General features: G+C 47.2%; 3 protein-coding genes and 2 non-coding genes across 6 annotated transcripts; 3 read left to right on the top strand and 2 right to left on the bottom strand.

The window, feature by feature from the left end:
- Positions 1-15,489: 15,489 nt before the first annotated feature.
- Positions 15,490-42,695, bottom strand: LOC132567054 (acidic leucine-rich nuclear phosphoprotein 32 family member B-like). The gene is made up of 7 exons (XM_060232650.1): positions 42,485-42,695; positions 26,587-26,736; positions 24,836-24,958; positions 23,610-23,805; positions 22,632-22,747; positions 18,047-18,101; positions 15,490-17,076 (listed from the first exon to the last, which is right to left on the bottom strand). Exons 1-7 carry the CDS (start codon positions 42,536-42,538, stop codon positions 16,988-16,990), a joined length of 783 nt encoding a protein of 260 aa, XP_060088633.1. The 5' UTR covers positions 42,539-42,695; the 3' UTR covers positions 15,490-16,987.
- On the bottom strand, positions 30,455-30,526 carry TRNAV-GAC (transfer RNA valine (anticodon GAC)). The gene has a single exon. It is a non-coding gene; the product is annotated as a tRNA-Val (tRNA).
- Positions 42,696-73,119: 30,424 nt separating the features above from the next.
- Positions 73,120-120,532, top strand: ACER1 (alkaline ceramidase 1). Its single transcript, XM_060232651.1, has 7 exons — positions 73,120-73,216; positions 84,118-84,220; positions 107,466-107,580; positions 111,147-111,285; positions 112,509-112,646; positions 116,575-116,712; positions 119,666-120,532. The coding sequence occupies exons 1-7, from the start codon at positions 73,209-73,211 to the stop codon at positions 119,832-119,834; spliced, it is 810 nt and encodes a 269-aa protein (XP_060088634.1). The 5' UTR covers positions 73,120-73,208; the 3' UTR covers positions 119,835-120,532.
- On the top strand, positions 79,584-79,656 carry TRNAT-AGU (transfer RNA threonine (anticodon AGU)). The gene has a single exon. It is a non-coding gene; the product is annotated as a tRNA-Thr (tRNA).
- Positions 120,533-129,481: 8,949 nt separating the features above from the next.
- On the top strand, positions 129,482-142,359 carry PRR22 (proline rich 22). Of its 2 annotated transcripts, XM_060233387.1 has the most exons (3): positions 129,482-129,643; positions 132,534-132,596; positions 141,148-142,359. In XM_060233387.1, the coding sequence occupies exons 1-3, from the start codon at positions 129,517-129,519 to the stop codon at positions 142,263-142,265; spliced, it is 1,308 nt and encodes a 435-aa protein (XP_060089370.1). In that variant the 5' UTR covers positions 129,482-129,516; the 3' UTR covers positions 142,266-142,359. The 2 variants fall into 2 exon arrangements, with proteins under 2 accessions (XP_060089370.1, XP_060089371.1); XM_060233388.1 differs by lacking the exon at positions 132,534-132,596.
- Positions 142,360-143,092: the final 733 nt, after the last annotated feature.

The following is a 143,092-nucleotide window of genomic DNA, read 5'->3' as shown; positions in this document are numbered from 1 at the left end:
TTATTGAAGCTCTGCTCCTCTGAAGCAGCAGGTTTTCCATTATCACAAACTCATCTTGGGAGGGGGGGGGAACCCCACCCTTGGACTAAACCTGCCCCTGGCAGAGTGGCCCCTCCCATTGAAAAGACACATCGCCCCAAGTGGCAGGGAGTTCCAAGGGCAATCTTTACAAAGAGACAGTTTTACTGATTGATTGGAGGGCACATCAGTGCCTCTGTCTTCTACCCACCTCCTCGGGTCTTCCTGTCTAAAATTAGAAAGGTTCACACTTCTGTCCTTTATTGGCTGCTTTCCAAACCACCTCTCTTAAAGTCCTGGCCTGTAGCACCTGCGGCGGCACATTCATAGAATCATAAGAGTTGGAAGGAATCCTCAGGGTCATCTAGTCTAACCCCCTGCACAATGCAGGAAACTCACAAATACCTCCCCCCAAATTCACAGGATCAGCATTGCTGTTCAATGACCATCTAGCCTCTGTTTTGAAACCTCCAAGGAAGGAGAGCCCACCAACTCCTGAGGAAGCCTGTTCCACTGAGGAACTGCTCTGTCAGGAAATTCTTCCTAATGTTGAGCTGGAAACTCTTCTGATTTAATTTCAACCCATTGGTTCTGGTCCTACCTTCTGGGGCCACAGAAAACAATTCCACACCATCCTCTATAGGACAGCCCTTCAAGTACTTGAAGATGGTGATCATATTACCTCTCAGTGGCTAGTGGACGCCAGCTATTCACTGCAGCCATTTAGGAACAGAAGAAGAGCTCTGTTGGATCAGACCATCTAGCCCAGCATCTTGTCTCATACAACGAGTTACTCTGGAGGGGCAACATCAAGGCAGAGAGGCCAAGACCTTCCCTTGATGTTGCCCCCTGGCTCTGAGATTTGGAGGTTTAGTACCTCTGAACATGGAAGTTCCCTTTAGTCACCACTTCCAATAGCCACTGACAGACATACCCTCTTTGAATCTGTCTAATCCCCTTTTTAAAGCTGTCTACGCCTGTGTCCCATCACTACATGCTCCGGTAGCGGATTCTGCATTTTAATCACTCGTGTAAAAAAGATGCAAACAAGCATCTCTAAGCCACCAAATTCTCACCCCCCCCCAAAAAAATTTGGTATTCCTCAGTTACCCTTCTGCAGAGAAGCGACACCCATTAAAATATATATATTCACTATTAACTGTTTAAAACACTAATAGGGAAAAGTAAATTGAGTATTCTCAGCATTCCACAACTAAGCATACATCAATCTCCAATTTCGACATATTTATTTCCTTCACAGTTTTCCTCTAAAACTGAACCCAAGCAAATAGAAACCGTATAAGCTAAGCTTATTATTCCTGACCCTTATTATTCCTGTTTGACCCTTGAATCTGTTAAACATCTCCATTACGCTGTATGATAATATACTGCCTTCCCTCTACCTATATGTGTGGACTGGTAATTTCCATTTTGTTTCTGTCTTTTTCTAATTGGCCCTTTCTGGTAGCTAACCCCTCCATCCTCTCTTCCTAAATTCCTATATGTAATGGTTGAGGAAATTGTTTCACTGTACCTAAAGGAGTGTGCTTGCACATGAAAGTTTATACCCTGAATAAAACTTCATTGGTCTTGAAGGTGCCACTGGACTCTTTTTGTTCAGCTGCTTCAGACCAACAAGGCTACTCACCTGAATCTTTCCTTGCTGGACTGACATACTAATATTTGAGACTTAAATTGGAGAGCCAGTTTGGTGTAGTGGTTAAGTGTGCGGACTCTTATCTGGGAGAACCGGGTTTGATTCCCCACTCCTCCACTTGCACCCTCTGGAATGGCCTTGGGTCAGCCATAGCTCTGGCAGAGGTTGTCCTTGAAAAGGCAGCTACTGTGAGAGCCCTCTCCAGCCCCACCCACCTCACAGGGTGTCTGTTGTGGGGGAGGAAGGTAAAGGAGATTGTGAGCCGCTCTGAGACTCTTCGGAGTGGAGGGCGGGATATAAATCCAATATCTTCATCTACCTCACAGGGTGTCTGTTGTGGGGGAGGAAGGTAAAGGAGATTGTGAGCCGCTCTGAGACTCTTCGGAGTGGAGGGCGGGATATAAATCCAATATCTTCATCTACCTCACAGGGTGTCTGTTGTGGGAGAGGAAGGTAAAGGAGATTGTAAGCCGCTCTGAGACTCTTCGGAGTGGAGGGCGGGATATAAATCCAATATCTTCATCTACCTCACAGGGTGTCTGTTGTGGGGGAGGAAGGTAAAGGAGATTGTGAGCCGCTCTGAGACTCTTCGGAGTGGAGGGCGGGATATAAATCCAATATCTTCATCTACCTCACAGGGTGTCTGTTGTGGGAGAGGAAGGTAAAGGAGATTGTAAGCCGCTCTGAGACTCTTCGGAGTGGAGGGCGGGATATAAATCCAATAGCTTCATTTTCTTCTTAAGTCTTAGAGCAGGGGTGGCCAAACTTGCTTAGCATAAAACATAAGAGCGATATAGAATGAACATCAGATGTTTGAGAACCACAAGACATGAGATGGAGGGAGGAATGATGGAAGGGAGGGAGGAAGGAAGATGGGGAAGGCAGAGAGAGAGAGGTGGAAAGAAAGCAACTAACTTTAAATGCATTCTCCAAGCTGCCAGCTGGCTTGGCTTGGAGAAGTGATTCAAAGGGACAAATGCCTTCTCCAAGCTGGCCAATGGGGTGGTGGGGGCTTCGAGAGCCAAGCAATAGAAAGAGCAACATGTGGCTCCCAAGCTGCAGTTTGGCCACCCCTGTCTTAGAGCATGTTGTATGAACCTATGAAACTGCCTTATACAGAGTCAGATTCTTTGGTTCATCTAGCTTAATGCTGTCTACTTGCCTGGGAGTGGTTCTCTAAGATCTTAGGAATGGAAAGGTCGTCTTTTCTGAGCTCCTTCAACTGGAGATCAACCACGGGACGTTCTGCATAAAGCAGGGGCTCTAACCATTGACTCACAGTCCTTCCCCCCACATGTCTCAAATCAACCTTCTGTTTGTCCCATCCAAACCAGGGTGTTCCTAGAACTGTTCTCAAAATCACTCCCGTTCTTGCAATGTTTATCCTTGTTCAAGTATCCACCAAATTTTCATACCACAATTACAAACTTGGAGGAGTTTCCCCCTTCCAGAAAAGATATTGGATTTATATGCCGCCCTATACTTTGAATCTCAGAGCGGTCACAATCTCCTTTACTTCCCCCCCCTGCCCCACAGCAGACACCCTGTGAGGTAGGTGGGACTGAGAGAGCTCTCCCAGAAGCTGCCCTTTCAAGGACAGAGTCTCAGAATGGCTCACACTCTCCTTTATCTTCTTCCCCCACAATAAACACCCTGTGAGGTGGATGGGGCTGAGTGAGCACTCATAAAAGCTGCCCTTACAAGGAAGGAGTCTCAGAGCAGCCTACAATCGCCTTTACCTTCCTCCCCCACAACAGACACCCTGTGGGGCAGGTGGAGCTGAGAGAGCTCTCAAAGAAGCTGCCCTTTCAAGGACAGAGACTCAGAGTGGCCTACAATCTCCTTTCCCTTCTCCACCCCACAACAGACACCCTGTGAGGTAGGTGGGGCTGTGAGAGCTCTAACAGCAGCTGCCCTTTCAAGGACAACTCCTACGAGAGCTATGGCTGACCCAAGGCTATTCCAGTAGCTGCAAGTGGATGAGTGGGGAATGAAACCCGGTTCTCCCAGATAAGAGTCCATGCATTTAACCACTACACCAAACCACGCACTTAACCACCACATCAAGTTTTGCCAATGAAGTGTTGAGCAGGGCAAGAATGGGGAAGAAACCCACCAGCCTGCCACAGTCTGAAACTGGAATACAGATGATGTATTCATTCTAGACTAGGAGTCCCCAACCTGGAAACCTGATTCTCCAGATTATAGTCCTCCACTCTTAACCACTACACCAAACTGGCCTGCCGCACCAAATGAGACCTCTACACTGTTTCTAGGCTTCATCTCAGTGTCTTCACATGCTCACAAATCAAGTGTGCTTTTAAAGGCTGTCCATTATTCAACAAATTTGGATCAATCAGTTGCTTGCCTTTTGATTAAGTTTAGAATGATAAGGCCACAGGAAGGGGCAGAATGGATTGAGACCAAAAGGTTCATCATTGGTCAATAACTCTTTGCCAGACCTCTGCTCTGTGAATTTGTCTAATCCCCTTTTAAAGCCAATTAAATTAGCAGACCTCTGCAACCTGAGGCAGTAATATGTCCCCAAGCTATTACTCATTATGTGAGGAAGACCTTTCCTTTTGACTTGTACTCACCAAACCATACAGATATGAGAACCTGAAGTCAGAGGTCCCATGTTTTTGACTCTGCCAGCACTGCTGGAATTCTGGTATGATGTAGTGAGTGCACAGCCACAAAATGGCTGCCCTAACTAGGCACAGCCTGACACAAAATGGTTGCCCCAGAGAGGCACAGCCAGACACAAAATGGCTGCCCCAGTGATATGTTCATTCTAGTGCAGCACAGCCAGAAACAAAATGGCTGCCCCAGTGAAGCACATCCTGACACAAAATGGCTGCCCCAGTGAAGCACAGCCAGACACAAAATGGCTGGCCCAGTGATGTGTTCAATTCAAAACGGCTGCCCCAGCATACCTTCAGCCATGCATCCTTCCTTGTGCTGCAGTGGCAGTTGCTGCCATAGCAACTTTTTAAAAAACTGCACAGGCAATCAAATCTTAAATTGCCAGTCCGAAGGTTTGCTGGGCAGAAGACTCACCTAGCCCACCCACTTCCTAAAAATATTTGGCAGGTGCCAAATGGGCACCATGTTTGAGATTTCTGCCTTAAATGATGAATGTGCCCCAGTAAAACTCACATCTGGGGTGTGTGTTAAAGGGTGGTATGTCTCACAGAGGACCTCCCCTCATGCTTTTTGGCTCAGCCCTTCAGGGAAGCAAGCCCAGTAGCCAATTATCTCAGATTCCCCTACCACTGATCCAAAATCTCAATCCCCTTCTTCCTTCCTATGCACGGGAGTTGCGTCTGAAAGCTCCTTGGTGTGCCCATGTGCACGCAGCTCAAGCAATGTTTAAATTAATCATATGCACTTTCACCAATACTACAATCAGAGCCATTAAAAGGCACCTTCAGGATGAAAAATTAATCACGTTAAATGATAGATGGGCTGTCTTCCCATGGGGAGGGGCAGCAATGCATTTCCGATGCAGGGCTCTCTTCCTCCACACCCATTGTACATTGTTAGGAACCTGCCATTAAACATGCACACACAGAATTACATTTTCCATTGTACAGCCATTCCTGGCACATCATTCCACCAGACCACTAGAACCATCCCTGAATAGAGGGGTGCATTACACATATTAGGATGATAGCATAATGTAATAGCTGCGTAGAATGAATGCCAGATGTTTGAGAACTGCAAGGAAGGTAGATGGGGGAGGGAAGAAGAGGTAGAAAGAAAGCAACTTTAACTTTTCCAAGCCACTGGCTGGCTTGGCTTGGAGAAGTGATTTGAAGATACAAGTGCCTTCTCAAAGCCGGCCTATGGGGTGGTGGAGATTTCAAGAGCCACACAATATGTGAAAGAGCTCCTGAGCTAGTTTGGCCACCCCTGGCATAGAGTATCTTTTGTCAGGCTCCATGATTTCACACACAAAAAATCATTTTCTACTCTTCACTGTCAGAAAGTGGCTCATGGCAGACTTTTTGCTCAATTAATATAAAGAAGTATATTCTTGTTTCCTATGTTCTGAAACAGCACTAGACTCGGCAAACAGCCAATTCTGAACTTGGTGAGATTCCCTGACCTGGGTATAGGGTTGCCAAGTCCAATTCAAGAAATATCTGGGGACATTGGGGGTAGAGCCAGGAGACTTTGGGGGTGGAGCCATAAGCAAAGTTGTGACAAGCACAATTGAACTCCAAAGGAAGTTCTGGCCATCACATTTAAGGAGACCACATACCTTTTTAATGCCTTCCCTACATTAGAAATAATGAAGGATAGGGACACCTTTCGAGGCTCATAGAATTGGACCCCCCTGGTCCAATCTTTTTGAAACTTGGAGAGCATTTTGAGGAGACTCATCAGATGCTACGCTGAAAATGTGCTACCTCTGCCTCAAAAATCCACTCCTCCAGAGCCCCAGATACCCCAGGATTAATTCTCCATTATACCCTTTGGTTCAGCAGACATTTCCCTCCCTCCCCCCACCCCGTTTCTGATGACTCTGAAGCACTAAAGGGTCTCCAAACCAGGGCTCCCCTGCCCCACCTGGGGATTACACAACAAAAAATACAAGCTAGTGACCAATTTACTAAGAAATATATAGAAACCAGTCCAAATGTCCAAAACATGTACATTCAAGTTCCAAAGTAGTGTGGTGACAAGCCAATCGATTAACTACTTGTTTCTTTCCAGTCTTCATCACACCTGGGACCAATATTGATTCAATTATATAGATTCTTTACATAATTTTTTAAAAAGGGGACGCTGAGCGTCTCCAACAGCAATTTCACATCGGCTACAGCTCAGTATGAGGCTTCTTGCTGTTGGAGACGCTGTGCGTCCCCTTTTTTAAAAATTATGTAAAGAATCTATATAATTGAATCAATATTGGTCCCAGGTCTGATGAAGACTGGAAAGAAACAAGTACTTAATCGATTGGTTTGTCACCATGTACATGTTTTGGACATTTGGACTGGTTTCTATGTATTTCTTAGTAAATTGGTCACTAGCTTGTATTTTTTGTTGTGTAATCCCCAGGTGGGGCAGGGGAGCCCTGGTTTGGAGATCCTCTGGTGCTTCAGAGTCATCAGAAACGGGGTGGGGGGAGGGAGGGAAATGTCTCCTGAACCATAGGGTATAATGGAGAATTAATTCTGGGGTATCTGGGGCTCCGGAAGAGTGGGTTTTTGAGGTAGAGGTAGCACATTTTCAGCATAGCATCTGATGAGTCTCCTAAAAATGCTCTCCAAGTTTCAAAAAGATTGAGCCCCAAAAGAAGGTGTCCCTATCGTTCATTACTTCTAATGTAGGGAAGGCATTAAAAAGGTATGTGGTCGCCTTAAATGTGATGGCCAGAACTTCCTTTGGAGTTCAATCGTGCTTGTCACAACTTTGCTTATGGCTCCAACGATGGGGGGTCTGGGCTCCTTTCTCAGTCATGTTGTTCTGCCTCCTCCCCCCGCCCCCGCCTTCAGCCTTAAAGACGTAGACACACTAACCAAAGAGGAAGGCTTTCTGGAAGGGGAAAGGCACATGATGGCTGTGGGGGCGGGGCTCCCCCCTCACGGGCCATCTGACTGGGTGCGGGAAGGAGCCTGGGAAAGCTGGAGAACCCCCGCTGGGACCTGGGGATTGGCAAGCCTACCTGGGTAGCTCATCTCAGAAGCTAAGGTGAGTCAGCCTTGGCTAGTATTTGGATGGGAGACCTCCAAGGAATACTAGGGTCATGATGCAGATGCAGGCAATGGCAAGCTACCTGTGAATATCCCTTCGCCAAACCCAATATGGGTCACCGAAAGTCAGCTTGACTTGATGGCAAAAAACAAACAAATCAGAAGTTGGTGAGATACTCTTCATTCATAATGTAACCCTAAACCACGCGTGTCACACATGCAGCTTGGGGACTGAATCAGGCCCCCAAACAACTGGCTGTCATCTGCTTCCTTCTCCCTCTCTCTTGCTTCCTTCTGCATCACAGCTTGCTTTGCAAGGTAAGCTGCATCAATCGCACAGAAGCTACAGAACAAAACCTCTATTTTCTCCATTAGTTGAGGCTCCTCCCTTGGGGAGGAAGTGGGGGGGAGAGGCAAAGCTTCTTTTGCCAGGCACTCTCAATCGCACAGTAGAGCTACTGAGTGAAGCTTCTCTTCCTTCTATTGGCTGAGGCTCCTCCCCCCCTCCTAGTCACTAGGGAAGGAGACATACCTTCCTTTGCCCAGTTCCCTCGAACCCATGGGAGAGATACAAAGAAAGCACCTTTAAGACCAATGAGTGCTAATGTTTTAAGTCATATCACCCTACTCATTCATTTCAACCTTTGGGATCTCCAACCTTTCAGTCTTTGGAATTCTGACACAGGGAGATGGGCGCAACTATGAGATGAGAGCCAGTGTGGTGTAATGGTTGGTTTGGGAGACCCAGGTTCGAATCCCCACTTGCGCCATGGAAACGTGATGGGTGACCTTCAGCCCTCACACTCTTAGCCTAAGTGACCTCATAGGGCTGTTGAGAGGATAAAACAGAGGAGAAGAGAAGGATTTAAACTCCTTTGGGTCCCCACCTGGGAGAAAGGCGGGGGTATCTGGGCTTTTTCTGAGCACGAAGGCAGTTCTGGCTGGCTTGGTGTCAGGAGGTGTGGCCTAACATGCAAATAAGTTCCTGCTGGGATTTTTTTTAAACCAAAAAGGCCCTGCGAGGTATAAATCAATAAATAAAATGGCTGCCAGTGAGGTCAGGAAGTTGAGCTTAACTATAACTTGGATAGTGGGTCATTTAACATTTCAAGAAGCAGCTGTTTATAACAAGTGACCTTTTAAAAATTCATGTATTGCATTAGAATATTTTCTTGTACACACATGTATACATATTGAATTAGCTAAAAATGCTCCTCTGGGAGTTACGTGTCTTCATTTTTCAGGCATCTAACGCTATGAAAAAGGGGGGGGGGGAAGGGGAAAACAATGCTTCTTCTCTTGGCTCCCCCTTTTTGCAAGCCCTTCTCTCCTGAGCCCAGCCATTTTCAACCTGTGCTATTACTTGTAACAGCGACAGTTGGTGCTGAAGTGCTACAGAGAGCTCAATACACACATGATGTACACGGTGAGACAGCAATTCTAGCTGGATTTTGACAGGAACGGAAACTTTTGAAAAGTGAACAAAATTTGAAGCAGTGATGTTATCAACTTCCACCTCAGCTATAAAAAATAAGTCTGACTTCCACAGAAGGTCCAGTTCGATGTATTAAGCATTTCAGCCCTGCAGCCCAACCATGGTTTGTCAGAATGAATTCCCACTGTTTTTACAACAGGGGTCCCCAACGTAGCACCCACCAACACCTTTCCTGGTGCCCACCATTTTTAGAAAGTGGGTGGGGCTTTTGCCCAGCAAGGATTCTGATTGGCTGTGCAATTTTTAAAACGCTGCTTTGCCAGCAGCTGTCACCGCAGCACAAGGGGTTTCACCGTGTGACTGAAGGTAAGCCGCAGCAGCCATTTTGAGACTCGCTCTGCCTCCTGAGGCGGCCATTTTGTGGCTGCACCTATCTTGCTGTATCAGAATTCCAGATGCGACCACAGCCTCAAGAAAGCCGAGGATCCCAGTTTTGGAAAAACACTCTATTTGCATAGTACTTTACATAATGCCACCATCTGCCTTATGCCAGAAAGACCATAAAGTCTAGAACTTTCACCTGGCTCCATCCACATTCTAAAAATACTTGATGGGTACCAGGAAAGGTACCAACCGGCACCATGGCAGTCATAGACATAACACTGGGGCCCCTAAGAAGATATTGGATTTATATTCTGCCCTCCACTCCAAATCTCAGAGCGGCTCACAATCTCCTTTATCTTTCTCCTCCACAACAGACACCCTGTGAGGAGGGTGGGGCTGAGAGGACTCTCACAGCAGCTGCCCTTTCAAGGATAACCTCTGCCAGAGCTATGGCTGACCCAAGGCCATTCCAGCAGCTGCAAGTGGAGGAGTGGGGAATCAAACCCAGTTCTCCCAGATAAGAGTCTGCGCACTTAACCACTACACCAAACTGCCTCTCAACCAGAGCTTTGCTGGATCAGACCAAAGAAAAATCTGGGTCAGCATTCTACTCTGAGCCCCTATGGGGGAATGGGCAGAATATAAATAAACAAATAATAATACTTGCAAATGCAGCCAAGTAAAGCCCTCTTAAAGTCCATGGGTACGTGGCCACTAGCTGTGCTATAAGCCATCATCAGATCTTGTGCTGCTGAGTTCCAGAATATGATTGTGTATTCCAGAAGTTTTCACAAACCACTCTCCTACACCCCTTCCCCAGCCTTCACTCAGTTTCTTTTCCTAATTAAGGAGCCCCAAACACTTTAGCAGGTCTGACACAACTGACGTACCTAACCCTTGACCTTGCCAAGGAAGCTAGACTGCTTGCACAACCATGACCCATTTAAAAGTTGTCTGTTTTAGGTGGTCATTTTTAAAAAAATCTGCATAGGGCAGCTTTTAAACTTGGGAAGTAAAACAGGATGGTGGATTGGGGGACCTCTGGACCGATCTGATCACACTGAGACGGCCACTGGTTTAAGTGGGCATTCAAAACCTCCATAGAGGTTTCTCAGTAGCCTTCACCCACCGTGGCCAAATGGAACCTCCATGTTCAGAGGCTGTCTTTGAACACCAGTTGCAGCAAAAGAGGCAGGAAGACCTTGGCACCCTGACTCGACAATGCACAGCCACTGTATGAAACCGGATGCCGTACTAGTTAAGGTTACCAACCGCCAAGTGGTAGCTTTATAGAGATCTCCTGAGATGACAATCTCCAGGCAACTGAGATCAGTTCCCCTAGAGAAAATGGCCCCTTTGGAAGGTGAACTCTAGTCTATGGTATTACATACCACTGAAGTTCCTCCTCTCCCCAAACCCCACACTACTCAGGCTCTATCCTTCATATCTCCAGGTATTTCCCAACCTGGAGTTGGCAACCCTATGTAGAAGAAGAAATTAGATTTGTATCCCACCCTATACTTTGAATCTCAGAGTAGTCACAATCTTTTACCTCCCCCCCCGCCCCCCGCAACAGACACCCTGTGAGGTAGGTGGGGCTAAAAGCTCTTCCAGCAGCTGGCCTTTCAAGGACAACTCCTACAAGAGCTATGGCTGACCCAAGGCCATTCCAGCAGCTGCAAGTGGAGGAGTGAGGAATCAAACATGGTTCTCCCAGATAAGAGTCTGCACACTTAAACCAGTACACCAAACTGGCTCTAATAGGCAGACTATTAGCCTGACCCAGCATAACTCTTATGTAGGATGCAAGTTTCGCCCAAGCTGCTGACTCATTGGATTCATTTATTTTACAACCAGAAGATATGCCCTTTAGGGTTGTGAATGAAGCCGGAGAACTACACATGGACATCTCTCTCAGCCTTTCTTTAGAATTTAAAAGCACGGCACAGTCATTCGCAGGAGAGTAGAAATCGAAGTTTCTATACTTCACTGGCACCATCTTGTGGCCACCCAAAAGATCACATCACATTGCCTCAGTTTTGACAACCAAGGGGGTCAAACTCAGGCAGATAGACAAGTTGGTCTGAAGTAACAGAACAAAGGTTTGAGTCCAGTAGCAATTTTAATACCAACGAAGTCTGAATTTTGGATATTAGATTTCGTGTGCATGCACACTTCTTTATTGGAAGTCATCAGATTCAGTCCAACACCTTGAAAATATTTTTATTTCTGTTGAAACCTGCATGAAAAATAAGCCCTTCATGTTTGAATGATGCTACACAATGTAAAATGTATAAAGCAAAGGCCATTCTAAAAGATGGGAGAATCCAATATTGGTACTATTATTCAAAGTGAAAAACTTACTGAAAATGTTAAAACTGGAAGACCAAAGTACCCATTATATAGCACTCTACCCCAAACCCTCTAACCCAGGGTTGGCCAAACTGTGGCTCTTTCACACATATTGCGTGGCTCTCAAAGCTCCCACCGCCCCGTTGGCCGGCTTGGAGAAGGCATTTATGTCTTTAAACCACTTCTCCAAGTCAATCAGTGGCTTGAAGAAGGGAGTTAAATTTATTTATTTATTTTTATTTATTTATTTAAGATTTATACCCCGCCCTTCCCACAAGTGGCTCAGGGCGGCTTCCAATAGTAGATCCATCAAAATTACACATATAAAGGGATCCATATTTAAAACAGATAAAACAGATAAAACCCTAGTTATTAATACACATAAATATTTCAGCTATATATAAAAGGAATCCAGCAAGTTACAGTAAAATTCTCAAGCTAAGTAAAGGCTAGCCGGAAGAGGGTCGTCTTACAGGCCCTGCGGAACTGAACAAGGTCCCGCAGGGCCCTCACCTCTTCCGGCAGCTGATTCCACCATGTAGGGGCCATAACAGAGAAAGCCCTTTCTCTGGTGGACTTCAACCGGGCTTCCTTCGGCCCAGGGATAGTAAGGAGATTTTGTGTTCCCGACCTCAGTACTCTCTGGGGAACGTGCGGGGAAAGACGGTCCTTCAGGTAGACAGGTAAAGTTGCTTTCTTTCCACCTCCACCTATTTATTTTCTTTCCAGTTCTTAAACATCTGACATTCATGTCTTAGTTTATGGCTCTCAAGACGTTTATTCTATGTAGCCCTTATGTTAAGCAGGTTTGACCATCGCTGCTCCAACCTCACATTATTGATATATGTTGGTGTTTTCAAACTGCACACTGGGGTGACGAGGCCATTAAGGAGAATTTACCCTCCACCACCTTCTGCACGTTCTTCTGCACGCCACAAGCCTCCATGTGCAGTAGCAACCTATCATCAATACCTCACTTCAGCTTCCTCTTCGCAAGTCACAGATGGCTGTGGCCTTAAAATCATCTCAAAACCATCCCATTTTGTATTTTAGCGTCCATCCCACTGGAAGACTTTGGGCACCGTCAAAAGCTTGCCCACTTTTGGTTGGTTCTGGGATTCAGCTTTGGACTGAAACAGCCACCTGTCATCTGTGGTGGTATAGAAGGAGATTGGATTGATAACCCACCCTGCATTCAGAGCAGCTTACAATCTCCTTTCCCCACAACAGACACCCTGTGAGATAGGTGGAGCTGAGAGAGCTCTCACTGAAACTGCTAAAGAAGAACAGCTCTGTGAGAATTTGTGACTGACTCAAAGTCATGTCAGCAGGTGCAGGTGGAGGACTGGGGAATCAAACCCGGTTCTCTCAGATAAGTCAGCGCACTTAACCGCTACTCCATAACTATGGCCAGGACTTTTTTTGTAGCAGGAACTCCTTTGCATATTAGGCCATAAACCCCTGAGGTAGCCAATCCTCCAAGAGTTTTAAAAAAAGATACAGGTAGTCCCCTGTGCAAGCACCAGTCGTTTCCGACTCTGGGATGGTGTTGCATCATGACGTTTTCACATCAGACTTTTTTACGGGGTGGTTTGCCATTGCCTTCTCCAGTCATCTACACTCCCCCCCGAAGCAAGTTGGGTACTCATTTTACTGACCTCGGATGGATGGAAGGCTGAGTCAACCTTGAGCCAGTTAGCTGAACCCAGCTTCCGCCAGGATCGAACTCAGGTTGTGAGCAGAAAGTTGATTGCAGTACTGCAGCTTTACCACTCTGCGTCACGGAGCTCTTCTCCCAAGGGCTTACAGGGCTCTTATTACAGGGTCTACTGTAGCTCTTGGAGGATTGGCTACCTCAGGGGTGTGTGGCCTAATATTCAATGCAGTTCCTGCTACAAACAAGGCCCTGGCTATGGCAAGGCATCTTGGGGCCACATCCCCTCTCCTTACCCTTCTCAATTAAGGCAGTTCACCCCCTTCCAACAAATCCCTAAATCAACACCTTGGAAAAAATACCGAGCATCCCTGAATCATCACAAGCAGACTTCTCCAAGGAAGGAGAGTCTCCCCCTGTACAAACATTCCCATTGGTCTGAGACTGCCCACCAATCAGGATCATTCAAAGCTCTGCTTCCAAAGACTAACCAGTGAAGCATCCAGAACAAGGTGGGGGCAGGTTGGGACGGTATTTCTGTATGTCTGAACCTGGAAGTCACGGCAACCTCTGGTGACTGAACCCTACTGAGGGCCTGGAGGATATTCAGGGAGGTGGTTGGATAAAAGCTGCGCCGATCTCTGGCATGTCAAGGTCATCTCCCATCCGAGAACTTGCCAGGGTTGGGCCTGCTTAGCTTCTGAGTTCTGATGAGAGTGGGCTTGCCTGGGCTATCCAAGGCTTTTTCGGTGGTGATCCCAGGACTGTGAGACCATCCTCTCAAGAGAAGCTTACCTGGTACCAACTTTACAAACATCTCAAAAAGTCCTATTAGTTTCATTATCCACTTGTTCTGCATGGTTGCCCCCCTCCCCAGCTGTTGTGGTAATTTATTGTGGTTTTCTTCTGGTTTTATCCTTTTATTCTTCTACTCTTAAAAATATAGAATGTGTTATCACTGTAAGCTGCCTCATGTACATGAAATGTTGGGGTACAACTATACTCCCCCACAAGAACACAAAAGAGCTACAATGGCAGGCAGCGGCTCTCAATTTTTGCACGCACACAAAGATACTCACACATCTGGCCACTCCGGTACTCATGCTTAACCCCCAGAGCTGAAGGGGTCAGGAGTTCAGAAATAGGTTAGATCAGAATCCTGTTAGATCAAAATCTGCTGCACAGGCCAGAATCTTGTAAACCCATACTACAACAATCAGCCAAGTATGTTGGATATTGTAATGCTGCATGCAAAAGGATCTGGGAGGGAAAGGGCTAAGGTAATTCCCTCATTGGGGGACACCTGGCGATTGGTCCCACCCTCTTATTGCTTAGATGTTGAGCTTCTTTGGCCCTTGCTTGACTTCTGTTTCATCTTATACAGGGCCTCTCTTCTTCCCTCTCTTAACTGGGCTTGGAGCTGTAGCAAGTTAACCTATTTGAAGTCAATCTGTTGACAGTAAGTTGAATGTACCGATATGCAGGGCTTTTTTGTAGAAACAGCCCAACAGGAGCTCATTTGCATATTAGGCCACACCTCGCGACATCACCAGAGCCAGTTTGGTGTAGTGGTTAAGTGTGCGGACTCTTATCTGGGAGAACCGGGTTTGATTCCCCACTCCTCCACTTGCACCTGCTAGCATGGCCTTGGGTCAGCCATAGCCCTGGCAGAGGTTGTCCTTAAAAGGGCAGCTGCTGTGGGAGCCCTCTCCAGCCCCACCCACCTCACAGGGTGTCTGTTGTGGGGGAGGAAGGTAAAGGAGATTGTGAGCCGCTCTGAGACTCTTCGGAGTGGAGGGCGGGATATAAATCCAATATCTTCATCTACCTCACAGGGTGTCTGTTGTGGGGAAGGAAGGGAAAGGAGATTGTGAGCCGCTTTGAGACTCTTCGGAGTGGAGGGCGGGATATAAATCCAATATCTTCTTCTTCTTCTTCACACAGGGCTTTTGTGTAGAAAAGGCCTAGCAGGGACTAATTTGCATATCACACCCCTTACACCAATCCACCCGGAACTGTGTTTCTGCTAAAAAAAAACAAACAAAAAAAGCCCTGCCGGTATGAATACATCATGTTAAATGTACTTCTATTTTTGTAAGTAGAATTTCTTTCTCTTGTTATCATTGCAGTAAGATCATCTTTGTAATTTTCTTTAGACAGCATTTTCCCCCGAACTGAAAAACATGGATTATTGGGGATACCGGGAAAAAGTTTCTGTCCTTCCAAAGCAAATGTTTGTGTTCGTATAACATTTGATCCAATAAGTATTAACCTGTCATACAACTGGTTTTTAAAAACTCAGTCTTTTATTACAAGTTTTATCCAAACTTCTTAACAAAACAAAACAAAAAAAGATAGATAGAAAAGGACCAACCCGCCTGCCCCCACCCCCGCCAACAACAACAACAAAAAAATCCCAATCTGTGGGAATTAGTTTCAACGAAATTACAAGTCAAACTTAACTAGGGGCTAAAGTATAAAACTCAAATGACCAGATAAAATGGCGGGGGAGAGGGAAAGGACGAAAATTCTAGCCCGAACTGCTGCTCTGAATTCAGATGGGTCTTTCTTTTTTTAGGCTTGATATTCACTGCACACACAAAAAGGGGGGGGGGTGTCAATCTTTCTCCAATTTTTTTCATCCCACCTCCCTCACCAACACCGATATATTGGCCTCCGTCTCAAGGATGGGAAGAACTACAATTAGCAATATTTAAACTCTCCTTTGCCTCACTCAGTTCCCTTCCTTCCAAACCATCTTTGGGCCATCGAGCATCTTTGCAAACGAAGATGGCATTTGCCAACCACTGCTCTTTTGAGGATGCAGGGGATTTGGGGAGGTGAGTGACTTAAATACTCCCAAGACTGACAAGGAATGACCGGGGACCCTCCAAAAATAAATCCTGCCCCCAGGAACAGCCAGAAATCAGTCAGCTCCGATTTCCCTTCTTGCTAAAGGAGTTAATATGCACTGAAAGGGAATTATTGGAGAGGGGGGCTAATAACACCAACTGGACAGGGGTATTCCCTGACAGTCAAGGGCTGGCAAGCTACAGCAAAACAGCAACACTTTGAAAACAAAGTAATAATCCACTTTGAAGGTTTAACAGTCTTACTGGGTTATCTCCTCTTCAGCAGGGCATAAAACAATTCAGCAGAGGTAAAACCATCTCCAGGCAAACCCGTGGTTATCCGGCAATCGTTGAAACAGGCGCCATATCCACGGCAGTCCTCCGGCAATCCCTACAACAGGCCAAGAGGCTTCCAGATGCCACAGAGACCCGAGTTCAGGTTTAGCCCGGAAGGTGCACAACATTCTCAGAACGCTGGCTGAAAGATGGCGGCAGGTGGGGTCCTTCGTGCGGGAAGCGTGCTGCACTCTCGTTGGCAATGCCCAAGGGAGGGGAGAAAAATATATTGCTGGAGAGGGAGTGGGGTTGTTGCCCTACAATTCATCAAATCAAAGAATGCCTTTGGTCACAAAATACCCAAACGGGGAGTGGCGGGAGGGGGTGTCGCAGGAGAAGTGAGCATTCCGTGGAGGGGAGAAAACATTTTCCAAAACACCTACTCACTTTCCCCCCCCCTTCTATGTTTTAAAAAAATATACTGTGGGAGTTGCAGCCATACAAAGAGGGGTGTGGGGGAGGGGGCAGAGACACCATTGCGGGGCGGGCGGGAAGAAATTTGTTACAGTCTCACGTGGGACACAACAGTAGAGGCCAGGGTGAGAAAAGTCACAGTCTGGAGAACTGATTGGCTCGCAAGAGGAGGAGGAGGAGGAGTCAGTCGTCGTCTTCATCCTCCTCATCCGCCGGAACTTCCTCTCCTTCGTCCTCGAGTTCTCGTTTCCGCTTCTCGCCCTGCGGGACATCTGCCAAGACATCTGCTGGGAGGAATTAAAACAAGGGGAGGGAGACGGTCAACCAAGTCACACCTTAAAAGAGCAGGGAAAAGCTAAGGCTAGCGTAGCACGGGGCAGCAATCAGAGGGACAGGCTGGAATCCCAGACAAGCCAGCTGTCCACCACAAAGTTGACTGGCGGATCTCCGAATCAGTCCTGCTCTTTCTCACCTTCCCTACCCTGCATGGTAGTTGTGTGAATTAGACACATGCGAAGAACCAGGCATGTCATCCGGAGCCCCTTGTAAACGGAGGGGGGTCCTTAAGAAACCACAAAATGAAATGCACATTCCTAATAATTGGGGCTTTTTCTGTAGCAGGAATTCCTTTGCATATTAGGCCACCCCCCCCCCCCCTAAAATGTAGTCAATCCTCCAAGAACTTACAGGACTCTTAGTACAAGGCCTACTGTGAGCTCTAGGAGGACTGGCTACATCGGGGGGGGGGGGGGTGTAGCTTAACATGCAAAGGAAATAAATAAATAATGCTACGAAATAAATAAATAAACAATAAAAAAGGCCTAATCACATGAATCTTCTACCAGTTTATTCTACCCGGGGTCATTCAAACTACTTTCTCAATCCAACTTTTCAGCCAAAAACAAATGACAAATTCAGTTTTAAGAAAACAAACAACCTTCTGTGAAGGATTCTTAGCTGGCTACTTCCAACCCTCCCCCAGATGTTCTGCCCACCCCCCCTCACCCCCATCAAGAGCTGGGGAAAGGGGCCTACATCGACTGGAGCTGGATCTAGGCAGAAGTGACCGGGGTGTGTGTGTCTTTCTCCTCTGCAGAGACTACCATCTAACAACCCTTACCAATGCTAAACTACACAGGATGCAAATGTATCAAACCTGCCAAAAGGCAGAGATTCTCCAAAGTATTTCCCCCCTCTAGTGCTGGGTACAACCCCTCCAAATGGTGTTTCAGAGATACTCACCCTCTTCACCCTCCTCCTCATCTTCGTCTTCAGCGCCCTCCTCATCTTCTTCCTCCTAAAGAAGAAAGTTATGGTGAAGACCCCGCATTTCAGTTCCCTGCTTAAATTTCTTATCCCAAAAAATAGAGGAAATAACATAATTTTGTAATGTTGTACTCCTTTATAATGTGAAAAAAAGATGGTTAGGATTCTTTATAAAAATATTCTCGATAAAAGTTTTACTAAGTGTGTTAGTCAGCGTATCACAGTGTTTGTTTGCATTTCCTGAATTTATCCAACAACACCATAACCACTCAAAGCACCAGTACAAGTTCAGACCCCATACCCCTTAACCTATGCCCCAAAGCTAATCCCCCCCCCCTTCTAGTGGCACCAGACTCAGAATTTTACAGAAATGCCACAAGGGAGCCTTGTGTTTTACATGCAGAGGGTCTACTCCAGATATCTCCAAGAGTATATATTAGGAAAAAAACCTTTCTCAGCCTCAGACCCGCTGGAAGACAAAATACCGAACGTAACAGTTTTACATGTGGCTGCCCTGCAGCTCCACCAACAAGCAGCCTCTCCTCAAATGGTCAGAGCCACTGTGACAAAGTGGTACGTGCTACACATTTACTCATGGAAGTTGTGTCAGCAACGGCATGTGCAGTTTTTTGTATTTTTCATGTGCGCGCGTGTGTGTGCATCAGGGAATCATGGTGATCTCTGGTGACTGACCCCTAACTGGGGGCCTGGAGGATGCTCAGAGAGGTGGCTGAATAAAGCCTGCCCCTGCCCCCCCACCCCGACTGCTGGTACTCCAAGGAGGTCTCTCATCTAAGAACTTGCCAGGGTCAGCCCTGCTTAGCGCTTCTGAGATCTGATGAGATTGGGCTGGTCTGGGCTATCCAAGTCAGGGTCGTCAGCAACAGAACGCTGACCAGCATTTTCTGGAAGATGGCCTTGAACGGGAGGAAGAACTCACAAGGAGATGAGGAAGGCTACATAAGCATGCCGTGACATGGCTAGCCCAACCTCATCCAATCTCAGAAATTAAGCAAGCTCAGCCCTGGTCAGTACTTGGATGAGAGAACACCAAGGAAATCCAGGGTCGAGATGCAGAGGGCAGGTAACAGGAAGCCACCTTTGACCATCTCTTGCCTAAGAACAAATTTTGAGTCCCGTAGCACCTTTAAGACCAACAGAATATTCAAGCAGGGCTTTTTTTGTAGCAGGAACTCCTTTGCATATTAGGCCACACCCCCTGATGTAGCCAAGAGGATTGGCTACATCAGAGGGTGTGGCCTAATATCCAAAGGGGTTCCTGCTTCAGAAAAAGCCTTGTTTCCAATGTATGAGCTTTCATGTGCAGGCACACTTCCTCAGATACGAGATTGCTGCCATTGGTTTACTCAGGTATTTATTTATTTATTTATTTATTTATTTATTTATTGGACTTATATCCCGCCCTTCTCACCGAAGTGTCTCAGGGCGGCTCACAGCATAATAATTCATACAATTCGATTTAAAACATTTACAAATACAATTAAAACCATAATTAATAAAACAAGATAAGATAAAACCAGCGGTCTATAGGAGCATTTTGTTCCATCCAGAGATGTTCTCATTATCAGTTAGGTGTTATAGGCCTGCCGGAAGAGGGCTGTCTTACAGGCCCTGCGGAACTGCCCTAGCTCCCGCACCTCCTCCGGCAGCTGGTTCCACCAATAAGGTGCCGCTATTGAGAAGGCCCGATCCCTGGTGGATTTTAGACGGGCCTCCTTTGGCCCAGGGACTACCAGCAGGTTTTGTGAACCCGAGCGTAGTACTCTCTGGGGAACGTGTGGGGAGAGACGGTCCCTAAGGTAGACAGGTCCTAGGCCATATAGGGCTTTAAAGGTAATGACCAACACCTTGTACTGGACTCGGAATATTACTGGCAGCCAGTGCAGATCCCGGAGCCCCGGCCGAATGTGCTCCCATCTTGGGAGCCCTAGTAACAGCCGGGCAGCAGCGTTCTGCACTAACTGCAGTTTCCGGGTCCGGCACAAGGGTAGCCCCATGTAGAGGGCATTACAGTAGTCCAACCTCGAGGTGACCGTAGCATGAATCACTGTTGCTAGGTCGTCGCGTTCCAGGAAGGGGGCCAACTGCCTCGCCCGCCTAAGGTGAAAAAAAGCGGACTTGGCAGTGGCTGCTATCTGAGCCTCCATCGTCAGAGAAGGCTCCAATAGCACCCCCAGGCTCTTGACCCTGCCCGACGCTGTCAGCGGCGCGCCGTCAAAAACTGGCAGGGGGATTTCCCTTCCCGGGCCGCAGCGACCCAAGCAAAGGACCTCTGTCTTCGCCGGATTCAGCTTCAGCCCGCTCAGCCTAAGCCACCTAGCCACTGCCTGTAACACCCGGTCCAGATTTTCTGGGGCACAGGCGGGCTGGCCGTCCATAAGCAGATAGAGCTGGGTGTCATCAGCATATTGATGACAACCCAGCCCATACCTTCGGGCAATCTGGGCAAGGGGGCGCATATAGATGTTGAATAACATCGGGGAAAGTACCGCCCCTTGAGGCACCCCGCAATCAAGTGTGTGTCTCTGGGACAGTTCCTCCCCAATCGCCACCCTTTGTCCCCGACCGTCAAGGAAAGAGGAAAGCCATTGCAAGGCCAGCCCCTGAATCCCTGCGTCGGCAAGGCGGCACGCCAGAAGCCGATGGTCGACCGTATCGAACGCTGCCGATAGGTCCAACAACATCAGCACCGCCGAGCCGCCTTGATCCAGATGCCGCTGAAGGTCATCCACCAGGGCGACCAGCACCGTCTCCGTCCCATGGCCCGGGCGGAAACCAGACTGGTAGGGGTCAAGGACAGAAGCATCCTCCAGGAAACTCTGTAGCTGCAACGCCACTGCCCTCTCAATAAGTTTGCCCCAAAAGGGCAAATTCGAGACCGGCTGGTAGTGTGCCAATTCGGCCGGATCTAACGTTGTTTTCTTCAAGAGGGGACAGACAACCACCTCCTTGAGCGCTGATGGAAAATGCCCCTCCAGTAGGGATCTATTTATGATATCCCGTATAGGATATCTTAGCTCCCTCTGGCAGGTCTTAATAAGCCAAGAGGGGCATGGGTCCAATTTACAAGTTGTTGGGCGTGCAGATAGGAGGATCCTGTCAACTTCTTCCAGGCTGAGCGCGCCGAAGCCGTCCAGAACACAATCCGAAGACAGGCACGGAGCCTCAGGTTCGCTAGCTGTATCTAATATGGCAGGGAAGTCGGAATGGAGCGATGCGATTTTATCCGCAAAGAAATTCGCAAAAGCCTCACAGCCAATTTCCAATTCATTAGAATTTGGTCTGCCCTGTGGCAGTGTTGTAAGGGTCCGAATTGTATTGAACAGTTGTGCCGGGCGCAAAGTTGCGGACGCAATCTCCACCGCAAGGTATGCTTTCTTTGGGTACCAGCAAGGTATGCTTTCTTTGGGTATTTAAGGGTACCAGTGCACCTGCAATGCTTTATGGGTTAGCTGTGGGGAGACAGCAGCATGCTTGCACATCAAAAAGCCGTCCAGCAAAAGTGGAAGCATTCTGGCTTCTGCCAATGGTTCTTGAACTGACACAGCTTAAATAGATCGGGAGGTTAGGAAGTCTTACAAAAATGGTGCCGGAAGTGAGGTTCGAATTAGAACGCTGCTCTTGAGAAACAAAAACTGGCAATGCAGTGCAGGGGCTAGACAAAGACGGTTGTGTTCTGGGTTCAAGTCCTGATTCCCTAGGCCAACCATTCCCCCTCTCAAACTAGCCCACATCAAGCTGTCTCCAGGGGAGACCCACGTATGGCTCCATGAGCTGGCTGGAGGAAGACCATGGTACATTTTAATCATTTTTATTAGTTTATTTACTCATTTATTTAATTTTTGCCTGCCCTTCCCAATAGGTGGGCTCAGAGCAGTTAAAAAGAAAATTAGAGGTCGCAAATAAGTAAAACCAAAATAAATATAACCATAAAACATTAGAATACGCGAAAGGATTTGGGAATTAATCATTTTTCGCTTTTTTGAAATTTAATGAAAACTAATTTGTAGAGGGTTTTATTTACTTTTAAAAACTGACATCGGGGCAAAGCAATTTATGAGCCCTCACAATTGTGAGAGTTAGAACAGCTAAAACAGGGGTGGCCAAACTGTGGCTTGGGAGCCGCAAGTGGCTCTTTCACACATATTGAAGGCCCCACCACCCTGTCAGCCAGCTTGAAGAAGGTATTTCTCTCTTTAAATCACTTAACCAAGCCAAGTCAGCCAGAGGCTTGGAGAATGCATTTAACGTTAAAGTTACTCTCCTTCCACCTCTCTCTTCCTCCTCACTCCCCCCATTTATTTCTCTGCCTTCCTTCCTGCCTTCTGGCTCTCAAACATCTCATGTTTATCCTATGTAGCTCTTACGTTAGGCACATTTGACCACCGCTGAGGTAAAACCTTCAAGATGTGGAACTTTCAACAGGGCCAGGTTTTTCCCATGGAAGGAGAGTCCACTAGAGCAGTGCTCTGAAGACAATATCACCAAGCACCGGGGAGGCAAATTGCACAAGGAAGGGGGAGAGCCCTCTGCCTCTCACCTCATCTTCTACTCCATCTTCTTCCTCTTCCCCATCGAGATCGTCCTCGTCCTCTTCATCATCCACGAACTCGTCATCCAGTTCTTCCTCAAACTCTTCTTCGTCGTCCTCGCTTTCTAAAATGTGGAAAAGAGGAAAGAAAAGCTAAGTCATTTGAATAAAAAGTATTTTTGCTCACGGGAACTGTATCAACAATAGAATGTTGGCCAACCTTCTGTGAGGGAAGTTGAAGGCAATGTCGAACAGAAGGATGAGAGAGTTGCATCCCAGGGCAAGTGTTTAGATATGCTTCTCTGTCCTCCATACTTCATGGGTTAGTGTTTTTATTTGGGGGGGGGGGGGGTGGAGATGCAGAAATTGGGACTGAAGCCCAAGACTCAAGGGACATTTAGACAAGGACTGCACTATTGCTAAGCTTTGGTCAAAGAAGACTACGGAGGAAGAAAAAAGAGGAGGAAAAAGAAGAATTGGATTTATAGCCCACCCTTCATTCAGAGTCTCAGAGCAGCTTACAGTCTCCTTCCCTTACTCTCTCCATAACAGACATCCTGTGAGGTAGATGGGATGAGAGACCTCTGAGAGAACTGCTCTTGAAAGAACAGCTCTGAGAGAAACTGTGACTGGCCCAAGGTCACTCAGCGGGCTGTATGTGGAGGAGGAGGAGGAGTGGGGATCAAACCCTGTTCTCCAGATTAGAGGGTCTACCACTCTTAACCACTACACCAAACTGGTTAATTTATTTTATTTAATAAGCACACGAGTGGAATAGCCATTAGTATGCCGGACTAGAACTTCGTAGATGCAATGAGTGCGCTTGAGCAAGTCACCCTCTACTGGACTGGTCATTTCCACAGTACCATGAGTTCATGCTCTGAGATGGTAACAGTCTAACAAGCGGTCCATCTGTCCCCCATCGCGCCATTTGGTAGCAGTGAGGATACGGATGACAAAGAAGGTGCTTCCCTCCCCTCCCCTTACCATCTCCATTCTCCTCATATTCGTCATCCAGACCGTCTGCTTCCGGATCCGAATCTGGGGCCTCCTTGTCGCTGGCGTCAAAGCCGTCCAAGTAGGTCAGCTGAGGCAACAGCTCAAAGACGCTCTCCCGGTAGTTGATCAGCATCGTCACCTCACAATTGAAGAGGTCCAAACTCCGTAGGTGTGGCAATTTTTTCTGTGAGAAGCCAAGAACAGTCAACCATGCCGCCCCTTCGCTTCACAAACTAAACCCGCCTGCACGCTTCAACAAACCAGGAAGGCTCAGGGCTTTTTTTGTAGCAGAAACTAGGCCACACACCCTTGATGTAGCCAATCCTCCAAGAGCTTACAGGGCTCTTCTTACAGGGCCTACTGTAAGCTCTAGGGGGATTGGCTACTCAGGAGTGTGTGGCCTAATATGCAAAAGAGTTCCTGCTACAAAAAAGCCCTTGGAAGGCCCAAATTCAAATCTTGACCCACCTGTATCAATTTGCAATAGACTGCTTCACTTCAACCTTCCTCATCTACAGGTGAGGGGATAACACTGGTCTACCTCATATGGATGCTGGAAGGCTTAATTTTATCAACCCTTCTCTTCCCTTGGCTCCCTTCCCCCAATAAAATTATACGTACGGTCAATGCTTTTCTTTAATTTAACTTTTAAACCATCAAAACAAATTTTGACTTTGATATCCAAAATATTTGCTATACATTTCCAAACTTGAAAACTATTATCAAGATGGTATTTACCATCTATTACTTTATATAGAATAATTTTTTCTAATTCGAAATATTGTTCAAAACGTTGTGGCCAAATGGCAAACTATCTACACTGCTGGTGGTTTTGCCCATTTTTATGAAAATTTTGGTTTAAAATAGTTTCAGAAATTAACCTCATGTTACAAATAAACATTCCCTTTAAGCCAGAAGCAATTTTACCAAACCAATGGAATAAATCAAAAGAGGAAGTACGGAAAATAGATGTTATTTCAACTTAACTTTCTATAGCTAAAACTTAAAATGGCTAGATATACAAATCCCATCTCCTCAGACTTGGTTGCAAAAAGTATGGAATTGTTTTCCTTTTCCGACGCAACACCAATGAAACATGAGGGAAAAAAATGAGAACCGCAAAGTTTCCAGCATTTTGGACTGAGAGTCTGATTACTTAGCTTACTTGACCCAGCTTCCCTTTCATATGCGCTTCTCCTCTCCCTTCTACTCACCAGTGGTTCCAATGTGTTAATGTCCTTGATTTTGTTCCCGCTCAGATTCAAATGCGTCAGGTTGGGGGTCTTCTCTGCCAGGACTTCCAAGCCACCATAGATGCGATTGTCACTCAGCTCCAGCTACCAAGAGGAACACAAACGAGAGGGGCTGGAGCAGACCACTTGACGAAAGAGAGGCGGCCATTTTCAGGTCACGATGGCTCCATTTGCAGGGGGGGGGCCTTCCCAACACAATCCGGGTCCTGAGCTGAGTATGATTTTATGTGTCGCTGCCTTACAGTTTCAGACATGACCCCCCCAGTAGGCTACTCAGGTTTCCCAGTCTCATGTAAAATCCCACTTCCCAGGCCAAATGTCTTCCAAACAGTGCCTGACAACCAGCAGAAAGGTCATGGGAGAATGTTTCAAAAAACCACACAGCCTCATATGTATGTGTGTGTGAACAAGTTCTTGGAGACTGCAAGTCAAATATGAGCAGTCAGTGTGATGCAGCAGCAAAAAAGGCTATTGCAATCTTGGGGTGCATCAAAAGAGGCATAACATCCAAACTGCAAGATGTCATAGTCCTACTGGACACTGCATTGATCAGGCTGCACCTGGCAGTTTTGGAGGCCTCGCTTCAAAAAGGATGTGGACAGACAGCAGTGGGTGCAGAGGAGAGTGACGAGAATGATCAGAGGGCCTGGAGACCAAGCCCTAGGAGGAAAGGCTGAGGGATCTGGGAATGTCAGTCTGGAAGAGGAGGTTGAGGGGAGACATGATAGCTCTCCTTTAGTATCTGAAGAGCTGGGCTATCACTTGGAGGAAGAAAGGAACTGTTCCTGTTGGCAGCAGAGGAGAGGGCTCGCAATAACAGATCTACATTAAGGGTGGGAAGGTACTGTCTGGATCAAACTTGCTTAACGCAAGAGCCAAGGGGAATAACCATCAGGTGTTTGAGAGCTAAAAGACATGAATATCAGATGTTTGAGAACCACAAGGAAGGAAAGAGAGAGAGAGAGAGAAAGAGGTGGAAAGAAAGCAACTTTAACTTTAAATGCATTCTCCAAGTCGCTGGCTGGGAGAAGAGATTTAAAGAGATAAATGCCTTCTCCAAGCTGGCCAACAGGGCGGTGGGGGCTTCAAGAGTCACACATTATATGTGAAAGAGCCACATCTGGCTCCCAAGCCACAGTTTGGCCACCACTGGTCTGGATATTAGGAAAAACCTTTTGACAGTCAGAGTTGTTCAGCAGTGGAATCAGCTACCGAGGCAGGTGGGGAGCTCCCCTTCTCTGGCAGTCTTCAAGCGATGACCTGTATGGCCCCTTCCAACTCTATGACCTTATGTACTTGCCGAAAGTGACAAGGGGTAGCTCTACAAATCACCAAAAACTCTATGGTAAAACAAAAGCATTTCCAGCAAATCTCAGAGCTACAAAGGACAGCTCTAATAATTGCCAGAAACATTATGGTAAAACCAAAAAGGTTTCCAGCAATTCCTAGAGATACGCTTTACTTCACAGAATCATAGAGTTGGAAGGGACCTCCAGGGTCATCTAGTCCAACCTCCAGCACAATGCAGGAAATTCACAAATACCTCCCCACAAAGTTACTTCTGGTAAGCAAACAAGACTGCTTTAAGAAACAAATAATTCTCCCACTGCTGCTCCTAGTGGTGCCAGGCAATGGGATCTGTGGAGGGGGAGAGGAGATCTCACCCCCCCACACGCACCGGGGGCTTGGCAGCCTCCCTCCTGCTTCCTTACCTTCCGAAGTTTGCTGAGCTTAGGGAGGTTGGAGACAGACAGGAGGTTAACGTTGATCATGCTGAGGAACTCGAGGTTTTCAAAGTCTGAGGAGAGGCCGCGGATTTTCCCATCGTCCGAGCGACAATTGTCCAGCACCAGTTCCTTCACCTGGAGAGAGAAACGGGCAGAGTAAGAAACCTCCCCAATGTGGGACATGAGAAGGCAACATCCCACCAGGACGCTAAGATGAGTGGTTCAGCCCCACCCCCCCTACAAAGCCACCTCTACTTTCCAACCAGTATAAGTTCTACCTATAGCAGATCTATTTGCAACACACAGCTATGTTGCTTTGGTACAGAAAGATGCCTTGAGAATCTTAACTGGTATAGCTGTAACCAGGCCTCATTTTGGGCAGGAGCTCACAGGAACAGAGCTCCAGAACATCTAAATCAGGGGTGTCAAACATGCAGTTTGGGGGCTGAATCAGGCCCCCAAGCAACTGGCTGCCATCTGCTTCCTTCTCTATATATTTTGCTTCCTTCTGGATCACGGCTTGCTTAGTTGCACAGGAGCTACGGAGCAAAACCTTATTTTCTACATTGGCTGAGGCTCCTGCCTTGGGGAGGATGGGATAGCTTGCTTTGCCAGGCTCTCTCAATTGCACAGCAGAGCTACTGAGCCAAGCCTCTTCCTTCTATTGGCTGAGGCTTCCCCCCCACCCCAGTTCTCTGGGGAAAGAAGGAAAGAGCCAGAGCTTCCTTCAATTTATGTCAGATCCAGCCCTCATAACAAATGAGTTCAACACCCCTGATCTAAATTTTATTGTGCTTTCTTTCTTACTCCCACCCCCACCCCCCAAAATACTTGCTTCTGGGCTCCATTGTTCAAACCCCCTGTGAGAATTTTGCTGAACTCGAAGCTCTGACAAACTTTCTAATATTTCCCCCCACAAAAAGTGGGCAAAGAACCAAAACATTTCAAGCAGACAGATGGAAATCTTCATCATGGCATTGTGGCCACAAAGAAGAAAGTAATTTAAAAAGTATGATTGGACTAAAGCAGGGGTTTTTTTTGTAGCAGGAACTCCTTTGCATATTAGGCCACACACCCCTGATGCAGCCAATCCCTCCTGGAGTAGGCCCTGTAAGAACAGCCCTGTAAGCTTTTGGAGGATTGGCTACATCAGGAGGGTGTGGCCTATTATGCAAAGGAGTTCCTGCTACAAAAAAAAAGTTTACATTTATAATTCAAGAAGCATTTTACGGTAGATGCTGATCTGATCTAATTTAGTACCCCTTCCGGTGATGTCAGGGGTGTGTGGAATATGCAAATGAGTTGCACTAATGAGCTCCGGCATCGCTTTTTCTACAAAATGACCCCTGGGCGTCACTCTGAGTCCACCGAATTTCGTGCGTCACCCTGAGTCCGCCGAATGGGGAAAGGAAGCACACAAATATTTAATAAGTAAAATCAATACTAAAATCAAAGAAGCTGGGATTCGAGGGTCAAACTGGGCCAAGGCAGGCAAATAGTGGTTATTACTGGATAATTACTTTTATTCTCTCTCTCCTGAAGTCTGCTCTTTACACACGTTTTGGCATGCACACAGTCTGCTTGCATATTTGCCAACTCTCTACACTTTAGGTTAATTTTTTTTATTTAATTTCCTTATTCCTGTACGTTATAAATTAAAAAAAAAACATCTAGGGAAAAACACGCTTTGAAGCATTCTCTTTATTAGGATCACAAAAAAAGTAGATAGATTCAGGAGTTAGCCATGTTAGTTTATTGGTGCAAAATCGTAAAGACTCCAGTAGCACTTTTAAGACTAATAAATTTTAGAGTAGTGTACACTTCCAAGAAACACAGCTCTCTTCCTTAGATGCTACTATAAAATTTGTTAGTGTTAAAGGTGCTACTGTTTACTATTTTTTTTTTTTAATGGAGAGATTATGTTCCAACACACTGGATCCAGTTTGGTGTAGTGGTTAAGTGCGTGGACTCTTATTTGGGAGAACTGGGCTTGATTCCCTACTCCTCCACATGCACCTGCTGATATGACCTTGGGTCAGCTACAAGTTCTCTCAAAGCTGTTCTGCTTAGGAGCAGTTCTGGGAGATCTCTCTCAGCACCACTTACTTCACAGGGTCTCTGTTGTGGGGAGGGAAAAGGGAGATTGTAAACTGCTCTCAGTTTCTTTTGGCTAGTGAAGGGAGGGGTATAAATCCAATATCTTCTCTTCCCTTCTGTGCCACAGAGTGTTGGATTGGAGGGGCCATTGGCCTGATCCAACATGGCTTCTCTTATAGAATCGCAGAGTTGGAAGGGCCCCTCAGGGGCATCTAATCCAACCCTTTGAACAGTGCAGGAACTTACAAATATCTTTAATGTTCTTAGATGCTTTTATCCTTATGCTAACTGTAAGATGGTCCTTGCCAGCATGGTGTCCTGGTTAATGTCAGACTAGGATCTAGGAGAGTTGCGTTTCGGTCCCAGCTCTACTGTGGAAGCTTGCCAAGTGAGACCTCGGCCCAATCACACTCGTAGTCTAACCTTCCTCACAGGGTTGTTGTGAAGACAGAATGGAGGAGAGGAGAACGATGTCACGTAAGTCACTTTGGGTCCGCGTTGGGGCGAAAAGATGGGTATAAATGAAATAAATAAATATTTTACAAGCTTGTTGCAAGAATGGCCCCCAGGTAAGAAGACGACTGCAGATTTATACCCCGCCCTTCTCTCTGAATCAGAGACTCAGAGTGGCTTACAATATCCTATATCTTCTCCCCCCACAACAGACACCCTGTGAGGTGGGTGGGGCTGAGAGGGACTAACATGCTGTCAGTCACACATGCCTTTCCCAGGCTAGCCTGATCTCCTCAGATCTCGGAAGCTAAGTGGGGTCGGCATCGGCTAGTGCTTGGATGGGAGACCTCCAAGGAATACCAGTGACATGGAGGCAGGCGACGCCAAACCACCCTTGAAAATTACTTGCCTTCAAAACCCCATGAGAGGTCGCCATGTGTCACACATGAATCTGCCTTATTAGGCCTCATTTTGGGCAGCAGCTTACAAGAAGCGGAGCTCCAGAACCTCTAAATTTTATGGTGCTCACTCTTTCTTACACACACCTCGCTTTCAGTTTGGTGTAGTGGTTAAGTGTGCAGACTCTTATCTGGGAGAACCGGGTTTGATTCCCCACTCCTCCACTTGCAGCTGCTGGAATGGCCTTGGGTTAGCCATAGCTCTGGCAGAGGTTGTCCTTGAAAGGGCAGCTGCTGTAAGAGCTCTCTCAGCTGCACACACCTCACAGGGTGTCTGTCGTGGGGGAGGAAGGTAAAGGAGATTGTGAGCCACTCTGAGACTCTGAAATTCAGAGTGGAGGGTGGGATATAAATCCAATATCATCATCATCTTCTTCTTCCTTGCTTCTGGGGCTCCATTGTTCAACCCACCCACCCCATCTCCCCCCCCCCGTGAGAATTTTGCTGAATTCTAAAGATTTGACAAACTTTCTAATATTTCCCTCCACAAAAAAAACGGGGAAAAGGACCAAAACATACAAAGCAGACAGATGGAAATCTTCCTCATGCCACATAGGAAAAAGTATGAAGGGGAATAAGGTTTTATTATGACAATTACAATTCAAGAAGCATTTAAAGGTAGATGCTGAGCTGATATAATTTACTACACCTTCCAGTGATGTCAGGGGGTGTGTGGCACATGCAAATGAGTTGTGCCAATGAGCTCCAGCACCTCTTTATCTATGAAATGACCCCTGAATCACACCACTGGTATATTAATGTCAGTATTCTGCTCAGACTGGTAGCAGCTCTCCAGGGTCTCAGGCAGAGGTCCTTCTTAGCACCTACTGCCTAGTTCTTTTTGCTGGAGATGCCAGGGATTGAACCTGGGACCTTCTGAATGTCAAGCAGATGCCCTACCACTGAGCTACAGCCCCTCTCCATTTTTCAGCTCCAACCTGAGGCCACTATGCATCACTAACCAAGAGTCTGTGTTGGGAAAGGCTCTATAGCACAGCGCCATCTGGTGGCTAGACCCAGCCAAGACCCACGACAGGCAAGAGATTTTTAATTAAGGCTTTACGCACGTACACAGGAAAATCGCATTCGTTCCTCTTAGGCTGCGACCACATGTGCTAAATAATGCAGTTTCAACCCAAAGTGCACTGAAATTGGATATAAACCACATTATTTGGCATGTGCAATTTTTATCACCCTTCTTCCCAGGGGCGGCACGGACAGCTCTCCCTTCTCCTCCAAGGTATCCTCACAGCAACCCTGCAAAGCAGACTGACAAAGCCCCCCCCCCCACAGTTGTCTAGTAAGAGCAGAAACTAAAACTCGACGCACGCTGCTCCAATTCCAGAGGTGCTATGGCTACTAGAAGAAGAGGATATTGGATTTATACCCTTCCCCTTCTCTCTGAATCTCAGAGCGGCTCACAATCTCCTTTACCTTCCTCCCCCACCAGAAACCCTGTGAGGCAGGTGGGGCTAAGAGGGCTCTCACAGCAGCTGCCCTTTCAAGGACAAGCTCTGCGAGAGCTATGGCTGACCCAAGGCCATTCCAGCAACTGCAAGTGGAGGAGTGGGGAATCAAACCCACTTCTCCCAGATAAGAGTCCGCGCACCTCACCACTACACCAAACTGACTTTCATACTACACCAGCCTTAAGTTGTCCAAGCTGCAGAGAGAGAGAATGCAGAAAAACTGAACTTACGGGCAAGGCAACAACCGACACAGTCGCTGCCACAAAAGGTTTATTTTGAGGCCTGCCCTTTTGAGCTGGCAACAGGCTATCTGAAGAGAAGCAGTCGGTCAGAGGGAAAGACGGGGGAGACGGCAACGAACAAAGCAAGCTATCCGCTTGGCCATGGAGGCCAGATAAGGAAGGAATCTCTCCTCCAAAGAGAGCCAAGCTCCCGCCTGCAAAACTGCCCCAGCCTCCAACCCCCCAACACGCCCGCATCGAAGTCTGCTACAAGCACAAGAAGCATGAGCTCATGCCATGCAGTCAGCCAGCCAGCAATGTGGCCAAACAGGCTGCGTTCTTGCACTGCCCTGGCCTCTGGAATGCATTCTCTGGCAAGGCGGAAGATGCAGTCAGCTGGCAGAGACCAGCCCAATAGAAAGGTGGTAGCGGCGGGTTAAGAAAAAGGACAGGGAATCACCCGCTACAACCAGCTTTTGAATCTGGTGGATCTCACGCCCGCTCTGCTTTCTTATGGCAGGAACAAGCATCTAGACCAGGGGTGGCCAAAATTACTTCATGTAAGAACTACAGAGAATGTTTGAGAACCGCAAGACACGGAAGGAGAGAGGGAGGGAAGAAGGAAAACAAATTGATGGGGGAGGGAGAAGTGAAAAGAAAGCAACTTTAATTTTAAATGCATTCTCGGTCACCTCGAGATTAGACTACTGCAATGCCCTCTACATGGGGCTGCCCTTGTACCGAACACGGAAACTCCAGTTAGTGCAGAACGCGGCGGCCAGGCTGTTGGGACTACCTCGGTGGGAACACGTACGGCCTGGGCTGCGAGACCTGCACTGGCTGCCAATTGTGTACCGTGTTCGCTACAAGGTGCTGGTTATTACCTTTAAAGCCCTATATGGCCGAGGACCTGCCTACCTTAGGGACTGCCTCTCCCCATATGTCCCCCAGAGAGCACTGAGATCTAGCTCTCAAAATCTTTTAAAAATCCCTGGGCCAAGAGAGGCTAGACTGAAGACAACCAGGGAGCAAGCCTTTTCAGCAATGGCCCCTCGATGGTGGAACCAACTTCCAGAGATGGTGCGAGCCCTGCGGGACCTGAATCAATTCCGCAGGGCTTGCAAAACCTTTCTCTTTCAGCTTGCTTTTAAGTTAGAAGCTGGCTAAACCGACCTGTAGCCATCTAGCCATCTTATGCATGACTGTGATTTATAGCACCTTATAGCACCTGTTTTACTTATTTTAATTAACTTATGTAGTTGAATTGTATTTTAAAACTCCTGTTTACATCGTATTTTATCCAAATCATGGTATTCCCATGTCTGTGAGCCACCCTGAGCCCGCCTTAGGCAGGGGAAGGCGGGATATAAAAATAAATTTACCTTACCTTACGCTGCCGGCTAGCTTGGCTTAGAGAAGTGATGTAAAGAGAGAAATGCCTTCTCCAAGTTGGCTGATGGGGCAGTGGGGGCTTCAAGAGCCACACAATATGTGTGAACGGGCCACATGTAGCTCCCAAGCCACAGTTTGGCCACCCCTGATCTAGACCTCACTGTGCCCCCGTTATGGTAAACAGAAAAAGGCATGTCAATCCGGCTCCTTTTCGCAGGGGGGCAGGCCCTGGCCTTGGATTCTGGGATGTGTCAAATGAGAGAGACTGGCATATGGTAACAACTCTCCCACAGGCAGAAAACTAGCAAGCCAGGGCTTTCTCATCCTGACATGCTGGCTTGCTATTGGCAGGGGCTTTAATGTAGGGAAAAGCACTGATAAAGACAGTGGAAACGGTGCGAAAAGCTTCCTGCTGGCTCCAGTCTCCGTTAGAGGGACGTCGGGGAATCTTTGGATTTACTCCTTTTGGAAAGAAAAATCTGCACAGGCACTTTGACCTACTAACACTTTGTAGCACTAAGCACTTTAAGCAATTTGTTCTAATGAAGCGTGTGCTTAGATGCATTTTGGAAATGATGTATATTTACTGACCTTTATAAATTGTGAAACTGGATCATAGTAATCAGTGCTTTGAAATTTCACATTTAAATAATTGTAAATGAATTAACAATTGTGTTTGTTATTTTGTCACGGTTTCTCTTTGGATTTTCATTCTCTCCGTGATTCTCTCCATTGTATTTCTAGCTTGCACAAGTCGGCATGTCTGTGAAAGTCCGCAGCATGCAAAAAAAAAAAAAAGAACAGGAGAGGACAGGACAGGACAGAGGACACTGCCTTAAACCAGACAGAACAATATTTGCTGCACATGCTTTTCCAGCAGAGAAGGGTCTTTTCTCACACCTGCAATCTGAGATCCTGCCAGGAACCGAACTCAGAACCTTGAGCATACAAGGCAGATGTGGTAATGTTCAACAAAGATTTTTTTTTGGGGGGGGGGGGGTTGGGGTTGGCTCATGTGACACTGAGAAAGAAAAAAAATGTGGAAATTAAAAACCTACAACCAACCCCCAAACAAACAAAAGGGTGAGGATATTGCATATATATGAAAACAGATCTATTTACACACAGACACACACACACAAATTAAGCTCAAATCTCAAAACACATGTTTCTCTATCAGTGGTCTAATATTAGGGCAACAGGAGGAAGTTTTACTTAGCATTACAGCAACAGGAAACATTTAAATAATAAGCCAGGATAATAAAAAGTAAGGTCTCAGGGGACGCTGAAGACAACCTTGACCTAGTAATTCTCTCTCAGCCTTGGCTACCTTGCAGGGTTGTTGTGAAGGTAAAACAGGGAAGGGAGAACTATAAATATCACCCTGAAGGAACAAGAAGAACTCTGTGTGTGTGTGTGTGTGTGTGTGTGTGTGTGTGAGTCCTCAGAGCTGTCAAGTTGCTTCCAACTTATGGAAACCCCACAAATTAATGACACACTAACCACGGGTCTACAACATGGTCACCAATGGCAAATTTTCTGGTAGCTGCCAAGTGTTTTTAAGAAGTGTGAAACCTAGGTCCCAACCACCATTACAAACAAATCATCAACCACCTCCTGAGAGAAAGGTTCTTGCAACAAGAAGCAAAGATGGCCTCCCACAGCTCCACAGGATAAATTTATTTAATAATACTCTGCCTTTCTCCTCAGTGGAAACCCCAAAGCAGCTTACATCCTTCTCTTCTCGTCCATTTTCTCCTAACAACCGTGGGAGGTAGCTTAAGCTGATAGAGTATAACTGGCCCAAGCTCACCCATGGCACACGTCGACACTGGAGCCAGGGTCTTTTCAGTATTCACAAACATTTGAAATATTCGGAAGGCCAAACATGCAAAGAAGGTCTTCAGCAAGGTAGCTTCCTCCCACCATCCCTCTTTCAAAAAGACACGACCTGAAAACCAAGAATCTAATTTCAATCAATCCAGTTTGGTATGCTTTGCGCTGACCAAGCATCGACTAGCCGACTCAGCCCTGCCAACCAATGCACAGAAACAAAAATCAACTTGAAATGTCCCCATTCAGCTCCACGTTGCTCTGCCGTCCCGACACGAGAGCGCCTGGCAGGTTTTGCCAAGGGCCAGAGCATTTCCACAACCATGTCCAGACCCAAGGCCAAAGAACTTAAGATTCACCTGTGGTGACAACATGTTCACCTGCAGGCGACCAGGAAGGGGCCTTTTGTAAATAGCTCTTTTGTATTTTGGTGGGCAGTCACGTAAAGGTTCCAAAACAGACTAGCTGAGAGTATGCTTCCCCCCACCCCAAAAAAGTGTTACCAAAGGCTCACACAATCAAGAAGACCGTAGATTTATATCCCACCCTTCTCTCTGAATCAGAGCGGCTCACAATCTCCTATATCTTCTCCCCCCACAACAGACACCCTGTGAGATAGGTGGGGCTGAGAGAGCTCTTACAGCAGCTTCCCTTTCAAAGACAACTCCTACGAGAGCTATGGCTTACCCAAGACCATTCCAGCAGCTGCAAGTGGAGGAGTAGGGAATCAAACCCGGTTCTCCCAGATAAGAATCCGCACACTTAACCACTACACCAAATTGGCTCTCTCAATTAGCAGGTAACTGAACACAGATTACTTCAGATGACTTTTGGCCCTGGGGAACTTGGGTCTCCCCCCTTCCCTATTTTCCTTTACTGTACGTACGCAACACTGCATGTAAGATGATCCCTCTCAAAAATATTATATACACATCAAGAAGTTTATTATTGGACATAACTTTTAACCTGCAAAGTTGGAGCATCAGATTTTTTAATCTCAGGGTCCCCAGGATCAAGTAGCTGTTTGGATGGTAATATGTGGGAGTCAGAGTGGTGGTGTGGTCACGGAGTAGGACTTAGACGTGGGATACCCAGGTTCAAACCCCACTCTGCCCTGGAAGCTCGCTGGGTGACCTTGGGCTAGTCACACACCCTAACCCTAACCTACCTCACAGGGTTGTTGTGGGTCTCCGTTGAGATAGAAAGACAGGGTATAATTTAGAGGGCAGCATCCATGCATCTAAATCCTCTATTTCTGCTGGCAATTTCACAATACCCAACTTCAAAGTCATCTATAAGCAGGGCTTTTTTTGTAGCAGGAACTCCTTTGAATATTAGGCCACACACCCAAACAGCCAATCCTCCAAGAGTTTACAAAAAGCCATGCAAGCTCTTGGAGGATTGGCTATAGGGGTGTACGGCCTGATATGCAAAGGAGTTCCTGCTACAAAAAAGCCCTGTCTATAAGTACAAACCTTATTCTTGCAGCAAGAGAATCAAGCATCAATAAAATTTGAATTGCATTGTTCAGCCCTGCCTGAACTTGAAAACTGTATTTCCTGAAACCTCTGGATTTTGTATTTCACTTTAGGTGTGGGGTTTATTTTGTGGTTTTGTTATTGCCATTTGATGATTTAAAAGGAAAACAAAATTTCTCCCTGTTTATTCTACATCACTGCCTTTCTCCCCAAAACAGCTTACTTGGTTCTCTTTTGCCACCGTTTTATCTTCATAACAACCCTGCAAGGCAGACTAGGCTGAGTTGGTAGGACTGGCCCAACGTCACCCAGAGAGCTTCCATAGAAAAATCTGAATTTGGGACTTCCCAACCTGAGCCCAGCATTCCAACCATTACACCACTCTGGGTGTGATTCTGTTCAGAGGTGCCACATCATCCACCTTGAGCAAAGATATTGTAAAACAGGGGTGTCAAACATGTGGCCCGGTGGCCAAATCAGGCCCCCAAAGGGCTTCTATCAGGCTCCTGAGCAACTGGCTCTTGTCTGCTTCCTTCTCCCTCTCTCTTGCTTCCTTCTGCATCTCAACTTGCTTTGCAAGGCTTTCTCAATTGCACAGGAGCTACAGAGCAAAGCCTCTATTTTCCTCCATTGGCTGAGGCTCCTCCCCCTCCTGGTCCCCTGGGGAGGGAGGGAAAGAGTCAGAGCTTCCTTAGCCCAGTTCCCTGCATCCCATGGGAGAAATACAAAGAAAGCACCTTTAAGACCAACAAGTGCTAATGTTTTAAGCATGTTTTATTTTAAGTTTTTAAAAAAATCTTTAGTCATGTTTGTCTGTGTCCTTTAAAAGTTTATTATCTCTGCTACCTAATCTTAAATAGGTATGCACATGGCCTGGCCTAACAAGGTCTCATTTAGGCCAGATCTGGCCCTCATAACAAATGAGTTCGACACCCCTGTTTTAAGACAGAGAGGGTACACTTTATTTTAAAATATACCTATGGGAAAGAATTTTACTTTATAGCTTTGGGACCGCTTTCCAATTTTATTTTTAAACCAGCCTGATCTTTTTATTATCTTTTATTTTTAAGCCAGCATGGCCTTCCTTTAACACAAGAGCTCCAGGACATTTTAATTCATTAAGAAGGCAACACTCTTCTCCCCAATAACTGAGGTTTCTTGATAAGATTCTAGATTAATTAAACTCACTCCACATTATATTGAAATGCAAGGCAAGACCAAATAAGCCTCCCCTGGATTATCTTCTGTCTGGCTATTTAGGAATTTTGTCTGGTAACCTTTTTTTTTCTTGAAGGTTAAATATCACATGACTTGAATTTCTTGCTGGGGGGGGGGAGTCTTTCAAACTACTTCTCATACTTTTCAAGTTTATGTCACAAAATATAGGTTAGAACACTGGGGGTGGAAGAATCTCAATCATGTATATAGGAAGACTGAAGAGGGGGCTGGGAGAAAAAATAGAACCCAAGGAGCAGGGCACAATATTTCCTTCACTTGGGTTAATTAGTCAAGTGCCCTGAATTAGTAAAGCGCCCCGAAGTCAGAGAGCCAGTTTGGTGTAGTGGTTAAGTGCACGGTCTCTTATCTGGGAGAAGCAGGTTTGATTCCCCACTCCTCCACTTGCACCTGCTGGAATGGTCTTGGGTTAGCCATAGCTATCTCAGGAGTTGTCCTTGAAAGGGCAGCTGCTGTGAGAGTCCTCTCAGCCCCACCCACCTCACAGGGTGTCTATTGCGGGGGAGGAAGATAAAGGAGATTTTGAGCCGCTCTGAGATTCGGAGTGGAGGGTGGGATATAAATCCAATGTCACCATGCAGCTCCCTAAATTCTTACCGAAAGCCACCAGGATTGAGACAAATTACAAGCAGAGCAAAACTGGAAGGCCACACTTGAGTTAGATGACGAGATGTGCATGAAATTCTTCTAAGAAAATGGCCCGCGGCACGCAATTCAAGAACAAGCAGTTACAAATTGAGTTTACACCACACAAGCCTAAAAAAGATGCTAGTCCACATGAACAAGGAGTGCAGGCCTGCTGGCCCAGATAAGAGGTGTGTGGTGGTGTTTTTTTTTTTTTTTTAAATAATTCCCCACCTTAACTTGCTTTGTATGCCACAGACCCCTCTCATTTCAATCCCTATTTTAGTTATAAAAAGAAAAGCATTCAAGACATTAGAGTGACATTATTCTCCTTGCTGTGATGTGCAAAAGGTATGCTGGCGGGGAGATGGGGGCTGCAACTCTGCTAAGAATGGCCCTACTATGTCAACTTTCTCACACATACAGTTCATCCTCCATAGGGTTACAAACCTATTGTAAATTTGTGTAAAACTGGCTTGCCAAGCCAAGCCTACTGTAAATTTCACAGCAGAGATCACAGTTGTTATGAGCAAGCATTCAAGGAGGTGTTTTGAACATTCCTTCCTCTCTTGGTATAAAGCTCTCCAAGGCCAGTTTCACTGTCCCGTGGACTGCAAATCAGGAGACTGAGGTTAACATGTAAGTCTATCCCTCTGCACAGGAGGGGATTCAAACCCAGGACCAGCTGTCATGCATTTCAGACCAACTTGCATTAATGTGGCCAGAAATGATTTTTTCAAAAAAAAAAAAAAGTCTAAACATCGTAGGGATGGCAGCCTCCAGGTGGGTGGAGATCAATACTCCTTATCTGTGGAGTCTCATGCGTAAAAATTCTACTTTGTGAGCTACTAGCATGAAAGTTGTGAGCTACTGCATAAATTATTGTGCTCTGGGGCTATTCTTCCTGAGCTACAACAAAAACGTGTGAGCTGGAGGCTAAAAACCTGTGAGCTAGCTCACACTAACTCAGCTTAGAGTGAACACTGGTGGAGATCCCCCAAGAATCACAGCTCACATCTCCAATCTATAGTTTATTACTTATCATATGCCAGAGTTGCACACAGGGAGCATATAATAATACAAAAGACTAAAGAAATCTGTTCCCTTGGAGGAAATGGATACTTTGAAGGGTGGTCTCTGTGGCATTGTACCCCACTAAGGTCCTTGTCCTCCCCAGGCACACATGCCTTTCTACCTCAAAAAACAGCCCCCCCCCCCCGAGATCAATTTTCCATTACACCCTATGGGGATTGGTCTCCATAGTGAATAACTGAGTGCCCAGCAGACATTTTCCTCCGCCACCCCACTTTCTGATGACCATCAAGTGAGGGGAGAGCCTCCAAACTGGGGGATCACCTGCCCCCACCTGGCAACCTTAGCCATTGGCTTGATCCAACATGGGTTCTCTTATGTTAAGAACATAAGAGAAGCCATGTTGGATCAGGCCAACGGCCCATCCAGTCCAACACTCTGTGTCACACAGTGGCAAAAAAATTTATATACTAATAGCCACTGATGGACCTGTGCTCCATATTTTTATCTAAACCCTTCTTGAAGGCGGCTATACTTGTGGCCGCCACCACCTCCTGTGGCAGTGAATTCCACATGTTAATCACCCTTTGGGTGAAGAAGTACTTCCTTTTATCTGTTTTAACCAATGTTCTTATGACTGTCCCTTTTCAGGCCAAGTCCTTGGGGTCACAGTCTGGAGAAACCCACAAAGCCCCCCCCCCCTCCCACCCCAATTTCTGTGATCACACACATGCTAAATCAGGAGCGGCCAAACTTGCTTAGGAGCCACACCAAATAATTGTCAGATGTTTGAGAACCACAAGACATGAACATCAGATGTTTGAGAGAAGGAAGGGAGGAAAATAGATGGTGAGGTGGAAAGAAAGCAACTTTTTCAAAATGCATTCTCCAAACTGCTGATTGCCCTGACTTGGAGAAGTGATTTAAAGGGATAAATGCCAAGTCGGCTGGCAGGGTAGTGGGGGCCTCAAGAGCCACACAATATGTGTGAAAGAGCCACATGTGGCTCCTGAGCCACAGTTTGGCCATCCCTGCTCTAAATAATGCACTTTCATTCCCTGTATTTTGCCAGTTCAGACAGCAAAATACCGTCAGAAAGGGCACTGAAAGTAGATTGAAAGTGCATTGTTCAGTGTGTGTGATCCCAGCCCAGGTCTCAAGGTTCTCCTGCCTCAGGAGGGGAAACAGACACCAAGCCAGTAGAGGTTCAAAGGAAGACATGAGGTTTTCTTTCACACGGATTTAATCAGCAAGGCCTCTCCCACCTCGGTTGAGAAGGCAGCCTCTTTCAGAGAACTACAATCCCCAGAGTTCCTCGCGGGAGAGAAGCCATGATAGGCTTCCAAACTGGTTTTCTGGCTGGAGGCGGAAGCACGCCTGGGCATTTGCGAAGCAACTTGCGGCCCGGCCAAGGTTCAACCTCCCCGCCACCACTCCCCTCCCGGTTCTGCGTCCACAATAGCTGCGGGGGCAGGGGGTGCATACGCCCCCCATGCTGACCAAGGTGGCCCAGAAGGTTAAAAGTTTCTATGCCCTCCAAAATGTCAGGCAGGAAATTATATCTATATATATACATGCCCTCCCCCCGCACACTTTGCCGAAGTGTACAAAAGCTGCTTTTGGGGCACCGGGAAAAGAACCCGGGGTCTGGTTCTCGGGCATTCCCACGTTGCGAAGGAAGGAGAGGCTCGCCAGAGATGTCCGCCCGCCGTCCGCGGAAAATGGCTGCTCGCCCGGAGCCATCGAGACGCCGGCCATGCAAGCTCGCCCGCCAAACGCAGATGGGGACTTGCTCCCGAGTAAACGCGCCTCGCTCGCAGCGCCAGATCCCACCCCACCCCTCTCCAAGCGCGGCCCTTCCAACGAAAAACAACGCTCTCGCCCCCTCCCCGGCCAACTCTCATCCCCGAACCAACCCATAGCTGCCCCCCCCCCCCGAAATAATGCTTCCAAAGGGGAAGATTTTCCACGGGTCGAGGCTTGCGAAGTTTTGCACACTCGACATCTGCTCGGTGGTGCGTGCGCGCATGTGGTTCTTTTTTCTTTTTTTGCCGGGTGTGTGTAAAATCCAGCCATGTCCGCCCCGTTTGGCTTCCCCTCCGCTCCAAGCCACGCTGCCCCCCTGCTGTGAGCCCCAGCGGATGACCCTTGAAAAAGAAGAGCCCCAACCCGACCGCCCCCTCGCCAAGGAAAGCTTGAGCCGAGCCTCCATTTTCCTCCCCCTCCCCACAAAAAAAGCTACACGTGGACGCTTCCCTCCTTCCCCCCCCCGCCTCGGCCTTCGTTTTCTTTGCCCTTTTCGAAGCCGAGGAAACCCATTTCTGCCTCCTCGGGGAGCGCCCGGGTTCCAAACGCGCGCCGCCCATCAAGGGGGTCTTTCTTTTGCACTCTCAAAAGAAGCACTGTGCTTGTTCTCTCCCCCCCAATCCGGGGGGGGGCAGAGCGACCAACTTTCCCCCCTTCTGATTCCCACCAGTTTCATTCTTTCCTCCCCTTAACCCCGCGCCGTTCGAAGCGGAAAATAAAATTATGCCTCCGATCAGGTTTTTTAAACCGGTGTCAATTTCCCACGTGCACGGGTCTTTTTAAAAAATACCTCGCACCTTTTTTCTGGGGGGGGGGGGCGGACGAGACGGTAAAAAGAGGACGCCATGCACTCACTGGGGGTGGGCCACAACATTTTCATTGCGGGGAGGGAACCGCCACCCCGGTACTGCGTAAGAAAACCAAGTGCGCCTTAGTTACGCATCGCGGCCACGGAGTGGAGAGAGATCGGGCAAACGAGGGTGGGTCCCAAGTTCTGTACTTTCGGGGGGGGGGGGCTTGGCCACAGAACATTTCACCTCTTGTTCCATTGCCCTTTTTCTTCAGGGAGAAGCCCTCTTTTATTTCCAACCTTTCGCCCGCGCCATTTCTAAATACACTTACGGAAGCACGTATTATTTCCCCCAAAAAATACACTGCCACCCCCCCTCCCAACACACAACACACTTCTGCCCTACCCTAGCGGTCTCCTCCAAAGGGGGCACGCTAGAACAACCCCCACCAGAAAAGGAGGCCTCGACTGCAACAAGCTATCAAAAAAAATGGAACTCCCCCCGGGTCAAATCCCCCCCATCCCTTTCTCTGGGGGCACAAAACAAATCAAAGTGGAGCAAAACAAACGCAGCCCCCCCGCCCCACACACACACACACACACACACTGCAATGGGCCGTGGCTTTCCCCGCACCTGCCAAGCGGGCGCCACCGTAAAGAGATTTTCGCAAGCGCTCTTGTGCGTAAAAACGCACTTTGGCAAGGGCGAAAAAAAAGGGGGGCTGGAGGGATTCAAAAGGGGAGGAGGGGTCCCACTTCCGCTGGGAAAACGATTCCCGCTTGGGAAAGAAGGTTGGGCTGGAGAGAGAGCAGAGAAGACCCCTCCCCGAGCGGCCCGACCTCGCCTCAAAGCGACCACACTGGGCCGAAATGCGCGTCTCCAACATGTCGGCTGGGTACACGTGTGTCCAAAAATGGGGCAGGAGGCGGGTGGGGGGAAGCAAGCCAGGCCGGGCCTATGCAAGGAAAAGAGAGGCGCCCCTCGCTGGCTCACCTCGCCGGGCTTCTTGTTCCGCAACTCCAGCGTCAGCCGATTCTCCATCTCCATGGCACGGCGGCTCCCTCGGGAAGCTCCACAACCCCGCTTGACGTCCCCAGCAGCAACAGCAAAACCTGCGCTCTGGCCTCCGCCGCGGCTTATATAGCACCAAGGCGCCAAAGGCAACACAATAGGGAGGGTGGAGGTTACAAAATGCAGATTGCGGTGGGGGGGGGGAGCAAAACGGGAGGGGGGAAAGAAGGCAATTCGGCCCCTGGTGGCCGGGATCCGCCACTGCGCCGCGCTTGCCTCACCCGTCCTCGCCCGGTTGCGACCCCTGGTGGCCACGGGACTTTTTTTTAATCTTTGGGAGTCCTAAAGGGATTTTTCTCTCTCACTGAGGGACGAAGCTAAGAGGATTTTTGTCGGTACAGCTGTTAACTAGTTCGGCCGCCTCGCCGACGCAGGAATTCGGGGGCTAGCCTTACAGTGGCTTTCCTCCTTCCTCGAGGGTCGGGGACAAAGGGTGGCAATTGGAGAAGAGCTGTCCCAGAGGCGCTTACTTAATTGTGGGGTGCCTCAGGGGGCAGTTCTCTCTCCGATGTTGTTTAACATCTTCATGCGCCCCCTTGCCCAGATTGCCCGAAGGTACGGACTGGGTTGTCACCAGTATGCTGATGACACCCAGCTCTATCTATTGATGGACCGCCGGACTGGCGACGTCCCTGTAAATCGAGACTGGGCGTTGCAAGCCGTGGCAGGGTGGATCAAGTCGAGTGGGCTGAAGTTGAATTCAGCGAAGACAGAGGTCCTTTGTGTGGGTCGCGGCGGGCCAGGGGAGGAGATCTCCCTACCAGCCTTTGACGGTGCGTCGCTGATACCAGTGCGCAGGGTCAAGAGCCTGGGAGTGTTTCTGGAGCCTTCCTTGACAATGGAGGCACAGATAGCAGCCACTGCTAAAGCCGCCTTCTTCCATCTTAGGAGGGCGAAGCAGCTGGCCCCCTTCCTGGAACGCGGCGACCTGGCAACAGTGATCCATGCAACGGTCACCTCGAGGATGGACTACTGTAATGCCCTCTACATGGGGCTGCCCCTGTACCGAACTCGGAAACTGCAGCTAGTGCAGAATGTGGCAGCCAGGCTGTTAGTGGGACTACCCCGGTGGGAACACATGCAGCCTAGGCTGCGGGAGCTGCACTGGCTGCCAATTGTGTTCCGAGTTCATTACAAAGTGCTGGTTATTACCTTTAAAGCCCTATATGGCCGAGGACCTGCCTACCTTAGGGACCGCTTCTCTCCATATATCCCCCAGAGAGCACTGAGATCTAGCTCCCAAAATCTCCTAAAAATCCCTGGACCAAGGGAGGCCAAACTGAAAACAACACGAGAGCAGGCCTTCTCAATAATGGCTCCCCATTGGTGGAATCAACGACCAGCGGAGGTTCGAGCCCTGCGGGACTATAATCAGTTCCACAGGGCCTGTAAAACTGTCCTTTTTCAAATGGCCTACAAGATGGAATCCTGAAGTGACACCTAGCCATCTGATATATACTGTGTTGTACTATAGCACCTTTAACTGTTGTGGTTTTAATTTATTTATTTGAATGTATTTTATTGTATAATGTATTTATCGTAATCATGGCACATGCCATGTCCGTGAGCCGCCCTGAGCCTGCCTCGGCGGGGAGGGCGGGATATAAATAAAAGTTATTATTATTATTCAGCAAAACCAGAGAACGTGCACTCTCACCACTTACTGCCGGCTGGGAACGATTTTCATAACGTGTAATATATTTAATATATTTATGTTTTAACTCTGCACCTTTAAGACCAACAAAGTTTTATTGAGAATGTTAGCTTTCACGTGCGTGCAAACTTCATCAGAAATGAAATGGGGTACAGTGAACAGTGCTATATATAGCTTGTGAGCAGTGGTTAAACATGCAAAATAAATAGTACAAAGTTGTAATCCACTCTGACCCCATTTGCAGGAAGGGTGGAATATAAATCTGCCAAATAAATAAATCTGCCAAATAAAGAACATAAGAGAAGCCATGTTGGATCAGGCCAATGGCCCATCCAGTCCAACACTCTGTGTCACACAGTGGCCACAAAAAACAAAAACAAAACTCAAGTGCCATCAGGAGGTCCACAAGTGGGGCTAGAAGCCCTTCCACTGTGCCCTCCCCCAAGCACCAAGAATACAGAGCAGCACTTGCCCCAGACAGAGTTCCAACAATACGCTGTGGCTAATAGTTACTGATGGACCTCTGCTCCATATGCTTATCCAATCCCCTCTTGAAGCTGGCTAAGCTTGTAGCCGCCGCCACCTCCTGTGGTAGTGAATTCCATGTATTAATCACCCTTTGGGTGAAGAAGTACTTCCTTTTATCCATTCTAACCCAACTGCTCAGCAAGTTCATTAAATGCCCACGAGTTCTTGTATTGTGAGAAAGGGAGAAAAGTAATAAATACATTTAGGTATGTTTTACCTAATTAGCATCTTGTCACACTTCCTGCATTTTAAAATCTCTTTTCCTAAAACCTTTTAATATTGAAGACTCCCATTTATTTTTGGAACTCTGTTTCGGAGGGTGTTCTCTGTGGCTTACTCGAGCTGTTCTGATGACTGGGTAGCTTGTATTGCATTGGCTTGTAAGGACGGCAGCCTAGAAAACAAGGCCGTAAGATGGGGCATAAATCTTACCGATAAATTAGCAGCAGCTTTACTGCTCTTTGTGTTTTGAAATTATGTGTGGCCTAGTGTGGAGAGCCGGTTTGGTGTAGCGGTTAAGTGTGCGGACTCTTATCTGGGAGAACCGGGTTTGATTCCCCACTCCTCCGCTTGCACCTGCTGAAATGGCCTTGGGTCAGCCATAGCTCTGGCAGAGGTTGTTCTTGAAAGGGCAGCTGCTGTGAGAGCCGTCTCCAGCCCCACCCACCTCACAGGGTGTCTGTTGTGGGGGAGGAAGGTAAAGGAGATTGTGAGCCGCTCTGAGACTCTTCGGAGTGGAGGGCGGGATATAAATCCAATATCTTCTTCTTCTTCTTGTGGTTAGAGCAGGGGTGTAGAACTCATTTGTTATGAGGGCCGGATCTGACATAAATGAGACCTTGTCGCTGAGCAGAGCCATGGGTGTCATAAAATGGAATGCCAGGTAGAGGAGATATAAACTTTATAAAGGACATAGACAAACACAAAGATTTTAAAAACCCAAAACTAATAAAATATGCTTAAAACAGGGATGTCAAATATGTAGTCCGAAGGCTGAATCAGGCCCCAGGAGGGCTCCTATCAGGCCCACAAGCAAATAACTGACATCTGCTTCCTTCTGCATCACAGCTTGCTTTGCCAGGCTTGCTCAATCACAGAGGAGCTACAGAGCAAAGTCTCTGTTTTCTCCATTGGCTGACCAGCACATGAAGCAACTTAAGTACAAAAGCTCACAGTGCCCAGGATTCCTTGTTTTCCCCTGGGCCTAAGGCTCAAAGCATTGACCATGAGATTTCTGCAATCAATGTCAATAAATCAAAAGTAGGTTTGCAACACACACCTAAACAGCACCTGAACAGCATATTCAAGATTGCTACAGCACAGACATTGTCTCCAGATTTTGATGCAATGATTCAGAGCAAGAGATAACAGTTATCAGAAACTGTTAAATAAATAAAATATTTCAAGAGTTTCACAAATAGTATATAAATATTCAAGTATATATCTGTAAATTGGTGGCATTGTTGTTCAATTGTGGTATTGTTTGTTAAGCAAATCCCCAGTTGGGGGCAGGGGATCTCTTGATTTGGATGCCTTCCCCCCGTTTCAGGGCTATCTGAAAACAACGGGGTGGGAAAATGTCTACTGGGCATTCCATTACCCTATGGAGACTGGTCTCCATAGGGTATAATGGATAATTGATCTGTGGGTATCTGGGGGTTTAGGGAGCTGTTTTTTGAGATAGAGGCAGAACCGGAACATATTTTTTGAGGGGGGGGCAAAATTAAAAAATTGTACCCCCTTATGGGCCCATTCTACCTTATGGGCCCATAGAATAGAATGGACTCCATACCCCCCTCTGCCCCCCCACCCGATTCGGCCCTGGCTGGAGGTTAAAAATCTGTGAGCTAGCTCACGCTCACTCAGTTTAGAGGGAACACTGCTTGTGAGTAATGTTGCTTAGGAGCACACTGCAGAACTATCTGCATTTGTGTGGAATTAGAATCAGAGTGTTCTAATTTGCTTCTAAAGTGTTCTTGCCTGATTTAGAGCTGGCTGAATTCACTATATTTCACCCCCACCCAACCCCCATGGTGCCACAGGAAAACATCGTTTTAAAACCCCCCAAAGAGGAATAGACTTTAGCACAGGGGTTTTGAACTCACTTGTTATGAGGGTCGGATCTGACATAAATGAGACCTCATCCATCCAGGCCGTGTGTGTTATAAAATGTAATGCCAGATAGCAGAGACATAAACTTTATAAAGGACACAGACAAACACAATTAAAGATTAAAAAAAAAATTAAAATATGCTTAAAAGATCAGCACTCTTGCAAGATTTTATTTAACATTCTCTGATAACTGAAGGAAGGAAGAGGGGAAAGGAAGCAGATTGCTCACGGGCCTGATTCAGCCCCTGAATTGCATGTTTGACACCTCAGCTTTAGCATTAGGCTACAGCGATTTGTCAGTTGAAGATTTTAAGCAACAGAAATATGTCCGTTACCAAACATAATTGACGTGTTGCTATAGCTTAAAATTGATAATTGACAAGTCTGGGTTGCTTAATATAGTGATATGTCAATTATCAGCAAGCCAGGGCAAGATCACTGGAAGGAAAAAACAAGCCTCAGTTCTGTGTCTGTATGAGATCTCTGAGGAGAATCCTCCCATTGTGGAAGCAGCTTAACCACGCTGTTGTAGTAAAGAACACTGGCATCAATCCACCAGACACAAAAGGTCTGGCAGAACATTCGAAACTCAGTCATTTATGTTGGCAGAAGGTTCTGTCAGGTGCAAGAGATGGTCCACCGAGTTTGCGGAAGACATTTAGTCCTGAAGCTGCAAAGAGCAGAAGGGCAGAGTGTGTGAGGGTATAATTAAAGAAGGCCAAAAGCCAGATTTTCAGGACAAGGTGAGTGATGCTGACCTGGATGACTCAGGCTAGTCCAATCTAGTCAGATTCCAGAAGCTAAGCAGAGTTGCATCTGGTTAGTATTTGGATGGGAGACCATCTAGGAAGTCCAGGGTCACTACAAAGAGGCAGGCAATAGCCAACTGCTTCTGGAAACTTCTTTTTTGGTTAAAACAATTTTTTATTGGTAACATATGGCAGTTATATCTAATACTAATAAAATATTAATAATCACTTAATGCCTTCCCCATACATTACCCTTTTCCCTCCCCCCTCCCCCCAGTCTTTATAAACATTGGTAACATAAGGTAACAATTTCTATTTCTACATCCGTAATCATTTTTCACCACCATCCCCTATATTACTTTCTAATTACCCTCCCCCCGTCACTTGGCTCCCGCTGATGATAATAATTCAAAATAATAATATTTAAAGGTACTCTATTCTAATCAAGAACCAATATTTATACTCTATCTTCTTCTAAAACTTAATCTTAATCATTATCAAAAATGACTAACATTTAAAGATACACTTAACTACTAAAACCAAACATTAATATTCTTCTTTCTTCTAAGACTTAATCATTATCAAAAATTGTCCAATGTCCTTTAACTTTCCACTCTTGCTTCTGGAAACTTCTTGTCTTGAAAATCCTACAGGGGTCGCCACAAGTTCGGTGCGACTTGAAGGCACTTTCCAGCACCACCAGGGTAGAAGTCTCCATCAAGTTGGGCATGTGTTGCAGAAAATTTTGACCGGTCCTCTTGTGGAAACAACCCATGAAAGATCTAAGTCATTTTATACTGTTTGAAGCACTTGAAAATTCACTTGATGCCTACAAGCCTGTAGATTTATCTGCTAGGATAGAATCTAGGTCAGAGAGAGAGAGAGTTTATTTCAGGAGAATCTGAGAGAAAAAAATATTTTGGCAGGAAAGATGCTTGTCTGACTGAAGCGGGTAGAATCAGATAAGAGAAAAGTTCTCATTGGACAGTATCTGAGATTCAGAGAGAGATGGACATTAGCCAGTATCAGTGACCATCTGCATTTGCAGCTGGTGAGAAAATTCCATACCAAACCTTTAATGGCATAAGAAGAAGAAGACTGCAGATTTATACCACACCCTTCTCTCTGAATCAGAGCCTCTGAGCGATTTACAATCTCATATATCTTCTCCCCCCACAACAGACACCCTGTGAGGTGGGTGGGGCTGAGAGGGCTCTCACAGCAGCTGTTCTTTCACGTTGCAAATGAGAATACACCGGATATAAAAAAATGTAAACATCGGTGATAAAATCCAAAAGAAACTGAGATTACAAATGCATTCATACATGGTCAGATTTAAATTTAAGAATGTCAGCCAAAATTTTTGCCACAGACTTGCTAACCTCCCACGCAATATCATTCAGTAAATAATGACAGGGTGGCAGAATAGACAGATCTGGGGAAAAGGAAAGCTTGCAAAATATATCTTTATGGAGATTATGATATGTAGAACAATCAAGCAATATATGCTGAAGAATCGGGAATATTCACTCCACAGGAACAGAGTCTATCACATAAAGGGACTCAATGATATCTCCCCTGTAAACTTTGAAGGGAAACACATTTAGTCTAGCCAATATAAATGCCCTGAGATGACTAGGAATAGAGAAAATTGTCAGATTGACCTGGGAAGAGAGATAGTATCAGAGATAAGTGATAAATTCTCATGATAGAATCTATATAAGCCATAGAAATTTCCTGTAGTGTCACTGTCTCATTAGAGAGCTGAAAGGATACTCTGGGGAGTTCAGTAATTTGGGTTAAAGATCTTTAACAAAAGATTAAGTTGACAGTATTTAGAGATATCTAACAAAGATTGAGAATATAGAATTATAACTGCTATGCTTAAGCATATCTTGAATCTTGCAAGTATATGACTGTATGAGATTTGCTATCTAAAGAAATACAGTGTGTAAGTTTAACTACTAAAAAAACCCCTGGGAATTATTTTAAGAATGTATAAGGGTTCTAATTATAAGAACATAATGTGTGAGTTTGCTATCTAACTGTCTGGCTTTTTATATATATAGCCAAAGCGTGGTGTCTTGAGAAGACAGAAGTTCTCCACCAGCCTGCACCCCAGGAAGATTATCACCCTCCCTGCATCACTGTGGGTGAATCAGTACTGAAGACAGTCCAGCAGTTCAGCTACCTGGGGTGCATCATCTCCTCAGATGCCAAGATTGACAAGGAGATTGACAACAGGCTGGCAAAGGCAAACTGTGCATTTGGCCGACTGCACAAAAGAGTATGGAGCAGCAAGCATCTGAAAAAAGGCACAAAGATCAATGTTTACAAAGCGGTTGTGTTGACAACCCTCATCTACGGCTCCGAATCGTGGGTTTTATACCGTCATCACCTGCGACTCCTTGAGCGCTTTCATCAGCGCTGCCTTCGCACCATCCTCAACATCCACTGGAGTGACTTTGTGACCAACACTGAAGTCCTCAAGAGGGCGGAGGTTACAAGCATCGAAGCACTGCTGTTGAAGACGCAGCTGCGCTGGGCAGGGCATATTTCTAGGATGGAAAACTACCGCCTTCCCAAGATTGCTCTGTATGGCGAACTTTCCACCGGCCATCGAAATAGAGGGGCACCAAAGAAGAGGTACAAGGACTCCTTGAAGAAATCCCTTGGCACCTGTCGCATCAACCATCACCAGTGGTCTGACCTAGCCTCAGATCGCAAAGCATGGAGGCACACCATCCACCAGGCTGTCTCTTCCTTTGAGAACGCACGCATAGCTGGTCTTGAGGACAAAAGGAGATTGAGGAAGAATCGCACTGCTACAGCACCAACCCCAAATCAGACTTTTCCCTGCAGCCACTGTGGCCGGATCTGCCTGTCCCGCATTGGTCTTGTCAGCCACCAGCGAGCCTGCAGCAGACGTGGACTACTGCACCCTTCTTAAATCTTCGTTCGCGAAGTCAAGCCGAGAGAGAGAGAGGTGTCTTGAGAGAACACTGGAAAAAAATAAAGCTTATCTGTTGATTATGAAAAAGTCTCTGTGTACTATGCACTAGATCCTGTGAGAAGCAGGATGTTTTGGGGAGTATGGTAAGAATATGGTTTATGAATTATATAAAATTCCCCAACAGCATGGTTCACTCACAATGCCTGACAAAAATACGTAATCTTTCATTAAAATCTGCCTCCAGCCCTGAGGACTGGAAGGTAGCTAATGCCATCCCCATCTTTAAAAAGGGTTGCAGAGGAGATCCGGGAAATTACAGGCCGGTCAGTCTGACGTCAATATTGGGTACATTGGTGAAAACCATTATTAAAGAGAGAATTAGTAGGCACGCTGATGAACAAAAGCTACTGAGGAAGGCTCGGCATGGGTTCTGTGAGGGAAGATCTTGTCTCACTAACCTGTTAGTGTTCTTTGAGGGGGTGAACAAGCATGTGGACAAAGGGGACCCTTGACTGGAAGTCTGCCTTAACTTCCTGAAAACGTATGATAAATTCCTCAACAAAGGCTTCTAAGTAAGCTCAAGAGTCATGGGGTAACATGACAAGTCCTCTCGTGGATAAAAAAGAAACTGGCTAATTGATAGGAAACAGAGAGTGAGTATAAATGGGCAATTTTCGCAGTGGAGGGTGGTAAGCAGTGGGGTACCACAGGGATCAGTACTGGGTCCGATGCTTTTTAACTTGTTCATTCATGATTTGGAGTTGGGACTAAGCAATGAAGTGGCTAAGTTTGCAAATGGCACTAAATTGTTCAGGGTGGTAAGAACCAGAGAGGATTGTGAGGCCCTCCATAGGGATCTGTCGAGGCTGGGCGAGTGGGTGTCGACGTGGCAAATGAGGTTCAACCGTGGCCAAGTTCAATGTAATGCACACTGGGGGCAAAAATCCTAACTATAAATACAAGTTGATGGGGTGTGAATTGTCAGAGACTGACCAAGAGAGAGATGTTGGGGTCATGGTAGATAACTCACTGAAAATGTCGAGACGGTGTGTGACTGCAATGCTATGCTATGGATTATTACAAAAGGCCAATGCTATGCTATGGATTATTAGGAAGGGAACTGAAAACAAATCAAGTATCATAATGCTCCTGTATAAATCGATGATGCGTTCTCATTTGGAGTACTGTGTACAATTCTGGTCACTGCACCTCTAAAAAGATATTATAGCATTGGAAAAAGTGCAGAAAAGGGCAACTAGAATGTGTAAAAGGTCAGAACACTTTTCCTATGAAGAAAGGTTAAAGTGCTAGGGGTTCTTTAGCTTGGAGAAATTACAACTGAGGGGTAACATGATAGAGATTTGCAGGATTGTGCATGGGATAGAGAAGGTAGAGAAAGAAGTACTCTTCTCCCTTTCTCACAATACAAGTGACCCGTGGACACTCAATGAAATTGTTGAGCGGTCGGGTTAGAATGGATAAAAGGAAGCGCTTCTTCACACAAAGAGAGCTTGCAGAGCCTCTGTCCATCACCTTCAAGAACTCTTGGAGGATGGGAGATGTGCCACAGGACTGGAGGAGGACAAATGTTATCCGCATCTTCAAAAAAGTGAGGAGGATAACTCAGGAAACAACAGGCCAGTCAATTGGACCTCTGTCCCAGAGAAGAAACTAGAGGAGGAGGAGGAGAGAGGAGGAGGAGGAGGAGGAAGAAGAGGTGGAGACTGGATTTATACCCCCACCCTTCACTTGGAGTTTCAGAGCAGCTTACAATCTCCTTTTCCTTCCCCTCCTCACAACAAACACCCTGTGAGGTAGGTGGGGCTGAGAGAGCCCTGACAGAAACTGCTCTTTAGAGAACAGTTCTGAGACAACTTGTGACTGACCCAAGGTCACACCACCAGCTTCATGTGGAAGAGTGGGGAATCAAACTCAGTTCTCCAGATTAGAGGCTGCCACTCGTAACCCACTCGTAACCCACACCATACTGGCTACACCAAAATGGCTCAGTTTAAAGGGGTTGGTCTCTAAACATCTGAAAGACAACTTGGTGATATGGGGAAGTCATCATGGATTTGTCTATTATTTTATGTCTATTGTTCTGATGCAATAAATTAGCAAGTTTTAAAGCCAAGGGTCCTCAGGCTTTTTGAGTCCGAGGACATCTTTAGACTTCTGAAGTCATATGGTGGGGGCAAAATGGCTGCCACAAAATGGCTGCCACAGGAGGTGGAGCCAGCCACAAATTGGCCGCTGCAGCTTACCTTCAGCCACACAATGAAGATCTTTGTGCTTTGGCAGCAACTGCTGCCAAAACAACATTTAAAAAACAAAATCTGCACAGCCGATCAGAAGCCTTGCTGGGGGGGCGGGAAGCCCCAAATGGCCCTGCCCACATTCTAAAAACACCTGGTAGACTTGCAATCAGTGTTCCCTCTAAGCTGAGTTAGCGTGAGCTAGCTCACAGATTTTTAGCCTCCAGCTCACACATTTGTGTCTTAGCTCAGGAAGGATGACTCCAGAGCAAACTAATTTATGCAATAGCTCACAACTTTAATACCAGTAGTTCACGAAGTAGAACTTTTGCTCACAAGGCTCTGCAGCTTAGAGTGAACATTGCTTGCAATCTACTTGGATTTGGAAGCCAGGCTCAGGAGACAAGCCATTCAGCTCCTCCATCAGCAGGGCCAGTAAGAAACAGAGAAGGCTGGCTGTTGCCTTCCTCTGCAGAGTCTTCCTTGGTGATCTCCATCCAAGTACTGACTCTGCTTAGCTTCCAAGATCTGAGAGGACTAGGCTATTCCAGGGATGGACAAACTTGCTTAATGTAAGAACCACATAGAATACACGTCAGATGTTTGAGAGCTGCAAGACGTGAACGTCAGGTGCTTGAGAGCCGGAAGGAAATAGATGGGCAGAGAGAGGGAGAAGCAAAAAGAAAGCAACTTTAACTTTACATGCATTCTCCAAGCTGCTGGCTAGCTTGACTTGGAGAAGTGATTTAAAGAGACAAATGCCTTCTCTAAGCTGGCCGACAGGGTGATGGGGGCTTTGAGAGCCACACAATACGAGCCCGAGCCACAGTTTGGCTACCCCTGATCTATTTCATGCAGCCTCCTCTCCTCCCCTGCATGCATATTAATTCACACAAAAAAGTGTTGATTTCTGCTTTTGTATTTATACCCCACCTTTCTCCCCAATGGGGGCTCAAAGCAGCTTCTCTTCTCCATTTTATCCTCATAACAATGCTGCGAGGTGAGCCAGGTTGAGAATATGTGACCGGCCTGAGCTCACCCAGCAATTTTCCACGGCAGAGTGGGGGATCTGAACCAGAGTATCCTGCATCCTAATCCAACACTCTGAACACTACACTTTTTCAAGAAGGGAGGCTGGTCTGGCTTTACAGAGGATTGCTGTGGAGATGGGAAGTGGGTGGAGAGTTAAGTAGCAGAGCCGGCCCTAGACTATCTAGCATCCTAGACAAGGCTAACTTCTGGCAACCCCCCTCCCCGAACTGATAATGTCACTGAGTCACCCAATTTAGCGCCCCGAGAAGGTTGGCGCCCTAGGCAATCACCTAGTTTGCCTAGTGGCAGGGCTGGCCCCGATTTTATAAACACTTTCTAGAGAGCAAGCCCAGGGCTTTTTTTGTAGCAGGAACTTCTTTGCATGTTAGGCCACACCCCTGATGTAGCCAATCCTCCAAAAGCTTACAGGACTCTTAGTACAGGGCCTACTGTAAGCTCCAGGAGGATTGGCTACATCAGGGGTGTGCGGCCTAATACGCAAAGGAGTTCCTGCTACAAAAAAAAGAGCCCTGAGTAAGCCCCATTGTTGCCCTGTCCTGGATAACCTGGGCTAGCCCTCCTCAGATCTTGGAAGCTAAGCAGGCTCAGCCCTCAATAGTACTTGGATGGGAGACCACCGGGGCAATCCAGGGTTGCAACACAGAGGCAAGCAACACTTCTGGACATCCCTTGCCTTGAAAAGTCTATGAGGTCGACCAATTTTGCACTAGACTTTTAATCCTGGTTTAGCCCTGTCCCCAAACTGACATTCTACACTAGAATCATAGAATCAAAGAAACCAACTCTAGGACTCTATGATTTTAGTGTAGAATGTCAGTTTGGGGACAGGGCTAAACCAGGATTAAAGGTCTAGTGCGAAACTGGTCTCACTATATGTTGGCTACGACGTGACGGCACTTTTCACCTCCAAGCTCCATTGAGCTCTGCATACTACTTGTGAGCAATGTTCCCTCTAAGCTGCAGAGTCTTGTGAGCAAAAATTCCACTTTGTGAGCTACTGCCATTTAAGTCGTGAGCTACTGCATAAATTAGTTTGCTCTGGGGCCATTTTTCCTGAGCTAAGACAAAAATGTGTGAGCTGGAGGCAGGATCAGATCTATGTTTTTTGAGGGGGGGCAAAATTTAAAAAATGGTGCCTCCTTATGGGCCCATTCTACCTTATGGGCCCATAGAATAGAATGGACTCTATACCCAATTTGGCACACTCTCCCTCAGGTGGCGCCCGGGGCAAGCACCCCCCTCTGCCCCTCCCCCCCAGATTTGACCCTGGCTGGAGGTTAAAAATCTGCGAGCTAGCTCATGCTAACTCAGCTTAGAGGGAACACTGCTTGTGAGTAGTGTTGCTTAGGAGCACAATGCAGAACTATCTGCATTTGTGCGGAATTAGAATCAGAGAATCACAGGGTTGGAAGGAGTCATACAGGTCACCTAGTCCAACCCCCTGCTCAATACAGGATCAGCCTAGAGCAAAGATGGTCAAACTGCGGCTCATGTGGTTCTTTCACACATATTGTGTGGCTCTTGAAGCCCGCCCTGCCCCATTAGCTGGCTTGGAGAAGGCTATCTCTTTAAAATACTTCTCCAAGCCAAGCTAGCTGGCAGCTTGGAGAACACATTTATAGTTAAAATTGCTTTCTTTCCATCTCTCTCCCTCATAATCTATTTCCTTCCTCCTTCCCTCCCTCCCAACATCTGATGTTCATGTCTTGTGGATCTCAAACATATGGCATTTATTCTGTGGCTCTTACATTAGGCACGTTTAGCCAACTCTGGCCTATAGCATCCCTGACAAGTGTTTGTCCAAGTGCTGCTTAAAGACCGCCAATGAGGGGGAGCTCACCACCACCCTCCATAGTGGATTTCACTGCCGAACAACTCTTACTGTAAAAAAGTTCTCCCTAATATCCAGCTGGTACTTTCCTGCCCTTAACTAAACCCATGATTGCAAGTCCGCTCTGCTGCCAACTGGAAGAGCTCCCTGCCCTCCTTTAAGTGGCAGCCCTTCAAATGCTTCAAGAGAGCAAATCATGGACCGCATGAACCTCCAGACCGAATATTCCCAAATCCCTCTGCCTTTCCTCATAGGGTTTGAATTACCAGCTACATTTTTATTTTATTTCATTTTAAGTTGAAAGGCTCATGCCTTGCTTCCCACCCCACCCCCCTTCCATGGGACGTTGCATCTGAACACAGAGGGTGCATCTTGCCCTCAGGATTAATCACCACTCACAGATCTCTTTTCTTCCATGAAATTTTCCCCATGGCTTTTTTTTAAAACTAGTGGCTGCCATGATATTTTGTGGCAGGCAGTTCCTGCACTGTGTAAAGAACTGCCTTCCTTCCCTGGCCTTGAATCTATGGATCCCAGATCTTAGCTTCATGAGGGGAAGAGACAAATCTGTCTTTTTTCTCTCCACCAGGCTGATGTCTCGACACAGACTTAAATGGGTCAAGCCATGCTTGGCACCAAAGAAGGGGGGGGTGACCTCTAACTCTATGGGGGCAAAGATCCAAGACTTGCTTTCCTTTTAAAAATGCTATAGAAGAATTTGGATCTCCTAACTACAATGTCCACGTAAAGTTCCCTGTAGACAATTTGTAAACTGAAACTGGAAATTAATTTTAGGCAGTGACTGAATTTGGAACTACAGGGCTTTTTTTTTTGGTAGAAAAAGGCCAGCAGGAACTCATTTGCATATTAGGCCACACCCCTGATATTGCCATTGTCTCACGCAGGGCCTTTGAAGTCCAGCATATTAGGCCACACCCCCTCTTGACAAGCCAGTTGGAACTGCATTCCTGTGCATTCCTGCTAAAAATAAAAAGGCTTGGTAACTACATTCATAAGTGCCATCAGGTTACAGTTGACTTATGGTGACCCCAGCAAGGGGTTTTCAAGGCGAATGAATGAATGGATGGATGGATGGATGGATGGATGGATGGATGGATGGATGGATGGATGGATGGATGGATGGATGGATGAATGGTTTTGTCAGGGAAAGAAACAAAAAAAAAAACACCTCTGCCAGTTGGGATCAGCAGAGGGAGCTAGACGCAAAGGAATGGGTTATGAAAGGAGATACAGTTTGTAGGTAGTCAAAATGTTTGTTTTGGAATGTAGCTAGATCCAGGTGGGCAGCCGTGTTGGTCTGAAGCAGTAGAGCAAAGTAGGAGTCAAGTTGCACCTTTAAGACCAACAAAGTCTTAAGTTTGTTGGTCTTAAAGGTGCAGCATTCCAAAAAACTCCTGCTTTGTTTTGGAATGTATTTGGGGCTGTGGAGAATTGACACCTATAAACCTCCCTCACACTGGAGAACAGAATGGGGACCTGCTCTTCACAACCCCACTACTTAGTTACAGCATCAAACTGCAGCTAGGGAGTCAGAGTTTCAAACCCCCATTGGCCATCATTGGGTTGCCAGCCTCTTGTTGGGAAGGAAATGGAGGCAAGGCCACCATGTATAAATACACAAAGAATATCTTAAAGAATTAATCCGTATTAATATCTAATACAATACATATACATTATAAACAATCACATACAGTGCACAACTTGTGTAACAAACAAGCAGGGAACAGATGCAGGGCCAAAAGGGCTATCCAGGGTAAAAGTCCAACCGGAAAAGTTCAAAATAGTGATACAATCACAAATTTTTCTTATTAGGTGGATATCTTCCATTCCAGTTGCTGCTGACTAGAAGTCACTGTGGTCTGTAGTCCCGCAAATAATAAGAAGCCGATAAATGAGCATATCTGGACACCAGGACCTCATTTTCGCCAAAGGCTTCATTCGAGCTTCAAAAGCAACAGAACAATGTTCCTTCAAAAATCCAGTGCTTCTAATGTTGAGTTCCTTCCAATGAGGTTCAAGAGAACTGCTATTGAGAGAAGAGCTCTGAGAGAACTGTGGCTTGTCCAAGGTCAGTCAATATAACTCCAAATCTCCAGAAGAAGAGGAGGAGGAGGTGGCGGCAAAGGCTAAACCAGTGGGGTGATCCCAAAACCCCCCAAATTAAGAAAGATTTGGTTTCTATATTATTCTCCACTGTAAAGTCTGCAATTGCCTCTTCCTAGAAATCTCCCTCTCCCCCAATTCTTAAGAACCGGTACAGGAACATATGAGATTATCTCACAATTAAAAGGATACCAATACAAACCTTGACCTTTTTGGTGAAAATTGTGTTACAGATGTATTACTATGTTAATCAATGATACTTGATAATTAACTATGACCCTTTGACACCATCTTTCTCCCACTAGACATAGTTATCTGTGGCTTAATTTTTTGTGGTATTGAGAGACCTATTGTATTGTGAAGTACGTATGCTTTTTGTTGGAACTTTGTAACGTGACAGTCTGTATTTGGCATATGGCAGTTTATTGTCACTGGTTTGTCTTTGTATCTGATGTTAAATTTTCAATTAAAAAATCTTTGAAGAAGAAGAGTTAGATTTATACTCCACCCTTTGCTTGGCTCTCAGAGCGGCTCACAATTGCCTTCCCTTCCTCCCCCAACAACAGTCACCCTGTGAGATAGGTGGGGCTGAGAGAGCTCTGAGAGAACTGCTCTTGAGAGAACTCCTCTGAGAGAAACTGTGACTAGCCCAAGATCACCCACCTGGTTTCCTGGGGAGGAGCAGGGAATCAAACTCGGTTCTCCAGATTAGAGTCCGCAGGTCTTAACCACTACAAATTGGCTTAGAGGTGATGAGTGTGGCTCCATGACCGGCACTTCCCTTGTCTGCTCTGGTCCACGCAAACCCAGTGGTCAAAGCAATCCAATCAAAGATCTCCCCCATGCTTCCCCATCTGAGAGAGGACAATTTATCCATGGTTGGGGAGAGGCCATGCCATTTGCCAAGGGGTTGTGACCTGGATTTTTTTTTTGTAGCAGGAACTCCTTTGCATATTAGGCCACACAGCCCTGATGTAGCCAATCCTCCTGGAGTTTACGGGGTTCTTAGTACAGGGCCTACTGTAAGCTCTTGGAAGTAGGGTTGCCAATCCCCAGGTGGGGGCAGGGGATCCCCAGGTTTGGAAGCCCTCCCTCTGCTTTAGGGTCATCAGAAAGCGGGGGAGGGAAATATCTGCTGGGCACTCCATTATTCCCTATCTGTGGGTGTCTGGGACTCTTGGAAAACTGTTTTTTTAGATAGAGGCACCAAATTTGCCGCATAGCATCCAGTGCCTCTCCCCAAAATATTCCCCAAGATTAAAAAAGATTGGACCAGGGGTCCAATCCTACAAGCCCCCAAAGAAAGTGCCCCTATTCTTCATTATTTTCAATGGAGGGAAGGTACTTAAAAGGTATGAGGCCCCTTTAAATGTGATGGCCAGAACTCCCTTTGGAGTTCAGTTATGCTTGTCACAACCTTGCTCCTGGCTCCACCCCTAAAGTCCCAAAATATTTCTTGAATTGGACTTGGCAACCTTACTTGGAAGATTGGCTATATCAGAGGTGGGGGTGGCCTAAGTGTTCCTGCTATTTAAAAAGCCCTCTGGCTCTGTGATGGAGCATCTGCTTGGTGTGCAGGAGGCCCAGGTTCAATCCTTGGCGTCTCCAATTAAAGGATCTGGCCGTAGGTGATGTGAAGGATCTGGAGACCTTCTGCCAGTCTGCGTAGACAATACTGACCTTGAGGGACCGAGGGTCTAATTCATTATAATGCAGCTTCTTGAGTGTTTACAGAACATTTCCATGAATTATGCTCACGGATGCTTTTTTAAAAAAGAAAGTTGCCAAATTCTGTTCTCAAGTGATTAAATTGTACACTATCCAGATTTCCCAAGTTGATGCTTTGGTAACACATCGTAATTTTGATTAGAACAATCTAGTTTATATTTTATTGAAGTTGCACAACTTTTTTCTATTAGATGCACTAAAAGAGGTTGGGTTAGCGCTATTTTATCTGCAATACCTTGCTATTTGCATCGATCTTTAATCTTTTACTTTTTATATACTTATGAGTCTGTGGTTGCTGCTGTTCATACTGTGCTGTGCCTCTGGTTGGGGACTGCAATAAAGTAAACTGGCTTTTTTTTTTAAAAAAAAGAATTTTTATTTTTAACTTTTAAAAGGGAAACAGAATAGAGAAAAGGGATAGTGGAAAGGAAAAAAATAAAATTATAAGAACACCATAGAGAGAGCAATTTTACAGATGTTAAGGACAATCCTTGATTTAAAAATATAAAGAAAAGGGAAATGTATGACATGGTAGTTTAGGAAACCACGATAACCTATTCCAAATATTCTACCATTTTCTTATAATTTCAATTTCTCCTATCTTATCAATTATATAATAAAAATAAAGCATAGGTCACTTCTCACTAACTTTGTTTATAATTTTAACATAACCAGGGCCTTTTTTTGGTAGAAAAAGCCCTGCAGGAACTCATTTGCATATTAGGCCACACCCCCTGGCATAAAGCCAGCCAGGACTGCATTCCTGTGCATTCCTGCTAAAAATGCAATTTGTTATAATACAAACCAGGGCTTTTTTCGTAGCAGGAACTCCTTTGCATGTGGGCCTGTTTGCACGGAGGGCTTCTCTTGATGATGCCCACCCCCCTGTTTGTCCTCCCTGCGGCCCTGTTTGCATGGAGGACTAGGGTTGCCAAGTCCAATTCAAGAAATATCTGGGGACTTTGGGGGTGGAGCCAGGAGACTTTGGGGGTGGAGCCAGGAGACATTGGGGGCGGAGCCAGGAGTAAGGGCGTGACAAGCATAATTGAACTCCAAGGGAGTTCTGGCCATCACATTTAAAGGGACAGCACACCTTTTAGAATGCCTTCCTTCCATAGAAAATAATGAAGGATAGGGGCACCTTCTTTTGGGGCTCATAAAATTGGACCCCCTGGTCCAATCCTTTTGAAACTTGGGAGGTATTTTGGGGAGAGGCACTAGATGCTATACAGAAAATTTGGCACCTCTAACTCAAAAAACAGCCCCCCCCCCAGAGCCCCTGACACCCACAGGTCAATTCCCCATCATTCCCTATGGGAATCGTTCCTGGAGGTGCATAATGGCTGTGGGGGTGGAGCTTCCCCTGCCGGCCAGCTAGCTGGGGGAGGGGGGAAGCCTGTAAAACCAGGGGATCCCCTGCTGGGGATTGGGAAGCCTATGGAGGACTACTCTTGAGGACCCCTCTGTACAAATGCCCACCCCCCTGCTTGACCTCCCCACAGAGCGGGGAAGCCGAGTGGGGCTGGATTGCCCTGTTTGCATGGAGGGCTCCTCTAGAACAAACGCTCCCCCACCCCACCCCCGCTCGACCTCCCCATGGTGCAGGGAAGCCAAGTGGAGCTGGATGGCCACGTTTGCACAAAGGGCTCCTCTTGATGACAGCTTGAGAAGCCCTCTGTGCAAATGCCAACCCCCCACGTGACCTCCCTGCAGCGTGGGGAAACTGAGTGGGGCTGCATGGCCCTGTTCATGCCATTCAAAAACTCCCCTCAACATGAGAAAGTCTTGGGTGGGGAAAAGAGGTGGCGTGGGGTCTCTGCCTCACTCTCAGGCTGCCCCCCACTCTTCCTGTCTAACCACCCAAGTGAAGGCATTCACTCACCCCCACCACCTCAAAGGGAGCTGATCTCTGCCATCTGGAAAGCACCTGTACTTCTGAGTGATCTCCAGTTTCTTCTTTGTGTGAAATAGGGTTCGCAACCAGTGAACCATCATTGCTCATCAAATTCTTTTGACAAAACCCGGGGAACTATCACCAGGTAGGCTAATCTCATCATGGGAGCCTGCCTTGGGATATAAAATTGGCTATATACGGTCAGCTTTTAGCCTTTCAGGTGTGAGTACCCTTACCTTGCTGCTGGAGTTACCCCCAATCCTGCTCAGTTTGGGCCCCTTATTGCAAGTGACACAGATCGTTCTTGCTCCCCCTCCCTTATCTCGTCTTCACTAAGGAACCTCTCTTCTTCATTCGTTGGACAGGTATCCGTATTGCCCTTCATCACAAAAATTTCTGGATGCTCTTAATGACTGTGCTATGGAGCAGATGGTCTCAGAACCTACCAGGGGTGGGGCGATCCTGGATTTGGTCCTAAGTAATGCCCAAGACCTGGTGAGAGATGTAAAAGTGATTGCACTGCTTGGGAGCAGTGATCATAACGTTATTGATTTCACCATTTGTATAACTAGAGAATTGCCCCAAAAGACCACGTTTAACTTTAAAAGGGGTAAATTCTCTGAGATGAGGCATGTGAAGAGGCATGTGAAGAGGAAACTGAAAGAAAAGGTAAATACAGTCAAAACCCTTGGAGAAGCTTGGAGGCTATTTAAAACTACAATCCTAGAAGCTCAGATAAAATATATACCACAAATTGGGAAAGGCACAAACAGGTATAAGAAAAGGCCTGCATGGTTAACAAACAAAGTAATGGAAGCTGTAAAAGGTAAGAAGGACTCCTTTAACCAGTGAAAAGCTAGTCCAAGTGAGATTAATAAAAGGGAACACAGGCTGTGGCAAATCAAATGCAAGACTGTGATCAGGCAGGCAAAAACGGTCTATGAGGAGCGTATTGCAAAAAACATAAAGACCAACAATAAAAATTTATTTAAATATATTAGAAGCAGGAAACCAGCCAGGGAGGCAGTGGGGCCCTTGGATGACCAAGGGGTAAAAGGAGGATAGGGAAATGGCTGAGAAGCTGAATACATTTTTTGCCTCCGTCTTCACTGTGGAAGACGAGAAGTGTTTGCCCGCTCCAGAACCACTAATTTTGGAACGGGTGTTGAAAGACCTGAGTCAGATTGAGGTGACAAGAGAGAAGGTCCTACAACTGATAGACGAATTAAAAACTAATAAGTCACCAGGTCCGGATGGCATACATCCAACAGTGCTGAAAGAACTCAAAGTTGAACTTGTGGATCTCCAGACAAAAATATATAATCTTTCATTGATATCTGTCTCTGTTCCTGAGGACTGGAAGGTAGCAAATGTCACCCCCATCTTTAAAAAGGGTTCCAGAGGAGATCCAGGAAATTACAGGCCAGTCAGTCTGACTTCAATACCGGGAAAGTTGGTAGAAACCATTATCAAGGACAGAATGAGTAGGCACATTGATGAACACGGGTTATTGAGGAAGACTCAGCATGGGTTCTGTAAGGGAAGATCTTGCCTCACTAACCTGTTATAGTTCTTTGAGGGGGTGAACAAACATGTGGACAAAGGAGACCCAATAGATGTTTTTTACCTTGACTTCCAGAAAGCTTTTGATAAAGTTCCTCATCAAAGGCTCCTCAGAAAGCTTGAGAGTCATGGAGTAAAAGGACAGGTCCTCTTGTGGATCAAAAACTGGCTAATTAATAGGAAGCAGAGAGTGAGTATAAATGGGCAATTTTCGCAGTGGAGGCTGGTAAACAGTGGGGTATTGCAGGGCTCAGTACTGGGTCCCATGCTCTTTAACTTGTTCATAAATGATTTGGAGTTGGGAGTGAGCAGTGAAGTGGCCAAGTTTGCAGATGACACTAAATTGTTCAGGGTGGTGAGAACCAGAGAGGACTGTGAGGAACTCCAAAGGGATCTGTTGAGGCTGGGTGAGTGGGCGTCAACGTGGCAGATGAGGTTCAATGTGGCCAAGTGCAAAGTAATGCACATTGGGGCCAAGAATCCCAGCTACAAATACAAGTTGATGGGGTGTGAACTGGCAGAGACTGACCAAGAGAGAGATCTTGGGGTCGTGGTAGATAACTCACTGAAAAAGTCAAGACAGTGTGCGATTGCAATAAAAAAAGCCAATGCCATGCTGGGAATTATTAGGAAGGGAACTGAAAACAAATCAGCCAGTATCATAATGCCCCTGTATAAATCGTTGGTGCGATCTCGTTTGGAATACTGTGTGCAATTCTGGTCACCGCACCTCAAAAAGGATATTATAGCATTGGAAAAAGTGCAGAAAAGGGCGACTAGACTGTCAGTCATGAGCAGTCAGCAGTTGACAGAGTCTGAGAAGCAGCAGTCTTCTGATTAGAATCCCATATAGTGCTGTGAAAAGCATTAAGATTCTAGGGAAGAAAAGTAGAATACTTTAGACTAGAGGACATATTAGGGGCTAGACAGAGAGCCAAAACCTAATATTGTCAGAGTATTATAGGAGTGTGAGAGACAGAAGCTATCAGAAAGTTGAGTTAGGAAGGAGGATTTGGGAGTGAGTTATCATTATTCACTGAAGAATTAAGCTGCATGTTGAAACCAATACGCTTATTGTACAAATAAAGTTTTATGTTGTTTGATATTAACCTGGAGTCCTATGATTTTAAAATATAAGAGTTTCACCTTCAGGGCCACATAGTCCAATGAAGAAACCTTAAGAGCTTGGGCACAAATTCAGTGGGGAACATTAAATGAAGTTATCAAAGATTTCAGGTTTTCATGGCTGGTAACATCATTGGGGTTTGTAGAATCTTTTGGGCTCAAGTGCCGTGTTCTACTGGAGAAAGTTTTCCTTCCAGACATTTCGTTCTCAGCTGTGGAGAACATCCTCAGTGGCGTTGCAGCCGGAGCAGGCGCTCTGACCTGGCCTCACTCAATGCACAGCAGCCAAGAAGGTCAGAGTGCCTGCTCCGGCTGCAACGCCACTGAGGATGTTCTCCACAGCTGAGAACGAAACGTCTGGAAGGAAAACTTTCTCCAGTAGAACACGGCACTTGAGCCCGAAAGATTCTACAAACCCTAATTAAATGAAGTGTTTGGAATTAAATTCCTGGTGGCAGCATTACATACATTAAGAGGGAAGTTGTGACAGCATTGGTTATTTAATGTCCTATTTTGTGGATTGTACTGATTTGCTAAATGTAATCCAGGGGTCATTTAGTAGAAAAAGAGGTGTCGGAGCTCATAAGAGCAAAACTCATTTGCATATTCCACACACCCCCGACATCACCAGAAGGTGTACTCAATTATATCAGCTCACCATCTACCTAAAAATACTTCTTGAATTAGAATTGCCATAACAAAACCTTACTCACAGCATACTTTTAATATTACCTTCTCCTATGCAACTACAGTGGCATGATGAAGATTTCCATCTGTCTGCTTTATATGTTTTGGTTATTTTTCTCAAATTTTGTGGGGGAAAACATTAGAAAGTTTGTCAAATCTTAGAGTTCCGTAAAATTCTCACAGGGGTTTTGAACAATGGAGCCCAGAAGCAGGTATTTTTGGAGGGAAGGGTAAGAAAGAAAGAGCACAATACAATTTAGAGGTTCTGGGGTTCCACCCCTGTGAGCTCCTTCCCAAAACGTGGCCTTCATACAACAAATAATGTCGTGGTTGAGGCTTCACAGATGCGTCCAGCTGACCATCAGTGGAAACAGTATACTGGGGCAAACAAACCCCCAGTTTGGTTCAGCAGAGCAATGCTAATGTTTGTGTGCAGAAGGAACTCTTAAGAATGATTAGCTCAATAGAACATTCATGGCCAGCGGCAGTCTAGCTCCAAGGACCAGCTACTGAAGCCATATCACGTTCAAGACGGCAGCTTTCCCTGAAATAATTGCACAAGCCACGTTGTGTGCATCACCCTGGCACATCAAACCGCAGGGGTCACTTTCCTCATGCTAAGGCAAAGGAGCTCTCAAGGGCCAAGTTAAAGTGTCCCCCCCACCCCTTAGTCCAGCAACAAGACTTTCCAGATTATGGGAACTTGACTATTCCCCTCCCCCCCTCACTTGAAACCTCCCAAATATCTGATTGCTGGCAGGCTCTATCTTGCAGGATCCTAGTTTGATCTGTGTGCGGGAGGCAGTGACGCCGCGATTTGGGGAATTATGCAACTCCCTTTTGCAAATTGGTGGGAAATTTCTAAGCACTTCTCGCCGTGATGGCCCAATCCCAGTCAAGATGCGATCGCCCCAGTCTCCTGCGAGTTGCATAACCAGAGATAGAACGATACTGGCAGCTGCTCCAGAATCACTCGGGGTGAGTTTGCACCTTGTGCTTTTCCTGTCCTGGCTTGCCCTCTGCCACAGTCTGGGTGAGATGAGATTTTGGAAAAACGACTCTGGGAATGCTCGGCGAGCCCTGGAGCTGCAGATCCAGAATCAAAGGACCAGTCTGACCTAAGCTGCCCTGGCAGTGGAGCAAGGTCTTCTTCCTGCACCTGCTGCTAGAGAGCTTTTACCTGGAGCTCAGACTGCAGACTTTCTGCATGCTATGCAGGTGCTCCTCTGCTGAGCTACAGGCCCTCTGGCTGGAACAAAGCAGACGTGGTACACTGCTATGCACAAAGAAAAGAAGTTGCCCTCTACAGAGCCCCATATGTTGTCTGTCTAGGCAAACACTCTCTCGTTGGCCAGGAGCAGTTCTCTGGGTCTCTTTCTAGATATCTGTTACCAGAGACTGTGGATGCAAAGAACCGATCCTCAATTACGGTTGCTAGTCTCCAGGTGTTTCTTGGAGATCTCCCGCTTTTACAACTGGTCTCCAGCTGGCAGAGATCGGCTCCCCTGGAGGAAATGGCTGCTTGGAAGGGGAGACCCTATGGCAGGGGTGTTGAACTCATTTGTTATGATGGCTGGATCTGACATAAATGAGACCTTGTTGGGCCGAGCCATGTCAGGCTGGGCCGTGTGTGTACCTATTTAAAATTAGGTAACGGAGATAAAACTTTACAAAGGACACCGGCAAACACAAAAACTTAAAACATTAAAACCGCTCGTGGCACGCACTGTGTGTAAGCACCGGGGCAGGCCAGCAGCAGCACAAAGGAACCGCATCCTGAAAAGGCGCTGCTGCTGTTCCCTCCTCCCCACTTCCTGGATGGGAAGGAAGCAGCAGTGGTGCCCTTTCAGGACATGGTTCCTTCGTGCTGCTGCTGGCCTGCCCCGGCGCTCACACACAGTGAGCACCGTGCGGTTTTATCCGCCGATCAGCTGATCGGTGGGGGGACACCTTTAGATAGCCTGGGAACAGCGCTCAATCGCACTTCCGGGCATTGAAGTAGACTTGGAGTGGGGAAGGGAGGGAGAAGGAGGCTGAGGAGTGGGCAAACTAGGTGTTTGTCTAGGGGGGAGACCGAATTCGGTGCCCCCGCCCTGACAGCGCCCTAGGCAACCGCCTAGTTTGCCTAGTGGGTGAGCCGGCCCTGTTCCTGATCTCTGCCACCAAATCTCCAGGAATTCTCCCAGTTGGCAGCCCTACGCAGAAACTCTCAAGGGTCTTGGGCAGGGGTGGGCAGACTTGCGTAACATAAGAGCCACATAGAATAAATATCAGATGTTTGAGAGCTGCAAGACATGAATGTCATATGTTTGAGAGCCGGAAGGAAGGAAGGAAGGAAGGAAGGAAGGAAGGAAGGAAGGAAGGAAGGAAGGAAGGAAGGAAGGAAGGAAGGAAGGAAGGAAGGAAGGAAGGAAGGAAGGAAAATAGATGGGGAGGGAGAGGAGGAAAGAAAATAACTTTAAATGCATTCTCCAAGCCGCTGGCTGGCTTGGTTTGGAGAAGTGATTTAAAGAGACAAATGCCTACTTTAAGCCAGCCGACAGGATGGTGTTGACTTCAAGAACCACACAATATGTGTGAAAGAGCCACATGTGACTCCCCAGCCACAGTTTGGCCACCACTGGTCTCAGAACATTCCATATGCAAAGCCAGGACTCCAAGCCCTTCTCAGTGACTTGAACCTGCTGTTTCTCTTTTTACAGATCCTCTGCTCTGCTTAGGGATTGCCAGCCTCCAGGCGGGGCCTGGAGATCTCTTGCTTTTACAACTGATCTCCATCTGGCAGGGATCAGCTCCCCTGGAGAAATAGGCTTCTTTGGAAGGTGGACTCTATGGCACGGTACCATGCTGAGGCCCCTTCCCACCCAAACCCCGCCCTCTTCTGGATTCACCTCCAAAGTCTCCAGATATTTTCCAACACAGACCTGGCAACCCTAGCTCCGCCGGTAAGACCCCAGCTGCCGCATTTGCATTGCCAGCTTTTCAAACACCCTCAGCCTCAACGCCTTTCTAGCTTCAGCCTTCTGAAAGCTCCGGGAGAGAGGATTTTCCCAACTGGCTCCCCAGATCCTTTCAGACTAAACACTGCACCTGGAACTTTCCGTATGCAAAACACATGGGCAGCCCCTGAGTCTGGCCCCTTGAGCTCAAAACGGAAGGAAATTGCTGTCCGTTTGTGTTCAATGCGAAAGAAACAGCCATAGACCGAGTCAAATCTTTGGTCCTTCGAATTTACTGCAGTGAAAGCAGTGTTCCTTCTAAGCCAGGGGTGGCCAAACTGTGGCTCAGGAGCATATTGAGTGGCTCTTGAAACCCCCACCGCCTTGTCAACTGGCTTGGAGAAGGCATTCCTCTCTTTAAATAATTTCTCCAAGACATGTTATTTTCTTTCCACCTCTTCCTCTCTCCATCTATTTTCCTTCCTTCCTTCCTTCCTTCCCTCCCTCCGGTTCTCAAACATCTGAAGTTCATGTCTTGCGGCTCTCAAACATCTGATGTTTATTCTATGTGGCTCTTATATTAAAAGCAAGTTTAGCCCCAACTGCTCTAAGCTGTGCATTTTACCCTTTGTCACTTGGCTTCTCTTCCCTGGGTCTCTATGCTCAGAGGGTTTTGTGTAATCCTTTGGCAAGATTCAGGGTGTGTTTGATTGAGGGAGTAGGAAGGCTTCCTCCACCCCGGCACCCACTGGGTTTGCAACATAACTCTCTCCGTTCGATCACCCCGATCAAGCGGTTCTGCCTCCAGTGACAAAGTGGTGCAGCTTGCGGATTCCCTGAAGAGACCTAAAGCTGTTGTAGGGGTTGTTTTGTTTTAAAGGGGTGGAGAGGACAGGAATCAGCTCCTTTTGAAAAGATAGGGGGCAAACGGTTGAGCCAAGACCAAGAAACAGACAGAAGAGCAGTTTTCATTTGCAGGCCTTTCCACGACGTCCAGGAGGAGGACAGTTGTGCCCATTTCACAGCTGGGGAAAACCAAGGCAGAGTGATTTGCTGGAAACGACACAGCAATTGCAACCGAGGAGAGACCGTTGAGTTCCAGGCCTCCCAAACCCATGGCTAGGGTTGTCAGCTCCAAGTTGGGAAACTCCTGGAGATTTGGGGGTGGAGCCTGGGGAGGACAGGGACCTCAGTGGGCTACAAGCCCATAGAGCAGGGGTGGCCAAACTGCGGCTCGGGAGCCACATGTGGCTCTTTCACACATATTGTGTGGCTCTCAAAGCCCCTGCCAACCCATTGGCTGGCTTAGAGATGGTGTTCGTCTCTTTAAATCACTTCTCCGAGCCAGCCAGTGGCTTGGAAAATACATTTAAAGTTGTTTTTCTTTCCACCTCTTTCTCCCCCATCTATTTGCCTGCCTCCCTGTCTCGCAGCTCCCAAACATCTGATGTTCATGTCTGGTGGCTCTCAAGCATCTGGTTTTTATTCGATGTGGTTCTTACATTAAGGAAGTCTGGCTCCCCCTGGTATAGAGTCTACCCTCCAAAGCATCCATCTTCTTCAGGGGAGTTCATCTCTGCAGTCTGGAGCTGAGCTGTAATACCAGGAGAGCCCCAGGTCCCACCTGGACGCTGACATCTCTACCGTGGCCATGGGATATACCTCCTTTAGTTATTCCTTGATTTATTGTATTTTGAAGTGCTTCCAGTGGAGTCACCAGCTGACCAGGAAACCCCTGTCCACAGACCCTGGTGGTTTTTGATTTTTTTTTTTTAAACTCGATGTTTGTTCTGCAGACATCAGCAAGGGAAGGTGTTAAAGCCATGGAATTAAACATCTTAATTATGGCTGCTAATGTAAAAGTTCATTATGACTGCTAATGAAATTAGAGGGCCACTTTGAAATTCAGCAGCTGACTTTTAAAGAAAACACTTTTTTGAATGAATTAATCGTACCCAGACACAATTACAGCTTTCAGCTTGGAGCAAGCAGAGGAGAACTTCCCAGCGGATCGTGTCAAGCATGTTTAAGAAGCTATTATATATATTGCCTGTTCCAGGGAGTCTCCTTGCTGAGAGAGGCCTGGTTCGGGAATACAGAGTGTTGCACTGGATGGGCCATTGGCCTGATCCAACATGGCTTCTCTTATGTTCTTATCCACCACTAGCCTACTGCATGACTTGGATAGAGAGGCCATTTTTTCATCCTCAGCTGTCATACTGAGATGGGTAGCTGCGTTAGTCTGTCTGTAGCAGCAGAAAAGAGTAAGAGTTCAGTTGCACCTTAAAAGAGAAGTCCCATGGCGCAGAGTGGTAAGCTGCAGTACTGCAGTTCAAGCTCTGCTCACGACCTGAGTTCGATCCCAGTGGAAGCTGGGTTCAGGTAGCCGTCTCATGATTGGCACAGCCTTCCATCCTTCCGAGGTCGGTCAAATGAGTATCCAGCTTGCTAGGGGTAATGTGTAGAAGGGGAAGGCAATGGCGAACCACCCCATAAAAAGTTTGCCAAGAAAATGCTGTGATGTGACGTCACCCCGTGGGTCAGTAATGACCCGGTGCTTGCACAGGGGATTACCTTTACCTTTTAGCAGACTAACAAAGTCTGTGACAAGGTATGAGCTTTCCCGAGTCACTGTTCACTTCTTCAGATACAGCTAGAAAGTCAGTCCATCTGTCCTATATCTTGGAGAGTAGAGTGATTTCAGATACCAAACGACATTAGCAGGCAAAAGACCATTTTGCGTGAATGAGAATAGCCGGCTTGATAGGATCGGTGGTTGTGATATGCAGAGGGGTAGTAGGTGTGGAGAAATCGGCATGGGTAACGAGACAGGAAACCTAGGTCTTGATTCAGTCCAGGAGGATGCATCGTTTTGAGCTTCACTATCAGTTGCAATTCAGCAGGCTCTCTTTCTAATCACCCTTTGACTTCCCTTTGCAAGAGAGCATACAGAACGGAGGGACTCTGCATCTGAAGAGGCGAGCAGTGACTCATAGAAGCTCATATCCCGCCACAATTTTTTGTCAGTCTTTAAGGTGCTCCTGGACTCTCACCAGTCATACCAAAACTCTGTTGGGCAGGAGGAGAGAACAATGGAAGCAGGGCCAGCCCTGCTCCTAGGAAAACTAGGTGACTGCCTAGGGCGCCAGCCTTTTGGGGGAACCAAATTGTCCCCCATGTGACTCAGTGATGTTATCCGTGGGGGGGCGCCAGAAGTTAGCCTTGCCTAGGGTGCCAGACAGTCTAGGGCCAGCCCTGGTTAAAAGCCACTTCGGGTGCCTACAGTGAGCAGAACAGTAGCATAGAAATGAAATGTAGAAATGAAATTACACAACGTGACTAAGTTAATGGAACTCTCCGCCACAAAACGTAGCCATAGGCTTAAGAGGGTTTGAGAGTGGACTAGACAAACACACGGAAGAGGACAGATTTATCAGTAGTGGCCAGCCTTGCTAGCTAAATGGAACCTCCATTTGCAGAGGAAATCTATCTCCGAACCCCAAGTTTGGAGGGGGAGAAATAAACGGGGTCAGGGAGTTGTTCATGAGAAGAAGAAGACATTGGATTTAAATTCCGCCCTCCACTCAAGAGTCTCAGAGCGGTTCACAATCTCCTTTATCTTCCTCCCCCACAACAGACACCCTGTGAGGTGGGTGGGGCTGAGAGAGCTCTCCCACAAGCTGCCCTTTCAAGGACAACTCCTGCGAGAGTCATGGCTGACCCAAGGCCATTCCAACAGGTGCAAGTGGAGGAGTGGGGAATCAAACCCGGCTCTCCCAGATAAGAGTCCACATACTAAGCCACTATACCAGACTTGCTCGGAACAGTGTCTGGCCACTGTTAAAAATAGGACACTAGTTTCAGTGGGCCTTTGGTCCAAATCAGCTGGTCTCTTCTTTTGGAAAAGAAACCCCCTAATGGCTGTGAGTGGAGCTGCCAACTTCCTGGTAGGGGAAGCCTCTTTAATCTGCAGAAAATGATTTCAGCTATTGCTTTGTATGAATGTCTCAGGAATAGTGAAGCTTGTTAAAGCCTCCGGTGAAACAGGGCTATATGCGCTTCCGTTGCTCAAATGCGCTCTGCTGCTTTTGCGAAATAGCGGTATATCGCTTTTCGCGTCTACAATTTTTCAGCTTCAAAAATTACAAAGTTGCACTGTGTCGCCTTAGCGGAATAATGCTGTATATATTGTTCCATATACGCCTTTTCGACTTTAAGAATTACTCTTGGAATTCCTGTTCACGGCTTGGCAAGAATTTTTTTCCCCGGACATCTACTTTATAAAAGAACTCTGCTCCTGAAAAATAAGACTTTCGTCTTCGGGGGAAACTGGTTTTTGTAATTTAGTATTTATTATATGTAACTTTGTACTAATATATTACTGTTATAAGTTTTCCAGAATTAGTTGGTTGTTCGTGGATGCCTTTGGGCTGTGTTTTTTCTTCAACTTCCTGGTAGGGCCTGGAGATCTCCCAGCGTCCCAACTGATCTCCAGACTAATGAATTCAGTTTCCCGGGATAAAAGGGCTGCTTTGGAGCTCCCTCCTCTCCCCAAACCCTGCCCCAGCCAAGGTTCTAACCCTCCAAGTCTCCAGGAGTTTTCCAACCTGGAGTTGGCAACCATAACTGTGAGCAGGGCTCTTTTTCTAGCAGGAGCTCCTCTGCATATTAGGCCACGCCTCCTGATATAGCCAATCCTCCTGGAGCTTACAGTAGGCCCTGTACTAAGAGCCCTCTAAGCTCTTGGAGGATTAGCTACATCGGGGGGGGGGGGGGGTGGCATGGCCTAATATGCAGAGGAGCTCCTCCTAGAAAAAGAGCCCTGGCTGTGAGCCACGATGGAGCTTCCCTGCCCAGAGGCAGTCTATCCCCTGAATCCCAGACACCGGAGAACAAACGAACTAGAAAGTGTTACCTTCTTTCCCAGTCTGGCTGGCCCATCTCGGAAGACAGCGACTTGAACTCGGAAGGATCGGCTCGGTCACGCCAGGTTGTTTGCATTGCTATTTCAATACATTAGATTGCTGGATTTTAAAAGAAGAAGAAAAACACTCTCTCCCCTGAAGGTAATTTTTAACTCCTGCAAAGAGCGGTGTTGAATTGTTACCCCAAGGGGCAGAATGAAATAGAGCTAACTCTGGGAAGAGAGGCCCTGATGACAGAGATAGTGAGTCAGAGAGTGTGTCGAAATGTGTGGGAAGGTGTTCCGAGGCCCAGCCTCCTACCCCCAGCCACCCCCACAGAATGGAGATTTATTGAAACGCACAGCGCTCGCTGGCTTCCAGAAGAGAGATGCCAGGCGCAACCTCTTCCCTGGGTACCTCAGCCTGAATTAGATCCAATTTTAGCCACCTAAACCTTCCGATCTCCTGGTCTCCAGGTGGTGGAAGAGAGAAACCTCTGCTCCCCACACCTTCATCCCTGGCGTCGACAACTGAAGTTCCAGGAGGAATGAGCAGGTAAGACAAGAAAGAAAACTGAGCACTGAGGCATCCCTGAAAAACCTTGCTCAGAATTGGAAACCTGTTGCGAAACAGGACGGCGTTTGGCTGGGTTTTAATTAAGACACTTGCCTTTCCCCACCGACAGGTGTTTCGTTCCTGTAGCTAAACTAGCCAGGCTGAATTTTCTTGTTCTGGAAACGAAGCAATCCTCCTTTTTTTTTTTTTTTTGGTTGGTCTCTGCCAGTTGGTTATTCAGGGGGTAGACTGCCTTGGAACGTGGAGTTTCTTCTCTTGGCTCAGTGCTATTGATAAGACTGCTTTCAGGAGCAGCCACAGCGCTGATCTCATAGGTGTCTGAGCGCTAAACTGAAATGCTGCAGAAATAGCATGTGGGGGCAGCAGAATCCGCTTTTCATGACTGATTGAAAAAACAAACATTTCTGGACTTGCTTCCTGAACGACAGGTGCCAGGCTACAATCCAAGGTTCTGCTTTGAGAAAGGGGGTCAAATGCTTCCTACCTTTGATCTGCAAGCAGGGATGCCAACCTGCAGGTGGGACCTGGGGATCTTTTGGAATTGCAGTTCATCTCCAGACTGCAGAGAGATCAGTTCCCTTGGGGGGGGGCGGGAATAGATGCTATGGAGCAGGAGTGGCCAGACTCGCTTAATGTAAGAGCCACATAGAATAAAAATCAAATGTTTGAGAGCCACAAGATGTGAACATCAGATGTTTGGAAGCTGCGAGACAGGGAGGCAGGCAAATAGATGGGGGAGAAAGAGGTGGAAAGAAAACAACTTTAAATGCATTTTCCAAGCCACTGGCTGGCTCGGAGAAGTGATTTAAAGAGACAAACGCCATCTCTAAGCCAGCCAATGGGTTGGCAGGGGCTTTGAGAGCCACACAATTTGTGTGAAAGAGCCACATGTGGCTCCCGAGCCGCAGTTTGGCCACCCCTGCTTTGGAGGATGGGCTTTATGGCATTGTACCCCACTGAAGAAGTGTAGAACAGGGCTCAGAGCATGTAAACATTCATAAAAGAACATCTATAAATTCAGTGAAAACAATTTTATAATAATATTACTACTATTACTGTATATTATTGTACGTTACTAATAGCACCTTAGTGACAGAATCTGTGGCAGGATATGAGCTTTTGTGAATCACTGAAGAAGTGGGAAGTGACTAACAAAAGCTCCTACCCCACCACACATTCTGTTAGCCTAAAGTGCAACGGGGCTTTTGTTCTTTTCAGCTGCTACAGACAGATTAACACAGCTACTCAGGGCTTTTTTTTTTTTTTTTTGAGCAGGAATAAACAGGAACGCAGTTCCGGCTGGCTTGGCATCAGGGGTGTGGCCTAATATGCAAATGAGTTTCTGCTGGGCCTTTTCTACAAAAAAACCCCTGTGTGGAACAATGGTGATGTCAGGGGGTGTGGCCTAACATGCAAATGAGTTCCTGCTGGGCTTTTTCTACAAAAACCCCCCTCTGTAGCTACCCATCTTGGTCTACCCCACTGAGGTCACTGTCCACCCCAAATGACACCCTCATATTCATATTTCCAGATGTTTCTCAGCCTAGAGCTGGCAAGCCTCCCCTCCCCCAAACACACTAGTGGCCAGGGAGGACACGAATGACCTCCACTCAGCCCCTGAGGGGCTTTTTCTGTTGGAGGGGAGAGCAGACAGAACAGTTAGATCATCCAGCTCAGTCTCACCCAGTCCGACTGTCTGTGGCCCTCCAAGACCTCAGGACGAGAAGAGCCCTTTCTAACTCTGTGGAGGCCCTTTAGGGTTGCCAACCTCCAGGTGGGGCCTGGAGATCTCCAGTTTTTACAACTCATCTCCAGCCAGCAGAGATCAGGTCCCCTGGAGAAAATGGCTGCTTTGAAGGATGGACTCTAGGGCATTGTACCCAGCTGAGGCTCCTCAAACCCCGCCCTCTCCTGGATCCACCCCCCAAAGTCTCCAGGTATTTTCCAACACAGATATGACAACCCTCAAGTCAAGTTTAATACGGTCAGAGACCCATCCAAAAAGAAAGAAAACAGATAACGTGGCATAAAAAAACCACAAAACCCCAAGGCACACAACTGAACTTGGACACAATACAAAATATTATACATAAAAATTTCCATTTCCATTTCTACTTAGAAAACATTTCTAGTTATAAAACATAACTAGATCTGACAGCCCTACTTTAACGGAAGATGCCAGGGTTGCCTAGTTTTCAGTTTCGTCCCTGTAAGCAACCCCTTTGACAGCATTTTGAGCTAGATCAGGGGTGGCCAAACTTGCTTAAGGTAAGAAGTACATAGAATAAACACCAGATATTTAAGAGCCCCAAGACATGAACGTCAGATGTTTGAGAGCTGGAGGGTGGGAGGGAGGGAAGGAAGGAAGGAAAGAAGGAAGGAAGGAACGAACAAACGAACGAAAATAGATGTGAGGGAGGGAGAGGTGAAAAGAAAGCTAACTTTAAATGCATTCTCCAAGCTGCCAGGTGGCTTGGCTTGGAGATGTGATTTAAAGAGACAGATATCTTCTCTAAGTCAGCCAACAGGGTGTAGGGGGCTTCGAGAGCCACACAATATGTGTGAACAAGCCACATGCGGCTCCCGAGCCACAGCTTGGCCAGTCCTGAGCTAGATCAAGGAGTCTGTCTTCTTGTTTTACAGCCACGATGTTAAGGATGCCAGTCTCCAGGTGGGACCTGGGGATCCCCTGGAATTATTGCTCATCTCCAGACTACGAAAACGAGTTCTCCTTGAGAAAATGGATGCTTTGGAGGGTGGATGCTATGGCCTTGTACCACATGGAGGACCCTGTGCTCCCCAGGTGCAATCCCCAAATCTCCAGGACTTTCCCAACCTGGTTTTGGCAAACCCCCCCCCCATCTCCTGCTGATGGCCAGGGGGGGATCTGTCAGCCCTCAGTCGCATTAGGAAATAATTCACTGGCTGATTTCTGCATCACTGCTAAAGGCACAGGAGTGGTCCGAAAGCTGGTGTTTTTTCAGTCTGTTGCCAGTCCTACTGGAAGGATGCAGGCAAAGCAGGTTTTCCACCTCTGAGTCAATAATAAAACGCCCAAATGGACAAGATTAAAATAATCCAAGAGAGATGCTGCAATTAGTTAATTACTTAATCCATTCGGGCGCCTTATTAGTTGGCATGATGCGAGAGAAAGGTTGTAAAGCAAAGATCTGACAGGCCAATGTTCCCTCTAAACTGCTGAGTCTTGTGAGCAAAAATCCTACTTTGTGAACTACTGGCAATAAAGTTGTGAGCGATTGCATAGATTAGTGTGCTTTGGGTCCACTTTTCCTGAGCAAAGACAAAAATGTGTGAGCTGGAGGCTAAAAATCTGTGAGCTAGCTCACACTGACTCAGCTTAGAGGAAACACTGAGAAGAAGACGACTGCAGTTTTATACCCCGCCCTTCTTTCTAAATCAGAGACAGAGAGAGGCTTACAATTTCCTATATCTTCTCCCCCCACAACAGACACCCTGTGAGGTGGGTGGGGCTGAGAGGACTCTCATAGCAGCTGCCCTTTCAAGGACAACTCCTACGAGAGCTCTGGCTGCCCCAAGGCCATTCCAGCAGCTGCAAGTGAAGGAGTGGGGAATCATACCCAGTTTTCCCAGATAGGAGTCCGCACACTTAAACCACTACACCAAATTGGCTCTCTGACAGCTAATGGGGGGGGGGGGGATATGATTTATAGTTTGGCCTTAGAACCAAAAACTGTGTTTTGCTAATAGTCACATAACCTCTGTTACTTTTACACAGTGATTAATTAAATAACAGATGCCATACATTGATTTGTTTCAATTGGAGGTCTATATGGCAACATAAAGGAGGTAGAATGAAATCAATTGAGAAATCACAGGTGATGTCTCCCCGTCCCTCCCCCCCCAATACTGGGAAAGAGCCTAAAAATGCCTGTGGAGCACTCCTGAAACCTCCAATGATATTTGATGAATGCAGAATGATTCTCCCACATTTTCAAGGGTTATGGATACGGGGACAGCAGCAGCACGGCTGCTGGCCAATAGGCACTTGTTTAATGGCAATAGATGGAAGTCCAGTCATTACCCACTGAAGAGGATGGTGAAGGCATAGCCTTCTCTTCTCTTCTCCCCCCCCCCACCAATATTACAGTGGGAGGAAAAAGGAAAGGTCCCCTGTGCAAGCACCAGTTGTTTCTGACCCTGGGGTGACGTTGCTTTCACAAGGACGGTGGGGAGGGACGGTGGGAGGGCTCAGTGGTAGAGCATCTGCTTGGGAAGCAGAAGGTCCCAGGTTCAATCCCTGGCATCTCCAAAAAAGGCTCCAGGCAAATAGGTGTGAAAAACCTCAGCTTGAGACCCTGGAGATCCGCTGCCAGTCTGAGAAGACAATACTGGCTTTGATGGACCAAGGGTCTGATTCAGTATAAGGCAGCTTCATATATTCATATATTCAACGTTTTCACAGCAGACTTTTTACGGGGTGGTTTGCTATTGCCTTCCCCAGTCATTTACACTTCCCGCCCACCAAGCTGGGTATTCATTTTACTGACCTAAGAAGGATGGAAGGCTGAGTCAACCTTGGGCAGGCTACCTGAACCAGCTTCCGGCGGAATCGAACTCAGGTCGTGAGCAGAGAGTTCAGACCACAGTACTGCAGTACTGTTGCTTTACCACTCTGTGCCACGGGGCTGCTAATATTGCAGTGAGTGTGTTCCAAAACGATGACTTTTTCAAAGGCAGCTAGAAGAATGGTTTTTGCTTGATTGCAAGTTGAACCATTATGCATATTAGGGTTCCATGCAAATTAGACTTCCAAGGAATCAGGTACACCCTGACTGCAACTCTCAAAGGGTGAAGGAAAGGCAGTCTTCACTTCCTCAGAGTTGCTCTATTTTCCAACCACCCACAGGTGCTCTCTGACTTGATTTGTCTCATCCCCTGTACTGGAGTGCAAAATAAGAACATATATATGCACAGAGTCCTGCTTTTGAAATCTGTTTGCATTGCATGAGCATTGCCCAATTAATTGATTAATGGAATTCTCTGCCACAAGATGATTGGACACAGCAATCCGACGCATTCAGGAAGGAGAACTCTCCTAGATGCCACTTCTGCTAAGTGGGACCTCCGTGTTCAGAGGCAGCCCGACAAGACGCTCGATTTTAAAATTAAGGAACACAATAAGATTGCCAAACAGAGGCTGCATCACCCCAATGCTCCCTTCACCAATGATCCACTGCTGAGTCAAATGTATTCTTTCCCAGGCCCTTGCATAAGAGAAGCCATATTGGATCACGTTAATGGCCCATCCAGCCCAACGCTCTGTCACGAAGTGGCCAAAAAACCCAGGTGCCATCAGGAGGTCCATCAGTGGGGCCAGGACACTAGAAGCCCTCTCACAGTTGCTCCCCAAGCACCAAGAATACAGAGCATCACTGCCCCAGACAGTGAGTTCCATCTATACCTTGTGGCTAATAGCCACTGATGGACCTCTGCTCCATCTGTTTATCCAGTCCTCTCTTGAAGCCGTCTATGCTCGTTGCCGCCACCACCTTCTTTGGCAGTCAATTCCATGTGTTAATCATCCTTTGGGTGAAAAAGTACTTCCTTTCGTCCATTCTAACCTGACTGCTCAGCAATTTCACAGAGCGCTCACGAGTTCTTGTATTGTGACAAAGGAAGAAAAGGACTTCTTTCTCTCCCTTCTCTATCCCATGCATAATCTTGTAAACCTTTACCATGTCACCCCTCAGTCATCATTTCTCCAAGCTAAAGAGCTCCAAGCACTAACCTTTCCTAGGGAAAGTGCTCCAACTCTTTAATCATTCTAGGCGGGGCCAGCCCTGCCACTAGGCAAGCTAGGCAATTGCCTAGGGCGGCGGCCTTCTGGGGACACCAAATTGGGCACTTCCCATGTGACTTGGTGACATTACCAGTGTGTGGAGGGGGAGAAGTTAGCCTTGCCTAGGATGCCTGACAGTCTAGGGCCAGCCCTGATTCGAGTTCCACTTTTCTGCACATTTTCCAATGCTAGGATATCTTTTTGGAGCTGTGGTGACCAGAATTGCGCACAGTACTCCAAATGAGGCCGCCCCATTGATTTATATAGGGGCATTATGATACCATAGAGCCCCGTGGCACAGACTGTTGAAACTACAGTACCGCAGTCCTAAGCTCTGCTCACGACCTGAGTTTGATCCCGCCAGAAGTTGGGTTCATGTAGCTGGCTCAAGGTTGACTCAGCCTTCCATCCTTCCGAGATCAGTAAAATGAGTATCCAGCTTGCTAGGGGGAAAGTGTAGATGACTGGAGAAGGCAATGGGAAACCACCCCGTAAAAAGTCTGCCATGAAAACATCGTGATGCGGAGAGATGGTGGCTCAGTGGTAGAGCATCTGCTTAGTAAGCAGAAGGTCCCAGGTTCAATCCCTGGCATCTCCACTAAAAAAGGGTCCAGGCAAATAGGTGTGAAAAACCTTAGCTTGAGACCCTGGAGAGCCGTTGCCAGTCTGAGTAGACAATACTGACTTTGATGGACTGAGGGTCTGATTCAGTATAAGGCAGCTTCATATGTTCCATGTAACTCGGCCACTCACACTCTTGTCAAACAATAGAAGTTAGTAAGAGCTGTTGGCAGGCAGCCAGTGAAAAACACAGATTTTTGGGAAGGGATGGTGGCTCAGTGGTAGAGCATCTGCTTGGTAAGCAGAAGGTCCCAGGTTCAATCCCTGGCATCTCCACTAAAAAAGGGTCCAGGCAAATAGGTGTGAAAAACCTCAGCTTGAGACCCTGGAGAGCCATTGCCAGTCTGAGTAGACAATACTGACTTTGATGGACTGAGGGTCTGATTCAGTATAAGGCAGCTTCATATGTTCATATGTCACCCTAGAGTCAGAAAAAATGATGCTTGCACAGGGGACTACCTTTACCTTTATTATCATACTGGTTAATTGATTTCTTTACCCTGAGATATTCTCAGTGCTATGGGCATTATTCCCAGGTGTGTACAATTTCTCAGGCATCACCAACCTTGGTAGTCTTCAACTCTGTCTGGAAGCCTCTGAGGCTGTTTAGAAAGGAGATTCTCAGGGGCCGCAATGATTTGGCCAACATTTTGTACTGTGCAACACAGCAAGCAAAGCCGGTCAGAGGTCTATGACCCACGGCTCTTTGTGACCCCTCTTCTGGGTTGCCTGGGTTTAACCACGGGGTGACAAACAGGTTGAGAGCCAGGATACATCCTCCTGCAAAGGGAGTTAGGAGCAATGCTTCCTCTAAGCTGTGGAGTCTTGCGAGCAAAAATTCTACTTTGGGAGCTCCTGGCATTAAAGTGGTACATGAATTAGTTTGCTTTGGGGCCATTTTCCCTGAGCTAAGACAAAATAGTGTGAGTCAGAGGCTAAAAACCAGTGAGCTAGCTCACACTAACTCAGCTTAGAGGGAACGCTGTTTAGGAGCCAAATCTGTCCCCCACCAGTGAAAAGTTCACTAAGCAACTGAATCGGAGACAAAAGATGTTTCTGCAAGGAGATTTTAGTTCTCTTTTGGCATCCCAACAGGAGCAGGGGGGGTATTTTTTAGGGGGGAGGAGCATCCAGATTATGCCTTCCCCGAATTGTCCACTTTTTGGGTTTCCCCTGCTTTGCTATGGTCAGTCCCTAACCTGGTTTGATGGGATCTTTTTCAAAAGACCACAGCAAAGAGCCTTTGCAGGCCACGTGGACCAGAAGGTGCACATTTCCCCCAGTCCAGCCCACATCTGAGCCACTGCGGATCACTACAGCACAGTGAGGATCTTGGCAGGGGTGGCCACCCTTGCTTAACGTAAGAGCTACGTAGAATAAGCATCAGATGAAGGAAGGAAGGAAGGAAGGAAGGAAGGAAGGAAGGAAGGAAGGAAGGAAGGAAGGAAGGAAGGAAGGAAGGAGGGAAGGAAGGAGGGAAGGAAGGAAGGAAGGAAGGAAGGAAGGAAGGAAGGAAGGAAGGAAGGAAGGAAGGAAGGAAGGAAGGAAGGAAGGAGGGAAGGAAGGAAGGAAGGAATATGGGGGAGGGAGGAGGATGATAGAGGTGGAAATAAAACAACTCTAACTTTAAATGAAGGCAGGCAGGCAGGCAGGAGGAGGGAAGGAAGGAAGGAAGGAAGGAAGGAAAAAAGGAAGGAAGGAAGGAAGGAAGGAGGGAGGGAGGGAGGGAGGGAGGGAAGGAAGGAAGGAAGGAAGGAAGGAAGGAAGGAAGGAAGGAAGGAAGGAAGGAAGGAAGGAAGGAAGGAAGGAAGGAAGGAAGGAAGGAATATGGGGGAGGGAGGAGGATGATAGAGGTGGAAATAAAACAACTCTAACTTTAAATGAAGGCAGGCAGGCAGGAGGAGGGAAGGAAGGAAGGAAGGAAGGAAGGAAGGAAGGAAGGAAGGAAGGAAGGAAGGAAGGAAGGAAGGAAGGAAGGAAGGAAGGAAGGAAGGAAGGAAGGAAGGAAGGAAAATAGATGGGAGAGGTAGAGGTGGAAAAAAAGCAACTTTAACTTTAAATGCATTTTTCAAGCTGCTGGCTGGCTTGGGTTGGAGAAGTGATTTAAAGAGAGAAATGCCTTTCCCAAGCTGGCCAACAGGGTGGTGGGGGCTACAAGAGCCTCACAGTGTGTGAAGGAGTCACATGTGGCTCCTGAGCCACAGTTTGGCCACCTGTGCATGATAGCAATCTGTTGCCTGATCTATGTGCTCAAAGGCTGCGGGGTGACAGCTGGGGGGATGCTCTGCTGCTGCTGAGGATCCTCCCGCATCAGCAGCTGCAAGAACCAGAGAATCTTCATGATACAGAAGCAAAATTAGGGAGCAACCTCAAACCAGTCAACTCAGAAGCAGCGCTTGAAAGAGCCGTCAAGTTGCAGCTGACTTATGGCAACCCCACAGGAGTTACAAGAGTTGGGCAGAGGTGGTTTGTTGCTGCCTGGCCTCTGCATCGCGAGCCTGGACTTCTTTGGTGGTCTCCTTGCCAAATACTAACCAGGGTTGACCCTACTTAGCTTCTGAGATCTGACGACATCAGACTAGCCTGGGCTGCCCAGGACAGAACAAAGTCGTTTTATTCCATAGGCCAGGGGTGGTCAAACTGTGGCTTGGGAGCCACATGTGGCTCCTATATCTTCCTCCTCCACAACAGACACCCTGTGAGGTGGGTGGGGCTGAGAGGCCTCTCACAGCAGCTGCCCTTTCAAGGACAACTCCTACGAGAGCTCTGGCTGACCCAAGGCCATTCCAGCAGGTGCAAGTGGGGGAATCATACCCGGTTCTCCCAGATAAGAATCTACATGCTTAACCACTACACCAAACTGGCTCACTTCTCCAAGCCAAGCCAGCTGGTGGCTTAGAGAATGCACTTAAAGTTATAGTTGCTTTCTTTCCATCTCTCCCTCCCTCCATCTATTTTCCTTCCTTCCTTCCTTCCTTCCTTCCTTCCTTCCTTCCTTCCTTCCTTCCATCCATCCATCTCATGGTCATGTCTTGAGGCTCTCAAGCATCTGACATGTCTCTTATGCGGCTCTTACATTAAGCAAGTTTGGCCACCCCTGCCATAAGCCTTACCGACAGGGGATCATTTTTAGGAAGATGATACTATGACCTCCACTGCTGATAAGATGCACTGATTTCATAGCATCATCTTAATTTTTTTTTTTCTTTCTGGAATGGAAATGCAGTGGAAACTCAGCCAGATGCAACCCACTCTGGCTTGAATTTGTGCGGGAGCAAGTCCCCCTGATTTCAGTGGGCCTTGCTTCCAAGAAAGCTTGCATTCCGATTGCAAAGGTGGTCGCCCATCCGTCACTCTCCCTGCCTTTGAGGGTCAGATACTTTTTCCATTCTGGAGAGCGAGGGAACTGTGCATACCTGTGAAGTTTGTACCTATAGACTCCACCAGTAAATGCTTAAGAACGGATGACGCCTTTTCGATCTTTCACGTTTGAAAAAAAAGGAAAGAAATCCACCCTTTGAAAAAGCTATTCTGTGTTATTGGAAACCCGCCCTGGTAGACAAAAGAACAGGCGCCCTTTGGAGCGACCCAGAACTCTTGCTCAGGTGGTTATCCTGGCTTGTCAGCATCCGAAAAAGAAAGTCACGTGGGCGTGTGCTTCGATTTGGTTAAAGAGGTATGGGAGAGGTCGCCCTAACCTAGATAGCCCCGGCAAGCCCAATTTCATCAGATCTTGGCAGCCAAGAAGGGCCGACCCTGGAAAGTACTTGGATGGGAAACCTCCTTGGAATACCAGGAGTTGGGAGGCAGAGGCAGGCTGTCATTGAGTCACTTTCAATGAAATTGCTGAGCAGCCGGGTTAGAACTGATAAAAGGAACCGATAAAAGGGTGATTAACACATGGAGTTCACTGCCACAGGAGGTGGAGGCGGCTGTAAGCATAGACGGCTTCAAGAGGGGATTGGATAAACATCTGGAGCAGAGGTCCCTCAGTGGCTATTAGCCACAGTGTATTGTTGGAACTCTCTGTCTGGGGCAGTGATGCTCTGTATTCTTGGTACTCGGGGGGAGCAACAGTGGGAGGGCTTCTAGTGTCCTGGCTCCACTGGTGGACCTCCTGATGGCACCTGGTTTTTGTGGCCACTGTGTGACACAGAGTGTTGGATTGGCTGGGACACTGGCCTGATCCAACATGGTTTCTCTTATCTTCTTATGTTCACTTCTCCGAACGGTCACAGTTCCCCGGCAGGGGTTACCAGAAGTCGGCATGAGTTCCAGGCAAGCATGCATGCAAAATACAAAAAATACCCAAAAAAGAAAAAGGAAGGGAGGTGGGAGATGGGAGATCTTGACAGACAGGTTCCCCTTTAATCTGCTTTTCAAGTAAGGTTCAACTGACTGACTGGTCTTCTCTTGTCTCTCCCCCTCCCCCCAAAAGTGGTGTCAAGATGCCAAGCATATTTGCCTACCTCAGCGCCGAAGTCGACTGGTGCGAAGGGAATTTCGAGCACTCAGAGTACATCGCTGAATACTACAACACGGTAAGATGGGGTGGGGAGATCCCCGCCGGCTTCCATTAATATGGTCTGGCTTGCGCTTGCAATACACCGCAGTGGAAATAAATACAAGTCTAACGAGTCTTGTCTTGTGCCCTGCGAGAGGAGAAACAAATCATGATAGGCTCCTGGGAATTCAAAGATGAAAGGCTGCCCGCTGCGTCTCTGGATGATATACTGTTCTGACACTGACTCCTTTTAAATAAACTTGGCTTTGGGCCAGGAACATCAGGTGCACTGGGGATCCTCCTATCACTCCTGCTACAGAGATGCAACAGGATAATTTGTCTCAAATGCCCATAGCATCTCAGCCTGAGTCTCTGCTTTGCCTCTTTCAGTGATTCTCTGCTGTGGACCAGTCATATGCACAATTTGTACACACAGGGGATTGCTGAATCATTCAGTCACTCAGATAAAAGAACCGTCTGTCCAAAGAGTTGGTGTCTGTTGCTTCTCTGCACAAGTCACTGCCCTAGCATTCTTCCTCCCACTGACTCTCTGCTATTGAATTAGATTGTTCAATCACTCCTGATGCCGAGATGCAGAGGAATTGTCTGCCCTCAAAGGGAGCCATCCACTGCATCTCTGAATGAGTCAATGCCCCAGACTTTTTTTGCTTAATGTTACTCTGATAATATGCAACATTTCTGCACGCTGAATGTAATCAGATCATTCAGCCCCTGCCAATGAAGAGATGCAGCCAAACTACTTGCCTTCCAAGGAGGCTTCCTGTCGCATCTCTGCCCAATCGACTGTTCTGACTTTGCTTTCTCCCAATGCCCTTCTGATGCTGGCTAGCAATTTAGTCTTAGTACACAATGCCACTGGGTCATTCAATCACTCTTGATGCATGCACCCAGCAGAATTTACCTGCTTCACAGAGGAGGCTGCCTGTTGTATCGCTGAAGGAATCACTGCTCTTCCCATCAGATGTCTCTTGCAGAAAGATGGGTATGGGTTTCTTTGAAAAAGAGACAATTCTTATTGTTACAGTCTTGAACATAATATAGCTTGAGCTTATTTTAATTCCGACAAAAAGCTATAAAAATATAATTTAAGCATTCTCTGTGTATGTGTATATCTCAGGAGATACTCTGTGGGGTGGGTGGGTAGGCTGGGTACCACTGCTTTCAAAAACAAGGGCTGGGGCCTGAGCCTCTGCAAGAGACTCCCATTCAAATTAAGCCCAGATTGACATAGTGAAACTCTGCACAAACTCAGAGGCAATGTTATTTTTGCCTCTCGCTGTAGTGGGTTGGTCCTGATGCTAAGTCATGTCAACCAAACCCAGGATCTGGAGCCAAACTTTAGGGAGTTCTCATTTCGTTCTAGTTTTTCGGGGAAAAGAAGGTCCTCTGTTTATGCTCAGAGGCACTGACTTCTGCAATGATTACTCTCCTTGGCCCAAGATTAGCTTCCCAGTATTCTATAGGATTTGTGATTGTCAGGGTGTTTGCACATTCTATGCCCAAAGTAATCTGTGGGATCTGCTCCAATTCCGCAGGGCCTGTAAAACAGAGCTCTTTCGCCAGGCTTTCAGCTGAGGCAGTGGACGTCACTTGTTACCTTCATTCCATCCCAGTTCTATAAGCTCTGCTGGACCTGGACAAGAGGCCATGTCTGTGAGGCAGAACCTGCCATTTTAGTCTCTATGGTCACTCTGTTGTTTTAGATTTCATATATTTTAAATTGGTCTTTGATTGTTTTTACTGTTGATTGTTTTTATGATGTAACCCACCCTGAGCCTGTTCTCCGGGAAGGGTGGGCTAAAAATCGAATAAAATAAATACATAAGGATCACTCTGCCCGACAATCAAAACGATCACTGTATGCCTGCAATAGGCACGTTTGTGGCTGTGTGGATTTAATTTCACTTCCATTAAGGAATCCAGTTCAAAGCTTTGGGGAGGGCTGGTCCCAGGGCTTATTTTTTGTAGTAGGAGCTCCTTTGCGTATTAGGCCACCCCCCCTTATTGTATTGTTTTAACTTTTTATAATAATTTATATTTGTACTTATACTGTTATTGATTTTATCTGTTATCATGATATCATGATTGCGTATCATGTCCTGTAAGCCGCCCTGAGCCTGCCTTGGCGGGGAGGGTGGGGTATAAATAAAAATTTACTTACTTACTTATGTAGCCAATCCTCCTGGAGCTTACAATAGGCCCTGTACTAAGAGCACTGTAAGCTCTTGGAGGATTGGCTACATCAGGGGTGTGTGACCTAATATGCAAAGGAGTTCCGGCTACAAAGAAAGCCCTGGCTGCTCCTTTCTCGTGTTGGAGACTTACAATTTTGCCCTTTCCATCAGCATTCATACACAATTGGTGGCACAGACCTGCATATTCCTACCCCATCTATTCTTGCTCTGCGATTTAGTTCTTCTGCGATCGAGATTCCCAGCTGAGGCCTCACCCGTCCCACAGATTCACGTGGGCAAATCACTTTGGCTTTGCAATAATGCTAGCATCCATTGCAAGGGATGCTGGAGGGATTGCCATTGAGATAAAGCACCCGATGCCTTCGGAACACTGAAACTGCAGCTGCCAAATGTCATCTTTATTAATAATCACACGCTGTTAGAACCTCAACCTCAAAAGCTTCTCAGCCTCAAGAAATTGCCATGGGCACATCTAGACCAAGTGCTTTCCCACATTTCATGCCTTTCATTACACCAGGCACAGCCCTGATTTCTTGTTTTCCACCAATCACTGTTGCCTTTAGGAGAAGCCTTGTTTAAATTTGTTAATGTCTCTTCAGGAAGGAGTTCCCAGAGACACTCGAAGTGCAATCTCTGTGCCGGGAATGAAGCTAGCTTTTCTCTCTATGCGTGTCTGGGATAGGGAAGTTTCCAAAAGGCTTGTTCAAATTTCCCCTTGGCTTTTGGAGTTTCAGATTAATTGCTCTTTTTTTTCTGAAAGGGGGAAAACAATGTGTTCAGGAGCCTCTCTTGGTTCATTATTTGCAGGGCTTTTTTTGTAGCGGGAACTCCTTTTAGGGTTGCCAAGTCCAATTCAAGAAATATCTGGGGACTTTGGGGGTGGAGTCAGGAGACTTTGGTGGTGGAGCCAGGAGACATGGGGGTAGAGCCAGAAGCAAGGTTGTGACAAACATAATTGAACGTCAAAGGGAGTTTTGCCCATCACTTTTAAAGGGACTGCCCACCTTTTAAATGCCTTCCTTCCATAGGAAATGGAGAGTAGGGGCACCTTCTTTTCGGGCTCATAGAATTAGACCCCCTGGTCCAATCTTTTTGAAACATGGGAAGTGTTTTGAGGAGAGGCACCAGATGCTATGCTGCAAATTTGGTGCCTCTACCTCAAAAATCAGCCCCTCTGGAGCCCCAGATACCCATGGATCAATTCTCTATTATACCCCATGGGAATCGATCTTCATAGGGTATAATTGAGTGGCCGGCAGACATTCTGATGACCCTGAACTGGGGGGAGGGCCTCCAAACTGGGGAATCCCCTGCCTCCATCTGAGGATTGGCAACCCTAACTCCTTTACATATTAGGCCACACACCCCAACATAGTCAACCCTCAAAGAGCTTGCAGGGCTCTTCTTACAGGGCCTACTGGAAGCTCCAGGACGATTGGCTACAGCAGGGGGGCGGGACCTAGTATGCAAAGGAGTTCCTGCTGCAAAAAAAAAAACCCTGATTATTTATATTTGCATATATTGTCCAGGTGCAGATTGCTGCACAGTTCTTTGAATTCCTTTGCATCTCTCCCCCCTCCCCCCCCCGCCCCAATTACAGACGTTAATGCACGCTTTGATAAAAATTCCATCTCGGTGTGATTCAACCAAGGCTTCTTTTTTCATGGAAAAAGTGGTGCTGGAACTCACAAGAGGGAAATAAAGGAGAAACACATGGGTGTTTTTTAAAAAAAAAAATATCTTATTTTAATGGGCTATGGACTTACCTCTACTTTAAAGCAGTTACCAAATGTAGACAGCCCACCGACTTCCTCAGTTCTTTTTCGGGTCTTGCTTTTGGTACCTGTCGCTGACCGCTGACCTCAAAGCCACTGCGTTTTAATATACTTTGTTGGACAAAGACTGTCATATTCCCCTGGTGCCCCTCATGAACTTTCAGACATTTTTTTCATACTTTTGTTTCCACTAAGAGGTTCCAGGACTCTGTTGCAGCACATTCCCCCAGGGGGAAAAAACCCTGGATTCAACATACTGTTCTGTTTTCATCTGGTTTATCCAGGGCTTTTTTTTGTTGTTGTTACAGGAACTCATTTGCATATTAGGCTACACCCCCATGATGTAGCCCATCCTCCTGGAGCTTACTGTGTTCTTCTTACAGGGCCTACTGTAAGCTCTTGGATGATTGGCTACTTTGGGGGGGGAGGGGGTGGCCTAATATGCAAAGGAGTTCCTGCTATGAAAAAAGCCCTGGGTTTACCAAAGTGCTGCAGCGCATCGGGCGCAACTGCAGAACGCCATTCAAAGAGACTCTTGATGCTGCTGTTATGCGTTCACACATGTAGCAGTAACATGGTGGGATGGCGGGAGAAATTTTAAAAGCCAGACCCTCTGGCAAACTGTGCATGCCCAGTTCCAGAATTAATTTTAGAAGTTTCCCTTTTAAAGTGGAATAAAAGGAAGACTGAAACGTTTTGGGTAAAGAAAGGAACTGAATGGAGGGAGGTGGGGTGGAAACACAGACATCCCAAGTCAAGCACATGAACCTCACCGTGTCCAATCAGTTACTTCAGCTGTTGCTGGACTAGATGGACCACTGGTTTGATCCAGCAGGGCTCTTCTTATGTTCAATATTTTGAAGTTACAGGGCTTTTGGGGGGGAGGAACACATAGGAACGCAGTTCCGGCTAGCTTTGTGTCAGGGGGTGTGGCCTAATATGCAAATGAGTCCCTGCTAGGCTTTTTTGTAGAGAAAGTCTTATGTGAAACAATGGTGCCATTGGGGAGTGTGGCCTAATATGCAAATGAGTTCCTGCTAGGCTTTTTTGTAGAGAAAGTCTTTTGTGAAACAACGGCGACATCAGAGGTGTGGCCTAATATGCAAATGAGTTCCTGCTGGGGGTTTTCTACCAAAAAAAGCCCGGTTTTGAACCACTGAAGATGTTTTATGGGGCAGTTGTATTTTTCAAGTCTATCTTTTAACAAAAAGAATAAACACCCTCTTGGGCTTTTAAATCGGCAGAAGATGAGTACTGGCAGAGGATAAACAAAGAGAGCGTACATAGGGCATGGAAATGCCTTCAGTAATGTGTACCAGAGGGCAGAGGGACACGGGCAGGAATCTTTGGAATCAGAGTCTCCAATATTTCATAGATGCCATGTAACCATGAGCTTCTGTGAGCTGGCATGGTGTAGTGGATAGAGAGTCGGACAGAGAGACCCAAGTTTGAATCCCCATTTCTACCATAGAAGCTCACTGGGTGACTCTGGGCCCACCCCGAACGTTGAGCCTGCCCCACTTTCCCAGGGATGTTTCTGTATGAAAATGGAGGAGGAAGAGAAGACCATGTTCAAAGCCACTTTTAAGTCCCAACTGGGGAGAAAACTGGGATATTAAGAAAAAAAAAGCTGGGCTTTTTTTGTAGCAGGAACTCCTTTGCATATTAGGCCACACACCCCTGATGTAGCCAATCCTCCAAGAACTTACAGGGCTCTTAGTACAGGGCCTACTTTAAGCTCTTGGCGGATTGGCTGCATCGGGGGGGTATGGCCTAATATGCAAAGGAGTTCCTGCTGCAAAAAAAGCCCTGATAAAGGCAAAACTTAAATGGAGATACATTCACATTTTGGTCTGGTGCTGAACAGCGCTGGCCCTGAACTGTCTGGCACCCTAGGCAAGGCTAACGTCTGGCACCCCCCTCTGCACTGATAACCCAGTCACATGGGGAGGCACCCAATCTGGCGCCCACAGAAGGCTGGCGTCCTAGGAATTTGTCCGGTGGCAGGGCTGGCCCTGATGCTGAAGACACTTTGTAATGGAGTGGTTATATTTTTCAAGTCTGTCCTTTAACAAAAAGAACAAACCCCCTTTGGAGCTGTTTGTCTATTCCATGCAGCACCGACTTCCCTTTTAATAGCTCAGCTGTGTGATGCAGTATCGTATTTAAGAGCTTCGTCTACAGCAAGCGAAGTGGCAGATTCAAATCTGCACGGCCGCTGCATTCTTACATGCTTCATTAACAAACATGTAATCAACATTCTAAGGAGCCCTGTGGCACAGACTGCAGTCCAAGCTCTGCTCAAGACCTGGGTTCAATCCCAGTGGAAGCTGGGTTCAGGTAGCCAGCTTGAGGTTGACTCAACCTTCCATCCTTCCAAGTTCGTTAAAATGAGTTCCCAGTGTAGATGACTGGGGAGCATAAGAACATAAGAGAAGCCATGTTGGATCAGGCCAACGGCCCATCAAGTTCAACACTCAGTCACACAGTGGCAAAAAATTTTATATACACACATACACTGTGGCTAATAGCCACTGATGGACCTGTGCTCCATATTTTTATCTAAACCCTTCTTGAAGGTGGCTATACTTGTGGCCGCCACCACCTCCTGTGGCAGTGAATTATAAGAACAATGCAATGACAAACCACCCCGTAAAAAAGTCTGCCACAAAAACGTCATGATGTGACATCACCCCAGGGGTAACGACTTGGTGCTTGCACAGGGGACTACCTTTACCTTTACCTTTTTAATAAACATTCTAGCTATACCTGAAGAAGCTCCCACCCTGCCACAAATTTTGATAGTCTTCACAGTACTACTGGAGTTTTTTGTACTGCTATAGACAGACTAACACAGCTGCCCATTCTGATCTATCAACATGTACCCAAACATCCTAGTGGTGTCTTGCATTAATTTGCTATGCACCAGCCAGTCCTAGAACAAGGTATCATGCTAATTGTTGCAAATAAGCCTGACCTACCGCAGCATGTACAGAGCCCCGTGGCGCAGAGTGGTAAAGCTGCAGTACTGAAGTCCAAGCTCTGCTCATGACCTGAGTTCGATCCCGGCGGAAGTTGCGTTCAGGTAGCCAGCTCATGGCTGACTCAGGTTTCCATTCTTCCGAGGTTGGTAAAATGAGTAACCAGCTTGCTGGGGGGAAAAGTGTAGATGACTGGGGAAGGCTATGGCAAATCACCCCGCAAAAAAGTCTGCCGTGAAAACATTGTGAAAGCAACGTCACCCCAGAGTCGGAAACGACTGGTGCTTGCACAGGGGACTACCTTTACCTTTTTACTGCAGCATGTGGAACGGCAGGTTGCACATTGCCTGTGCACAGGGCTTTTTTTGCAGCAGGAACTCATTTGCATATTAGGCCACACACATCTCTGATGTAGCCAATCCTCCAGGAGCTTACAGGGCTCTTAGTACAGGGCCTACTGTAAGCTCCAGGGGGGTTGGCTACATCAAGGGTGTGTGGCCTAATATGCAAAGGAGTTCCTGCTACAAAAAAAGCCCTGCCTGTGCATAAATGTACACCCTTTAGGGAATGTATTTGAGAGAAAGGGTTGAATCCTCAAGAATGACAACTTCCACACCTCATCCTAAATCTTTCCCCCGAAGCATAACAGGGTCAGGGACTTCATTTATACCCTGCCTTTCTCCCCCAGAGGATTCCCAAAGCAGCTTGCATAGGTCTCTCCTCCACTGAATCCTCATTATAGGCCTGGCGAGGTAGGTTAGGCTGAGAGCGTGTGATTGGCCCAAAGCTGTCCAGCAAGCTTCCATGACAGAGTGAAGATTTAAACCTGAGTCTCCCAGATCCTAGTCTGACAGTCTTTTTGGGGGGTGAGTTGATATTTTTATATTCATGTTTGTGTGCATGTGCATGTGTCATGTCGACCTCTGGTAACTGACCCCTACTGGGGGCACGGTCGATATTCAGAGAGGTGGCTGAATAAAGCTTGCCCCTGCCCCCGACTGCTGGTATTCCTTGGAGGTCTTCCATCTAAGTACCTGTCAGGGTCAGCCCTGCTTAGCTTCTGAGTTCTGATGAGATTGGGCTTCCCTGGGCTACTCAGGGCTACTGGGCTACTAGACCAGGGTTTCCCAAACTTTTCTTTCCAGTGGCCTGGTTATTTGTACACTTCTTCTTCGTGGCCCACTAAAATTTGGGGGTGGAGCCGGGAGAGAGGAATTATGTCATTTCCTGTGGTGTCAAGGACCAAGTGATGTCACTTCTGGGGCACACTGAACCAAAACTCCACCTTTTCCTGTGATGGCACTTCCAGGCCACTCCCCCAAACCTGCCTCTACTTTGGAGGTAAATTTATTTTCAGAAAAATCTCTCTGAAACTCATGCTGAGCCAAAATGGGGGTGGAAAGTGGGCAGTCCTCTCTTTCACCCCGGCACCTGCATGCACCTATCTGTGTATTCTTTTCCAGCTTGCAAGCACTCCTAATGCCTATGTTCAATTGCCTGCACCACCTACACACCCCTTCCTCAACAGCACTGTCCAGTGTATGCAGTTGGAAGTGCTGTTGCCATTGCCATCAGGAATACCAGCATTGTGTACCACCCACACTGGGCCATGGCAGCTGCTCTACCTCAAAATATGCTGACACATTTAGTAGGCCCTTCCTTCAGCTGCTACTACTGGAACCCTTTGGGCCAATCACACGCTCTCAGCCTAATCTACCTTGCCAGGCCTATAATGAGAATACAGTGGAGGCGAGACCTATGCAAGCTGCTTTGGGAATCCTCTGGGGGAGAAAGGCAGGGTATAAATCTTTCAACAGCCATTTTTCATACTTTTCTTTGGTTGAAACACTGGGAATTTGCTGTGAAAGGTAGCAGAGAATTGTACTGCAATTAATGAATTAATTTCAAGTTATATGAAGTTCATACAAGCTTTTTTGCAGTTATCCCAAAAAGGAGGGACTTGCAGCTTTTTACTAGCTGTGTTTCCCATGCCTTTAAAAGCAACCTGTTGTGCAGATACTTAGCCAGTGAACTACTTTCATCCTTTTTAATATCTACAGGAGGAGTTTAATTTTTTTTTAAATTTTCTTTCTTTCTTTCCCTGCAAGTGATGCTCTGTCTGTATTCTTGGTGCTGGGAGGGGGGGAAGCAACAGTGGGAGAGCTTCTAGTGCCCTGGCCCCACTGGTGAACATTCTGGTGCTTTTGGGGCATTGTATGGGGGAATTTTGGACTGGATAGTCCACTGGTCTGATCCAACACGGCTCCTCTTATGTTTATGTTCTTTCTTTCCATGTCTTTCCTTTCCTTTCCTTCCATTTCATTCTTTCCCTTTCTTCCTTTCCTTCCATTTTTACTGGATGAAACTTTTCTGTTCATCATATTGTTGTTACAGACATAGGAGCTCTGCCAATGAAATGTTGGCACTTCCAGTTGTAGCCAGGTGGCCTTCTATAAGATTTCTGTGTGAGTGAGTGAGAGTAAGAGGTGTGAGGCAGAAAGTGATTTTTTAAAAAAAAGCCTTCCTCATCATCAGATGACCCCAACCAGCAACAATTCTGCCCAGGGGTCGTTTGGTTAAAAAAAAAATAGCTACTGGAATGCCCACTCCCCACCCCTCCCGGCTGAAAAACACACACACCCCGTTCTTTGCTGCCCAGGCCTCCCACGGAAATCTCCCCAAAAGAACATACTGCAAGGCACATGAAAGCTCATACCTTGAAGAACACTTCATGGGTCTAAAGTGCCAGTGGATTCCAGCTTTTCTCTCAAACAGTGGGAGGGGGGGAGAAGGAAAGAGAGGCAGCCCAGCTTCTCTCTGCACGACACAGAGACAGGGCGGGGCTAGCTTTGCTGGGGGCTGACCTAGCTTTGGCTTTTCTTGGCTTCCCTGGTCCGGTACCAGGTCACAACCCTGCAATTGGGAAACACTGGTCTAGACTAACCACTACACCACATTACACCACATTGGCTCTCTTAGGGCAATTCTTAGGAATGGACAATCAGTGCACATGATATCACAAGCTTAAACCCCTGGAAGAAAAAAGACATTTCTTCTTTGTAGGGCATTCTAGAGGTTTGGAAATTCTATAGCAGTGTATTCGGGTCAGGGGTGTGTGGCCTGATATGCAAATGAGTTCCAAAAAAAAGCCCTGAAGACAACAAAAGGCCATTGTTCCTCATTTTATGGAGAAGAAAAGTTAGAAGTTGCAAGAGAAAATTCTTTGAAGTCTAGGAACAAAAGGTAGGTAGGTAGGTAGATGAGAGAGAGAGAGAGAGTGGATGAATGAATGAATGAATGAATGAATGAATGAATGAATGAATGGAATAAAGATACAATCATGGTGAGCGAAAACAAAACCTTTCCTGGGGAATGTAAGAACAAAAGTCCAGTAGCACCTTACAGATTAACAACATTTGTGGCAGGGTATGAGCTTTCATGAGTCACTGCTCACTTCTTCGGATACAGCTAGAATGTCTGTCCATCTGTCCTTATGAAGTAGACTGATCTCAGAATAGATGCTGAATGACAAATAGCAGGTGAATGACAATAGCGGGCATAATTGGATTAGGTGTGAGATGCAGAGGAATAATAGGCATGGCGAAATCAGTTGCAATTCAGCAGTCTCTCTTTCTCCCTTTGAAATGTGTTTGTAGGAGAATTGGTACTCTTAGGTCAGCAACTGAATATCCTGGAAGGTTAAAATGTTCCCTCCTGTCTCCTGGGGCATTTAGTCTAATAATTAAATAAGCACTGTCATTAATATCCAGTAAGGAAAGTTTGCCAAGTACAATATAACACTGAACCCATTCACCCTTATTCCCAAGGAAGATTTCCCTCCATTTCCATCCAGACTTCATAAACTATATCAAAACATCAGTTTGCTTAACCTAAAGGCACCCCACATTTGCTATTGCCATGGTTTATTGAGGCACATACACATTGCAAGAGCTCAGCTACTCAATCAAAGCAGAGTCTAGATGCTCCTTCTCGATCCTTTGCAAGGGAGAGAGGCAGTTTCCCTGGGAAACTTAGCTCAAAAAGATAGCCCTGCCAGGAAACCTGTCCCTAGCATCTCTGCTCTAAGAGAAGTAAACCTTATTAGGTACACATTGCTCCTGGAGTCTTGCAAAGCATGAGTGAAGAATATGCAAAGAGCAGGTGAGCTCTTGCATATTCTTCCCTCATGCTTTGCAAGAATCCAGGAGCAATGTATACCTAATAAGGTGAGGGAGGAAGCAGCAGATTAAAGGTAAATAAACCCTACCAGAAGTACTGTCTGAAGGAAGATTAACGCATGCGATCGGCACTACGACTTCCAAAGAAGCATCTTTCCATCCAAACTTCTTAAATCACATCCAACCTGCCACGTACCCAATCCCAAGACACCACAGATTTACCTTCCCCACCGTATCGATTGAGCTAGGTAAACTTTGCAAGAGCTCAGCTGTTCCTCGTGGCCATTCCTTTGTGCTGTGCCAGAGTTCAGTTGCAACAAAAGTCAGCTAGCAGAAGATATCAACAAAACACCAGGCGGGGGGGGCAAGACAGGGAGAAAACCACATAAAAACTTCCCGAAACAAAATGCCTTTGGGGAGTTTAGGAAGGGCAGGTGGAATAATATGAATGGGAACACAATGCAGACTCTGAGTTAATTGGTGGTGGGAAGTGCTGTTGAGCCACACCGGACTTACAGCAGCAACCTCGTAGGGGTTTCAAGGCAAGGGATGAACTGAGGCAATTTGCCATTGCCTGCTCGATATAACGACCCTGAACTTCCTTGGTGGTCTCCCATCCAAATACTAACCAGGGCTGACCCTGCTTAGCTTCTAAGCTTTGATGAGATCAGCCTAGCCTGGGCCATCCAGGTCAGCGCTGAGTGAATAATGCTGCATTTACGGCACTGACTTTTGGCATGAAGCAAAGGGTGGGGTTTTATGGGCAAGACGGCGGGAGTGGAATGGCAGGCAGGCAGGCAGGATTCTTAGCCACGGGCTTTTTCAGAGAGAAGAGCCCTCAGCTACCACCCCACACATTAAACGACCCCTCCAGTGGATTGTGCCACAATCTACAACAGGGGGACCCCAACACGGTGCCCATGGCTGTCTTGACCCTCGAAAAGAAGCAGGGGGTGGGGGGAGAAGAGTGCCTCAGCCCACCATATGCAGTGGGCCAGATCAGGATCGGGTTCCTTGTTTGTTTTTCCATATTTAGAAAGCCAGGAGGCCTCGATGGCCCTTAGCACAGAAAACCAGCTATTCTGGACCAACCTTCTCTTTTGCCAGATGGCGTTTGCCCCATGGCAAGGGCTCAGTATTCAATGTGATGGGGGAATGAAGGACCAAGATTTTCCTGATGCCAGGCAGCAGATCTAAATCATTTTAATTCCACTTGGCAGGACAACTCCACGAAGACTCTGAGAAGTTTCAGGTTGTGATGTTTGAAATACCCGTTCCCTCCCCAGCTTGGTTTGATGCAACAGTCTCCTCAACGCTTTACCTGCCATCTAGCAAAGATGGATGTTGCAATCCAGCAAAGATGGGGATCAGGCCAGGTATTAGTGGGCTTCCCAGGGCTCATTTTGTAGCAGGAGCTCCTTTGCATATTAGGCCACACACCCCTGATGTAGCCAATCCTCCAAGAGCTTACAGGGCTCTTAGTACAGGACCTACTATCAGCTCCAAGAGAATTGTGGCCTAATATGCTCCTGCTACAAAATGAGCCTTGGCTTCCACTAATACCAGGGCTTGATCGTAGGCTTTGGGTCTGCATTTAAAATAGCTGCCAGGGCCTGTCTGACGCTGCTGGGTATCGCAGTGGGAGGGGGGAGGGGGATGAAGAGCATTTTAAAGATCTGAAACTGGGGCGGGGGGGGGGACATTCCCTAGTGCCATAGTACCCAGAAAGATCAAGCCATCCACTACAATTCTAAAAGTTAAAGCACACGCACACTCAGGTTTCAAAATGGCACTGAGTCCCAGGGATGGATTCAGGTTCACCTGTAGCACCATTCTGGGGGTAACCAATGATCCACCCCAGTACCTCTGCAGAAGAGAAGCGAGCAAGTCCAGCACATTGAATCATGCAGAGTCGCACCAGGCAGTCTCTTTCCATGGTAATTCTGCTGCCTCTGCTTCGGGAGTACTGTGTCAACCTTTGTTGAGGAACTGCACCCGCCCCAGTAGAGGATGGTTAGAAGCAGTCATGCCAGAGCAGGGACTCTTGCAGAGAAGCATCCTCCTTCCAGCCTGGGTCATCTCTCAGTCTGAGACATTCAGATCTCCCTTATTTGCAAAACACACAAACTGGCTCAAATGTAGGGTTTTTTCACGGGCCTACAGGCCAGAATGCCCATGAGCCCCTTCTCTCCCTCAAACTGCAACCCCGTCTCCCCACCCTGCAATTTCACAACTAGGCTGGGAGGAGCCCAGTGTGAGTTACTTGCACTTTTAAAAAGTCAGGTCTAAGGTTGCCAACTCCAGCTTGGGAAAATGCAGGACGTCTGGGAAGGCAGGGTTTTGAAAAGGGAAGGTAACGCGTCAAGGTTATTGCGCAGCCACATTGCCTGCCCTTCAGAGCTGCCATTTCTTACAGGGGGCTGATATACACAACCACTGATATAATTTCACATGAATTTTACATGGGTCTACGCAGGGGTGATTTCATAGGAGGACAGGTACCAGGGCTCATCAGCACAGCTCATTTGCATATGGCACACCCTCCCCGCCAAGGCATCACTGGAAGGTGAACTAAATTATGTCAGCTCAGCATCTACCTTAAAATGCTTCTGGAATTAGAACTGTGATAAAAGCTTCCTCCCATCACACTTTTAAAATTACTTTCTCTTATGTGGCCGCAGTGGTATGATGAAGATTTCCATCTGTTTGCTTTATATACTTTGGTTATTTTCCCTTTTTTTGGGGGGGGGGGGGCGGGATATGAGAAAGTTTTTCCAATCTTAGGAGTTCAGTAAAATGCTCACAGAGGGTTTGAACACTACAGCCCGGAAGCAAAGAAGTTCGGGAGTTCCACTCCTGTGACCTCCTGCCCAGAATGCGGCCTGCATGTTTAAAGGTAAGGGTGCAAGCACCAGTCTTTTCTGACTCTGGGGTGACGCTGCTTTCACAACGTTTTCACGGCAGACTTTTTACAGGGTGGCTCACCATTGCCTTCCCCAGCCATCTACACTTTCCCCCCAGCACACTGGGTACCCATTTTGCCCACCTCGGAAGGATGGAAGGCTGAGTCAACCTCGAGCTGGCCACCTGAACCCAGCTTCCGCCAGGATCCAACTCAGGCCCCGAGCAGAGCTTAGGACTGCAGTACTGCAGCTTTAACACTTTGCGCCACTAGGCTCTCTCCTGTACGTTTACACGCTTTTAAAATGTGCAAAATGCCCTTACAATATTTGGGGATTGGCTGTGCTCCCACCATTTCAGCGGTTTGTGTCCCTCAATCTCCTTTGACGCTGAAACCCAATTTTGCGTCGGTATTTCCTCCAGGGGAGCTGATCTCTGCAGTCTGGCAAGCCATGCGAAATCTGGCAGGACTCCAGGTGGCCCTTGGGGGGTACCGGTGGGAGCTGAGAGTGGAGCGTCTTCAGGCAGGGTAGGGCAGGGCAGGGCCCTCTGCCAGTCTGGGCCGTCCCGAGCGGTGCCTTCGGTGGGACTCGCAGGCTGCCAGCAGCCAAGCACCGACTCAGCAGGCAGCGCGCCTCTGGTGGGGGCAGGCAGGCGATGACTCTCAGCGGCTTTGGCGGCGCTACCAGAGCTGGCGGAGAAGCAGCCCCCCGGGTTGCCAGAGGGGGGCGCTTCACTCGACTCCCAGCCCCCCGGAAAGGGAGGCAGCCGGCGGCTGGTCGCCTGGGGCGGAGAGAACGCCTGTCCTTCCCGGAGCCGCCCGTCTTCCCAGGCTCAGAAACACCTTTTTCTCACGTCTCCCGGGCTAGCGGAGACAGAAGCCGAAGGGTTGCCAACTCCGGGTTGGGAAGTTCCTGGTGAGGTTGCCGATCCCCTGGTTTGGAAGCCCTCCCCCCGCTTCAGGGTCATCAGAAAGCGGGGGGAGGGAGGGAAACATCCGATGAGCACCCCATTATTCCTTATGGAGACCGATTCCCCATAGGGTATAATGGAAAATTGATCCACGGGTATATGGGGCTGGGGGTGGGGGGGTGGGAATGCTGTTTTTTAAGGTAGAGGTGCCAATTTTTCAGCACAGGATCCAGTTCCCTAAACTACCCTCCAAGTTTCAAAAAAGATTGGACCAGGGGGTTCAATTCTATGAGCCCCAAAAGAAGGTGCCCCTATCCTTCATTATTTCCAATGAAGGGAAGGCATTTAAAAGATGTGTGGTCCCTTTAAATGTGTGTGGTCCCTTTAAATTATGCCTGTCCCAACCTTGCTCCTGGCTCTACCTCAAGGTCTCCTGGCTCCACCCCCGAAGTCTCCTGGCTCCACCCCAACGCCCCCAGATATTTCTTGAATGGGACTTGGCAACCCTAGTTCCTGGTAGGGTTGCCAGGTCCAATTTAAGAAATATCTGGGGGACTTACGGGGTGGAGCCAGGAGACATTGAGGGTAGAGCCAGGAGCGAGGGTGTGACAAGCTTGATTGAACTCCAAAGGTGGTTTTGGGCATTTAAAGGGACTGCACATCTTTTAAATGCCTTCCCTCCATTGAAAATAATGCAGGATAGGGGCATTTTCTTTTGTGGCTCATAGAATTGGACTCCCTGGTCCAATCTCTTTGAAACTTGGGGGTTGCTTTGAAGAGAAGCACCGGATGCTATGCTGAAATTTTGGTGCCTCTAACTAAAAAAAACAACTCCTCCAGAGCCCCAGATACCTGCAGATCAGTTCTCCATTATACCCTATGGGAATTGGTCTCCATAGGGAATAATGGAGTATCCAGCTGATACCCTGACCTTTTTCAGCCTGACACAGGAAGTGGAGCCAGCCACTAAATGACTGCCATAGCTTCCCTTCAGTCGCACAGTGAAGATCCTTGTGCCTGAAGCAATGTTTGTTTAAAACGGCATAGCCAATCAAACCTCCAGGGGCCAATCAAAAGACCTGCTGAGCAAAAGCCTCGCTGGCCCCACCTCCTTTCTAAAAAAAAACTTGGGGGCACCAGGAAAGGGGTTGATGGACATTACGCTAACCATAGGCACCACGTTGTGGACTCCTGAACCCACAACTTGGCACAGCATCAGTGGCGGGAGTCACCAAGCAAGAGGAGCACAGAGGAGAGAAGGGGCTCAGTTGCAAGCAGCGACAATTCTGTCGGCCAGAGCCCAATGAGATTTCCCCCTTTTAGCCAGCTGTTAGCCAGCTGCCCCTCAGTCCTGGTTAAAGATGCCTGAACTGGAACCCCCTGCTTACATGCAAGCTACAGTAACCTTCTTGATTCCAAAGGTTTAGGGTTGGCTACCTCGACTTGGCCACTTTCAGAGCCTCCAACTTTTGCCCCACCCCAGAAAGCTTCTGAGAAGCAGCAACCCCCACAGTGGATGGGAAAGGGTACCCCTATTACGCCCCCCCCCCCGATTTTTAAAAAAGCCCCCTGACTTTTAAAGTCCTGGCTATGCCCCTGAGCCACCCTGCAAATCAGAGTTAAAACTGACTCAAGCTATATTTGGATTTTAAGAGCCCCATGGCTCAGAGTGGTAAAACTGCAGAACTGCAGTCAGAGCCCTCTGCTCACGACCCGAGTTCGATCCCAGCAGAAGCTGGTTCAGGTAGCCGGCTCCAGGTTGACTCAGCCTTCCATCCTTCCGAGGTCGGTAAAATGAGTACCCAGTTTGCTGGGGGGAAATGTAGATGACTGGGGAAGGCAATGGCAAACCACCCCGCAAAAAGTCTGCCGTGAAAACGTTGTGAAAGCAACGTTACCCCAGAGTCGGAAATGACTGGTGCTTGCACAGGGGACTACCTTTACCTTTATATTTGGATTTTAAACCATGTCAAAAGTGCCCATCCTATCATACAGGAATTTGGGACTGTATTTCTGGTTATTTCAGGACTGTATTTCTGGTTCAGTGACATAACTACCGGTGTGGGGTTGTTGTTTTTTTAATTCTGTGAATTCCTGACACTCAGATGTGAATTTTTCTTGAAGTCCTTCTGAACCAGCTATTGTAGAAATGCGCCCCCACGTGGCACAGAATAAGGAATTTCTGCTTGTTCACGAAACTGAGGATGTCAGAAGCCCCCTGCTGGATCAGACCAAGGAACGACCTAGTCCAGCATCCTGTTTCCCATAGGAAGCTAGTCAAAATGCCCCCCCAGAAAAGCCCACAAGCAGGGCGTTGAAGGCAACAGCAGCTGCTTTTTCCAGGTAGACTGTCTCTACACCTGGAAGATGGATTCAGGTGGGTAGCGGTGTTGGTCTGGAACAGCAGAATAAAGTTTGAGTCCAGTGGCACCTTTAAAGGCCGACAAATATTCAAGATATTTTGTGTGCACGCATGCTTCTTCAGATACATTGAAATGGAAGTTACCAATCTATACATATAGGCAGAGGGTAAGCAGCAAACTAGCAAATTGCCAGGATTGGGCGGTTCATCAAAGGTGGTGGTGGTGGTGGTAGTAGTAGAAGAAGCAGCAGCAGCAGCTTAGTTTATATTACATTATATTATATTACAGGGGTGGCCAACGGTAGCTCTCCAGATGTTTTTTGCCTACAGCTCCCATCAGCCCCAGCCATTGGCGATGCTGGCTGGGGCTGATGGGAGTTGTAGGCAAAAAAACATCTGGAGAGCTACCGTTGGCCACCCCTGTTATATTACATTCTACTATCCATTACATTACTATCTATTATTCCAGTCTACTATTCCAAATGAATAAGAGGATGCAGCCGTTCTGGAAGATTGGAGAGAATACAGTTTCAGGAATGAATTATATTAGCATATTTAGTAGGATAAGAAACCAGTATCCCTGTTAAGTCCAGAGGGGCTCCATTGTTCTGAGTGTTATAGTAACTTGTAACTCAGCAGTTTCCCTTTCTAGTCTGTTCTTGAAGTTCCTTTGCAATAAAACCAGGGCTTTTTTGAGCAGGAACACACAAGTACACAGTTCTGGCCAACTTGGGGTCAGGGGTGTGGCCTAATGTACAAATGAGCTCCTGCTGGGCTTTCTCTACACAAAAGCCCTGTGTGGAACAATGGTGGTCAGGGGGTGTGGCCTAATATGCAAATGAGTTCCTGCTGGGCTTTTTCTACCAAAAAAAGCCCTGGATAAAACAGCTATTTGGAGATCGCCAACTGAATGTCCTAGAAGGTTGTTCTCCTACAGGTTTCTCAGTCTTGTGATTCTTGATGTCAGATTTGCGTCCATTTATCCTTTGGCGTAAGGTGTGTCCTTCCTGTCCTATATAGAGAACCATAGGGCATGGTTGGTATTTAATGGCACAATGTTAGAAGATGAGCAAGGGAATAAGCCTGAGATGGTGAAGTAGGCCCAGTGATTGTGTTGTCTGGGTGTATGTGGCAGCAAAGTTGGCATATGGTTTTACTGCAAGCTCTGATACCATTGTCCATGTTTTTACTGTGAGCATTGGTACCAGTGTCCGTGTTCAAATTAGATGTTGTATTGTTGTGGGTGAGAAGCTGTTCAGGCTCTCTGTGTGCAAGAAAAGGGCTGCTCTCTCCCCCGCCCCACCCCAGTGCTTGTGAAAGAGAACTGTCATTGTACCGTAGAGGCTGTAGTAGGCAATACTCCCTTTAAGCTGTGGAGTCTGGTGAGCAAAAATTCTGCTTTAGAAGCTACTGGCATTAAAGTAGTGAGCTACTGTATAAATTAGTTTGCTCGAGGGCCATTTTTCCTGAGCTAAGGCAAAAATGTGTGAGTTGGAAGCTTAAAAACTGCGAGCTAGCTCACACTCACTCAGCTTAGAGGGAACATTGGCTGTAAAATAGTTCGGAATGGTAGACTGGAATGTATTTCTCTGGTCTGGAGACACACACTGCACGGCTAATCACTCCAAACAAATGGTGACCCTATAAACTAAGCTTGTTCCAGTTTGTGCCTTGCATCTATTAAACACCATTATTATACTTATGTTAATTTGTTGCTCACTCTCTACATTTGTGTACGGACTGGCAATTTCCATTTCAATGTACCTGAAGAAGCGTGGGTGCACATGACAATTTATATCTTGAAGAAGAAGAGCTGGTTTTACACCCCACCCTTCACTACCCAAAGGAGTCTCAGAGCAGCTCACAATCAGCTTCCTCTCCCCACAGCAGACACCCTGTGAGGTAGGTGGGGCTGAGAGAGACAGAACTCTGACCCAGGGCTATTTTTGTAGCAGGAACTCCTTTGCATATTAGGCCACCCCCCAATGTAGCTAGTCCTCCAAGAGCTTACAGTAGCCATGTAATAAGAGCCCTGTAAGCTCTTGAAGGACTGGCTACATGAGAGGGGTGTGGCCTAGTATGCAGAGGAGTTCCTGCTACAAAAAAAAAAAGCCCTGGTCTAACCCAACATCATCCAGCTGGCTGCATGTGGAGGAGGAGAGGGGAATCAAAGCTGGTTCTCCAGATGAGAGTCCACTGCTCTTAACCACTACACCAAACTGACTAATGAATAAGTCTCGAATAAGACTCTGTTGGTCTTAAAGGTGCCACTGGACTTGAAGTTTGTTCTGCACATAGATGTTCCATTCAGCCACTTTGGCTAACACCCCTGGATGGCTTCCTCCTTTGTGACTGCAGCTAAATCCCTTTTTTACTAAGCACTTGAGCTTTTTTGGTAGCAGGGACTCCTTTGCATATTAGGCCACACACTCCCTGATGTAGCCAATCCTCTTGGAGCTTACAGTAGGCCCTGTACTAAGAGCCCTGTAAGCTCCTGAAGGATTGGCTACATCAGGGGTGTTTGACCTAATATGCAAAGGAGTCCCTGCTACAAACCACGCCCCCCCCCGCCCCGCTAAGCACCTTCATCACCTGTGCCACATTTCAAATCCCAAATCTTCTTTTAAAGATTATGTTGCATCTGCTGACAGTTTGGATGGTTCAGCTTCCCAATGATACCTATGGTTAACTTTTGAACAGAGAGCCAGAGGTCCCGATGCTTGTGAGTGAGCATTGGGGAGGGGATCTTTGACCCCCCCCCCCCCACGCCCTGGTGTATCTGAAAGGCTAAGGTGTCTCAGTGGCAAGGAAAGGGGATTCAGCTTGCATTCAGAAGCACGCATCATGCAATAGTGAGGAGAGGGTTTCTCAAGAGCAGGGGTGGCCAAACTGTGGCTCTTTCACACATATTGTGTGGCTCTCGAAGCCCTCACCACCTTGAAGAAGGCATTTGTTTCTTTAATCACTTCCCCAAGCCAAGCCAGCCAATGGCTTGGAGAATGCATTTAAAGTTGCTTTCTTTCCACCTCTTCCCCTCCCTCCCCCTCATCTATTTGCATGTCTGTCTTCCTTCCTTCCTTCCTTCCTTCCTTCCTTCCTTCCTTCCTTCCTTCCTTCCTTCCTTCAAACATCTGACGTTCATGTCTTGCAGCTCTCAAACATCTGATGTTTATTCTATGTGGCTCTTGCAGTAAGCAAGTTTGGCCACTCGTGGTCTAGAGCATGTGCAGAGTGCTGTAACTCCCAGCTGAGTCATGACTATATCTCAAAGCACCTGAGATCAGGGGCTTCCCTGACCAGGAGGTGTCGTGTTTATGCAGGGGGTGAACATCTGGTGCCATGGAAGCTTGTTGTGAGAATAAAACAGAGGAAAGGAGAATAGGGTTGCCAAGTCTAACTCAGAAAATACCTGAGGACTTTGAAGATGGGGCCAGGAAACTTTGGGGGTGGAGCCAGGAGACTTTCCCATTCTCTGAAATAAATAAATAAAAATACAGCAGTGCAGTTCTCCTGAATAGTCTTCATTTTGTCATCCCCCAGCCACTGGCTGCACTTCCACACACATACAACAGCCAAAATAAATACAGTTGTAAAGCACATATTTTGTAGCCTCACTGGGGCAATTTACTCACCGTGGGCATTGTTGATTGCTCTATACTCAACCCAGTTCGTCAGACTAACACCAGGAAACCAGGTTACTACTTTAGTGCGCAACCAGCTTCTTAAGGGACTGTACATAAGAACATAAGAGAAACCATGTTGGATCAGACCAATGGCCCATCCAGACAAACACTCTGTATCACACAGTGGCCAAAAATTTATATATATAAGTAAGTAAATAAGTAAGTAAATTTTTATTTATACCCCGCCCTCCCTGCCGAAGCAGGCTCAGGGCGGCTTACACACACACACACACACTGTGACTAATAGCCACTGATGGACCTCTGCTCCATATTTCTATCTAACCCCCTCTTGAAGCTGGCTATGCTTGTAGCCGCCACCACCTCCTGTGGCAGTGAATTTCACATGTTAATCACCCTTTGGGTGAAGAAGTACCTCCTTTTATCCGTTCTAACCCGACTGCTCAGCAATTTCATTGAATGCTCACGAGTTCTTGTATTGTGAGAAAGGGAGAAAAGTACTTCTTTCTCTGCCTTCTCCATCCCATGCATAATCTTGTAAACCTCTATCATGTCACCCCCCAGTTGACGTTTCTCCAAGCTAAAGAGCCTCAAGCGTTTTAACCTTTCTTCACAGGGAAAGTGTTCCAAACCTGTAATCATTCTAGTTGCCCTTTTCTGCACTTTTTCCAATGCTATAATATCCTTTTTGAGGTGCGGTGACCAGAATTGCAAACAGTATTCCAAATGAGACCGCACCATCGATTTATCCAGGGGCATTATGACACTGGCTGATTTGTTTTCAATTCCCTTCCTAATAATACCGAGCATGGCGTTGGCCTTTTTTATTGCAATCGCACACTGTCTTGACATTTTCAGTGAGTTATCTACCACGACCCCAAGATCTCTCTCTTGGTCAGTTTCTGCCAGTTCACACCCCATCAACTTGTATTTGCAGCTGGGATTTTTGGCCCCAATGTGCATTACTTTGCACTTGGCCACATTGAACCTCATCTGCCACGTTGACGCCCATTCACCCAGCCTCAACAGATCTCTTTGGAGTTCCTCACAGTCCTCTCTGGTTCTTACCACCCTGAACAATTTAGTGTCATCTGCAAACTTGGCCACTTCACTGCTTACTCTCAACTCCAAATCATTTATGAACAAGTTAAAGAGCATGGGACCCAGTACTGAGCCCTGCGGCACTCCACTGCTTACCGTCCTCCGCTGCGAAGACTGCCCATTTATACTCACTGTAAAACAAACAGAGGTTCTGGCTCCTTCCCTTCCCTTTCAACAGGCACGTTATTCTGCAGGTTCACCCCGCCCCCATTCAACCTGGCTCGAGATTTAAAGGCACACACACCTTTCTAAAAGCAAATTGTTCCCAAGCATCTTCTTAAGCCTTCGGAGATTTGAAGGCACATGGAGGTTGTTGGGACGGGGCTTCCCCTCGCCGGTCAGCTGACTGGGGGTAGGAAAGAGCCTGCCAAACCGGGAGATTCCCCCGCTAGGACCTGAGGATTGGCAAGCCTAGGAGAATGATGGAAACAGCCTGATGGAATGATGGAAACCCTGGGAAGAAAGAAGGGGCACAAATGAAATAAGTAAACACAGAACACAAACGATCTGCACCTTTCACTTTGGAACATGAGTTCGGCTTAAGAGCAGAAACTAGGGTTGCCAATCCCCAGATGGGGGCAGGGGATCCCCCGGTTTGGAGGCCCTTCCCCCACTTCAGCGTCATCAGAAAAGGGGGGGGCAGGGAAGGAAATTACTGCTGGCAACTCCATTATTCCCTGTGGAGAATGATTCCCATAGGGTATAATGGAGAATTGATCTACGAATATCTGGGGCTCTTGGGGAGGGCTATGTTTTGAGGTAGAGGCACCAAATTTGCAGCATACCATCTAATCCCTCTCCTCAAAAGACCCTCCAAGTTTCAAAAAGATTGGACTAGTGGGTCCAATTCTATGAGCCAAAGAAGGTACCCCTATCCATTATTTCCAATAGAGGGAAGGCATTTAAAAGGTGTGCGGTCCCTTTCAATGTTATGGCCAGAACTCCCTTTGGAGTTCAATTATGCTGGACACAACCTTGCTTATGGCTGAACCCCTAATAGCTCCTGACTCCACCCCAAAGTCTCCTGGCTCCACCCCCAAAGTCCCCAGATATTTCTTGAATTGGACTTGGCAACCCTAACGGAAACAGACTGCATGTGCCCCTTCTTTGGGCCTTTTTAAGGGGCAGATGTGGGACACACAATACTGCGCTGGATTAACCATTGGTTGAATGACAACAATAGTTCCAGCTCTCCATTTGCCCCTTTCTCTCCAGATCAGCAACATCATTTTCTTCATCATGACACCTTTCGTGATAATGCTGAACTTCGACTACATGAAATATCGGCCTATCCCCGTCCGCAGCCTTGCCGTCCTGGTGGCGATGATCGGTAGGTGAGAGGGAAATGAAAAACCTGCCCTCGGTTGGGAATGGCTTCCTGTGATGTAGGAGGTAATCCAACTCTGGAAGAAATCCCTGACGCCGAGAAAAGGGATGAAGGATAAATGCTTGAGGTGACTTTTGAAATCTGCAGCAAAAAAAAGCAAGTGGGAGGGAGTTCCGGGGACTCACTCCCCTTGTTAACCAAACTGGCTGTGTCACGAGCTGAGGCTAGGTCAGGCGAAGTCCAGGGGCAGTCCAAGGTCTGTAGCTGGGGAGCAAAGAGGGTCCAATACACCAACGCCAAATCACAGTCCAGGTATCGCAGGTCAGAGGTCCAGAAGTCAAAGCCAAAGTCAGGGGGTCCAGAAGCCAAAGTCAGACACCGAAGTGGACGCTAGAACGTCAGGTAAGAGACTAGTTGCTTCCACAAAGCCTTCTCCCAAAGCCCACAGCTATATAGCCCTCTGCTGTCTGTTGCCCATTTGGACTAATTGCTGACTCAGAGGGCGGCCGGGATCCTGCTGAGACTCAAGCATCCTCACTCCTAGAGGGGCCAGGATCCTTTTAGAACTCAGGGCTCAGGGAGCATCTTGCTCGTGAGCGTGCCGCCCTCCTCCGATCCCTGAGGTCCTGACTAAGGCAGTCACGCACACGAGCCACCCGAGAGGGCGAGGCAGGGGGGCTTGGATCTTCCCCAGTAGGAGGCAGGGGCACTGGTGCAGGTGGCAGGGGCACAGTTTCTCCTGCAGGCTCAGCTTCTTCTGCAGGGTCCCCAGTACCCATGACAGGCTGCCTCTTAATCAGCAGAGGAAATTAGCTTAGCAAGAGGCAGGTAACTGGGCATCTCCACCAATGTATACCAGGATTTTTTCCCCTCAGAGAACTCTCAAGTAAACTGGGCAGATGTCCAACCGGTAAGTTTTTTAAAAATTGAAAAATAATAAAAGGGTAAAAATAAACATGCCAGCACACTGAAACACACATACAAGAAGAGCTAAGATGAAAAATAGGGAGGAGCGAGGGAGATAGACTTTGGGAAAGGCAATATTTACCAATCTAGAGGAGCAAATCCATGGAGAAAGTTGTGAATGGGCAGCCTTTCATAGAGGAGTAAGCCCACATGCAAGTTGAGGGTGTGCTGTTTAGCACTGAGAACACAGAAAGACACACACACACACACATAGCTGGATGCACTTGATATAGGCCACGAGTGGCCAAATGGTGGCTCAGGAAAGGAGCCACACGTGGTTCTCCTAGGCATTTTATGTAGTAGGAACTCCTTTGGATATTAGGCCTCACTCCCCTAATGTAGCCAATTCTCCTGGAGCTTACAGCAGGCCCTGTACGAAGAGCCCTGTAAGCTCTTGGGGGATTGGCTACATCAGGAGGGTATGGCCTAATATGCAAAGGAGTTCCTGCTACAAAAAAAGCCCTAGTGCATTCACAAATATTGTGTGGTCTCAAAGCTTCCGCTGCCCTGTCAGCTGGCTTGGAGAAGACATTTCTCTCTTTAAATCACTTCCCCAAGCCAAGCCAGCTGGTGGTTTGAAGAATGCATTTAAAGTTAAAGTTGTTTTCTTTCCACCTCTATCTCCCTCCTCCCTCTTCCATTTCCCTTCCTTCCTGCCAGCCTGCCTTTAAAGTTTTCTTTTCACCTCTATCTCCCTCCTCCGTTTTCCTTCCTTCTCTCCTGCCTGCCTTTAAAGTTGTTTTCTTTTCACCTCTCTCTCCCTCCTCCCTCCCCCGTTTTCCTTCCTTCTCTCCTGCCTGCCTTTAAAGTTGTTTTCTTTTCACCTCTCTCTCCCTCCTCCCTCCCCCGTTTTCCTTCCTTCTCTCCTGCCTGCCTTTAAAGTTGTTTTATTTCCACCTCTATCTCCCCCCCCCCCATTTTCCTTCCTTCCCTCTCCATCTTGTGCCTCTCAAATATCTGACATTTATTCTATGTGGCTCTTACCTTAAGCAAGTCGGGCCTTGTGGCAGTGCTTACGTGACCACCTCAAAAATGTTTTGATGTTAGATCCTGGTAGGCAGCTGTGTTGGGTTGAGGCAGCAGAACAGAGTTTGACTCCAGTGGCACCTTAAAGACCAACACAAGTGCAGCATTCACGGTATGACCTCTCCTGGGCAGGCACTTCTGAAGAAGATTGCCCAAAAGCTCATCCCTTGAATAACCTAGTGTTGGTCTTAAAGGTGCTGGTGGACTCAGAGGTGTTGGTCCTGGAGGTAAACAATGAAGGGTGAGAGATTTGGTGAGATTTCCTGAGTTGGAAAGTGTCCATGTTTTTGACCTACCTGTGATAAAATACGGGTGACTGAATGTTTTTTTTTTAAATTTTAAACAATTTTATTGAAACGTAAGAATAGCTTACAATCCATAAGACAAGAAGTTTACCGTTAAGATCAACAAGAATAGCATCGTAAGCTTAGTAAACAAAATACATAACAAAAACGACCTTTAAAAACAAAATACAAATTGAAGGTAATAAAATTTATAATAGTTATAACACAGTATTTAAAAATTAAAATAAAATCGGGGAAAGGAAAGAAAAGAAAGAAGAAGAAAAAAGGATGTAATACAGTTGTAATTAACTTGAACTTAACTTGTTAGAAAAATTTTTATAGCAAAAGGAAATCTTTACACATTTTGTTTTTAGTGTAAGAGTTAGCATAAAATGGATCGGTGTCAAGCTTTTCTAGAATGGGAAGCCAAGTTGCCAAATACTTAGAGTAGGCTTGACTGAATGTTTGACCCTGCAATTGCTGGATGGGAGAAGATGGTAAATTGGGGTTAAAAGGGTGGGGGGGGGATGCTTTGATGGTAAGCAACATGTTTTCTTGGGAAACCCTTTGATCTAAAGGGTTTATCTCCTTGGGGAGGGGGGTGGTTAGTCAGCCTGTGCCTGATTTGACACCTTCCAAAAGCAGAAATTTGTTCCCAGGCCTGTCTCTGGTTAGTGTCTTTTGGGCATCTTTTTTGTGTGACATTTCAGGCCAAATAGCATCTAGTTTAAGATTTTTGAAGGTGATATTAATATTGGATTTATATCCTGCCCTTTACTCTGAATCTCAGAGTCTCAGAGTGGCTTACAATCTCCTTTACCTTCCTCTCCCCACAACAGACACCCTGTGAGGTGGGTGAGGCTGAGAGAGCTCTCCCAGAAGCCGCCCTTTCAAGGACAGTTCTGTGAGAGTCATAGCTGACACAAGGCCACTCCAGCAGCTGCAAGTGGAAGAGTGGGGAATCAAACCCGGTTCTCCCAGATAAGTGTCTGCACACTTAATTACGACACCACTGGCTAACCACTACACCAAGCTGAAGGATGTTTTTGTCTCTCAATCTACAAACTACTCCTTATGTAGGAGGAGGAGTCTGACTGCTTACACCCTGGCCAAAGCGCCCCCCCCCCCCGGGGAGTGGGGGAGACTCAGGTATAAGAACAGGAGAGCCACAAGTGCAAAGTTTCCAGGTCAAAAAGTAGGGGCTTCTAGACAGATCTAAACCCCCTGCACTTGTTTTTAAACTGCTGGCTATAGAAGATCTGATTCAAATAAGATGCTCTTGTGCATTTGCAGGCATCTCCTCCATCTACTTCCACATGACGCTGAGCTATGCCGGGCAGATGTTGGACGAACTCTCCATTCTCTGGACGATAGGACTGAGCTATGCTTGCTGGTTTCCCACAAACCATTACCCACCATTCATCAAAAACAGGTTAAGAGATTCCCCCCCCCCTTCCCTTCCTTTGTTGTCTCGTTTTTAGGGTTGCCAATCTACAGTTGGGGGCAGGGGAAGGACAAAAGGAAATACTTCTTTACACAGAGAGTGATTAGAATCTGGAATTTGCTACCAGAGGATGCAGTGATGAGCATAGGAATAGATAGCTTTCAAAGGGAATTAGATAGAATCATGGAGGATAGGTCTATCAATAATAGCAACTGCCCATTGTGACTGAAGGGAACCTCCGTGTTCAGAGGTAGTCAACCTCAGAATCTTAGAGCTGGAGGCCACATCAGGAGAAGGCCTCAGCCTCTATGCCTTGTTGCTGGCCCTCCAGAGGAACTGGTTGGTCACTGTGTGAGATGGGATGCTGGACTAGAGGGACCAGCACTCTGATTCAGCAGGGTTCTTCTCGTGTTCTTATGTGCGAGGTTTTGCTGGTATGCAAAAGAACCATGTGTGCGCTGGAGGCCAAGCATAGAAGAATAGATGCTTTCGAATTGTGGTGCTGGACGCTTGAGAGTCCCTTGGACTGCAAGATCAAATCAGTCAGTCCTGAGGGAAACCAACCCTGACCAACCCTGGAAGGTCAGATGCTGAAGCTGAAGCTCAAATACTTTGGCCGCCAAATGAGAAGGGAGAAGACCCTGGAGAAGACCCTGATGCTGGGAAAGACAGGAGGTCAAAGAACGGGACAGCAAAAGATGAGATGGCTGGACAGCGTTACTGATGTAACTAACACAAATTTGAGCAGACTTCGGAGGATGGTGGAAGACAGGAGGGCCTGGCGTGACTTTGTCCGTGGGGTTACAAAGAGTTGGACTTGACTGTGCGACTGAACAACGACAACAACAAAAGAACCATCATACGTATGAATGCTTCAAGATCCTTAAGAATATAAGATGATCCCTGCTGGATTAGACCAACAGTCCATCTAGTCGTTTTCACTGATGTGTATGTGCTCTTACAGATCAATGACAGAAAGACTCTCACTGCAGTTCCATTGGGGAGGGGACAATGGTTTACCAATGCACAGGTCTCCAACATCATGGAGGGAAAGACACAGGGAAATAGGAAGCTGTGGCTAACCGCATGTGCAGCACCCACTGAATAAAACTAGGAAATAAAAGCAGAGCCGTGCAGGGGTTTCTAGTGCAGTGCTTTACACACAACTCTATTCCTGAGCTCACAACTCTATTTTTATTCCCACCCCCTAGGGTACAGTTTCAGTGGCTGGTGGGCATCCTGACGGTGCTGACCTCTCTGTTGTCCTTCATCAAACCGGTGCTCAACGCTTATGCCCTGAATAGCGTCGGCATCCACATCCTGTATGTGATCTTCATGGAAGCCAAAATGTAAGGGCTTCGGCGATGACTCATGGGAACCTCTGCCCTGCTCCAGTTCCCAGTGGGCGGGGCATAAGGACTGATCTATCAGGAAAGACCCATCTCTCATGGTAGAGGAACTGTCATTCAGTATCAAACCAGGGTTCAATATTGGGAGTGCATTGATCCTTGGGAAGGCTCTCATACATACTTCTAGAAACCACTGTGATTGTGCAAAGGAAGCAACAGCAGTTTCCCTCCCTCTTTCCAGACAAGCTGTGCCTGCCAAAAATGCTCTCCACTCCTACTCTGTTTGTATAGCCTGTGCCTCTCAATCTCATTCTCTAGAGCAAGGGTGGCCGAACTGCGGCTTGGGAGTCACACGTGGCTCTTTCACACATATTGTGTGGCTCTCAAGGCCCAACCTCCCTGTCTGCCAGCTTGGAGAAGGCTTTTCTCTCTTTAAATCATGTTGGGAGAATGCATTTAAAGTTAAAGCTGCTTTCTTTCTACCTCTCCCTCCCTGTACTTCCTTCCTTCCGGCTCTCAAACATCTGAAGTTTATTCTATGTAGCTCTTATGTCAAGCAAGTTTGGCCACCCTGACTCTAGTGCCATGTGTCTAATTTTGTAATTTTGCATTGCTCTGTCTGTCTGTCTGTCTGTCTGTCTGTCTGTTTGTATCTATCTATCTATCTATCTATCTATCTATCTATCTATCTATCTATCTATCTATCTATCTATCTATCTATCTATCTATCTATCTATCTATCTATCTATCTATCTATCCATCCATCCATCCATCCATCCATCCATCCATCCATCCATCCAAGCAAGTCTGATTTCATCCTGTTTGACAAAGTGTGCATGCACACTAAAGCTCACAACTTGAATAAAACTTTTTTGGTCTTAAAGGTGCTATTGGACTCATCACATTGCTTCAGACCAGGGGTGGAATTCTAGCAGGAGCTCCTTTGCATATTAGGCCACACCCTCCTGATGTAGCCAATCCTCCAAGAGCTTACAAAAAAGAGCCTTGTAAGCTCTTGGAGGATTGGCTACATCAGGGGTGTGTGGCCTAATATGCAAAGCAGCTCCTGCTAGAATTCCACCCCTGCTTCAGACCAAAACGGCTGCCCACCTAGATTAATATCCATGTCCAATTACCATGCATGTAAAGAACAGTATTCCCTGTAAGCTGAGTTAGTGTGAGCTAGCTCAGTTTTTTAGCCTCCAGCGCACACATTTTTGTCTTAGCTCAGAAAGGATGGCACCAGAGCAAACTCTTTTATGCAGTAGCCAAATTGCTTGCTCACAACTTTAATGTCAGTAGCTCACAACATAGAATTTTTGCTCACAAGACTCCACAGCTTAGAGGGAAAATTGGTAAAGAGCATCCTTTGTTAGATCACAGGGAAATATTCATACCCACACCTTCTGTTCATAATATTACTAAAGCGTTGCTATTATACTACTCAGGGCTTTTTTTGTAGCAGGAACTCATTTGTATATTAGGCCACACACCCCTGATGTAGCCAATGCCCCTGGAGCTTACAGGATATCCTATACTAAGAGCCCTGTAAGCTCTTGGAGGATTGGCTACGTCAGGGATGTGTGGCCTAATATGCAAATGAGTTCTTGCTACAAAAAAAGCCCTGATAAGTATATTCTACATCAGGGGTCCCCAACTCCTGGGCCATGGACCAGTACCAGTCTGTGGTCTGTTAGCAACTGAGCCATAAGTTGTATAATTATTTCATTATGTATTACAATGTAGTAATAATAATAATAAGACATTGGATTTATATCCCACCCTCTACTCTGAATCTCAGAGGGGCTCACTATCTTCCTCCCCTACAACAGACACCCTGTGAGGTAGGTGGGGCTGAGAAAGCTCTCCCAGACGCTGCCCTTTCAAGGACAATTCCTACGAGAGTTATGGCTGAACCAAGGCCATTCCAACAGCTGTAAGTGGAGGAGTGGGGAATCAAACCCAGTTCTCCCAGATAAGATAACCACCACACCAAACTAATAGAAATAAAGTGCACAATTGTATCATTCTGAAACCATTCCTCCCACCCTGGTCCATGAAAAAATTGTCTTCCACAAAACCAGTCCCTGGTGCCAAAAAGGTTGGGGACCGCTGTTCTAAACTGCCAAGCAGGATAGGGGCAAGGAGGAGTTAAGACCAGGGCCGGCCCTAGACTGTCTGGCATCCTAGGCAAGGCTAACTTGTGGTGGACCCCCCACCCCCTGCTCTGATAATGTCACCAAGTCACATAAGGGGTGCCCAGTAGGCCAGCGCCCTAGGCAATCACCTAGTTTGCCTAGTGGCAGAGCTGACCCTGGTTGATACTTGAAAATAAAGGGGCAGGGTAGATAAGAGACGTGGAAAAATTAGGTGGAGGGAGAGAGAAATGAATGAGAAAAATGTGGGAAAGAGGGAGAGAAGTTAAGGAAAAGAGTGGGAAAGTTTGTTTTAGCTTGCTGCAACACAAGGTCTGTTCCACAAGTTAGATTCAGTTTTTCAGGAAAGGTGAGTCTAGCCAACGGAGTGCCTTGTCCTTCGCTCTCTGACATCCCTGACCCCTAGTGGCTGCAGGCAGAGCTGCACGACAAGGAAAAGAAATGGGAAAGCATTTGAATCGACCCAGAGAGCTGCGTCAGTCTGTTCCTGCGGAATAGTAAAAGAGTCCAGTAGTACCTGTAAGGCTAACAAATTTTGTTGTAACGTAAGCTTTCAAGAAACACGGCATCTATTATTTACAATGTTATTGACATCCTTGTTCCTTTGCAATCTTGTTTGTTTTTTGTACTGGAAAACTCCAATGAAATGTTAATTACCAAGAGAGAGCTGTGTTTCTCGAAAGTTTATGCTACAAAATGTGTTAGTCTTAAAAGTGCTACTGGACTCTTTACTATTTGAATCATAGAAACACAGAGATGGAAGGGAACATACAGACTGTCTAGTCCAATCTCCTGCTCAAAGCAGGTTCAGCCTAGAGCAGGGGTAGCCAAACTCGCTTAATTTAAGAACCGCACAGAATAACCATCAGAGGAAGGAAGGAAGGCCCCTTCCAACTCTATGATTCTACGATGCCAACTTTGGGTACAGCAGGGCTTTTTTTGTAGCAGGAACACCTTTGCATATTAGGTCGCACCCCTCTTATGTAGTTAATCTTCCAAGAGATAACAGGGCTCTTCTTACAGGGCCTCCTGTAAGCTCTTGGAGGATTGGCCACATAAGAGGGGTGTGGCCTAATATGCAAAGGAGTTCCTGCTACAAAAAAAGCCCTGGGTATAAGAACTTGACTATACTGGGGGTGAAAGAGGAGAAGTGGGACTTAGATAGAATCTTAGGACTTTGGGTCCCTTCTCAATGGTGGTTTTAACATTCTACGGAAATATTTCTATTTTTACAAGACTGCCCTGTCCTCTCATTGTACCTACACCATCACAATTAGGTGTAGGGTTCCTACTAAAACCACATACGTTTTATTGTGCCACTGATATAGTGCTCAATACACTGGTACCTGTGCTATTGTATTACTTTCTCCAGGGAAGCTGAACTCTGCCAGCTGGAGATCAGCTATAAATGTGGGAGAAATGTGGGGTCCACCTGGAGGCTGGCAACCCTAATTGGAGGGAGCTGGGGAAAGCAGAAACCCAGGGGTGGAGCAACTGCTAGTGAGGAATTGGTCGTCATTCCTATGGCCTTTCCGCATTGAGAGTGGTCAAACAATTTGACAACACCCCACGTGCAGAGATGGTACCAGCACACAGCACACATTGGAAGAAGGCAAGGCCAGAGCAGCGACGCATGCAGAGAAGCAGTGTGCTTGGTGGATTATCTCAGCCCCACATACATTTTGGTTTGGGGGCTCCATTAAGAGGCCCACTGGGGAAGGGCTGGACCAGGGCAAGGGTCCAGCCTCTAAAATGTTGAGTATCTTCCACAGGAGCACCAACCCCCGTGCACGCCGACTGGCCGCCATCACTGTGATCTGGTGGTTTATCGCAATCACCTGCTGGATCGCGGACAAGTTCTTCTGTGAATTCTGCAAGAAGATCAACTTTTGTTATCTCCACAGCTTGTGGTAAGGGAGACATGGCACTTGCGCCAGGGCTGCCAGCTCCGGGTTGGGAAATACCTGGCAACGCTGGGGTGGAACCTGAGAAGGGCGGGTTTGAGAAAGAGAAGGGACGTCAGTGGGGTATATAACACCATAGAGTCCAAAGCGACCATTTCCTTCAGGGGACCTGATCCCTGTGGCCTGAAGGTCAGTTGTAATAAACTGCCTTGAAACTATTTGTGATAATTTAGCTTGGGTTTGGGGTTACTTGAATGCAAAGATATATATGCAGGGTAGATGGATCAGTCCACATCAATGCTAATGAATTCCAGATGGCATCGTTCAGGGGCTGGCAAGCCTTTGACTTTGATTTATAAAAAACAGGGGTAGGCTCTGTTTTCATTTCAGCACAGAAAATTAATAATAGAAATAACCCTACCATTAGGTAACCCCTCCAGTTTGGTGTAGTGGTTAAGGGTGTGGACTCTTATCTGAGAGAACCAGGTTTGATTCCCCACTCCTCCACTTGCAGCTGCTGGAATGGTCTTGGGTCAACCACAGCTCTCTTGTAGGAGTTGTCCTTGAAAGGGCAGCTGCTGTGAGAGCTCTCTCAGCCCCACCCACCTCACAGGGTGTCTGTTGTGAGAGGAGAAGATATAGGCGATAGTAAGCCGCTCTGAGTCTCTGATTCAGAGAGAAGGGCGGGGTATAAATCTGCAGTCTTTTCCTTCTCTCTTCTGCTGTAGGAATACAAAAGTGAGTGAGATAGCATAGCATACGTATGTTATGTATGTATGTGTTCTTAAAGAATTATGTAAACTCTTGGGAGTGGCCCAAATATTGTTTTGGGGGTACAGCCTGTCCCCAGTGTCTGCCTGTTTGAGTGTCCTGGTGGCACCTCGTTTTGGAGCAGCTGGCATGAGAAGCGTTCATTGAACCATGGAGCAGCACATGTCCCCTCGAAGGGCAGAGCCCCCTGAACATGGGGGTGTATGATATATGGGGCTCTGGGGGGGGGGCTATTATTTGAGGTAGAGGCACCAGATTTTTAGTATAGCATCTAGTGCCTCTCCCCAAAATACCCCCCAAGGTTCAAAATGATTGGACCAGAGGGTCCAATTCTATGAGCCCCAAAAGATGGTGCCCCTATCCTTAATTATTTCCTATGGAAGAAAGGCATTTAAAAAGGCGTGCTGTCCCTTTATATGTGATGGCCAGAACTCCCTTGGAGTTCAATTATGCTTGTCACATCCTTGTTCCTGGCTCCACCCCCAAAGTCTCCTGGCTCCGCCCCCAAAGTCCCCAGATTTTTCTTTAATTGGACTTGGCAACCCTACTTCAGCCTCTTGAAGATCTCCAACCACCACCTGAAGTTGAGCAACCCTAGCTTGTGCTAAAGCAACTTTGGGGTTTCCTATCTATGTCATGACTCGAGGGTCTTACCAACTGCTGCCACCACTCTGGGTTAAGGGTCTCCCTTGAGAAGGCCTAGAGTACCCTCCCAAGCCTCCCTTAGCTCAGGCCAAATAATGGGCATGAGGACCAGGCAGAGTTAACAACAGAAAAAAGGTTTATTTTAAGGTCAGTGCAATATAAATTAACAAGGTGCATTAACCAGTAAAAAGGTGAAGGGAAAATAAACAAAAGCCCTAATGCATCTATCTCTACAGTCCCTACTCTAATACTACACTTACACCCCCTTGGGTAAGGGTCTTCCCTTGCTTCAAGCTCTTTAGGCACAGCCTGCCTCCAGCTCAGCCTTCCAGAGAAAGAACACCCACTTCTTGGCCTTTATATTCTCTTCCCAGGCCCCACCCCTCTCTGAGCCTGTTTCCCTCCAAACCCCTTGCTACCCAATCAGAGGGACAGAGAGGATCCTGGGAGATGTAGGCTTTTCCCAGTAACGCCAAAGCAGGCTTCCCTGGGGCCTGCAGGCCTCACTAGGCCCAGAATCATGACAGTTTAGAACAGTTGTATCCTGCCCTTTATCCAAGAAGCACGCAAGTGCCTCCTTTGGATCTTTGCAACAACACTGCAAAATAGGTTAGCCTGTGAGAAAGTGATTGGTCCAAGATGGACCAGTACAGTTCCGGCCTTAGGGTGCGTGGGGCCCCAGGCAGACTCCCTGCCGCCACCACCCCAGGTGGGGCCCTTGGCATGCAAGCGCATGCACACACACCCAGGCCGGGCTGGCTGCCCCCCCGCCGCCCCCCTTCCTTCCATAGTGCGGCACTATGCTCTGCCACACACACACCCCCACGCGGTCAGAGGAGCACCACGACTAAGGCTTGGCCCTACCTGCTTCGACAGGGCTTGGGCATCTGAACGTTCTTTGAAGAGAGTGCCGGAGGAGCCTTCTGCCCCTCCTTTCCGGAACCAGAAGGGAGGGGGGCGTGAAGCCCCCTCCAGCTCTCTCTTAAAAGAACGCTCAGATGCCCGGGCCCCAACCAAGCGGGTAGGGCCAAGCCTAGCGGCGCTCCTCTAAGCACGCCAGGGGGGTGGAGCGCAGTGCTGTGCTGTGGAAGGGGAGGGAGGGGATGGCAGCGGGGGGAGGAGAGAGAAAATTAGGCATTTGTCTTGGGCACCGGGGGGGGGGGGAGCCCAATTCGGTGCCCCACCCCTCCTGGCGGCTTAGGCAAATGTTTAATTTGCCTAGTGGGCGAGCCGGCCCTGATCCAGTGTGCTTTCATCTGATTTAGGATTTGACTATAGAGTTGCCAAGTCCAAGAAATATCCAATAGGTTCATTTTGTATGTATGTTCCACTTTGTGAGGGTGATGTTTATGAGAGTGTATAATTATATTCAGTAATATCTGGAAATTCATCATTTGAGGTGTGTTATTCAAATGAGGCTGGTAATCACGAAAACCTTCGGGTTTTTCTCTTAGCAACTAGCAACCTTAGAGTTACAGGCTATGGGCAGAGTTATTGGCAGCCGTCTCAAACACCTTCCCCCATTTCCTTTCCTCCCCCCCAGGCATATTTTTATCAACCTGGCTTTGATGTACCTATCTACCTTGATCATCTACCTCGACGTCTTGTACGAAATGCCCGGCTCTGTACCCAACCTGACATATTGGCCTAGCGAAAAATCACCGCTCACACTGCCGTGTCTCGTCATTGGGAAGTCGCAAAAGTGGTGTTAGAGGTTCCAGATCGTCGTTGCGGTGGGGGAGACGGGCTTCCCCCCTGCTTAGTACGGAACTGTGCAATTAAACTATTTATGTGAGTCAGTGTTGGGGTCTTAGGCGGTGGGGGGCACAGAGCGATGGAACATTATACTCCTCTGAGGCATTTGCTGAAGAACCATTCTGCGATGCAATACTGTCCTCAGTCTGCTTACTGATGGCCAAAGCCCTGCCGATTCACTGGGGCTTGCTCCTAAATAACTATGCAGATACAACTGTAGCTTTTCTCTATCTCAGGGTACGTTACAATGTGAAATTCAAACCTGTTCGGAGCAGGTATCACTAATATTTTTCTGCTGGGAGAATGCTGGGAGCTGGGAGAATGCTGGGAGAATGCTGGGAGCTGTTGGCATTGTCATAGTTTTGGCAGGGAATGAGAAATCTTAGATGCCTCCTATTGATTCCCAGAGCAATAGCCCCCAGAATTCTTGGGCTGGGAATTACAAGTCAGAAAGTCTGAAAGGGGTTGATATTGTAAGGACGCGTACAAAACAGTTCCATGTATGATTTTGTTTATAACCCTTGTGTTCAAATAGAAGTTATCTTTGCTCCTTGTAAGCTCCAGCGGAGAAAACCTGGGACCTCGGTTCTGTGTTCTAATGTTGCCTCCCACTCACAGACTTTGGAAGTGAAAAATAAATACATTCAATTAAAACGGGGAAAAGGGGTACAGCGTTAACAGGACAAGATGCTTCAGGTGTTGCTAAGACATTTGTGGGGCCAAGACGCCCACCCCCCACAAAGTCTGGTGAGACAGAAGCCTCACCTGCAGGGGCACTGTTGGTGAGTAATGCCCTTGGCACAAGGTGGAGAAGCTCCCAAGAATATGTGCTGTTCCCAGATGGCGAGGGAAGGTAAAACAAGTTGGCATAAGCAGGGTTGCCGAAAGCCACCATGGGAAACAGGACAAAGATTCCACCTGGGCCACTCACCTATGGCCCTGATCCGAACCAAGTATCATGGCTGGCTGTTACCATGAATCCGCAGCCTTGTCCACCTGTCCATTTGTGGCAGGCATAACTCATCAAAGCCAGGAGACTCCAAACTGGCCACTAAGATGGCCACGGGAACATCCCGACCCAGGTTATCTTGAGACATACACCTGTGCTATTTTGCAATGGAAGCTAAGGATCTCTTGGTGTCAACAGGATGGTTTTTGCTGGAGACAGAGAAGGAAATTTGGGGAACCTGAAATTCAACAGAGACTCTCTTCCTCATTTTGCCCAGCCTAGAGAGAGAATTTGGCTTTCACTTGCCTGTAGGAAAGAGCCAGTTTGGTGTAGTAGTTAAGAGCGTGGCCTCTAATCTGGAGAACCGGGTTTGATTCCCGACTCCTCCACATGCAGCTGATTGGGTGACCTTGGATCAGTCACAAGTCCTCTCAGAGCCAGGCTCTGTTTTGATTTCAGAGCAGAAAATTAATCATAGAGATAACCCTATCATTAGGTAACCCCCCCTCCCAGTTTGGCGTAGTGGTTAAGTGCAAAGATTCTTATTTGGGAGAACCGGGTTTGATTCCCCACTCCTCCACTTGCAACTGCTGGAATGGCCTTGGGTCAGCCATAGCTATCACAGAGCTGTCCTTGAAACGGCAGCTTCTATGAGAGCTCTCTCAGCCCCACCTACCTCACAGGGCGTTTGTTGTGGGGCAGGAAGGTAAAGGAGATTGTGAGCTGCTCTGAGATTCAGAATGAAAGGCAGGATATATATCCAATATCTCCATCTTCTTCTTCTCTAAGAGCTCTCTCAGCCCCACCTACCTCACAGGGGGAAAGGAAGGGAAGGAGAGGCTAAGCCGCTCTGAGACTCCAAGTGAAGGCAGGGTATACTGACGTCTTCACCCAGGGACTCTCCTTTTAACCCCTCGCCCCAACCGTTACATTTTCAAGTGCAAGCATGGCAAAGCAAAAGCAGAAGCCAGGTTTTGGCGGGAACCACCCTTCTTTGGAATCCACCCCTAGTTTCATAGTCCAGGTGTCTAAATTATACTTCCCCAGCATCTGACCTTGAAGTTGGTGGAAACAGCTTAACTAATAAGTTCCCAAGATAAGTGTAACGTACTGGGACAGGAGACGTTGGTAGGGCAACATGCTTTAATGGATGCACGTTACAAGAGAGAGAACACGCGGGCCGGGTCCCGCTTATATACAACTCCCGGAACCTCCTTCCAGACAGGCCAGTCCAATCCTGGCCTGTTGAACTTCCCGCCACAGCTGATGATTGGCGGGGTGTTCGCGCCCTGCGCTGAGCCGCCTGGGGACAGCCCGGTCGCTCTGCGCAGGGCCGCGCTGGCTAGTTTATGTCCTTGCGTTATGACGTTGTATCGTTATCTCGATACACTACAATAAGCATGCAGAGAGGATGAGCAAAGCAAGAATGCACTCAGGCAATTTGGTTATAGCACAAAGCAAGGCAAGAAGAATACAGAGGAGATGACTCTTGACAGCAGGGAGCTGTTCCGGTTGGCATCAGAGGAAAGGACTCACAAGAATGGGTCTAAATTAAGAGCCGGATAATGCATTTAAAGTTGTTTTCTTTCTACCTTTCTCTTCCTCCCCATCTATTTGCCTTCCTTCTTTCCTTCCTGTGTTGCGGCTCTCAAACATCTGATGTTTATTCATTGTGGCTCTTACGTTAAGCAAGTTTGGCCACCCCAGGTATAGCCCCACCATGTCAGATCTCGTAAACTAAGCAGGGTCAGCCCTGGTTAATACCCAATGCTCCTGGGTACCTGACTAGATTCCCAGTTCAAGGGAAGGCCCTGCAGAGGAAGGGCAGTGGCAAACCATCTTTGCCTCTCCCTTGCCTTGAAAGCTTTTTTTTTTTTTTTTAATTTACTATCCCGCCCTCCCCGCCGGGGCAGGCTCAGGGCGGCTCACAACATAAAATACATTATACATCAATTTACTTATAAAATCACAGTTAAAACAATTTACAAATTATTAAAATTAACAATAACAATATCAACATGGTGCTAAGCGTTAGATCTTCAGCAGAATTCAGTAATTAAAAGCATTTTCAATGGCACTTCCCGGTTTATCATTGGTTGAAGGCTATTTTGAAGAGGTGGGTCTTACAGGCCCTACGGAATTGATCTAAGCATCGTAGGGCCCGCACCTCCTCCGGGAGTTGATTCCACAGCAGTGGAGCAGCAATAGAGAAGGCCCGGTCTCGGGTGGCCTTCAATCTGGCCTCCCTTGGCCCAGGGATATTCAGCTGGTTTTTTCCAGCTGACCTCAGCGCTCTCTGGGGCTCATATGGGGAGAGACGGTCCCTCAGGTAGGTAGGTCCTCGGCCATATAAGGCTTTAAAGGTGATAAAGCTTCTTGCTGGGGTCACCATAAAGCTGGTTGCGACTTGACGGCACTTGTGAACATAACGGCCCTTTGATGTCCAATTTCTGTACCTGTGATCAACAGAAGAATGTAGATCAGGGATGGCCAAACTGTGGCCCAGGAATAACACGTGACTCTTTCACATATATTGTGTGGCTCTCGAAGCCCCCACTGCCCTGTTGGCCAGCTTGGAGAAGGCATTTGTCTCTTTCAATCACTTCTCCCAGCCAGTCAGCAGCTTGATAAATGCATTTAAAGTTAAAGTTGCTTTCTTTCCACCTCCTCTTTCCTCCTCCCTCCCCCTCATCTATTATCCTTCCTTCCCTCACTCCCTCCTGTAAAAGATCTGACATTCATATCTTGCAGCTCTCAAACATCTGACGCTTATTCTATGTGTTTCTTACATTAAGCAAGTTTGGTCACCCCTGACAATACCAGGCTGCCTTTGTAAGAGACTCAACATGCAAAGAGAAATATCTCTCTCTCTCTGGGCCCATTCTAAAGGAGAGAACATGGATCACAAAGTGGGGGGGGGGGACATATGCCATTCATGCACGTGCACTGTGGGTATCACAGGGGGGCTGCATTTGCCATCTCCTGCAGAAGCCGGAGCTAGGAATGCTGCAGATGGGGATGCATAAACCTGATCTGCAGACTAAAGCTGCTGTGCCAACTCTGCCCTTTGAGGAACCCATCACCATTGGCTAGAACCGCATGGGGTCTTCTGCCGGCTAAACCCTGGACCAATCCACCCAAAGCAGACCTTCCACCATCCCCCAACGTAAGTGACTGCCCGTCATCTCACCATCCCTTCGGCCTCCATGATAAGCAGGAGAATCGGGGCAGGAAAATGAGATTCTTCCTCCGGATTGTTACTAGAAAATGCTGGCTGTCTCCTCTTTAGATGGGGAGATTAGCAAGAGGGAGACTTAGGAAGAGCCCATTTGAGCAGAGATCTTTCCACCAACAATACGAAGGTCCGGTATCAGAAAGAAGGCTCCAGAGTTAGAATATTTAAAATGTTTACTAGAAAAATATGTAGAAAAATACAATCTCACACACACACAGTAAAACACCCACAGTCAAGGACTAAGAAGACAGAGGTGATCAATAGGGGATTTTAGGGAGCATTGAAGAGGGCGATGTTACCTGTTCCAAATGTCCAGACGTCTGTATAGCAGGAAAATGGAGATAAGAGCACCAAGGCCAGAGCTAGGGGGGAGCAGAGGGCGTGCTTGTCCCGGGTGCCGCCAATGCGAGAGTGGGCCAGATTGGGTATGGAGCCCATTCTATTCTATAGGCCCATAAAATAGAATGGGCCCATAAGGGGGCATCATTTTGTAATTTTGCACACACACACACCCAACCCCCCCCCAAAAAAAAAACATGTAGATCCGGTTCTGAAGAGCATGCATGACCGGCGTGACACGTCCAAGAGACCCAACTACAGAGAGTAGTGGGGGTACAGACTGTATATGGCACCATACAGAATGAATGAGGCAGTGGGATTTGGACTCCATTTATATGGGGTTTGGAGAGGTGGTGACCAATACTCCCTCTAAGCTGTGGAGTCTTGTGAGCAGAAATTCTGCTTTGTGAGCTACTGGCATTAAAGTTGTGAGCTGCTACATAAATTAGCTTGCTCTGGGGCCCTTTTTTCCTGAGCTAAGATAAAAATGTGTGAGCCGGGGACTAAGAAACTGTGAGCAAGCTCACACTAACTCAGCTTAGGGGGAACACTGGTGGAGACCTTCTCAGAGCTATGAGAGCTATAATGGTCGTTGATGTGTCTTTCCCGGATACCTGAATAGATTCCCAGTTCAAGACAATAGATGGCAATGATGGGCCATGATGGGCTTAATGTTTGGTATCAATTTAGTTTTGATACTCTGAGGAAGACTCAGGGTGGAAGACAAAGGATTTGTGCAACATGTCTTGCACTAGTATAGAATCATAAGAGTTGGAAGGGACCTCGCAGAATCATAGAGCTGGAAGGGACTTCCAGGGTCATCTAGTCCAACCCCTTGCACAATGCAGGAAACTCATAAATGCCTCCCCCTAAATACTTCATTCCTGTCAGATGGCCATCTAGCTGCTGTTTTAAAACCTCCAAGGAAGGAGAGCCCACCACCTCCCGAGAAAGCCTGTTCCACTGAGGAATCACTCTAACAGTCAGGAAGTTCTTCCTAATGTTGAGACGGAAACTCTTTTGATTTAATTTCATCCCCTTTGGTTCTGGTCCTACCTTCTGGGGCCACAGAAAACAATTCTAAACCATCCTCTAGATGATAGCCCTTCAAGTATTTGAAGATGGTGGTCATATCACCTCTCAGCTCTCCTGGCTAAACACGCCCAGCTCCTTCAACCTTTCTTCATAGGACTTGGTCTCCAGACCCCTCACCATCTTCGTCGCCCTTCTCTGGACCCATTCCAGCTTGCCTATTTCCTTCTTAAAATGTGGTGCCCAAAACTGAATGCAATACTGCAGGTGAGGTCTTACCAGAGCAGAGTAAAGCGATACCGTCACTTCAAGTGATCTGGACACTATACTTCTGTTGATACAACCCTATGCTTCTGTTGAATTGTGGCAGGAAGGTAGGAAGATGGGCCATCAGCAGCTGGCCAAAGATTAAGACATGAGCCATAAGTTACTTGAGAACCCTTTTGCTCTGTACGTTCCTTTGAGAGGGGGAGAAGAGCCAGGCTGGGAGGATACCTATGCTGTAATCAGAACAAGCCTAGACACGTTTCTCTGTCCCTTTACAGAGAGTGGCTTCATTTGGCCTGTTTCTGACAAGTGGCTTCCATCTTAGTTCCAAAGCAGAGGACCCCACAACTTGTAGGGTGCTGCCATAGAGGCAGGCAGCGCCTCCTGGCTACAGGATGAGGCATAACTTACCAGTGGAACTCACCGCCACTGCACATGGTGGTGGCCATGGGCAGAGATAGCTTTAAATGGGGAGAGTTTCAGAGGGCAGTTGTGTCCATCTGCAGTAGAACAGCTCGAGTCACGCCTGGAAGCACCTAAGAAACCAACGGGATTTTCGGGGAATGAGCTTTGTGGCCCTTGAAAGCCTCGCACCCTGGAAAATCTTGTTTGTCTCTAAAGTGCTCCTGGACTCGCATTGAGCTTTATAAGGAGATCAGCCATATCCAGGGGTTTTTTTTGTAGCAGCAACTCTTTTACATATTAGGCCACACACCCCTGATGTAGCCAATCCTCTTGGAGCTTACAGCAGGCCCTGTACAAAGAGCCCTGTAAGCTCATGAAGGATTATTTACATCAGGGGTGTGTGGCTTAATATGCAAAGGAGTTCCTGCTACAAAAAAAGCCCTGGTCATAGAATCATAGAGCTGGAAGGGACCTCCAGGGTCATCTAATCCAACCCCCAGCACAATACAGGAAACCCACAAATACGTCCCCCTAAATTCACAGGATCGTCACTGCTGTCAGATGGCAGTCTAACCTCTGTTTAAAAATCTTCAAGGAAGGCGAGCCCACCACCTCCCGAGGAAACCTGTTCCACTGAGGAATCGCTCTAATGGTCAGGAAATTCTTCCTAATGTTGAGCCGGAAACGCTTTTGATTAAATTTCAACCTGCTGGTTCTGGTCCTACCTTCTGGGGCCACAGAAAACAATTCCACACCATCCTCAGCCCTTCATGTACTTGAAGATGGTGATCCTATCACCTCTCAGCCAGCCCCATAGCTAGGGGCTGCAGGGGGAGGGGGCCATTGGGGGCCATGGGAGAGGGGGCCCTTTAAATCGTGCAAGAGGCTGTTGATTGCTCCTGCATAATTTAGACCCCGCCGATCAGCTGATTTCTGGGCCCTATAAATGGCATGGGAGGGGAAGCAGCTGCACCTGGATGCCCCTCCCATGTGATTGAAATTATGCAGGAGGGAGGCAGCAGCTCGGGGGTGAGCCCCCCCCCCAAACTGTCAGGGGGCCAGGCCCTGTAGCCCCCTGGTTACTATGGGCCTGCTCTCAGCCGCCTCCTCTCCAGGTTCATATCTGTGGAGGAGAGCTCTGTTATTTAATTGAAGGATGCGTGGCACTTATACCCTGCTTTTTTCCTGATCATTGCAAGCCTCCCCCAGAACAGTCTTACCTCCAACCCCTGACCTGCTTAGCTTCAAGCAAGGCAGCAGCCCCCATTAGCCCTTGACATCTAAATAGATGTCTATTAGCCCTTGACATCTAAATAGAGCCTCCATGCACAGGAGCATACTACCAGCAAGGACGCAAAGAGAGGGCCTTTTTTGCTTTCCTGCCCTACTTGTGGGATTCCAGAGGTATCGGGTTGGTTATCGTAGGAAGCGGTATTCCAGACCAGCTGGATCTTGGGTCTGATCCAGGGGGGCTAATGGATGCCAGGTCCCCCATGGCCAGTGGTGGGGAGTGAGGGGTAGGGTTTTCAGCCGCAGGTTGGGAAACTCTTGGAGATTTGGGGGTGGAACCTGGGGAGGGCAGGGACCCCAGATAGGGATGTCAGGTCCTACCTGCCTGCTAGGGTTGCCAAGTCCCCTTCGCATGTGACGCAATGATGTCATCAGGGTGTGACATCATCACGCCAGCACTTGCGGCCTCTCTAGGCATTTCAGGGAAAACTCTATGTTTTTCCCAGATGCTCTAGCCATTTCGTCAGGGAAAACTCTACGGTACCTATTGTACCATAGAGATTTCCCTCCCAAAAGGCTAGAGTGTCTGAAAAAACCATAGAATTTTCCCGGAAACTTCTAGAGTGGACACCATACGACGTCACTGGCGCAACGACGTCACTTCCAGGTGACGGCACAATGACGTCACCGGGGGCTTGGTAGCCCCACTGCCTGCTGGTCGGGGAACTTGGCGCCACTCCCAGAGTCTTCTGTTGCATGCACTTTGCATGCATGATGCAGTTATTTCACTCGGAAGCAACATCATCACTTCGCCAACATCGCGTGTGATGCTCTAAGTTTTGGGCAAAAACTCTATGGTTTTTTGCTACAGAACCATACAGTGTGCCCAAAAACCATAGTGTCATGCACGCCATCCCTGCCATGATGACATCACTTTAGGGTGACATCATCATGTAGGGGACATGGTGCGATGACGTCCCTGTTTGGGGGTGGAGTTTCCTCTGCCAGCCAGCTAGGGGGCGGCGGATTGGAGTCCCCCAAAGTGGGGGAAACCCCACTGAGACTTAGGGGTTTGCAACCCTAAGCTCAGCAGGGTACAATGCCATACAATCCACCAGGGCTTTTTTTGTAGCAGGAACTCCTTTGCATATTAGGCCACACCCCCTGATGTAGCCAATCATCCAAGAGCTTACAGGGCTCTTAGTGCAGGGCCTACTGTAGGCTCCAGGGGGACTGGCTACATCAAAGGGGTGTGGCATAATATGCAAAGGAGCTCCTGCTACAAAAAAAGCCCTGCAAACAGTGTTCCCTCTAAGCTGCGTTAGCATGAGCTAGCTCACAGATTTTTAGCCTCCAGCTCACACATTTTTGTCTTAGCTCAGAAAAAATGGCCCCAGAGTAAACTAATTTATGCAGTAGCTCACAACTTCAATGCCAGTCACTCAGAACTTTAATGCCAGTAGCTCACAAAGTAGAATTTTTGTTCACAAGACTCTGCAGCTTAGAGGGAACATTGCCTGCAATCCATCCTCCAAAGCATCCGTTTTCTCCGAGGGAACTGACCTCTGCAGTCTTGAGATGAGCTGTAATTCCGATAGATCTCCAGGTCCCACCTGGAGGCTGGCATCCCTTGTGGTTCTCATCTCATGGTTCAGTTTTCCACTTCCAAACTCCGTCCTTTGCACACATTTTACACTCCCTCCGAGAAGAACTGAAGAAGAATTGCAGATTTATACCCCGCCCTTCTCTCTGAATCAGAGACTCAGAGCGACTTACAATCTCCTATATCTTCTCCCCTCACAACAGACACCCTGTGAGGTGGGTGGGGCTAAGAGGGCTCTCACAGCAGCTGCCCTTTCAAGGACAACCTCTGCCAGAGCTATGGCTGACCCAAGGCCATTCCAGCAGGTGTAAGTAGAGGAGTGGGAAATCTAACCCAGTTCTCCCAGATAAGCGTCCACCCACTTATTCACTACACCAAACCGGCTCTCCGAGGCTGCCTTTTCCTCTCCAGCCCCTGCAAAGGCCTCAGAATCTTAACGCGCACTTTGGAACTCTTTCCCCGAGTAACCATCAAAACAGAACCTTCCCCCCCTTCCCGTGGCAACAACACTGACTCTCTCTTGGATCTGGCCCAAGTGGGCCAGATGGGAAAAGGCGTCTGTCAGCTCCGCAAAAGATTATGCATCAACCTAAGCTTTTTTACCCAGACCACGAGACGTACGCCCCGAGAGTGCTAGACCGACCGGACAACCAACCTAATCGACCCTTTCCAGCTTTCGTCCTCCCCGAGAATCTTGCGTCCGTAGGTATGGGGTTCTTCGCTCTGTTGTGGCTTTTTCCTCTTCCACGTCGTTTGCTAGTGGTATGCGGCTGCATCACGTTTATTATTTATTTACTTAATTCCATTTATATCCCGCCCCCCCGCCAAAGCGTGCTCAGGGCAGCTTACATATTCCTGCACATGCATGGGCATAACATATAATAAATAAGATAAAAACCATAAAACAATTTAACAACCATGAGACATAAAAATTAACATTTCTACATTTCGGTGCTATGATCTTACAATCAGATTGATGTTTTCTATAGGCGAGTCTTAGATGGTCCTTTCCGCTTCTGCTATACAGCAGCTTGCAAGAGGTGGGCCGGATGTTTCCTGAGAACTGTAGTGGGCAGCAATCTAGTTTGCAAATGCCTGGTGGAAGAGTGCAAGCCCTGCAGAACTGTATGAACTCTCACAGGGCCCTAACTTCTTCCATCAACTCGTTTCACCAGCATGGGTCCACCACAGAGAAGGCCCTGGCTCTGGTTGTCATGAGCCTGGCCTCCTTAGGGCCAGGGATTGAGAGGAGATTTTGTGACCCTGACCGAAATGCTCTCCGGGGAACATGTGGGGAAAGGTGGTCCCTAAGGTATGCAGGTCCCTGGCGTCTCACATGTCCAGTCCTGGGGGGGGGGGGGAAATACCCCTAGGAATGTGGGTTTGCTGACCCCATCCCACAGTGCAGAAGAATTTTGCCCCATTGCAAATACGATACAAAAATTCAGGGGTCATTCCGTAGAAAAAGAGTGCCGGAGTTCATTAGAGCAACTCATTTGCATGACTCATTTGCATAGGTCGCACACCCCTGACATCACCTGAAGGTGTATGAAATTATATCAGCTCAGCATCCACCTAAAATGCTTCCTGAACTAGAACTGTCATAAGTCCAGGGGATGTTTTGTAGAAAAATAGGTGGTGGAGCTCATCCAGGGATTGTTATGCAGCTGCACCTACTGTTTAGCAGACAAGGTAGGAAGGAGGAGGGGGAACCCTCAGGAAGGCTCAGGAGCTGTGCTCCTGTGAGCTCCTGCTGCATCCCAGAACAAAACCTTACTCCCATGAGTCCCATCATACTTTTTAAAATTACTTTTGTGGCCACAGTGGCATGAGGAAGATTTCCATCTCTCTGCTTTGTATGTTTTGGTTATTTTCCCAATTTTTTGTGGGGTAAAAATATTAGAAAGTTTGTCAAATCTTAGAATTCAGCAAAATTGTCACAGGGAGTTTGAACAATGGAGCCCAGAAGCAAGTATGGGTGTGTGTGTGTGTGGGGGGGTGTTTAAGAAAGAAAGAGCACAATAAAATTTAGAGGTTCCGGAGCTCTGCTCCTGTGAGCTCCAGCCCAAAATGAGGCCTGCAGAAATCATACCTGCATAGAAGGCCTCCGTTCCTCCAAACTGGGAAGGCAGATGTTGCAAGAAAGATTGGCTCACTGGCCTTTCTACCCCTCCCAACCCTAAAGATGTTTCATAAATATGGGGGAAGCCATTTCATTTGCAAGCATTACACAGCTAAGCCACTCCTGTGCTGAGGGAACCGTAATTCTCCCAAGAGGTTTCGAAAAATGCACTTTAGCTACTTTAACTACCGCACGGAATGATCTATGTACCCTCAGGGCACAGTACAGGCATTCCAATGTAACTGTAATTCTGTAATTAAGACAAAAGCAACACCCAAAAGATGCATATCGGATTTGAGAAGCTGGGAGAAGCAGACATTGTAAAGGCATGTACTCTCTTGCAAAGCTGATTTCAATAACATGGGAAGGTCCAATAAAAACACACAAATTTGGACAATTTTCGATAATGATTAAGTATAAGAGGGAGGAGGATATTAATTTTGGTTCTTAATAATTAAGGGTACCTTTAATATTAATATTTTAAGTTTAATACACTGGCGGGGATCAAGTAACGGGGGGAGGGGCGGGTAGAAAGTAATATATGGGATAGAGGGAAAAAGTAGTTATTAATGATGTAATTTGACTATGCTACCATATGTTACTAATAAATTGTTTGAAATCGAGGGGGGAAAAACACACCAATTTGAGGAAGTGATTACTATGTATCAAAGAAGCAAATGCCCATCCAGTTTTAAAAGCAGGAGAAACAGACCACTATGGATCATAACATCGTAATTTTATCTTGCAAGTGACCTCTTGCAAACTCACCCCAATCACAAAGACACAACAAACTATGCCTCTCAGATTTGAGAAGCAGGAGGAGCATAGAAAATGTCTATCAGATTTGAAAAGTGGGAGAAACAGACCACTACGGATCATAACCTAATTTTCTCTGGCAAGTGATCTCTTGCAAAGCTCACTCCAGTCACAAAGACACAGCAAACTATGCCTGTCATATCTGAGAAGCAGGAGCATAGAATGTCCCAGGATAATTTGTTCTATCCACTGAGTTCTTGTGAAAGTTCATTTCAAAAAACATAAGTTCAGAAAAAAGGGCATTCTTTCTGCCCCCCACCCCCTCCACCAGATGTGGAGAGGGACAGGGGCCCAGCAGAATAGAAAAACAAAAGTCCCTCTATGAAAACACAGGCTTTTTTGTAGAAGAAGCCCAGCAGGAACTCATTTGCATATTAGGCCACACCCCCTAACATCACCATTGTTTTGTGCAGGTTTTTTTGTGGGGAAAGCCCAGCAGGAACTCATTTGCATGTTGGGTCACACCCCCTGATGCCTGTGCGTTCCTGCTCAAAAAAAGCCCTGTGAAAACAAAGTTGGGCACAGGTTTTGCGAAAGGCATCAGTGAACAGTCAAGAACATGGAAAAGGGAATCCTGCTAAGAAATCCAAAGGGCAATATGGGCTTTAAAATATATAACAGTGGAGAGAACATGAATTTTCTTGTGTTACTATTTTAGGGACACCCAATTTGTACCATCCCCCCAATCAAGAGAAAGATCTTTTTCCAGCGCCCCCGGCAGGTAACGCTTACGCGGTGCGTAGATATTAGCGACCAAGGGTGGCATTGAGGGGGGAGGGAAGGGCAGGGACCCAAAATCCTGACTGGGGACAGAGTGGGGAGAAACCCGGCTCCACCTTCTACAACTCTACACTTGAGTAAAATAGCTAAGCTCTAGGGGTTTGGAGCTAACGTTAAAGTTGTCAACCCAAAATCTGCACTGGAGTGTGGAGCAGAGCTGCTGCACACAGGCGCAAGCGGGAGAGTAGAAAGGTCATGCCAACACCAATAGAAATTGAATGAAGTTCGAGTCCAGTGGCACCTTTAAGACCCACGAAGTTTAATTCTGGGTATAAGCTTTTGTGTGCCTATCACATGGTGAGGGCTGGTGTCAGCATACCTTGGGGTAGGGTAACCAGGGCGCGCTTTTTTTGTAGAAAAAGCCCAGCAGGAACTCATTTGCATATTAGGCCACAACCCTTGACACCACCCTCGCTTCACACAGAAACGCCCAACAGTAACTCATTTGCATATTAGGGTATACCCCCTGGCACCAAGCCAGCTGGAACCGCATTCCTGTGCATTCCTACTCAAAAAAGCCCTGCACACCACACCAGCCACCTCCTGTCTGGGTTCTCCCCTGCTTTTGCTCTGATCTTTTCCAAACTGGGCTTGATGGAATCTTAAGGGAAATATCACAGGGCATTTCTGTTGCTTGTGGGTCCCTATCGCTTCAGGGTGTGCGTGTTCTTTTCCATTGCTCCCTCTAGTGGTCATTTCAATATTACATCGCTGTATGTCTGGTGTACTTCCCTGCAGATTTAAACCGCACATTTTTATGCTGGACATATACTGATGTAATGTTAAACTGACCACTAGTGGGAATAAGACACATGACAGCCAAAGTGTGTTTGCACACTGCATGGACAGGAAAACGCACTCTTTTTTTGCAGGTCTCACCCACATGGTTGCCATTTCCCAGTTGGGTGCAGTCGTTAGGAGCGGCGGACTCTAATCTGGAGAACTCGCTTTCATTCCCCACTCCTTCTCCACATGCAGCCGGCTGGGTGACTTTGGGCCAGTCACAGTTCTCTCAGAGGTGGTTTCTCAAGAGCAGTTCTAGGGCTGCCAAACTCTCAGGCAGGGCGGGAGTTCTCCCACTTTGGAGGTCCCCAATGGCCCACAGTGGGCTGGTGGGGGGATCCCCTCCTGATGTCGCCAGTGCAGTGATGTCACTTGTAAGCAATGTCATCGCGCTAGCGATGTTGCACGCTGGCCACTCTAGGAGCTTCTGGGAAAACTCTATGGTTTTCCTGGATGATCTAGCAATTTGGGAGGGAAACTCTATGGTACTGGAGGCTGCAGGGGGCTTGGCAACCCTAAGCAGTTCTCAAAAGAGGAGGAGGAGATCAGATGTTGCAAGAAGAGGAATATTTTATCTCCTCCTCTTCACTCATTGCTCCACCCAGAATTGCCAGGTTCAACTCAAGAAATGTGTGGGGACTTTGGGGGTGGACTTAGGATCCAAGGGTGTGTGACAAGCATGCTTGAACTCCAAAGAGAGTTCTGGCGATCACATTTAAAGGGACAGCACTCTTTTGAAATGCTTTCCCTTCATTTGGAATAATGGATAGGGGCGCCTTCTTTTGGGGCTCAGAGAATTGGACCCCCTGGCCCAATCTTTTTGAAACTTGAGAGGTGTTTTGAGGAGAGGCACCGGATGCTGAAAATTTGGTGCCTCTACCTCAAAAAAACGGGGCCTCAGCTACACACGGATCGATTCGCCATTATACCCTATGGGAATCGGTCTCCATAGGGAATAATGGCGTGCCCGGCTGACATTTCCCTCCCTCCCCCCGCTTTCTGAGGACCCTGAAGCAGGGGGAGGGTCTCCAAACTGGGGGAATCGCTTGCCCTCAACTAGGGATTGGCAACCCTAGAAGGAAAGCCAGCATGCGGGAATGCGGGGTGGCAAAATAGAGCAGGTTACTCGGATGAAATGTGGACTATATCGTGCTACAGCCCCCACTTTTAAAAAAAGAAAGAAAGAGAGCGTTTTCTACTCCAACCATAAGGAGTATCCCTCAAATTAAAGTAGGGTTGCCAATCCCCAGTTGGGGGCAGTCCTCTTAAATGTGATGGCCAGAGGTTCATTCATTCAGAGTTCATTCGTGCTCGTCACACCCTTGCTCCTGGCTCCACCCCCAAAACATCCTGGTTCCACCCGCAAAGTCCACAGGTATTTCTTGAGTCGGACATGGCAACCCTAAATTAAAGAATTTGTTTTCTTGACCAATCCAGGTGGGCACTACTGCTTCTGACCAACATGGCTGCCCATGTAGATTACTGGACTCAAATTTTGTTTTCTTGACCATTCTTTTTTGGTGGGGCCATTCAGTTTTTTGTTCTTTCCCGACCTGGGTCCAACCCTGGCCCACACAGGTGCAGAGGCAGACTTGCAGGCAAGGGGATCCAAGAGATCTCGTTCAGACTTTACAAGTTGCTCCAGAGAGATTTCTTGAAGGAAAAGCCATTTAGAGGCCTTAAATGCCACCAGATTTCCCACAGTTGGGTTGAATGGGAACTGAAACTAGCAACTACATAACTCACAAGAAAGTTGCTATTTTCTTATGTTTTTAAAGAGAGGCCTACCTGTAAGAGCAGTGCTGGATCAGGTCCTCAAATCTGGCAGCTTGTTTCCCAAAGTGGCCAATCGGATGCCCCCATGAGGCCCAGAAGCAAGGCCTGGAGACAAAAAGCTCCCTCTGCTTGTTGCCCTTCCAGCAACAGATGTTCAAAGATAGACTGTTCATGAACACGGAGGCTTCATTTACCTACCATGGCTAACAGTTCCTGGCAGGCTTTCCCAGAATTCCTGTGCCTTTTGGAGGGCATGGCTGTTGCCATGGAGCCAGGGCTGGGCCTAGATTGTCTGGCTCTCTAGGCAAGGCTTTCTGGTGCCCCCCCCCCGATAATATCACTGAGTCACATGGGAGGGGTGCCCAATTTGGTACTACCAGAAGACCGGCAACCTAGGTCTAGCAGCAGGGACGGCCCTGCATGAATTCCACATTGTGCATCATGGGAAGTATTTTCCTTTTGCCTATCATGAACCTACTTCCTGTTTAATCTAATTGGGTGCCCTCCCCACCATGTATCAGTTCTCTCCCCTCTCGGGTTGCCAGGTCTCCGTTGGAAAATACCTGGAGACTTTGGGGGTGGATTTGGAGTGGGTGGGGTTTGGGGAGGGGAGGGGCCTCAGCAGAGTTCAATGCCACAGAGCCCAGCCTTTGAAGCAGCCATTTTCCGATGTAAGTGAATAACAAGTGAAAAAACACCAGAATAACAATAACGCTTTTACACAATATAGTGTATATGCAACCTACATTTATCAAAATACATGCATAGCAGTAGTCATCATTAGTGATTTATAAACCACTTCTGATACTAAATTCACAAATGCTCATAATAGAAACGCAGCTGGAAAAAGAGTTCTTTTCACTCCCCCACACTGTCTGTTGTTTGAAGATAATAAGGTACAGTTCCTCAGAGGCAATTGCCTTCCTGCTGTTTTTCCTTATGTTCAGCAACTTGGTTGGAGTCCTCAAATCTCCAGCACAGCTTGTCTCCGAGAGAGTAAGGGACCGCAGCCTGGGATTCCTCACGGTTTCAGACCTTCGTCAGCCTTTTTCTCTCAGTGTTTTATCCTGGAGCCTCAGTACAACATTCAACAACTTGGATCAACGCATGTTAATTGCTCTTTCTGTTTCCAGCTTTCTTCAGGGGAGCTGATCTCTGCCAGCTGGAGATTAGCTGAAAAAAATGGGAGATCTCCAGGATGTACCTGGAGACTAGCAAACCTCCAACACAGACACTCACACACTTCCTGCACATTTGGATGAATCATGCAGCTGCATGCCTACAACTGGCACCAGAACGCTATTGCATCAGAAGAAGGTAGGGTTGCCACCTTCCAGGTGGCACCTGGAGATCTCCTGCTGTTACAACTCATCTCCAGGTGATCAAGATCAGTTCCCTTGGAGAAAATGGCTGCTTTGGAGGGGTAGACTGTATGGCATTGGACCATGATGAAGTCCCTTTCCTCCTCAAACTCCACCCTCCAAATCTCCAGGTATTTCCCAACCCAAATCTGGCAAAACCAGAAGAAGACTCCTTGGGCATGAGAAAAGTACTACTACTAACAGAATAGATCTACAGGTTCCAAACCACCAGGAACTACTTTGCATATTAGGCCACACACCCTTGATGTAGCCAGTCCTCCTGGAGCTTACAGTAGGCCCTGAACAAAGAGCCCTGTAAGCTCTTGGAGGATTGGCTACATCAGGGGTGTGTGGCCTGATATGCAAATAAGTTCCTGCTAGAAAAAAAATGCTACAAACCACTGCACATATTGTAAAAACTCTTTCATGTGTCTCCCAAGTAATTTTTTCTGCTAAACTCCACTCATTTACCTTTCTTCATAGGGAAATTCACCATAGCCCCTTTTCTACAATTTTTTCAGTCCCATTTGAGAGAAAGAATGACGACCGATATCCACACTGGATCTTCAAAACAGCTACCAATTGAATGTTTGTGTGTCTCTGGGCCACCTCTGGCTGGCCTGGTGTGATGGGGGCGACATTCTTGGTTCATAGGGAGGATATCTGCCATTGGCATGTTGTCAGCTTAGAAACAGGGCTTTATGGTGTCTATAGCCATGAGGATCCTCTGAATCAGGAGCGGGTTCCTAGGAGTCAATAAGAACATAAGAACATAAGAACATAAGAGAAGCCATGTTGGATCAGGCCAACGGCCCATCAAGTCCAACACTCTGTGTCACACAGTGGCAAAAAATGTTATATACACACATACACTGTGGCTAATAGCCACTGGTGGACCTGTGCTCCATACACTGTGGCTAATAGCCACTGATGGACCTGTGCTCCATATTTTTATCTAAACCCCTCTTGAAGGTGGCTATACTTGTGGCCGCCACCACCTCCTGTGGCAGTGAATTCCACATGTTAATCACCCTTTGGGTGAAGAAGTACTTCCTTTTATCCGTCTTAACCTGTCTGCTCAGCAATTTCATCGAATGCCCACGAGTTCTTGTATTGTGAGAAAGGGAGAAAAGTACTTCTTTCTCTACTTTCTCCATTCCATGCATTATCTTGTAAACCTCTATCATGTCACCCCGCAGTCGACGTTTCTCCAAGCTAAAGAGTCCCAAGCGTTTCAACCTCTCTTCATAGGGAAAGTGCTCCAGCCCTTTAATCATTCTAGTTGCCCTTCTCTGCACCTTCTCTAAAGCTATAATATCCTTTTTGAGGTGCGGCGACCAGAACTGCACACAGTACTCCAAATGAGACCGCACCATCGATTTATACAGGGGCATTATGATACTGGCTGATTTGTTTTCAATTCCCTTCCTAATAATTCCCAGCATGGCATTGGCCTTTTTTATTGCAAACGCACACTGTCTTGACACTTTCAGTGAGTTATCTATCATGACCCCAAGATCTCTCTCTTGATCAGTCTCTGCCAGTTCACACCCCATCAACTTGTATTTGTAGCTGGGATTCTTAGCCCCAATGTGCATTACTTTGCACTTGGCCACATTGAACCGCATCTGCCACGTTGACGCCCACTCACCCAGCCTCAACAGATCCCTTTGGAGTTCCTCACAATCCTCTCTGGTTCTCACCACCCTGAACAATTTAGTGTCATCCGCAAACTTGGCCACTTCACTGCTCACTCCGAACTCTAAATCATTTATGAACAAGTTAAAAAGCATGGGACCCAGTACCGAGCCCTGCGGCACCCCACTGCTTACCGTCCTCCACTGCGAAGACTGCCCATTTATACTCACTCTCTGCTTCCTATTACTCAGCCAGTTTTTGATCCACAAGAGGACCTGTCCTTTTACTCCATGATTCTCAAGCTTTCTAAGGAGCCTTTGATGAGGAACTTTATCAAAAGCTTTCTGGAAGTCAAGGTAAACAACATCTATCGGGTCTCCTTTGTCCACATGTTTGTTCACCCCCTCAAAGAAATGCAACAGGTTAGTGAGGCAAGATCTTCCCTTGCAGAACCCATGCTGAGTCTTCCTCAATAACCCGTGTTCATCAATGTGCCTACTCATTCTGTCCTTGATAATGGTTTCTACCAACTTTCCCGGTATTGAAGTCAGACTGACTGGCCTGTAGTTTCCCGGATCTCCTCTGGAACCTTTTTTAAAGATGGGGGTGACATTTGCTACCTTCCAGTCCTCAGGAATGGAGGCAGATTTCAATGAAAGATTACAGATTTTTGTTAGAAGATCCACAAGTTCAACTTTGAGTTCCTTCAGAACTCTCGGATGTATGCCATCCGGACCCGGTGACTTATTAGTTTTTAATTTGTCTATCAGTTGTAGGACCTCCTCATTTGTCACCTCAATCTGACTCAGGTCTTTCAACACCCCTTCCAAAATTAGTGGTTCTGGGGCGGGCAAAAAGTTCTCATCTTCTACAGTGAAGACGGAGGCAAAAAATTCATTTAGCTTTTCAGCCATTTCCCTATCCTCCTTCAGTAATCCTTTTACCCCATGGTCATCCAAGGGCCCCACTGCCTCCCTGGCTGGTTTCCTACTTCTAATATATTTGAAGAAAGTTTTATTGTTGGTCTTTATGTTTTTTGCAATATGCTCCTCATAGTCCCTTTTTGCCTGCCTGATCACAGTCTTGCATTTGATTTGCCACAGCCTGTGTTCCCTTTTACTAATCTCACTTGGACTGGTTTTCCACCGCTTAAAGGAGTCCTTCTTACCTTTTACAGCTTCCATTACTTTATTTGTTAACCACGCAGGCCTTTTCTTATGCCTGTTTGTGCCTTTCCTAACTTGTGGTATGTATTTTATCTGAGCTTCTAGGATTATAGTTTTAAATAGCGTCCAAGCTTTCTCAAGGGTTTTGACCGTATGTACCTTTCCTTTCAGTTTCTTCCTCACATGCCTCCTCATCTCAGTGTATTTACCCCTTTTAAAGTTAAACGTGGTTGTGGTGGTCTTTTTGGACAACTCCCTATTTATACAAACGGTGAAATCAATAACATTATGGTCACTGCTCCCAAGCGGCGCAATCACTTTTACATCTCTCACCAAGTCTTGGGCATTACTTAGGACCAAATCCAGGATCGCCCCACCCCTGGTAGGTTCTGAGACCATCTGCTCCATAGCACAGTCATTGAGAGCATCAAGAAACTCAATCTCTTTCTCTCGACCAGAACACATATTGACCCAATCAATCTGCGGGTAGTTAAAATCACCTATTACAACACAGTTTTTACGTTTAGCCGCTATCTTTAAGCCTTCCATCATATTATAATCGTCCTCTCTCTTTTGATTTGGTGGGCGATAACAAACTCCCATAGTTAAATTTCCTTTTGGGCCCTCTATTTCAACCCAAAGCATTTCTAAAAGTGAATCTAATTCTCTGATCTCAGCCTCACTGGACCGTATATCCTCTCTGACATACAGAGCCACCCCACCTCCAACCCTTCCCTCCCTATCCTTCCGATATAGCTTATATCCAGGAATCACCGTGTCCCACTGATTCTCCTCATTCCACCAAGTTTCTGAAATTCCCACAATGTCTATGTTTTCTCCCAGCACTAAACATTCCAATTCACCAATTTTACTTTGAACACTTCTAGCATTTGCATACAAACATCTATAATTTCCCAGGCGAGCTAGGCCCGCCACCTTCCTCCTGCCGCCTCGAGACACTGGCAGACAGTCCATATTGTTTGTCACCTTCACAGTGGACAACTCCGGTCCGTTACCCGGTAGAAAAATAGCAGCTAACCCTTCATCTCTTTGAGACGAGTCCTCCCGAACCAGAGACATTTCATCTCCTGTCGGCTTTCCCCCAAGATTTAGTTTAAAAACTGCTCTGGCAATGCTGGCAATATCTCTCCCAAGGGTTTGGGACAGACAAGAGACAATATTAGCGCCCCCCCCCCCATTGCAGAGCTCCTACATTTCTCTGTCAGCTGCTGATTTGAGTGCACCTCCTCTTTGGAAGAAGGTGAGCTCAAAGCAGAGACTCGTACAGATATGCAACAGCTTTGTCAGAGGACCGCATTAGGAACTATCCAGTCCCATCTGGGGGCAGAGGCCCAGCAGAAGTGGAGCTTCCAGCAGAGGCTAATCAGAAGACAGTGATGCTGGAGCAGAGACTCCTACAGAGATGCAACAGCTAATTTCCTCAAGAGATTTGTTTGGCTGCAGCTCTGCTTCAGAGGTGGGTGATTCAGTCACTCACCTCCCATGCGGAATTACTAGAGGCTGATTAGAGCAGCAACTCGTGCAGAGAAGCATCAGGCAACCTCCTTGGAATGTGAGTATTTTGACTCACCAGCACCTTTTTGTTCCCTGCTTTCTTGTTTCATGCAGCACACTTCCTGCCAGGGGAGAGGGAGATGTTGGGGATTACCATTTATTGAATTGCTGTCCCCTAAGGTGACTTTATAAATCTCCAGACACCTGCTGTCTGGAGTCCCGTTTGTGATTCCTGTCCCTCTCTCCTCCTCAGGCTTCCACATGGCTCCGTGCGGATGTTTCTTTGACCCCCGGATCTACCGCATCGAGTGGGCAACGGCCAATTTTGTCCAGCCCTCGGTTTACAAACTCTCCGGTGGGCTAAGCCCCCAAAGCACATACCTTTTGGACAGCCAGAAATACCTCAAGGGCCCCATTCAGCCGGTCCCATACCCACCCTACCAACCCATTTCAAACAACCCCCCGTTTGTGTTACCTTTCTTCAAACCGGAGCGGCCTGCCCCTAACTTGACAGAGCAGATCAGCTTCATCAGCAAACCTCTCCAAGGCTCCCCGTTTGTGGAGGCCCCTCACCTCCCCAGTGAAGGCCTCGTGCAAAGCAAAGACCACCCACTCCAAGCCACTGTCCCTGGGCTGACCCTCAAGGAGCAGCCTGCTCAGACGGAGACCTACAACCCTCTGAAAGAGCACCCGGTTGACCCTTCAAGCAACAGCACGTCAACCAACCATGACCTGCTCTTTCAAGATACCAAGAACCTCCCCGTGCAAGGAGAAGAATCCAGAGAAAACGACACAAACTCGTATTGTATTGAGAACCCTACTGTTTTGGAGGTCCATTCAGAATCCCAGAGCCCTGTTGGTGTGCCCTTCGGTGAGATAATAACAGAACTGGACCCTTGCATGGACTTGGAGGACATCATCACCAACAAAAACAACTTGCTGGGCGAGCAAGAGCCTTTTGACTTGCCGGAGAAAGTCCTGCTGGAAGATGCCATGAAACTGTTCGACTGCTCTCCGGTTACCGAGGACGACCCCGAGAACGGGACACTAAGAGACAGTTATGACAACGGGTGTTTCCCCTGCGAAGATTCGTCCAGTGACATTCAGTCTCTCAACCTGCCAGATGAGCTGCTCTCATTTGATTACAGTGTCCCGGAAATCCTGGGCACGGTGACGAGCTTGGATTACCTGTATGACGTGAACGCTTTCAGGGAGGACCTGCCGTGGGAAAACAAGGTATCCCCGCAGGGTCACCCGAAACACAGATCCCACTCGGGAGCAGAGGAAAAAAGGAAGGACGGCGCTGTGACGGCCAGGAAGGGCAGATCTGTGGCCTACAAACCACAGCTGGCCTCTGCCCTGGTGAAATGATGGAAGACCCTCAAACGCAGGGGTCTAAGATGCATCCTAGCATACCGGACTTGGGCTTTGTTACACGATCAAGAATGGGGACTGGTTATTCCTAATGTTCCCACCATTTGTAATATTAAAAAAAAAAAGCCTTGAGATTTCTAGAAATCTAAAGATCTCTCCTGTATCTCAGTGAGTGCTCCTTGCCACTATAAACCGGTTCAGAAACCGGTTTCACTTGCACAGCTTCTTCTCAGACTGTCAGATTTTCATGTCGGAGATAAGCCCTGCCATATCATGGCTTCATTTCCTTGCCTGTAGCTTCTCCTCCATCTGTTTGAAAACCAAGTCTGGTGCATGTTCTTTTGGAAGATTCTAGAACTATACAACTGTCCAGCAACCAATTCCCAATTCACTTAGCCCCTGCCATGTGGGGGGAGGGGATTAGAGGGACTAGAACAGGGGTGGGCAAACTTGCTTAACATAAGAGCCGCATAGAATAGACATCTGATGTTTAAGAGCTACAAGACAAGAATGCCAGATGCTTGAGATCCACAAGACGAACGGAAGGAAGGAAGGAAGGAAGGAAGGAAGGAAGGAAGGAAGGAAGGAAGGAAGGAAGGAAGGAAGGAAGGAAGGAAGGAAGGAAGGAAGGAAGGAAGGAAGGAAGGAAGGAAGGAAGGAAGATGAGGGAGGAGAGGTGGAAAGAAAGCAACTTTAACTTTACATGCATTCTTCAAGCTGCTGGCTGCCTTGACTTGGAGAAGTGATTTAAAGAGAGAAATGCCTTCTCCAAGCCAACCGATGGGGCGGTGGGAACGTCAAGAATGTGTGTGAAAGAAAGTTTG

This window comes from Heteronotia binoei, chromosome 2, assembly GCF_032191835.1.
Source record: "Heteronotia binoei isolate CCM8104 ecotype False Entrance Well chromosome 2, APGP_CSIRO_Hbin_v1, whole genome shotgun sequence".
Lineage (NCBI taxonomy): Eukaryota > Metazoa > Chordata > Lepidosauria > Squamata > Gekkonidae > Heteronotia > Heteronotia binoei.
This window is presented reverse-complemented; position numbering and strand designations above follow the sequence as displayed.

Coding starts and splice junctions, on each gene's coding strand:
- LOC132567054 (XM_060232650.1), bottom strand. CDS start 42,538: ATGGAGATGGAGAATCGGCTGACGCTGGAGTTGCGGAACAAGAAGCCC. Junction 22,748..23,609: donor ATATGAGGAGAATGGAGATG/GTAAGGGGAGGG, acceptor TCCACATTTTAG/AAAGCGAGGACGACGAAGAA. Junction 18,102..22,631: donor AAGATGGAGTAGAAGATGAG/GTGAGAGGCAGA, acceptor TTTCTTCTTTAG/GAGGAAGAAGATGAGGAGGG.
- ACER1 (XM_060232651.1), top strand. Junction 112,647..116,574: donor ATCTTCATGGAAGCCAAAAT/GTAAGGGCTTCG, acceptor TATCTTCCACAG/GAGCACCAACCCCCGTGCAC. Junction 116,713..119,665: donor TGTTATCTCCACAGCTTGTG/GTAAGGGAGACA, acceptor CCTCCCCCCCAG/GCATATTTTTATCAACCTGG.
- PRR22 (XM_060233387.1), top strand. CDS start 129,517: ATGCATCAACCTAAGCTTTTTTACCCAGACCACGAGACGTACGCCCCG. Junction 129,644..132,533: donor CGAGAATCTTGCGTCCGTAG/GTATGGGGTTCT, acceptor TTACTATTTTAG/GGACACCCAATTTGTACCAT. Junction 132,597..141,147: donor TTTTCCAGCGCCCCCGGCAG/GTAACGCTTACG, acceptor TCTCCTCCTCAG/GCTTCCACATGGCTCCGTGC.